This window comes from Mya arenaria, chromosome 4 (assembly GCF_026914265.1).
Source record: "Mya arenaria isolate MELC-2E11 chromosome 4, ASM2691426v1".
Classification (NCBI taxonomy): domain Eukaryota; kingdom Metazoa; phylum Mollusca; class Bivalvia; order Myida; family Myidae; genus Mya; species Mya arenaria.
This window is the reverse complement of record NC_069125.1, coordinates 29,950,840-30,095,018: the sequence shown is the minus strand read 5'-3', so window position 1 is coordinate 30,095,018 and position 144,179 is coordinate 29,950,840. Positions and strand designations below refer to the sequence as shown.

The 144,179-nt window shown below is 33.6% G+C and overlaps 7 protein-coding genes across 8 annotated transcripts in view; 4 read left to right on the top strand and 3 right to left on the bottom strand.

Moving 5' to 3' along the window:
* LOC128229987 (dentin sialophosphoprotein-like) overlaps positions 1 to 1,244 on the bottom strand; it is a 7,989-nt gene extending 6,745 nt beyond the window's left edge. Inside the window, exons 1-2 of the mRNA XM_052941950.1 lie at positions 1,097 to 1,244; positions 489 to 560 (exon numbers count right to left, since the gene is read on the bottom strand). Of these exons, the coding sequence (XP_052797910.1) occupies positions 489 to 560; positions 1,097 to 1,107 (83 nt within the window). The 5' untranslated portion in view covers positions 1,108 to 1,244. The remainder of the gene's footprint in view (positions 1 to 488; positions 561 to 1,096) is intronic.
* A 2,276-nt stretch (positions 1,245 to 3,520) lies between these two features.
* Positions 3,521 to 8,683, bottom strand: LOC128229846 (perlucin-like protein). Its single transcript, XM_052941697.1, has 7 exons — positions 8,537 to 8,683; positions 6,719 to 6,824; positions 6,096 to 6,187; positions 5,179 to 5,269; positions 4,602 to 4,688; positions 4,024 to 4,147; positions 3,521 to 3,831 (listed from the first exon to the last, which is right to left on the bottom strand). The coding sequence occupies exons 1-7, from the start codon at positions 8,579 to 8,581 to the stop codon at positions 3,819 to 3,821; spliced, it is 558 nt and encodes a 185-aa protein (XP_052797657.1). The 5' UTR covers positions 8,582 to 8,683; the 3' UTR covers positions 3,521 to 3,818.
* Positions 8,684 to 9,894: 1,211 nt separating this feature from the next.
* LOC128229845 (perlucin-like protein) lies at positions 9,895 to 15,846 on the bottom strand. Its single transcript, XM_052941696.1, has 7 exons — positions 15,600 to 15,846; positions 13,684 to 13,789; positions 12,865 to 12,956; positions 11,832 to 11,922; positions 11,203 to 11,289; positions 10,570 to 10,693; positions 9,895 to 10,007 (listed from the first exon to the last, which is right to left on the bottom strand). The coding sequence occupies exons 1-7, from the start codon at positions 15,702 to 15,704 to the stop codon at positions 9,995 to 9,997; spliced, it is 618 nt and encodes a 205-aa protein (XP_052797656.1). The 5' UTR covers positions 15,705 to 15,846; the 3' UTR covers positions 9,895 to 9,994.
* A 17,220-nt stretch (positions 15,847 to 33,066) lies between these two features.
* On the top strand, positions 33,067 to 41,017 carry LOC128232914 (uncharacterized). The gene is made up of 6 exons (XM_052946716.1): positions 33,067 to 33,155; positions 35,052 to 35,237; positions 35,627 to 35,705; positions 38,954 to 38,979; positions 39,410 to 39,506; positions 39,804 to 41,017. Exons 2-6 carry the CDS (start codon positions 35,052 to 35,054, stop codon positions 39,950 to 39,952), a joined length of 537 nt encoding a protein of 178 aa, XP_052802676.1. The 5' UTR covers positions 33,067 to 33,155; the 3' UTR covers positions 39,953 to 41,017.
* A 14,214-nt stretch (positions 41,018 to 55,231) lies between these two features.
* Positions 55,232 to 66,459, top strand: LOC128229684 (glutamic acid-rich protein-like). Its single transcript, XM_052941470.1, has 7 exons — positions 55,232 to 55,428; positions 55,602 to 56,002; positions 60,708 to 60,893; positions 61,275 to 61,353; positions 64,812 to 64,837; positions 65,255 to 65,351; positions 65,666 to 66,459. The coding sequence occupies exons 3-7, from the start codon at positions 60,708 to 60,710 to the stop codon at positions 65,812 to 65,814; spliced, it is 537 nt and encodes a 178-aa protein (XP_052797430.1). The 5' UTR covers positions 55,232 to 55,428; positions 55,602 to 56,002; the 3' UTR covers positions 65,815 to 66,459.
* A 19,334-nt stretch (positions 66,460 to 85,793) lies between these two features.
* Positions 85,794 to 94,457, top strand: LOC128229683 (uncharacterized). The gene is made up of 6 exons (XM_052941469.1): positions 85,794 to 86,005; positions 88,885 to 89,070; positions 89,463 to 89,541; positions 92,696 to 92,721; positions 93,136 to 93,232; positions 93,479 to 94,457. The coding sequence occupies exons 2-6, from the start codon at positions 88,885 to 88,887 to the stop codon at positions 93,625 to 93,627; spliced, it is 537 nt and encodes a 178-aa protein (XP_052797429.1). The 5' UTR covers positions 85,794 to 86,005; the 3' UTR covers positions 93,628 to 94,457.
* LOC128229682 (uncharacterized) lies at positions 86,467 to 141,232 on the top strand. Of its 2 annotated transcripts, none has more exons than XM_052941468.1 (6): positions 86,467 to 86,556; positions 135,386 to 135,574; positions 135,958 to 136,036; positions 139,646 to 139,671; positions 140,107 to 140,203; positions 140,519 to 141,232. In XM_052941468.1, exons 2-6 carry the CDS (start codon positions 135,386 to 135,388, stop codon positions 140,665 to 140,667), a joined length of 540 nt encoding a protein of 179 aa, XP_052797428.1. In that variant the 5' UTR covers positions 86,467 to 86,556; the 3' UTR covers positions 140,668 to 141,232. The 2 variants fall into 2 exon arrangements, with proteins under 2 accessions (XP_052797428.1, XP_052797427.1); XM_052941467.1 differs by lacking the exon at positions 86,467 to 86,556 and adding an exon at positions 132,491 to 132,576.
* Positions 141,233 to 144,179: the final 2,947 nt, after the last annotated feature.

The window sequence follows — 144,179 nt, the reverse complement described above, 5'->3', positions numbered from 1 at the left end:
ATGGGCTTTACCCTCAGAATGAGCGATGAAAGTGGGTCTAACTTGAAGAGTGCACAGTATATATCGTATAACTATGAAAATGATCAAACTGTTGATTTAAATTAAAGCAAAACATGGCAATTGCTGATTGTGACATTGACATTGAAGCTGTCACTGTAAACAGCAGAGTACATGTCCATGTTTAGCATTTGGGCCCTGCTTAAACTTAATTGACGATACATGTCACAGACCTAGTAGGTAACCAGGTTTATAGGTCAGTTAATGTTTACATACATGTGTAAACACTGGTTGAGTGGTTAGCAAGCACTTTTATTCAAGATAAGTCACTGTGTTTGCATGACCTTGAGTCCAAATAATAGAATAATTTAATGATATTAAAGTCTTTGTATGTGTGATTAGAAGAATCTTTAATTTAGAGCCTGTTTGTTAAGACAACACAAATTTCTAAATTAAAGCTTAGATACGATGAGTATTAATCATTCTTATACCTGCTATTTCTTTTCACTTCTAGTTCTTGTATGTAGATCTCTTCCAACAACAAAATTTCCTCCGAAAGTTCACTGCAAGGATAAAAAACATGGCATGACGAATTTCATAGAAATAAACAGAACCAAGTCCTACCAGAAATCATTGCAAGCAAATTGAGGCGACTATTTAAATTAAAAAAATCGTACTCTGGGATAATATGTCCGATGATTCAAACCTGCCAACAAGGACTACTGATTACATGCAGCAATTGAGGCTTTGAGTTTGATGAACAACAACCCAATATTTTATAGAATAATTAAAAATTAATAATCATAATCTGGGACCAATAACAAATCCTACAGTACTCCCAGTCATAATTTAAAGATACGACACAATTTTTCCCCCTAAAATTCTTCACAGAATAATTATAAAGAAAAAACTACTATACTTATTAAATATAATACTCGATTTCATATACAGTAACTTAATAAGTAGATAAATTTACTAAACAAATTCGGATAAGATAATATTTCGGATAGAAAAATAATCAAATTTTAAAAATAAAGTTAACTTAAATATTTATAACATAGGTGAAATATTTTATACGATTTGTATTATTATAACGTACGATTCATCCATATTATCACGTGCTTGTCATATTTTTCAGTACTTTTTGTTGACGTTTGTTTTAAAACATATTGAAGACGTGGAAACAGCCTCGTTGGCAGCAGACAACATTTTCCGATGCGGAATCAAAATGCTGATGGCACAGAATGTTACTGGCGCGTCAAAGCTGATCCGCACCCTACTGTCCTCCACCACACCACTGAACATACTGATCAACACTTACGCCAAGTTTGCACATGTTTACAAGAAATGTGCCATCCATCGCTAGAACACTTTTCTGATGTGATTTGCCTCATCAGTGTTTTATTTTTTTCACTAACAAGCCCACGCGCACCGTTCATGTCAGTAACACTCGGAAGAGGAGTTGACATTAAACAGAGATAGATAGGACACTTCAAGGTCGCTTTACAGAAGAGAGACTTGAGCGCATGTCCCCAGTATCAATACACCATAACCGGCCCTACACCGCTAAGATCCATAAGCAGAAACTTATTGTCCACAGGGAAAATAATAAATGCCACAATTACATGGATGATCAGTGTGTGTATACCACGTGATAAATTACGTCATATATGCTACATCAGAAGGCAACATTTTGCTTAAAATGAAGACTTAAATCAAAGATAACTTTTCTTTTACAACACCATTTTAAATGAAACAAAGGGCAGTCTATGCCGCTTAAATAGCAGCGCCTTCGTTTTATTACCGGAGTTTGATAAGGTGATTAGTTTCTTCAAACACTTCGAAAAACCATTTTCCAAAATATTGTTTGACAGCGCTCCGTCAGACGACAGTATTGTGAAAAGGTTTGTCGAAGTGTCTAAAGAAACTTAACTTTCAATCAAACTCTGGTAAAAGACCGAAGGCGGGGCTCCGTAAGCGGCTTAGACTGCGCTATGTTTCATTTAAAATGGTGAAAAAATAGGAAAGATATCTTTGCTTAAAGTCTTTATTCGAAGAAAAATATTGCCTTCCGACGTAGCATTTATGACGCAATTTATCACGTGGTATATACACACTGATGATAAAGCCGCCCTATTTGGAACGCTGTATCTCAGTTCTTAATATGGCCGTATTCTGGACTAGAGTGGGTGGTGCGCGGTAAATAAAACCTCGAAATTTGACATTATTCGGAAGGCAGACTCTCAAAATCCGTCAATATTGTTTGCTTTTAATGCAGAATTCAGAATGCAGGGGATGGGGCTATACCCTCACACACTGACGCTCGTCAGAGAACCAGCTAGTCCTCATGTAAGTTCGATCTTACTCAACTGGATATACATTGTGAATCAGTATATTATAAACTTGAAAAGAATACATTATTTTCTTTCGCATTTTGATTTAATTGCAATCACATCTAAGAACGCAAAAACAGTTGAGTACAACTCAAATGCTTTCAGAGATTATTCAAATCTTGGACAACTTATGTTCCCCCTCTCGGCTATCTAAAACACTGACCGGCATTACTTTATATGCAGAAGCGTTGACAGAAATTGTTAGTGATAAGTAGCCAATCAGCGTGTACGAATATGAAACCGTTAACTGGGTCTTAGCCGATAATTAATCTCTGAATTCGCTTTATTGTACCTACTTAACACTGACAAATATCTTGGCAGGGTGTCTATAGTTTCGTTCTTCCGTTTGACTATCCATAAGACCACTATATAAAAATTCAATTAACCATGCCAAATTAGTTATCTACCTTCAACGTTGAAGCAACTGCAGGTATGCAGGTTTACAGCCAATCAAATGGCAGATAAGCAATCACTAAGTACTAGGCTTTATGCACCAGTCAATTGTAACCACGGCCCACCCAGGCCCGGGGAATAGCGGTGTCTTTGACTTTCGGTAAAGCCAACCCCGGGTAAAATCCCCATCCTGCGGAGACGAACTGATGGTAAAATCCCCGCCAAATGCCCCCGCACCCAAGGTAAGGCCCATTCCCCGCTATATTTTGCGCGAAGACAAAACCACCGCATTCACCCGGCACTGCGGGGCCCAACATGGCCCATTTTCCCCGGTATACCCCGGACCTGGGGGGGGGGGCGTGGTTACAATTGACTGGTGCATTAACGTTAAGATTTCAATTTGCGTGGGTGTTCATGTGTGTTTATAGGTCCGCCCACTGACACTCATCCGATACACACACCCTGCGTCAGATTTTGCGTTGGCACTTATGTGTCAGCCATTGAGGTTGTATTCTTCGCTCACTCCGCCCATTCTAAATCATTAAGATTTTAATTCAGGTCGTCTAGCTATTACTTAAAAGTTACTACACGTGTAATTAAATCTTAGAAGATAATTATCTTAGGAAGTTTAGACCACTAAAATCTTTTGCATCTCTGAAAAAAGAATTTTTCAAACTGTTCTGGACACCTCGTACTTAACCAAATTCTAATCGACACTATGGTCAACAAAATACGTATAGGTTTATATACACAATTTATAATTCAAAGTAATTATACACCACATAAACAATTAGAAATATTTAAAAATTAATACATGTTTCTTAAAGCAATGTTGTAATCAAGTGTATACTTATTTAAAGGAGCGTAATAAAAATGAATACACAAGTTGCGATTTCAACGTTCAAAACAATGTTGCGGTTTCAACGTTGAAAAATCAAATCGTTAAATCGTCGACCGTACTTCGACGTTGTTTCAACGTTGAACTATCGACCATTCAATGGGATAAATATAGCACCCAGTTCTTCCTTTCGTACATCACTTGAATCCGCTGAAAAAGTAAAAGAGAATTAAACCACAGTTTGTGACCAATGGTTACATTAATAACCAAAACAAGTATAAGTATTGTTGTTGTTTTATTAAAATGTGTTGCGTTTGACAGATGTCACGCATAACGACTTATCTAACGTGTATTGTATCATACCGCATAAGTAACGAGAACTGTATTGTAATCGAAACGTACGGAATTTCACAGATAGGTCTATATCGAGATTCACAGAGGACATCTATCCACAACATAGTGGCGCTGTTCTGAAACACAACGCAATCTTCGGTGGCGTGATCACCACCGTCCCCAGGTCTGAAGTCTAGAGAAATCGAAACAAGTTTTTATATAAATTTCTATAACCTAGTACATAGAATCAAGTCCATAGATACAGACAAGGCCTTTCATTTGACGCTTGAACAATGAAAATCAAATATATATAGTTGAGCAACATAGAGGGCATTGGGATTTGGGATTCACGAGTTGTTTTTTCTCGAAAACGTTCAAGGTCACTGTTTATCTCAATTTTAGTGCATTCTGAACGTAAAACGGATTTAAAGTTGGTGTGATGCCTGTGGCTTCGCTGCTATCAGCATACTATTTAGCTCGACACTTGGATCAAAGCTGATAATTTAAAATCTTTTATGCTATGCTCTTCCATTTTGATTTATAAATAATTGATTAAAACTAGTTAATTTACGTTTTCGTTTAAATAATTTGTTTCAAGTTTTAAAACTCGTTTGTGTCTAGACTAAATATTTAAGAAACTTCTTTACCCGTAAACGGAGCCAGTGTGTTGGTGCCGAAGAGCTTCCAAATCCCCTCTACTTCCGTATCTTGAATTCCGATCCACGAATGTTGTTCTAAAATACCAATGCTAGTCTTTAGTTGAATACACCTTCAAAGTTAAGCTGTACTGTATATTTGCAATGTGCTTTCAGAAAAAAAAACCAGTAAGTGACACCTTACCTTACAAGAATACCTTGTTTGCCATGCTATTTCTCTTTATTTTTTTTATCTTTTTGTTTGCACTAATTTTCTTTTAGAAAAAGGACTAAACTCATTAGTCAGATATGATTGTCTCCTAAAATTTATTGTGGATTTGGAACAACTTTCATTTGAACTTAAAGGGATTCACTAAAATATCTTATGTTGGAAACAATCCTTTTAACTCGTTGAATTCAGATAGTTTTCGCATTTTATGAGCAAAAATCTTCCGTTTCGATATATTGAATAACAGGAATATTCAGTGCAAAATATTGATTCAATATATAACTGAGGTTAGTATGAAGATTTGCCACGGACATTATTTTGATATATTCAGTCTGTGAGCATTATTTCTATTTAACTTACTATGGTGTTTAAGCAAAAAGGCTTTCAGGAACGCGTTTTCTACAGCTGAATTCACGTGCACTAATTGTCCTCCATATTGTCGACAGTAAAGCTGAAGGAAAATAGTTCTTGTGTTATTGGAAAATATGTAATCATATATGACCATAACAGACTTAGTCATACCAAAAGGATCATAACATAGATGACAATAGTCAAACTGTGGACGAAATATAAGGGCGTACGTGTTTTACACCCGCAACGCAACATTTAATACCAGCCATCATGAAAGGTAAACTCATTCTGGAAAAGCAATCCTTCGGAAGAGCAAAACGCAAACAAGTACATCCAAATACATGTAACCGGGAATTTGATATATTGCGGCATTTATACCGTCCCGCTATGAAGCGATGCGAAAGAGTTGCGTGTTCGATCCCCACCAGATGCACACCGCATATTTGGGTAGATTTTCGCATTCATATTTCAATACTATGTTTAATCGACGCTTGTGTACGGTCAGTAAAAACAAAAGCAAATAAATGAGCACTGAACGGCCCAATAAATGTTAATGTTAACGCATTGGAATGGTCAGTAAAACAAATAGTGTGAGGTAATCTAGTATTGAAGATCTCAACCTCACATTCGTCCAAACCTTTTATCAAAAGCAAAAACAATAGATGTGTAATTATACAATGGACACTACAGGGGAAAGCCATAAAGTCAAATATGTAACAAAGACCGACTGTATATGGAGGCAGAAAGTTATGGCATTACGTACACTAAACGGGAGACAATTAAATCCCCCAAAACAACAAAGTTATCATACATTAATTATTTATAAAGGTTTGGGTCACTGCCTTGGAAGAGTATGAATTCTCGACTACTGGGCCTGTCCCTGTAGTTTTTATTGCTGAATTGTAAAACCAATTTCATATATTTACCTCTGCTGATACAAAATCAAGGTCGCTGTCTCCAAACACATAACAGGAACCATCGAAAGCCACCCATCCATCCTTGCATGAAGTGTGGATTTCTTTAAAAGACAGATATATGATAAGTTTATCTGTAATGGGACATTCAATATCCCATTTTTGGTTAGGTCAATAATGAGGAAATTGTCACTCAGTTGAGCTTTTCCACTTTTAATGCTTTACGGATACAACCCTTGCTATGGATGTGTGTATTAAATAGCGGTTTTTCAACTCAAGGACCATAAGTAGTTCCACAAACTTAAATTTACGAGTGCACATACACATATTTACAAAGAAAATTATCATTATATTTATTGATGTCCGAATAAGTAGTTAATCGTTATAAAATATTCGGGCAATGATGCTTGTTCTATTTCATACCAACACCTTTGTTACAAAATATATAGAGGATATTTGTTGATTTCAATGTAAGATCGCACACGAAGCTTCGCCACTCGTGAAAATATGTATTTCTATGACGCTCGTGAAATAAAATACGATCTTACACTGAAATCAACAAATATACTTTTTGTAACAAAGGTGTTGGTATGACTTAAAACAAGCATCATGGAAACACATGCGAAATCTCCTACCCGTCTGTATAGCACTCTGTAAGCCTGCAATTGAATTATCACGGCTCCGACTTTCTGTCTCTTGTTGGTCTTGCCTTTGCTCGAGTTTGATAATCCTGTCAAGAACCTTTATGGTATTTGAAGTAAAATAAAATTTCATCAAGAACTATACAATTTAATTAGAAAACTATTTAACCCTCTTTCTCCCCACTTTCTCTCTCTCTCTCTCTCTCTCTCTCTCTCTCTCTCTCTCTCTCTCAAACACACCTACCTACACACACCCACATATTGCCATATGTGTTCTATTAAACTTAAACTCTACTTAAGGTATCCGCTATTCAAATATGTGAATCTTGATACTTGGTGACCCCATATCTAGTTGACATCATAAGAAAGGATTCTGCGGGTAAAGAAACAAAAAAAGTTGAAATTAAACAAAAAACAAATATTACAAAAACGATTTTTAGGCCATCTAAGGTTGCAAAAGGGTAATATCACACACCTTCACTTGGTATGACATGACGCTTCCCGATAATCTTGATCGGCATTTGTGTATAAACATTCAATGCACTGAAGAATATGTTCAGTATGTGCTGGAACTACTTGTGTTGGAACTACTTTTAGTTATTGTAACAATCTTCTCTTTCAAGTGACCGCTGTCGACAATGAACCATTTATATTTACATCTTTCACATCAAAATGATTAGAATAAATTGTATCCTGAATGAGTCAACAGTTTGATTTACATTAATAGTATCAACTGGAACATTATGAACATTATATTCTAAGTCTTCAATAATACTTCGGCATATTTGACTGGTTGATGTTGTCCTTGTAGCTTCTTCACCATCCGTCAAGGCTCGCTTCTGATCGACTATTTCCCCCACGGAAAATGTCCAGAAAGTGGTTACTCACACCCCTCCTACATTTATCTAGTTAAAACCTTACCCTATTTGTTTCAATTTCTGCATTAGTTTGATCTGGGTTGCAAAAATACCAATCCACTTGCTCCCTATAATTTTCCCCATCCTTTGATCAACAATTAACTGATCAGGCAGAACCGCAGGCAAAACCAAATGTTCAAAACTGATAGTTCATGGATTTCTGCAGTTTCTTGAACATGAGTGCACATTGGGCACAGTTTTTGTGTTATTCTTCACTTGCCATTTTCAACGAAAGTAATATGACTAGGGGTCGGAGCAAAACTTATCTTTCACCAAATTGATAACAAAAGTATTGAAGTAATTGCTGACATTTAACACAAAGATTAAATCGATTTTTGGATTAATTTATGCTATTTAATAAAAACAGTGGAATAATTTATATTCCCACTGATCTGATGTGTCTCACCAAATTTTAACCGGTTTGTGAGAAATCTGCAGTGGTTGTTGATATATGTTATATATACGAGATACGAACAAAATGAATGTAAAGTGTCATAACATTTTATAATAACTTTATCGTAAACATTTAAAAATGGAAATGATGCCTTACTAATGCTAATACAAATGGGAAGTAATTGCTCATGCGGTCGATCAAACTAAGTCAGTGCTAGCGCGCCTGGACTGTCAGTGAATAGCTTGTTACTGGCGTGATTTGCCATTTACCGACAACAACAAATGCATGAGATACAATGAAGATATGTACAAGTTTCAACTCGAACCAGTATATATTTCTGGTATATCAATATGACAAGCTTATTTGTACATCGGATACCTTAAGGAAATGAAAAGAAAAGCAACCTTTCAATTTCAAACAAGATCTTGTATATTTACTACGACTTAATTTACTTAAAAGTGTTTAAAACAAGAAAAAACATAATAAGTGTCAAATACGAGCCTTGTATTCAAATTCAGATCGACATCCACACGATGGTTCAGTCATTGACTTAACTCCGATTAATAACACAAAGCTTAAAAACAAAGTAAAGTGCACAGATCACATCTTTATTTATTGAATGTTTACAACAACGAATGTTCTTTATATTTTGTACACCATTGTTTGCTTGTCTTTTAAGAGTTTCTGCATGAAAAACACTTTCTTCACGTACTTAAGTTTGTTTCCATGATCACAATATGCAATATCCGTTTGCTATTAAAATCCACAGTATTTACAAGTGGGATATACTTAGAGGTAAAGTAGATGAAAAAGAAACACGGATTTAACTAATTTAGTTTTTGAAAATATATTTTCCCCAATAGTTTTGGCTATATATTTTAAATTGACCGTAAAACATTGATCGCCCTGCCATGACGGTTATTCAATTGGCCATCAATGGTACTCGAATACATCACATGGTTGATACGTTAGGGTTTTTTTCTCTTAAATTGAAAAACAAATACCTAATTCAACATTTCGAAAGGCTCCACCAACTCCATACTAAGATTAAGTATACACATCCAAAAACGCATTTGTGGAAAAGAGGATGACACGTATGGTCTTAAATATTACCATGGACATTACAAGGACAAACACGGCAACAAAGGTAAAATGTATTGTTGGAAAGCAACAATGATCAAAGCCTAACAAATAGCTTAAACTACATACACAGATTATACATAGATCAAACAGTTCTTTAATGAATGTTGAGGTAATTTCATTAGAATAAAGGGTCAGAGAGTTCATGTGTGTAAATGTGTTTTTGGATAGCTTTATTGATAACCGACAACCATAAAAAATAATTAGAATGTATCGCCTGTCTGGAGTGCCAATATTTCTTTGTTTATATGCCGATAGTTTCTTTTAAAATTCACCATAACCTTGACCTTTAACTTATTTAACCCAAAACCAATAGGAATCATCTTCACCATGACTAATGAACATAATTCAAATTTTAAACCTCTACAACAAGTTGTGCAACATAAATTGATCGGAGGCGTTGTGTTAGGTTATTTATACTCGCACTCGGGCCTTGGCAGGTTCTCCGTTTAGATTGTTAGTCATTTTAGTTTTTTTGGAGCATAGTGCACAGACAGAATGTAACCCTGCTTAGAGCCACCCTGGTTCTTTAACTTGCACCAGTGTATAGCACTGCCACACGGGACCCCCATTTAACGTCTCTCACGGAAGACGTTAAGTATTGTTTTTAGTGATGCGACGGGAAATCAAACTTGCGACCCATTTGACTGATAGTCAAGCGTGTCACTAGACTGGACGACGACGCGGGGCAAAATGATCAGGCGACATAACAATAGAAGTTAGTTAATTTTTCGTTCAATACAAAGTGCTAAATAATGTCAAAATATCTTCCATCCTGGATTAGGATGATGTTTCCGGTTTAAAGCGTCATCTTCCTCTTTAATTGAAACCACTGAAAAGAAAGAAACAAATATGAAATTATTCCACCATATGTGTCTAATGGTACCGTGGAAAAAAAACGGAATATGCATATCCTTAGTTTTTTTATAATGTACGATGTTTTACGTATTATACAGACGTTCCTAACAATTATTGTTAAACTAACAGTTTCACCTACCAGACAAGTCACGTTATGACTCATACGTTTTATAATTTTGTACACGTTTACTTGTCTTAATGAGAAAGCATTAAACACTTTTTACATAATTAAAAAACACACGATGATTTTAATGTTTAAAGCGGGAAATGGTTCAATGTTTTATTAAATGGTTTAATTTATTCATTTGTAAGACTTCATTTGTGCAAGCAGTACTATAACATTTACTTCTAATATCAACAACAAAAATCATACTGACAATAATGGTAATCCTTATAATTTAGATTACAATATATTATCAGGCTAGCGCTAGAGGCGAACATATTGTATAGATCGATCTACATGTAAATTATTTAAGCAGTTACGACATTTTTTCATCAAACTGTCTTCAATATAGTAATTAAAATCTAAAACGTACGGCATTTCACAGATAGGTCTACATTGAAATCTACATCTAACATCCACCCACAACATGTCGTCGCTGTTCTGAAACACAGCGCAATCTTCGGCGTCGTGGTCACCACCGTCCCCAGGCCTAAAATCTTGAAAAATAGAAAACAAATGATACTGTTATTTTACATTTTTTGTATGGTTAACTGAGTATAAAACAGTGCCATATTTGTGAACCAATGACTGATCTATTTTCTTTCAAACATTAAAACTATGCACTGTTATATATGCATAGAATGTAATTCTTAGAAAAAAAACCTAATGACTCGTAGATTTTGATGTTTAGCCTCATTTTGCTATGAAAACATTTAAAATCAGTGCGAAAAGCCAAACGGCTTAAGATGGAACTATGAGTAATCCGATCAAAAATAACTCGTTTTTCACACCATGATTTATTAATTATAGTTTCCATTATTATGGTTATTATAATTGTTATGGTTTTGTCGTTATCACTGTTGTACTGTGCTTGAAGCTATACCATGACGACCAATCTTTTTCGATTTATGTTTGATTATTCTTTAAGTTTATTTCGATGTTCGTTTATATAAATTTGTTTCCAGTTTCGTTTGTGTTTGGACTAATTATTTTCCAACTTCTTTACCCGTAAACGGAGCCAGTGTGTTGGTGCCGAAGAGCTTCCAAATCCCCTCTACTTCCGTATCCTGAATTCCGACCCACGAATGTTGTTCTAAAAATAACAATACATGTCTTCAGTTGAATACACTTTCTGAGTTTAGCTGTTCTATTAGTATCAACCTTGTCATTTGCCATACAGTTAACTTCTTTGTTAAAGCTGTAATGCTTTCCGTGCTTAAAGGGGTTTTGCAATGTGCTTTTCAGAAAAAGAAATTTAGCAAGTAAAAATTTACACCCGGCGTTACAACAGTACTATGTTTTCCGTGCTATTTCTTTTTTCTCTTTTTTCAATATACTTCTTCAGAAAACGGTTATAGTTGGTAAGTTAAATGTGATTGTATCCTAAAAGTTCTTGTGGATTTAAAACACCTTTCGTTTGATCTTAAAGAAGCTAATTCAAAATTCTGTTGTAAGAATCAATTCCTTTAAAACTTTGTTAAAACCAGTCAGTTTACGTATTTTACGAACAAAAATGCAAGGTCTTCGTTTCTCGATGCACTTGAATAACAGGAATATTCAGTCCATTTATTACTATTTGGCACCGGTTCCCTTCCATAGTTTCAGTAGGCGATCGAAATTTACTACTATGCTTACTATGGTGTTTAAGTAAAAATGCTTTCAGGAACGCGTTTTCTACAGCTGAATCCACGCGCACTAATTGTCCTCCATATTGTCGGCAGTAAAGCTGAAAGAAAATCATTTTGTTATTAGGTTACTTCTTCTGGCTCTTAACCCCGCCGAAACCGACTTTACCTGATCGTGATCTATTTACAACTATTGAAAACTATGTAATCATATTTGGCCATAACAGACTTACCAGAAGTCATACCACAAAGGATCATAACATAGATAATAATAGTGTCACTGTGGACGAAATACGGGTCGTGTTTTACATCCGCGATACAAAACTTATACCAGATATAGTGAAAAGTACGTCCAAATACAATATACCCGGGAATATGATATAAAGCGTCATTTTACCGTCTTGCTATGAATTCAAAAGAGTTGCGGGTTCGATCCCCACCAGATGCACAACGCATATTTGTGTAGATTGTGGCATTTATATTTCAATGGAAATAACTTTGAAAATCCCAGCGGTCAAACTTTTATATATATATATATATATATATATATATATATATATATATATATATATATATATATATATATATATATATATATATATATATATATATATATATATATATATATATATATATATATACATATATATATATATATATATATATATATATACTCTGTAAGTTTAAAGGCATAATGATCAAAGCCAAACAGACAATCAACCGACACAAAACGCCACAATTCTTCATACGCACATGACATTACTACGTTTAAACGCCGCTTGCGAATGGTCAGTGAAAACAATAGCAAATAAATAAGCACTGAACGACCCATGCAAGTAGCAGCCCGTCCATTAAAATGTGATAATAAGTACATACATATGACAGAACAGCAATCAATAAGTGTTGATGTCAACGCCTTGGAAGACAGAATACATTATTTTTTTTAAGAAATGTTTGGGAAACTGCCGTGGAAGAGTAAGACATTTTCGCCGACTGAGCTTGTCCCTGTAGTTTTCATTGCTTAATCAACTCCTTACATTTACCTCTGCTGATATAAAATTAAGGTTGCTGTCTCCAAATACATAGCAGGAACCATTGAATGCCACCCATCCATCCTTGCATGAAGTGTGGGTTTCTTAAAAAGAAAGATATATAATAAATTTGTCTGTAAAGGGGCATTCAATATCCCATTTTCAGTTATTTTAAAATAGTTAAGATCCATACGAACGAAAGAAAATTTATTAAATGAATGGCCTCCCATAATACATGTTACAATGCAAATCGAATATAACAAAAAGCATATATGTAACTAAATAAGAGTTGTGTCTCTTTGTTAACAAGTTAAGTGTTTTCTGTAGCTAACATGAGTTTATGAATGTAAAGAGCAAGGGATTTAATATGGGTATATAAAAGATATATAACATATAAATAAATATAATCTTCAAGGACCAGACAATAAATAAATACACTGCTGAACGGTTCAATAGTCGTCACACAGCCTTAAACGCACAGCAAACATAAAACAGTATAAAAGGTATAAAAAAAAACAATCTAATACTGCATTAAACCAAAAGCATAAAAAACAAGAAAAAATGATCAAAACTATAAAAAACAAAGAGGCTTTGACAATTATCGTCGTCAAGGATCAGTATATTGCCACTCAATTGAGCGTTTTCACTTAAAATGCTTTCAGAATACCACCCCTACTATGAATGTAAGTAGTGGCTTTCTCACTGAAGGACCAAAAGTATTTCCACAGACTTAAATTAACATTTGTCCCCGTTCTTATACAAAGAACATTCTTTTTTGTAGCCATAAGTTATGCATAGTGCTATATATGTTATTATCAACGTATTTCTTACCCGTCTGTATGGCATTCTGTAAACCAACAATGGAATTATCACGGCTCCGACCAGCTGTCTCTTGTTGGTCTTGTCTTTGCTCGAGTCTATTAATCCTGTCCAAAACCTTCATTGTTTTCGAAGCAAAACAACGCATTATCAAGAAGTATACACAGTTTTAAAAAGTAAATAAATAAATATATACATATATATATAAATTGAAACTATATATCATCGTGACAAGCCGCGAATCATAAACAAACCACAACGAACAAATTGCAATTTGTGTCGCTATATAACTTACTATTCAAACTCAACTTAAGGCATCTGATGTACAACTTTGTGACTTAATGTTTGGTGATCCCATATTTGGTATCATTTGGAACGATTCTATGGGTAAAATGTTACTATTATACCGAAACAAATATAACAACCTTCTTAGATTGTAAACCGGTCATTCATGTCCAATTTCAGTTCAAAAATACAAAACTCACCATTACTATTACCATTACTATTACAAAATTAAAATACAAAATGCAGTAACTGTATAATTGTTTTTGTCATTTATTTGTAATCAGTAATGAATTGTCTATTAAATGTTACCACATGGCGTCATTTAAATGGGTTAACCAGGCATCCAAATTCAGCGTTAATAAATATCAAATATCAAACTATAATATTGTTACGACAGTAGTAGGCAGTTGTAAGGGTTGTTTCTAGCGCTGTGAGACTGGGTAGTAACTGTGTGGCGTCCACACATCAACTTGGAGTGCCATAGAGCTGCCCGATACTAGTACTCTCGATAGCGAGGCCTCTCGTCCAGAGTTAAATAAATGTTATCAAACCGTGATTATAGTAAAAAGTAACTTTATCGCTAAATGTTTTTTTCCCCAATTTTATCAAGGAGCTGATTTATCAAATTAATCTCGTTTGCAATTGTTTTTCCATTTCATATTTAAATTAAGCAGGAAAATTGGCTTCGCCCAAAGGGTAAATTATTTTGTGAGTATTCGACATCATCACAATTGAAGAGCAAGTTCTTCGTGGATTCATTCTTCAGAACATCAAAGACTTTTGTTTTTGACTTGACTTCATACCAATCAAAACGAAAATGTGCAAAACTGACAGTTAATGTATTTCTGCTGTCTCTTAAAAATGAGTTCAAATTGGTCTTTTTTGTTATTCTTCACTTGATCGACAATTTAATGACATTAATATGACCAGGGGTTTGAGCAATACAGAGCCTTCACCAATAATATATTGTTTAAATAATAAAAGAAATTTAATACCCAGATTTGAAATATTTTAGTTTAATATCTGCTGGCACTGATAATTTTTCTTGGACCGCAAATAAATCAATGTCTGGGAAGGTGAAGAAAACAGTAAAACGATGGATATTCACACTGTCGTGATTCTGTGACTCACCAAATGTCACACGGTTTGTAAGCAGTTTGTATTGAGTGCCAATATATGACATGTATATGAAACACGAACAAAATGAAAGTAAAATGTGAGAACCTTTTTATAATAACTTTTTCACTAACATTTAAACATAGCAATGAGGCCTTATTTATATTTATTAATAAAACTGGGGAAGTGATTGCTCATGCGGTCGAAAGAACTCATGCAGACATGGCTAGCGCGCCTAGACTGTCGGAGTTTAGCTTGTTACTGGCGTGATTTGCCATTTACCGACCACAACGAATGCAAAGAATACAATTAATGTATGCGCAAGTTTTACTAAAAAACAGTATATATGCTGGAGCCGATCAATATGACAAGTTTATTTGTACATCCGATACCTTAAGGAAATGATCTGAACATGAAAAGCAACCTTCAAAATTAAAAGCAAGATCTTGTATATTTACTATACTAAATTCACTTATAAGTCATTAAAACGAGAGAAACATCATAAGTAATTCATATTTAATACGAGCCTTGTATTCAAAGTCTGATCGACATCCACACAATGGTTCCGTCATTGACTTCACTCCAATTAATAACTCCAAGCTTAATAAAATAGTAAAATGCACATATCCCATTTTTACTCATTGAATTCTCAGATCAGAAGACAATGTTTATTTTAACGAAGGCTTTGATGGTTTGTATTTACTATACTGTGGATTTTGTCAACAGTCGTACAAAACAAGTGTAAGTACTTAGTCTACTTGATTTACATCAATTAATTACCATAATAAGCGAAATCCTTTTTCCTGTTAAACCCACTTGGACCGTGTTGAAGAGTGTTAAATGCTTTTGTCCTCATATAAGAACGGTAGTTGTAAAGCAGAGCGCCGACTGCACATATTCGAACGGTAACCATAAGGCAGGGTGCTTACTGCGCATATTAAAAAGATACCCAAACAACAGAGTACTTACTGCACATATTTGAACAGCAACTATAAAGCAAAGCACTAACTGCGCATATTCGAACGGTTACTATACAGCTGAGTACTAACTGCGCATATTCGAACGGTTAGTATACAGCTGAGCACTAACTGCGCATATTCGAACGGTAACTATACAGCTGAGCACTAACTGCGCATATTACAATATACAGTAGAGCGCTTGATAATACTGAGCATATTAGAACGGTAAACCATAAAGAATAGCGCATACTAGAACGGTCAACCATAAAGAAAAGCGCATTCTAGAACGGTAAACAATAAAGTATAGCGCATACTAGAACGGTAAAACATAAAGAATAGCGCATACAAAAACGGTAAACCATAAATAATAGCGCATACTAGCGGTAAACTTACAGTAGAGCGCTTACTGCTCATATTAGAATGGTCACTATACAGCAGAGCGCTAACTCCGAATATCAGAACGTACACCATACAGTAGAGTGCTTATTGCGCCTGTTAGAACGGTCACCATACAGTAGAGCACTTATTGCGCATAATATAACCGTCACGATACAGTAGAGCGCTTACTACGCATATCAGAACAGTAACCATACAGTAGAGCGCTTACTGCGCATATCAGAACGTACACCATACAGTAGAGTGCTTATTGTGCCTGTTAGAACGGTCACCATACAGTAGAGCGCTTATTGCGCATAATAGAACAGTCACGATACGGTAGAGCGCTTACTACGCATATTACCACGGTAACCATACAGTAGAGCGCTTATTGCGCATAAAAGAACGGTCACGATACAGTACAGCGCTTTCTACGCATATCAGAACAGTAACCATACAGTAGAGCGCTTACTGCGCATATAAGAACGATCACCATACAAAAGAGCGCTTACTACGCGTATTAGAACGGTCACCATACAGCAGAGCGCTTACTGCGCATATTAGAACGGTCACCATACAGCAGAGCGCTTACTGCGCATATTAGAACGGTCACCATACAGTAGAGCGCTTACTGCGCATAATAGAACAGTCACCATACAGTAGAGCGCTTACTGCGCATAATAGAACGGTCACCATACAGCAGAGCGCTTACTGCGCATATTAGAACGGTCACCATACAGTAGAGCGCTTACTGCGCATAATAGAACAGACACCATACAGTAGAGCGCTTACTGCGCATGTTAGAATGGTAACCATAGGACAGAGCTCTTATTGCGCATATTTTAACGGTTACCTTAGAAGACCGCTTCAAAAGCAGTTTGCTATTGACAGATATACTATCTTAGGCTTACTGTTTGGGCTCTCGCCTTGGCCCCCTAAACAGGATGATTTTTTTACTTTCTACTACTGGGCTTGTCACTGTGGTTTTCATTGTATTATTGATTTCACGAATGCCTTTTCGGCTTGAAAAAAAAATAAAAAAATATTCATCTGTGACACACAAAACAAACCAACAAAAACGGTGACAAAATAAAAACAAAAGACAAAACTACAACTGTGTATAATAACACACTTGGACTGTTTTGGAGAGTGTTATATATTAGATCGCTGCTCATATTAGATCGGTTTCATAGAGCAGAGCGCTTACTGCGCATATTAGATCGCTGCTCATATTAGATCGGTTTCATAGAGCAGAGCGCTTACTGCGCATATTAGAACGGTTTCATAGAGCAGAGCGCTTACTGCGCATATTAGAACGGTTACCATTGAGCAGAGCGTTTACTGTGCATAAAAGATCGGTTTCATAGAGCAGAGCGCTAACTGCGCTATATGAATGAGTTATAAAGAACTTTGATCAAGCTAGTGTGCGATTCCCCGTCATCGCAACATGATGAATTGGAGCTTGAACTTAAATATACAAGGCTTCTTGTGTTCAAACCATTCAATCAATATTTGAACAGAACAGAACGTAATGGATTATCTGGAAAAACACAAAAAAAAACAAACAACAAAGATATTGTTATTATCTTGCACTGAATAGATAAAAAATATATTTGTTAGGAAGTGTTGTAAATTACTCAAATTTCATATAAAGCAAACAATCAACCCAACTTAAAATTATTTTACATTAGTGCGTTTGCCAGTTTATTTATTGAAACAATTAAACACAATTGTTTTATTAATTTTGCCAGTATTGCACACAACTCCCACATATGACTAAACAAACAAGTCTTGCACTCAGCTAATCGAATCTGCAACAGGCAATAAAATGCGAAGAATATTTCGCATACTGATTAGGGACCCTTTTTTCCCCTGACAATGGAATAATTTAATGAATAACTCGGGAAATACTGAATGTTTTGAATGAAATTTTACAGTGAAAAAATTAATGCACTGAAACGACGGTGCTCTGTACCAATAATTCGCCAACTTCAGAAAATTGTTATTTAAAAAAGAAAAAAAAGTTTCACGACAAACAACAAAATATTTTATTTCTTTCTATTTTCTCTAAAGATGTTGCTCTGAGTATTTTGGGGAGATATGACGCAATCTGGTGCAATTTTACTATTGGAGAAAAAATAGTTTTCCATTTTTGAAGCTTCGTTTAAGCACAAACTGTTATGTGAATAATAAAAAGAAAATAATGGAATTGTAAAACACGGGATTACCAGGGTGGGCGAATAATTGGTACGGGCGAAACAGTGGTCCCTAACCAGTACGTTGAATACAACCTACACTTTCAGCCAATGAAATTGCAGATAGGCAATCATTAAGTCCGAGGCTTCATCATTAATAATTTCGTGTTTGTTAATAGGTTCGTCTTTTGCCACTCATCCGATTTACACCCCCTGCGTCAGATTTTGCGTTGACAATGTATTGGCCAATGAGGTAGAATTCTAACACAGATGACCTGAAGTAATATTTTAATGATTAAAAAGGGCTCGTTCGCAAAGCTCAATCCGCCCTTTCTTCATCATTACATTATGTTATTTAACTACTACATGTCATACAAACTTTCTCGACCAAAGCAACACACGAGTGTCAGATTATTTTCTGCTCTCTTGATAACAATCCGTCAATCTACATTTCTAATAAACATTTCTTAAATTTTCGTAATATTATTCTTTATACATGTACTATAAATGTCAGGTATGTTTTAATGTTTCTGGTTCATTAAAATAGCGAAAAAAAGATCAATTGAGTGCAACGAACAAAGATAGATAAAGCTCGTTCGGAGGGAAATAAATGTCAAATTGATCAATTACTTTACGTATTCAACACATGACATATCGTGTCTTTGTTTTTTAACTTCATTTGAATCAGTTGTTTCACAACTTTAAAGAACGTCGCAAAGGTAAGGCCATGAAGCTTACAGTTTTGTTCATCGTTCTTTATTCAGGATTTGTATTTGCAGGTCCGGGCTTTCTGGAGCCTGGGCCCACAGAAAATGGCTTTTCGTGGATACCTATTACAAATCCTCGCACACGAGCAATTTATGGCTTGAGAACAGCGAGATTTGTCGCGAGCCGAAGATTGTCTCCTTTGGCCAGAATAAGGCAAATTCTTCAGGTTCACCAAGAGGTAATCGTGTCTCTTTTCCGTGCTGACGTTTGATTTGGAAGTATAAGCGGACTGAAAGTTTATTTCACTGTTTGTTAAACAGTAAAACAATACATCACCGGAAAGCAGATAATAAAAAAACATAATTTAATTTGTAATTATTAAAAAAGATATGAAAAACATTCATTTAACATTAAAAACAGTTACATTAAATTATATTTTAAGCGAGAACGGAAAATTAGCACACAGTTAAAAAACATACGTTTGTTGAATCAACCTTACATGATATATTTGACCATGAACGGAATGCATGTTCATTGATGATGTCTAAAATTAATTTCACATATCGTTTTTATTATAGATGATCTTTGGGCTGCAATTCACGACAGTACACTTCATAGCAGATTATATCGGTCAATTCCCGGTAAGTGGAATGCTTGCTGCTACAATCTCTTCTTTGGGCTGCAATTCACGACAGTACACTTCATAGCAAATCATATCGGTCAATTCCCGGTAAGTGGAATGCTTGCTGCTACAATCTCTTCTGTGGGCTGCAATTCACGACAGTACACTTCATAGCAGATTATATCGGTCAATTCCCGGAAAGTGGTATGTTTGCTGCTAAAATCTCTTCTTTGGGCTAAAATACACGACAGTACACTTCATAGCAGATCATATCGGTCAATTCCCGGTAAGTGGTATGCTTGCTGCTAAAATCTCTTCTGTGGGCTGCAATTCACGACAGCACACTTCATAGCAGATCATATCGGTCAATTCCCGGTAAGTGGTATGCTTGCTGCTAAAATCTCTTCTTTGGGCTAAAATACACGACAGTACACTTCATAGCAGATTATATCGGTCAATTCCCGGAAAGTGGTATGCTTTCTGCTACAATCTCCTCTTTGGGCTAAAATACTGGGCAGTACACTTCATAGCAGATTGTATCGGTCAATTCCCGGTAAGTGGTATGCTTGCTGCTACAATCTCTTCTTTGGGCTAAAATACAGGGCAGTACACTTCATAGCAGATTGTATCGGTCAATTCCCGGAAAGTGGTATGCTTTCTGCTACAATCTCTTCTTTGGGCTAAAATACACAACGGTTCACTTCAAAGCAGATTATATCGGTCAATTCCCGGTAAGTGGGACGAGACGGACCCCGGAGCTCATATCAGTGACCCCGTCTGGACAACATGCAACTTTATTTAAAACATATGTTAATTTAATTAATCCCAATATCAAGTATTGTCTGAGTGAGCCACAACATACAGTGCAATTTTAAGCAAAAATGTTCTCTAAATGGTGTGAAGCACTTTAAGCAACATCAAGGAAAATGTGCTCTCTGTTGTTTTTTTCAGTAATAACAAATAGCCGAAACCAATTTAATCGTGGCGTTATAATTCCTAAATTGTAACAAGCTTACAATATGTTTAAACATGCACAAAGAAACCAATTCCGAATGCAGATTATTTACTTAAAGGGACTCGCTTTTGTTTTGGACCAAAATCAGTTTTTCCGGTAAATGCATCTGAACACACTAATGTTGTCATTATTTTACTCATAGGTGATATCGAATCACAGAGACAAATACAATTGAAGTACAAAAAATAGATATTTTGGTTTTAGTGGGGTGCGAAACCGCGCCGATAAAGACAAGCTTTTATTTTATAGAAACCTTTAACTACTAGGCCGCTGAGACTTATACACCAGCGATGGATATTTTACCGTTACACCAATCGTTGATAACATCACGTGATAATGTCGATCAACAAATCACGCAAAAACGAAATCGCTGAAAGCCGTTTGAAACGCTATTGAAAATAGTGGTCTGCAACATTTGCTAAAGAGTTCCAGACGTCGGTATCTTAGTTAAACACTCCTAATGATTTGCAACATTTTACTTCGTTATAAAACAGTGCATTTTAAAAAACAAAAACCATGTGCGAATCCCTATTAGTGACTAGATAAAACCACAATACCAAACAACAAAAATAGTGTTGAGTAGACTGAATTATTTTGATGATACCACTAAAGCATTACAAAGAACGGTATCTTGCTAGCCGTTTGATCTTTATTTATGGTCTGTCTGAGTGTCTTGTTTGTAATCAGTAAGTTGTTCTACCACATCAAAGCCTCGAGTATGCCCGCGCATGGTACCGTCAAGTAAGCATGGTACGAAATGCCTCTTTATTGATGTAATTAGTAACCATTTAAAGTTGCTATCTCACAGATTGAACGTTTTGACAACTTTTTATTTTTTTGTCTTGGAACAAACCAATTTTTGCGAAAATCCATGGAACCAGTTAAATAAGACTGCTGACAAAAAATTAGATCGCAAATTTTTATATTTCAGTTCAAAAATTGATCTTTTATGCATTTTTCTTAAACCGTTAACCATAGAACATTAATTTTCGAATAGCAAATATGCAAATCTGCGATCTGATCTTTTGTCAGCATTCTTTTTCATTGGTTTGTAGATATTTACGCAAAAATTTGCTCTTTCCAAGACGAAAAATAAAAAAAAGTTGTAAAAATGGTTAATCTGTGAGAGTGCAGCTTTAAATGCATTGTATTTATGTTAAATACGTTTCAACAACGCAAATAGGTGTTCATATGATAGATGAACCTAATTATATCGTAAGTTTTAAACCCCATTTACTACTAGTTTTTGTTTTTGATCAACACAATTAAGATAGATTGTTTTCAAGGTTTTTGAAAGTCCAACGACTACTATATGATTGTTTAACTTAAAGGGACTGTGACTGGTTTGAAAATATATTAAAATAATATTTAGGTTGTCCGCTTTGGGTACATACACATCAATACTTAATTTCTTATGGTTAATAGTAATATGTATCGCTATTAAATCGCGTATATTTCGATTTTATGATACATTTCTAAAGCAAGCGAACGTGATTGAATTGAGAATTATATTCATAGATTCACATAACGCCCTGCGCTCAAGGTAGTTTATAAAGTAAGGTAAATATATACTTAAATGTATCATTTTGCAATAATTGCACTATACTCGATTGAATATTGTCTTTATTCCAGTCATTGGTGCTATGTAAGATAGTACTTGGTTGTTTGTATATCTGCACTGCTATGTACCAGTCAACTGCAATCACGCCGCCCCCCCCCCCCCCAGGTCCGGGGAATAGCGGGGACTTTGACTTTCGGTCCAGCCAAGCCCGGGCAAAGTCTACGCCCTGCGGGGACGAACCGCTCGTGAAAACCCCGCCAAATGCCCCCGGACCCAAGGGACTATAGGTAAGGCCCATTCCCGGCTATATTTGGTGGGAAGACAAAACCACCGCATTCACCTGGCACTACGGGGCCACCAGGAAGGTAAAAACACGGCCCATTTCCTCGGCTCACCCCGGTATACCCCCGGACCTGGCAGGGGGGGGGGTGGTGGTGGTTACAATTGACTGGTGCATTACACACAACTTATGTTTTATATGACATTATGCTCCATATACCGCCGATATATAGGTGACTTATAGGCCCGATGGGCCGGGTGTAAATGTAAAACTATTTATTATAAAATGTTATTATGCTATGTACACATGTCACTATAATAAACAATTTACTTACTTACTTACTATAGATTCCGGTCACCTGATTAACTAATATTCGCGCCAACAGTCTACCGCGACACCTCAAAATTATTACATTCGTGATTTTTATATTTTTAGAATATTGCCAGGGACAGGGCCTATTCAAAAGTTCAATACGCACGTAATGATAAATTAATTATAAGTTAATAAGATAGTGAATGCTAGATAAGCTACACTATCATTAGGAAAAAAGAGATATAAAAGTCATTATTAGAATCAATCCAGGGATAACGGACGTTGTCGCGATACTGTTATGTAAGCTTTAAGCTTTCGTCACGATCGAGCTAAAAGAAAACTGTATACTCTTAAATCCTTTCCGTATAAGGTTAGATCTTACTTAATCTGGGGTAGTATTCAATATTGATCTGAATTGGGTCTAAATTGATGTAGCTAATAAGATTGTGTGATATATATAACGGACCTACACACATGATGGAGCCAATGATGTATGACCAAAAGATTGACCTTAGTTGCTCATTGAGAACCAACCCAGATGTATACCCAATAAACCTTCAGATTATGTCCATCTCATCCATTTCAGTGTATTTATAGTTTAGTTTTTCCACCGTCCACGTCCGTAGTAGCACAGACAAGATGAAAGCGCTGAAAACGTTCAAAGGCTATAGGCGTGAAATGCCTGATTTTACTCTTTACAATTCTAAGCGATGCAACAAAAATCGATTGGTCCAAAACTCTAACCAGTAAGTACCTGTTAATACATAAAAAAAAATAGGTAATGTGAATTTATGAATTTTTATTACAATCAGCTAGTTTTATAACAGAAACTGATTAACTTATATGTACTAGGATATATTAATATTGCTTTCATCTCGTAAGTTTATTGCTAGTGTAAAGTTAATTAAATGAAACCCGATAATGGCTGAGGACGGTTTGACTAGTTGTTGTACGTTAAGTTAGGCAGGGTGTTTTAGTCAACACATCTCCATTTTCTATGTAATTATCTATACTAACCTATTCCCCTCGATTCTTCAAAAAGATTTCTTTAAGACTCGACTTTCTTTTCAAATTCACATTAACGTTGCAATCTTATGAATGTATCTAAATAAAGTGGTCTTTCAATTCGCACTATTTTAAACCGCATAATACCAAACGTCCCATTTTGTAACCCCGGTGCATTAATTATTAAAACATGTCATGTAAGAAAGTAGATCTGACGAAACCTGATTCCGATTTGCGGTACTAAAGTGTATAGGCCAGCCTTAAAATCGTCTTATTTTTTTATTTTCAGTAAACAGAACATATATGATAACAAAAATGTACATGTCCCTTTCCTTTTTTTAGCTTTTATTGCTGTAGTCTCTACTTTAAAGGAGCACAGAATAGGTTGATGCAAAAAAAACCTCAATTTCAATGGCCTAGTCAATTGTAGCCACGGCCCCCAGGTCCGGAGAAGAGCGGGGACTTTGACTTTCGGTCCAGCCAATCCCAGGTAAAATCACTGCCCTGCGGGGACAAACTGCTGGGTAAATCCCCGCTAAATGCCCCCCGCAACCCGGTGACATCCTAGATAAGCCCCCCCCCCGCTATTTTAGGCGCGAAAACAAAACCAGCACATTAACTCGGCACTGCGGGGTCACCTGGTTGGTAAAACACGACCCATTTCCCCCGTTATCCCCGGTATACCCCCGGATTTGGGAGGGGGTGGGCGTGTTTACAATTGACTTGTGTATCAAACTTGAAAATTATCAATCTTTTATATCGTTATGTAATAATTAAATGTCAAATATCAGTTCAGTTCTACTTTAAGATTAACTCATTTGACTGTAATGATCGAAACAAACAAAAAAAAACACCATGCGATTTGTGTTCATATAATAAAAAAAAATAGCGATATTCTTGTCGTTTTTTAACCGAGGACTTTGTGGCCGAGAAGCTAATAATTAAAAGAAAATATTGTTTAACTGTACACAAATCATAGGTGATCAAAAGAAAGCATTAAAAAAGAAGAAGAGAGTTTTACATCATCCTATATGTATATCGTGCCTCGTCGTGCTAGATACGAACTCCATTTATAAATATGGATATATAGTCAACATTATTTTACCTTGGCATTTATTATATAAAGACCTGTATACAAACATATAAAACGCCTGTAAAATCCAGTATAATTTAATTTGTTCGCATTCAGTTCTTCACAACAAATGCAGAACGCCAAAGCTTTGAAATGCAGTTTATAATTGTGTTCATTGTCCTCTATTCAGGGTTTGTATGTGCTGGGCCAGGGTTTCTGGAACCGGGCCCTTGTGGAACTGGATATGTTTAGACTCCTATACCAGGTCTGTTTTCTCGATTAATTATTGGCTGGAGAACCGCGAGATTTGTGGTGGAGCGAAAAGTGCCTTCGGCGGAATTACTGGACATTCTGCGCGTCCATGAAGAGCACTGGCACTGTATTTTCAAACTCAATCATTTTTTTTTTAAATCAAAAACAAAATCTTATAATACCGAACTAAAAATTATAATACCGAAAATGTGAAAAATTATTGATTTTTTTTTATAAAAAACATGGATGTTAGTATATTATACAGTACAAAGTGCATATTTATAAAAAAAATATTTTTTTTACATTTTGGTATTATAATTTTTAGTTCGGAATTATAAGATTTTTTTTTATTTTTAAAAAAATTGATTGAGTTTGAAAATCCGGTGCCAGTGATAAAGAGGTCAGCATTCTTATGCATTATCGTTTATTTTTACTTAGTTTGTCCTAACTAATTAAGAGAAATTAAAGAAGAAAGGCAGCTAATGGTTAAGATAAAATTTTATTGAACAAACAGTATACGACTGTGGTATAATTTACAGACATAGCAATAAATTACGAAAACTTAGAAAGCAGAAAAGAGATTGTAATTAAGTAAGATGTCTACTTTATTACTACTCTATTTTCATTTTTAGGCTTACTTAGGACGAATGTTAACAACTGTGCATTTCATAGCCAACATCGGCGGCAGTGTATTTCCGGTGATAATGAGTTTTGAGTTATAGTTCTAAATTTATATATATTCTACGAATCACTGCCCCTGCATGTTTAATTTCATTGAATATTTATGTTTGTAGTAATTATTAATTTAGGATATGAATTTCCTTTTTTTCATTTATATATCAGAGATTATAATTAACTTCTATGGCCGAGAGTGTAAGATAGGCTCATCCCCACCCGAGCGTAGGGTGTTTTGCGGAAACGAGGTTTACCCCAGCGCGAGGGTTGGACTGAACTTACCTAACATGAGCGGTCATGGTAGGTGCTTTTTTCTCCCACCGCAGATAAATAAAATAGAGTGAAAATGTATTTTTTCGCTGGAACTCTTTTGTGCGTAGTGAAAATAATTTGCGTATAGGTATGTGTTAATTCGTGGTTGTCATAGATATGCGCGCAGTGATTCAGATTATGTAAATAGTAAACTCGTTCCTTAAATAGTTCTGAGGAAAGTGCAGCATTATTTCTTGAATTTAGCGTGAAAACCTTTTTTAGGTGCCATTTTAAGTGAGAAATAATTAATTAAGATTTTAAATATTGCCACAAGAAAAGGTTTCCATGATGATACAGACGACGGGTTTCAACAGGGGAGGTAATTGTGTGATGACAATAAAAAGGAGTTCCATACGGGTCTTTGTTTTATCTTTGCCTGTGGGCAAGATAAGGATTTCCAGCATGGCCAAATTCTTTCATCTACTTATCTGAGGTGGGAGAAATCTTCCAAACGTTCCAATTTAAAATATAAAAAAAACTACTTATACGTCATTGTTGGTATACCACGTGACTTTTCCAATAGATATAAATTAGAATGGAATGAAAGAGGAAACCCAATTGAAAAGGCCAAACTTTGATTGGAGCGTATAGCAGCGTCAAGTTAGGTGTTGCTTATATTCCTCGTATAGATACTCATTTCTGGTTCTACAGATTCGACATTGTCGTGGCAGTGTACACTGCAGCCCATCACACTCTCACATTAGCGACCCCGGGTGGACCTCCTGTGACTGGTATAACCCTGATACAACTTCTCCAACAGACTTCGATGGAAACTTCATTATTTCAATTGCAATTTTCAATTTAATATCAATGTTTGATTCAGGGAAAAGTCATTTTTATTTCATTAATAAATCTTTATAAACCACCGGATTGCATGTATAATAAAGTATAAAACTAACACTTCCTTTTTTAATTCCGTGTTTGGCGCCAACATACATGCTACATTTCTTGTTATCTACAATCCTTTCTAACATTAACAATATTTCGCACTTTAATCATCAAAACCATTTTGCAACAATTCGTTTTTGGGGGAAATGGACGAGTTTTATGTTAAGGGAAACGGCATGTAAAATGCAATCCATTTCCAAAGAATCACCAATACTTAATCAACGGAATCAAATTCTAAATGACATAAAAACAGATGCAAATTCGTAACAGCAACAGAAAACAATTCTTAACCGCACCGCCAACAAATTCTAAAATGCAACAAAATCAAAATTTAAACCGCAAAAAAGAACATTCGAAACCGGGACAGAATCAAAATCTAAATGACAACAGAAACAATTTCTAAACCACAATATAATCAAATATTAAACCGAAACAGAAGCAAATATTGAACCTTAATAGAAGCAAATATTTAACCGCATCAGAAGCACATACTAAGCCCCATTAGATGCAAATACTAAACCGCGCTAGATGCAAATAACAAACCGCAGTAAAAGCAAATACTAAAAACACTAGAAGCCAATACAACCATAATAAAAGCAAGTTCCAAACCGCAATAGAAGCAAAAACTTAACCACGACAGAATCAAGTACTAAACCTCTACAGAAGCAATTACGAAACCACAATAGAAGCAAACACTTAACTATAAAAGAAGCAAGTACTAAACCTCAACAGAAGCAACATACTAAACCGCAATATAAGCAAATACTAAACTGCAATAGAAGCAAGTACTAAACTGCAATAGAAGCAAGTACTAAACTGCAATATAAGCAAATACTAAACTGCAATATAAGCAAATACTAAACTGCAATATAAGCAAATACTAAACTGCAATATAAGCAAATACTAAACTGCAATATAAGCAAATACTAAACTGCAATATAAGCAAATACTAAACTGCAATAGAAGCAAGTACTAAACTGCAATAGAAGCAAGTACTATACCTCAACAGAAGCAAATACTGAACCACAATAGAAACATGTACTTATCCACAATAGAAGCAAATACTGCATTTGAAGCAAATACCGAACCACAATAGAAGCCAACACTAATCCGCAATAAAAACAAGTGTTATACCTCAATTGGATACATATAGACCAATCAATAAACATACATTTCTAACTTTGATCAAACCAAGGAATTAACCTGTTTTATACAATAAGCTGCATTGCAATTACCAAACTTTACGCAAGAACGCATATAGCATTTTATTGAATAAAACTGGTTCATTTTCGGATTAGTCAAAATAAGCTTAACATTTATTGATTGGTCAATATTTATCCAATAATTAAACTGTCAACTAATCATGTCATTGAAATGTAAAACATAGCTTGGTATTACCAGTGGGCAGCTTATCAAAGTTACATACAACTGGGTGCAGTGATATTGTATTATCAATAGTTCAACATGTCCACCTCTGTTCGTCATTTTTGCAGTTTTTAAGTTGTGGCCGCAGGCCTACACTATAAAGTACCGCAAATCGAAATCAGGTATCGTCATATCTATTTTTTGAATTGATACGTTAAAAGAAATAATGCTTCAATGTTACAAAATCACGCCGGGTAATCATTGGAGCCATAACATTTTGTTATGTGTTGAAAATGCTCCAACGTCTTCCGTCATAGTGCCAATGAGTGAAACATGGATGTAAACAGTGAGTATGGTTTCTTATTTTTCATTTTAAGAGGTTTATACGAGTAAATTTAAAAAAAAAATGGAGAATGTTGTTCCACATAGGAATGGCCATGAGTTGTTCTAAAGGTAAAAGTTTTGAATAAAATTTAATATCTGATCGTCTAGAACTTGCATAACTTGCTAGACGTTAGTGTTGACAACGTAAAAATCTGAATTTTCGTGAGAATTGTTCACATACATTAGGCGTGAAAATGGGACGTATGTTATAATGCAGTTTTAAAAAGTGCTAATTAAAAGATCACTTTATTTAAATACGTTCATGTGAATTTGAAAGGAAGACAAGAAGTTTTAAATAAATCTTGGTGATGAACAGAGGGGAATAGATCATTGTAGGTTATTGAGCAAAAAAAGGAAATATGTTGACAAAAGGAAGCTGCCTTACTTTATTTACCACATAAAGTCAAAACGTCCTCAGCCAATAATGGATTCCAATTAATTAAGTTTACACTCGCAATACACATGGGATATGAAAGCAAGGTTCATATATTCTAGTACATATAGGTTTATCAGTGACTGGAATGAAAAATCTATTTGTATAAAAAAATCAATTTACATTACTTATGCTTAGGTGGTGACATGCACTTTTCGCTAACAATTTGGGGCAACTCGCAACACATTTTTTAAATCGATTTCTATTTCATTTGAACAAATTTGTAAAGCCTACAGCCTTTCAACACGTTAAGCGCTTTCATTCTTTTGGTTTCTGATGAGAAATCGATTCCAAGTTCCGCCAAACGTATATGGTCATTACGGAGCCCCCGTGGCAAGAAGTCTAATAAAAAAACACTTCAATTCTTTTAGAAATCTGTAACATTATCCCTTAACGGAAAACGGCTTATCCAACGGTGGTCACATTACGACAATAATCAGTTAATCAAGAGACTGTTTCCCATTTTTTTATTCATGTGTTCGTTTTCTTGTACCAATGTGCCTTTAGACAGGATCCTTGATACATGACAGACAACCTGGCCTGTACAGTGTACTTTCCATTGTTTTATTTATCTATAAATAATTGCATTGCATAATAAACTGATAATATTACACTGGCAGATTAATAGCTAATTTGCGAATAGTACGATATTATACAATTGTCGGAACTCATATCGATGTGTACAGAATTTCACATTCGGCATCAGGAAAAAAACACTAGTTTACAGTGCGTGTGGGTTTGCTATGCAGAATATTGTATCATCTATAAATGATGGATGCACTCATTAATTTCCAGACAAAATGACTCTGGTACCAGGCAACGAATGGTACAAACATTGGCAAGTAATTGCGATAATCAAATGTGAAATAAGGCATTATTCCCCATTATGCGGTTTCCATGCTATTATACATATAATAAAGCTAGACGACGCAAATTGATTTTTAAAGAAGGTAAACATTTCTGGGGCCAATTTCAATAAAGACCGTCAGGCAAAATAGCAGGTTTTCATGCGGGTCGACAGCAATTGGGCCCGGCCTTGATACGCCTGAATGGAAGGGGGACAGAGCCTCTGTGTCATCAAACAGGGACCGAACAATTGTTTTCCCAGGTTTGCCCAGTACAAGTGCCTGAAATATTTTCAAAAGGTTTCCATTATACAACCATGTTGCACGTTTTCAACATATTTAAGCTGGACTCTCAAAGATGAACAGTTTTAACTTTCTTTCTTTTTTTTGCCTTAGAATGAGCTGGTTTTTATGTAAATGTCTGAGAACCAGTGATAAAAGATCGCTGCTAAAGAATCTGATCGCACTTTTTCAAATTTATGTTCAACAATTTTAGAGAGTGCAGCTTTAAGTGGTCAGGCCAAAACAAATCTAGTTAATGTGTATAAAGAATAGCTTGGTTCTATCTGAAACTGAGTATGGAATTTAACAACTTAAGAATATATAAAACACAGAAGTGAACTTTTAATAATAATTTTCATAACTTAAAGATGCACTCTTACTCCCAAATAAGATTTTCCAAAATTAATAATATTGTTTTAATATTCCAAAAAGGATGGATAAATGTCGAAAACAATGGTTCTTATGAAGGATATCGAGTTTAATTTGAACGAAATGAGCATAAAACACGTTATTTGTACCTTTTGAGACTATAGTAGACCTTAGTAAATCTTTTAGCATTCACCAATCATTTAATACTTTTTGCGTTTTCAGCTTTTTAATACACGGTTATAATCTTGTCATCAGTAATTAAAACTTTCTATAAATGCATTATTTAGTAAGTAGTTAAAGGTTTATTAGTTTGTTTTACATGTATATGTATTGATTTTGAATAAGAGTGTCATTTTAAGATCGTAACTGTCTGTGTAAAGTCGTTTCAGGCGTAACTGCGTTTCAAAAAAGCCCACTTATTGCATAGATTCTGCATGTAACTTCACGGATGTACATGAACACTCTTAAGCAGCGGAAATTTCACGACAAAGATATATATTGGAACAGGGCCCAGACTTATTTCAATTTTTTTTTAATTGTTTGATTGAAAAAATACGAGGCCAAAATTCTTATTATTTCGCGTATATTAATATCTGAAAAATATTTAATTAAATCTTCCATTGTTCAATTCAAATATATTACTTAATATATTAATATTCAAAGCGTACTTTTTTAGAAACAATTAAGGGATTTGTTCACATGTTATATACATAAAAAATCGTGTAAAATGTTAAAACAAAGCTTTTTACAATGATTAAACAAAATCAAAAGTTCAAATTAGAACCCGATAGTTGAACAATATTTAAAAGCGAGGAGTAGCTCTATTTTACCGGAAAGCGTCAGGTTCGCTTTTAAACATTGAATTATATAAGGCCTAAATTTAGCTGAAATGAGTAACCGCTAGGTGCTGTCTAATGTTTGTCCATCAAATTAAGTAAAAATAACTAATTTTGAATACAGTTTGCAAAAAAAATGTTGCCAACATAAAATATGTAAATGAGTCCATATAACATTGTACAAGAAACGTAATTGCTGCAATTCATTTGCATAAAACAGAAGTTGAATTTTCAACGACACTCACGGGCTGGCTGTCTAAAAATAATAATGTCTTAGTATATTGGTCATGCTTCAAAAGTTAAATCCAGAAAACAAGAAAACAATTTTAATTTCTTTGTATTTCTACTAGGCGAATTAAAGAATAAGTAACAAACGCAACAAGTCTATTGAGGCTTTCATACGTCTACTGACAGGATGTGGTGTTGGGTATCGATTTAATATCGCCATGCTGTTTCACACAACGCATCGCGACCTAGCGCTGTTTATATGGATAAGGAAGCAGAAATATACCGTGCTGGGAATTTTATTGAAATATCTTGCGACAATTGCATGTTTTCCTGTATGCGGCCGTTCTATGGAATAATTGAATTGATTTCGTCTCGCTGTATACTTTGATATTGCACTCTGGACTTTTATCGTTTGCCTTTTGGACTGTATACAGCATAAACAATATTCCGATATTTTATGAGATTAATTTGGACTAAAACGATAAGTTTTGGAATAAGCTTTGATTATAAAAAGATTATTTAAAAGGTTTGTTTTTCTTATCTATTGGACTTAAACGTATTAAAAAAAGTGTTATATCAAAGACAATATTTTATAAACTTTTGCATCGTCCTTAAACACAGTAACTACAAATGTGTTCATTTGCAAATGTGTTTAAATCAATTTTTTCTATTTAGCCTTAAGCCGTCTAATTATCTTCTTAATGAAAATGATAAATTAAATAATTAATAAATTAATCAGGAATAAAGTTAGGATAAAACAATATTAACCGAAAAAAATAATGATATTTATGCTAAATTGCATTTACAAAGGCCAGATCGACAGGAGAGAGAATACAGTATGTTTTCTCAGCAGCATTTACATTTGAAATGGCAAAAGTAAACAAGATCAAGAAACGTCTCTATCAGATGCAGGGAATTCGAAATAATAACAGATAAGAAATGTTTACATAAAAACCTCCCTGGTTATAAGATTTCTGAATCTATAAATCATTCCGCCTTTCAGTGCTAATACAAATGTGAAGGAACATACGTCTTTGTTAATTCAGGAATCGAAAGAAAAGCACCTTATTGTTAATAGGAGGTTGTGTGTGTTAATTTCGGGATCGTGAGGTTTGAATTTCTATATATTGTTGATAGGAATGCATGCATACATTTTATTGCTACTAAGACTATTAATACTAAGATTTAACTGGTCCACGTACTAGTTGAACATCAATTATGTATGGTTCGCACCAACTGTTATGAGTTCGCTCATAGTTGTGTTATTTTATTAATATATTGCTAATTGGATGTAAATCAGTCTGCATTTGTATTTTCAAACAGAAAATGAATATCAGAACTATATGCAAAAGATCACCATCATTTCAACCGTTTTCTAAGATACGTCGTTGTTGTTTTTTTGTTATTCTTTTTGAAAGTAGTTTTGTGTCTGAATTTTAATTTCACTCTTCAGAACACCACCAATTAGCCTGAATCTATGTAAACTTGAAAGCTCCGAAAATAAAAGAATAAATTTAGATGACCAACTACCCATAATGATAAAAAATAACGTAAAGAAAGATTGGCTCATTTTATAACAATTGTGAAAAAAGTAATTAAAGCTAATTCTAAGTCTCTCACGTTTAAACGATTTTGTGCGCGAGATTATTTGGCGGTAAAACACAGAACCCGGAGAAAACCCACTTGTCCCGCTCGATCCAAACAAACCAACAAACGTTCAGGCCCCTAATCCGGGAGTTCGCTTTGGAGAGAAGCGAGGTATTTAACCACTGTGCTATCAAAGAATATTGTCAACAGTGTAACAGTGATTAATACAGGTTTGAGAACTCAAACCCTCCGTTGCTTTAATTCCGGAGTTGCATTCGAAAGGACTCTTAATGTCCATGATTTTGATTGACATTAATTTAGACAAAGTGCCTGCCATGTAATTGACAATGAATACAAATCACGTACGTTGGTCAACGATCCGACCCCGTCTTCTCGGATACAGAGTATTATTCCTTAATGTAAATCTGCATTTATGACTGATGGAAAATGTCATTTGCAAGATAACTGTAAATTATTCCTCGTTAAATCCCATGGAATAGTGTAATGCGATTTCCATGACACCCAATAAAGACCAGTGACCCAATAGAGACCGATATGCTTGTTAACTACATGGTGCTATGGACAGTTTCGATTATCCGATTCTCACTTTTTTTTATTTTCGTATTAGTAATTAAATTCTATAGACATAAAATGTCACATATTTCCAGGCAGTGTCTTTTAAAGAAAGAAGAAGAACGTTGATAACTGTGAAGTATACTACACTGATGTATTAGCAGTATACCCTTATTGATTTTTAATACGTTTACACTGGCTTTCATCCAGTAATAGTCATATTTTTACAAAAATCAGTATTTGCAGGTCGCAAATTTAACTTTCAATTCATTTTTTAAGTTTTTTTTTTTAATTTATAGTTCATAAAAACTACTTGTCTTGGAACTTTTGAGTTTATGTTGTACTATAGAGTTGTGTCTTTTGTTTCGGTGCTTGTTTGGACTTTATTCTTGTACCAAGATATTGGTTGAATTTGAGGCTAGTGGGTTTTAAGGACTGTGTGCTCGTCCCTGTATTTTCCATTGTTTATTATTTCAAATGATAAAAAAACGATAAAGCCCACATAATTTTATTATTAACACATTGCATTTTAGTTAAAGACACACCGATATAAATGAAAATTGTAAGTACATATATTGGAAATAAGTGTTCAAGTTACAGAACATATTATATTATGTCTTAACCTGCGATAACAATGAAGCGTTAAATTATGTGAATCTCAAACAATGTAGACTAAATCTAAGATAACTGTTGCAGGTTTATATATAATATAAAGCATAAATATACCATAAGTCGCTAAAACACATTCTGAAAGATATTTCAAAGAAACGTTATCTCTCATTTTCGCTTCAGTATAATTAGATGAACTAACTAACCCAAACCTTAACCCAACTAGTACCTTTGCAGATGGTAGTGGAGACAGAGAAAGCGCTAAGCGGTCCGAAGACTGGCGTCAGTATCGCAGATAACGTCCAGTGCACGTATTCTCGACGTCAGACGGATAAGAAGGCCACGGTTCAGGACGGAAAGGATGTGGTCCAGGAGAATGGGGAACAGTTTGAGCAGCAAGAAATGGTGGACAAGTTTATTCAGGTACAGCGAGTGTTTCATTAGGCAACTTTTAATGGTAAAGCAAGTAAAATGTTAGTGTGTCGTATGATGGGTCTTTTGTTTTAAGCTAGTTGGGTTTTTTTGTTCTTATATTCTATCTTTTAAAAAAAGGCCAATACGAAGCAAGTGAAAGTCCTATCATTGCAGGGTTGGATAGCATGAACAAGAACAACAATTACATAACAAATTTAAACTAAACTACACCAATATCTCGTGAGAAATCCAATTATCATATTAAGAATCTTCTGTAAACACTTTACTATTGTCTGATGAACCAACAATTATACAAGTATGATATATACTTTGAAGAAGTATAATAGTAAATGTAGATATAATTCATGACGTCTTTTGTTATGTGCACGTATCATCAGGATGTGATCGAAAAGGCGAGGGCCGAATATAAACGTCAACAGAAGGCCGAATCAAAAAAAGGTTCAAAGCGGAGAAAAGGTAACGATTAGATTTCGCATTATATTTTCAATTGTTGGACAAACTCGGAATGGGTACTTTTATGAGCTACTGGTGTTAATAAAGTTATTACTTGAGTGTGTGTCTCTCAGATGCCAGGTCAAAATCGTCACAAAAGCCATACTGACAAAGCTCGCTCATGGTACAGTAATATTCTTCAAAGGACTGTATATAGACACTTTGTGGCCATGTGTGCATTATGTTACAAACAGGTACGTTGCAATTTGCATATGCAATTTGGAATCTTTAACATAACGCATCAGGAATGTGAAAATCTTGAAAGTTACAGCATTAACAAAACCTACTGTGCACAAATTATTTTAACAGTTTATATATCAAGATATGTCATGATACATAAACTGTTCTTGTGTTGGTCATGTCAATCAAGGAAATATCAAATTTCTAACACTTATTTTTTTTTATAAGATTTAACTGATGTTATTGAAATGCCGCAGCATTTGACCTGTTATTTTAAGAGAATATTCACTAAACCTTTGCGTATCACATGTCTGGTCTACCAAAGCTATATTTTCATCCAACCACAGAGGCTAGGTCATCCATACATTAAAACTTCCAGGTGAAAAAATAGTTATGTATTTGGTGAAAACATTGTTAAGCAGCTAATATCACATGCCATTATCTTCTTAAAGTGAATGTAAGTTTATTTTTTTGAATTTGAGTTTCTGTTTCCATGCTAGTTAATATAGGTACAAAAATAGTCACGATTCCATCTCTATCGGGGAAAAATCATGACTTATTACGCAAAGTTTAATCGCACTTTAAAGCCTACGTTTCTTTTAAATTGAATTTGCAGATCCTATATCTATGTACCTTCATTTTGATGGCTAACAATTGATCAAATTACAGCAGGAGAAACGAAATAGCGTTTTCCATTTCCGGCACATTATTCTAGTCCAAGCTCATTGCTGACACCATCAAATGGTTTAAGTCTAGCCTTTTCCTCACGAATACATCAGAGACACAAATGTATTGGCTTTCAGGTAATTATATTGCCAAACACACACTTTCTTCGACCTCTTCTTAACAAAATTTAATGCAAATGTTCTCACAAGCACACTAGAGCTCATCTGCGTAACGTTTCCAAACATTTGTTAAAAGAAAAGACGATGTGAATTTGTGAAGCCATATTCCATCAACAAGTTTTATTTATAATCCTTTAACCGATTAAATCAAAACTGTGATAAATTAGCTGCGCTTAGAACCTGACATGGAGTATTTAGACACATATAATATTGTAAAAAAGGCGTGAGCAATACATGCTTTCCCTTGCTGAGCATGCTCTCATCATGGTCTATAAAATTATATTTAAATATGCTTCTGCTAACTAGCCAACGTAAAATATTTTATATAAAACTGCATTTGCTTGCTTTACAAAAAAATTGTTTCTCTTACCCCATGACCAGAAAGTTAGAAATATACCACTAAGGCATAATTCTTTTGGCTTTAAAAAAGTGAATGTTCTCTTCAGGCTTTTGTATAAAACTCGGATGCTATCTATCAGAAATTTATATTAGGGCGTACCATCAACACCATTAAATTAATTACAATTACGGTTTAAATAGCAATGCGATGCCTGATTGAAAGCTCCATTATGATTTAGTGTTTGGGCCAGTGACAATCGAGGATTTTTTTCAAAATTTCTATTCATAAGTTTAACATACACTACCGAACAATCCGTGCTATGTTCCGAATGAATACATGTGCTGTCATTATGTTTTAAATATTTGATGTTGTTTAAATAAAGAAGTATAATAATGAATTATTTGTAATTTATTAAACAAAAAATCAACAAATATTTGTGTATACGAATGATCACTCAAAGCGAATGTTTCGTATTGGTAACGTGTAACCGAAATTGCAATCTTCACGACTAAGTATTTCACGTCATCTATAATTCGCGAACGCTATTCCGAAATAATTTTTTGGGTCCCTACGATTTGGGATTTACGGTGTTCAATTGTAGATATATTCTGACGAATGCACCAACAACTAGTTTATATAGAATATTTCAGTCAGTTTGATTTTCAACCAAGACTTTTTCAACTTGTAATACTAGGGTCAGAAGTTAGCGGAAGCATATAGTTGGTGTTTTAATTAATGTGAAGACTATCGAGGATTTTTCAATTTTTCAATTCATTAATTTTACGCAGATCGATTCATTGGCTGTGGTAAGCCCGCTCTACTTTCTATAGATTGTCAAAATGGAATTCTAACATTTTACTTAGAGGAAAAGTAAATTCATGTAGAGTATTACTAGTCCTAGCTACTCGAAGCCCTTATCCAAAGGCCCAATACCATTAAAACATGATTTAGTCATAATTTTCTATACGAAAGTGATATTCTATTCATAAATCGACAAAAACGGAAGCTATTTGTCAGAAATAAACATAATGACGTGCCATTACCGCCTCAAAATTAATTGCAATTAAAGAGTTAAAAGCAATTTCAATGTCTGATTGACCGCTGCGTAACGCTTTGGGAAAATTGTTATTAAGATGTTTAATTAGAAGTCCTAGCTACTAGAAGCGCAATCTAAAACGAATTAACAATTTGAACAACAGGGAGAGAGGCCGGAATATTGATTGTAATGAGAGAGGCATTCTTGTTTCTGACTGTCCCTACGGTTTTGCCACATATAATTTCGGAACTCAATATGCAAGTACATGGTCAATTTATACAATTTGATTTTCTGAAGATGGTCATTAATAGTGTAGAATTATTTTTTTCACAGTTCTTGCTATGTGATGCATACCGTACCATTTTGAAATTTTTCTCTCATGATGCAAACAAACTCTTTCACCATTTTAAGACATTGATGTTATCCGGTATTTAAGGCAAATGTTATATAAATTATGCCATTGTTTTTAACACTATGTATTATATTTGCCCAAACGATTAGACTCTTCGGCCATTTGAAAAAGAGTACAAACTTGCTTTTGCTTTTGAAAATTTTACTCACTTTATTGACACATAGAAAAAACTTTTGTGAATAATTAATTGGTCCTATTCATGAAATGTACCATACATTTTGTCCTTTGTGATTTATAGAAACATTTTCAGTTTCCAAAAATGATATTTTATCATTGTAATTATGTATCTTTTTCGAAAAAGTGTCTTTTTTGGATATATAGCAAACCTCTGTCGTAATTACTATATCATCTATCACTAATGGAAAAATCAAATAAAATAAGCACATGTCATTTTTTCAGAAAAAAGTAGGGACCAACCCACGAAGGTAAGATTTATTTTGTATTTCTCCCAACCCATACAAGCAATATAACGAAGCTGAAAATACCCTGAGAGTATAATTAAAGGTTAGCAGATTAAACCGTTTTTATTCAAAAGCAATTAGGTGATGACAACATATTATCCTGTAGTTTCAAAAAATTAGGATATAACCAGTATACCTCGTCTTCGCTCGGTCAGGCGTCAGTATGATACCAATGCATACCCTACTGCGTACATTTAACATTGGTTTAAAGCATTAAAGGATGTAATCATCGCTATCTCCTCATGGGAACAAGCATGTTCATTGTTTTTTTTTAGTTTCATTGTCGCTTTTTCTGGATACTTGATGGATCGAGTACTGCAATCCAATAATTTGTCATTTCCTGATCCGTCCGTAATAGCACCTAACACAGTCGTGTTATATTTATGATTTTCAGAATAAATCGTCGAAGAAAAAATCTGCCATCAGTAAGGGTACCAAGAAGAAACACCACTACAAATATTCGGACCCTGTAGATGAAAATGAGATTTTAGGTAAGAGTACACTAAATAAAAAGATAAAAACAAAAAACAATTTCAATATTCTACTTCATATTAGTTTTAGCCGATAACCACCTGAATAATTCTTATTTGACTTAAATTATTGGTAAATCCTACAAATATAATGTTTGTTCGTCGATATGTATAATACAGATTTTCGTTTAGTGCGGATGCTTTTTATTCCAACCTTAGGTTGCGGACAAAGAAATTGATGGAACAAATATATTCCTTCTGCGTATTGTACTGTGATGAAAATTAACAAACACTTTGTTTTCTTTCTCACACACACAGGGTATGTGGAGAAGGAGGAGGAGACGCAATTGCAATGGAGCCCAAATTTTGAAGATAAACGAAAAGAAGAGCGCCGACAGGAGAATGCCTACAACCGCCTTGCTGCCCCTCTCCGTCGCCTCTTCATGTGTTGCATCGGAAAAACCTGATTGTGGGGTTGGGGAGGAATGGGATGGGAAAGGGGACAGGGTTAGTGGCTGGTAAGAGTTTAATTGGGCTGTGTAGGAACTGGTGAAAAGATAAGTGAGCATAGTCACCTCGTCTTCTAACGTAAGAAAATCCTGCGCATGATGCACGACTGAATTGTTTTAAAATGTATATAACTAGTGGAATTATAGGAACAGCCTTGACACATTGGGGTTAAAATGGCGTTTGAATGAACGCTGTATCTGAGCAAATGTTTGAATGGTGGAACTCTGTTAAGGTCCCACAAATGAAGAGCAACATTTATCATATGCTTTACATGTCATTTCAAACGCTTGAATATGTTTCTCTTGATATATATGGCATTTTAAACACATTGAAGGCTTATTTTTTTGTTGACTCATGTGCATCAGTGTATAACCCATAATGTACTAATTTTTCAAATACGTTTACTATACTTATTCCTGCAATATATTTTACTCTAAGTATTAGTAATTCAATAGTGGAACTGCTTTCTTTGTGTTGGATTTACTTCCAATTTAAGAGATATATAAGAACATGTACAACAGTTTGCGATTTTTGTTTTGATTATCTATTTGAGCATTGAATAAACCCAAATCATTAGTAGTGAAGTGTTGTCATTTTAACTTTGCACAAAAGTACAAGACCTTTTTGTAGCTACATTAAATAATTCGTTATTCGTGAATTTGTCTTTATTATTCACTCAGCTGTCAAGTAATTGTTCGGCTCTTTACACTTTTATTATTTACAGAAAAGAAAAAAAACTGTTGTGTAGATATTTTTAAAACATCACAACACATATTATATAGAATGTCAAATGAGAATCTGCAAAATTGGGAATAAAATAAAATATGAGACCAAATTGGACTTATTTGTCAGTAAATCTATTAATATCACACGACATGGTGATTATTATAACATTGTTTTCTTTCTCTTCATCCATAGAAATAAACGTAATTAATCATGGGTACATCGACTATGCTTAGTATGTTTTTTAGCATTATTTGAATTGTTTACATTTGTCAAATGTGTTATATTTTCTTTTAATATATCCGTCAATTAATAATAATAATTATTCAGACTATGTATATTCTTTTTAATAAAATGCTGAACTATGCTCTAAGTCAGTTAATATGATTTGCCTTCCCTACCGATAATGGCCATACAGTGACGTAGCGGATAAAAATGCTCTATAAGCCAATCGTTGCGTTGTTAAAGATGCATACTAGAAGCTGCATGTACGCATTCTTAATCAATACTCATTTTTGTTGCATACGAATTAACCATTCTGAAAATAAGAAACAGTAACAAAAAGGAACAAAAGGAAAACAATTGTCTTTTGAGACACTCTAAAAGTGTCAACGGACTTGAAGACCGACAAGTGGAGTGGTGTTGTTTATCGATTGTAGATCGCCATGTCATATCACACTGAACCAAGACAAAGCGCAGTAACCATAGTTAGGGAAGCAGAAAATGCAAAATTGTATGTTTCCCAGTATGAGGTCGTTCTATGAAGTAATTGAATTGATTTTGCTTTGCTTTGTACTTTGATTGTACAATCAAGACTTGCAACGGTTGCCATCCAAGGATTATGAAAATTTATCAGAACAATTCCGATTCGGCATGAAAAACAACGTTGAGGGTGTCTTCACCTTTTAAAGTAGAGGCAGAACTTGACCAAAAACTGAATTGCCTATAATAACAAAGTTCCCTACTTGCTTCATAACATTTTCGAAAATGTTTGCTCAAATGATGAAAATCTTGAATAGATTTATTGAAAGGTGGTCTTTATAGCTTTGTGATTTATTTCCAATTTTTTGGTCAGGCTTGGCATTCGTTTTCATAATGCACTAAATTGGCGGTAGGGAGATCATTTCTTGAGTCTCAGGTCCAATAATGTAATACTATAACACCTATTCACTATGTTCCCTGCGCAATTCAGTAAAGCAACTTGTCATCTACGAAACGTGTGTGTTAAATAAGAAAAACAACGGTCGACAAAGTGTTTGCCTTTTATCACGTTTGTTTTTATTCGCTTAATAATACCAGTTATTTGATTTATTGGACCTTTAATAATGTATGCTATAGGACCGTCTCTCAGACGAAATGTTTCAAGCTCCATAAACCGGTCGTGATTTAGCTCGTGCCATCGATAACACGACATACTTGACAGAATGGTTTATGGAAAGACTATAAGTATCTTCCATGGCCGAGAGTGTAAGATACGTTCATTCCGACCCGAGGTAGGGTGTTTTGCGGAAACGAAGTTTACCGAGCGGCTAGGGTAGATGCTTTTTCTCCCACCTCAGTTATACAAAATTAAGTAAAAATGTATTTGTTGCTGCATCTCTTTTGTGCTTAGTGAACATAATTGCGTATGGATATGTGATAATTCGTGGTTGTCATGGATATGCGCGCAGTGATTCAGATTGTTTATAGTCAAATCGGTCTTTAAATAGTTCTATGGAGAGTGAAGCATTATTTCTTGAAAGGTGCTTGAAAACTGTATTATAGTGACATTTGAAGCGAGAAATAATTAATCATCGTTCTAAATATTGCCACAGGACAAGGTTTGCATGATGCTACAGACGACAATCTTCAACAAGGGAGGTAATTACAATATGGTGACCATTAAAAAGGAGTTCCATACGGGCATTTTATCTTCGCCCGTGGGCAAGATAAGAATTTCTAGCATGTTTAAATCATTGGATCTACTTATATGAGGTGGGAGAAATGTTTTTATAACACCCTGAAATATACGCAATACATTTTAAAAAAAATATATGATTTTTATCGACACGTTATACGTTACAATCCGTATGAAATACCGCTGTTCCAACAGAATAGTAACACATTTTGATTATCTTTATTTTTATAACGTCTTAAATAGAATGATCTCAATTTCTGATTAGAAAACGCTTGAGGTGTCAAAAAGTCATGAATTTCAAAACGTATATTAAGCTTTGGTGTCGATTCTGGAATATATTAATCTGTATCAAGAAATATTTCTAAATTTTGAATGATTAAAAATACTTATGTGAAAAACTACAGAAACAAGATCAGTAGCCAAAAGTTTAAACATTAACCCGGTTTAATGGCACTTGGTTAACGCTAAAGACATAGAACACAAAAACAAAAAATCACAAACAATAAACATGGAAGAACAGCACAAAACTCCACAAACAGCACATTGCATATACTAAATAGGTATGTTTATCAAAACTCGTGTTCCGTATTTACACGCAGGTAAATGCATGACCTGGGCTGATTGAATTGTTAAAACAGAACGTCAATAAAATCACATTTATATAAAAAGTTACAAATAACATTACTGTATCTTTTTTCATCGACACATGGACGAAAGATATTTATTGAGTTGAGCTAAGAAATCTTCGTAGTGGAAAAATTGAAATTCATTTCTTCGGCAAAACAGATAATATCAAACCGTTTACTGTTAACTTAGTTATGTCTCAAGAAATGTAGAGCTTTCTTTTAATCTCATTTAGTGTTCAGGCTCAACCCTCTACTCATGGGATCCATACGCAATTAATTATAAAAAAATGCTATAAAAAAAACAAAAAACAAAATAAGTACATTACAAAACCGCCTAAATTCAATCAACTTACGAAAACAGCCGCCTAGTTCCTATTATAAGTTATAATTTACTTTTACGCGAGTCATTTAGAAGCTAATGCATTCCATCTGGCTCATATAAAGACAACCTCGCGGCATGTCGATCTGAACACTCAGAGAGTTAGCTTTTGTTTTTGGAACTATTTGTCGTCGCCTGGCGTTAATTGGCAGATTTTATATGTATAACCATTTCAGCTTCGGGCTTACAAATGGAAAAATTACAGCTTACATACGGAATAGAATTTCCATGTTCGGCAAGTAAGTGTAGCGCAATAGTTCGAAAAACATCAAAGTGTTTTGCAGATTTGTTTCTCTAGAATAGTTCAGACGAATTTTTAAACTTTTAAACGAGATATCGTGCGTTCAATTTGACATCTTGTTAACAAAACATTTTTTCTTGTAACCAAATTGATGAACTGAAGTTATGTTACGTTTTACGCAATGGTTAAAATAAGACAATATTTCATTAAAATAACGTTTCAGTTATTTGTCCTTGAAAACATGATTTGATTTAAAGGTTACATTAAGAACATAAAGGGCATATTTGGCAGCGGTATTTGTTTTTTATGAGTATTCACAGAAAGTGTCGCAACTCTCATGGACACCACTTACGAATGACTATTAAACTTTAACCTTCTTAAAATTAACGACAACTGTTCTTGCATACCTTAACGACATTTTACCTGCTGTTAGAAGTAAGACCGAACCCTTTCGATTGCATTGCTAAAAAGGCGTTCACACAAATAGTACACTATTTCTGTTAATTATCTGACGTGTGATTATTTTGATACAACAGCTTTGCTTATTTTCAAGTATATTTTCCCCTCATATCCAAATGTGCAGAAAATCAGAAAATTACACGAATCAGACACAATTTGCCCGACTAAAGTGGAGTTTGAATTGTCAGAAAACCCAGACATTTTCTGTCAGAAAAAAAACAACAACATAGTGACGTGCCATTACCGTTTTCAAATTACAGAGTTAAAAGCAATTACAATACCTAATTGACAGGTACTTTACGTTTTGGAGGAAGAAACAAATTCAGCCAAACATCACGAGTCCGACTACTTAAATGCAATTTAAAACGAATGAACATGACAATTACTAGTGTAGTATAAAGACTTTCTCGGCTCGTGCTATGAGGAGCATACCGTGACACTTTGGAATTGTTCACTAATGATGCAATCTCCTTTACCATTTTAAGACATTGATATATATCCGGCATTGAAAAAATGTTATATATACCATGGCTGTAAACACTACGTATTTTTTTCCAAGAAATAGTTTGGTACTCGATTACCCCTTTCACATGCAATATCTAACATGGCCTCTTTCGGAAAAAAAACTGCGTACCAAGTCCTTAAGCGCTCTTTCATTTTCTTGCACATTTATTGGTGCGTTCCAAAAACTGTTGCGGATTCAACATGTTACATATTATTTTGCCCCATTCATTAAATTACATATAAATGCAATTAACTGCATATACTTTCCATATTTGTGCTCAACAGAAACGATTAATGTTGTGCCTTCAGATATCCACCATTCATTATTACGTAAAATATCAATTCAGTGACATTTCAGGAAGTGGTTCTCAACATGTCATGATGGTTTTTTTTTTAAATTGAAAAAGATTCGATGTTGGAGCTATGACCATACAATGTAAAGTTAACTTTTCTATTGAAGTGACACAAATGACGTCACAACAAAAATATTTATTGAAGCAGCGCGCGTAATAATTGTATCAATATTCAAATTGGCTTTTATTTTATTTTGTTATTCTAAATGGAATAATCACAAACTATAAATCTAGAAAAGTTTGATAACAAAATTAAAAGTTTTAAATCTACCAGGGAGTTTAAAAGGACAATATCATTTTTTATGCGAATATGTTGTGACAAAGAGCTTGGTTAGTATGGAATTACGGGTTTAGCAATTGATACAAATATTTGAGAAAATCATAAAAATCATAGACAAAAGACAAAAATTTGATTAATTATTAATTTGGATGATTTTTTACAACGATTATTTTGTTTGTAGAATTATTTCTGCCAAAAGTTGCACGCTGTCGTTGACCTTAATCAATGATATGTACTATTTTTGGATTCATTTTAGGATATAAAGCAAATTTACAGTGTTGTGTACTGTTTTGATATAAACGCATTGCCTAACATTTGTTATATAGAAACTATTTCTTCATTTTAGGCCTTTAAGAGATTTAACCTCGAAGCAAAGACCAACACCGTATTTCTGCACAATTATACAAAACGTGGATGAAAATATAAAATTAATATATTAGCACATAATCCGGTCGTTTTAAAAGCCTATAAGATGATGACGATATATTATCCAGTTATTCCGAGAAAAATGGGCATTATCAAACGATGGAATCATCGCTATTCCCACATGGGAACGATTTTGTTCATTATTATATTAGTTGTATTGTTGTTTTTTACCGTTAAACTCGCTGAATCGATAATTAAATGCAATATTATGTCAATTCCGGTCCGTAATAACAATTAACACATTATTGTTATACCTATGTTTCTCGTAATAATTCGTCGATTTTATTAAAACATTTTACAGCAGTAAATTGTAAGAAGATACATTACTAGAAACAGTCGAAGCCTGTAGATGAAAAGGAGATTATAAGGTAAGATGCCGTTAAAACAATGATTTTAAATGCATTAACAGTATTTAAACTAAGCCATAAGTAAATCAAAACCAGAAATAAAATATTCAACTAAAAGTATTTGCAAAACATGCAAAAATAAAGGATATATATGTCAAAACAGCTATTAAGAAAATCAACTTTTAAGCGACTCTTCTTTTTTCACTTCGGGCACCTATTTAAATCTCCCAAAAGAATATTCAAATTTTCTGAAAACGTGTTCGTAACACTGAATGTATCATTTGTAATATTTTAGTTCCTTATAGACTGTTACTTGTTTCACAAGTCTTTATATTTAATATGTAATTGTTTAGAATCATCTTAAAGTGTGAAAGAAGCGGTGCGTGCATCGTTTGAATCCAAACTAATTTGACGAAATAATTGATCAAAGTATCAGTTTTGAATTAATAATTAATCCTCATGCAACAAATATAACTAAGCAGGAACAGTAACAGAATGTCATATCTGTTTGTGGAGACATGCATGAAGGGCCAACTACGGATGTGGTGATAATATTCGAATAATAGTATCTAAATGGGTTTTGCCTCGCTCTAAACTTTGAATGTACAAACAAAACTTACATCGTTTGTCATTTGGTCTATCAACAGCATCAGCAATTTTCCAATGCGTCACGACAGATATTCATCGCATTTGACTTAGAATGACAAGTTTGTTTTAGATTCAACTCCGATTTTCCACAAATATATATTAAAGGGTTGTCCTTTTGATTTAATAGACTTCAACTGTCAGTTATGTTGTACCATGAACAAATCATCATTTAAATCTGCGTTATTTTTAAATGCATTAACATAGGTAAAATGAGTTTGAAAACAAACAAGACTATTCGATATTTTCATAATTTGAGACAAAATTAAACATTTCTATATTCAATCGACAAGTAAACAAGATCAAGAAACTGCTCAATCAGTTGCAGAAGCTTGTAAAATACGATCAAAGGAATGTTTACACAAAATATCCGATTCTCAAATGTTTTTAACATGTCTGTAATTCGCTGCAAAAACAAGCAAACTAAGGCAAAACATATGCCTTTGTGAATAACGAAATCAAAAAGCACTTAAGTTCAAAGAGAAATTTGTGCTTTTGATAATTTTGGAAAAGAAGGATATGTAATCAAGCTTTGATATTGAGATGCATATACACACATTGCTAGGTCAGATGATTCACGCATTAATTAAACATTATATATTTATTGGTAACATGAAATTAATTCTCAGAGTATCACCCTTATAGTACAGATACATTAATTATTCTGCATCATACATTTGCCAATGGCAATATTTGAGCAGCTTCAAAATGATAGCAATGTTTCTATCCATTTCATATCTAAATTTGGCAAGAATTATAAAATCAGCTCCTGTCATCGTCTCGTATAAATATACGTGAATAAACGAGTCGACACCAGTTGAGCTTGAGATTGAGAAATGATTTTCTTGAGTCGACCCCAGCTTCTCGGACAAAAGATGACAAATTTAGGCTTGATTCCTTGACGTAAATCAGCAACTGCGATTGATGGGGAAAAATACATTTGCAAAGGAGCAGTAAAACATTTCTTGTTTAAACCCATAGAATCGCGTGATAGGATATTCATGACATCCAATATAGCCCGATCGAAAGTGGTCTTTGTCTCCTGACGATTGCAACCAACACGATATTGGTAACATATCCGAAAGTCAAAACATATAACGCACCGATAGACACAATCTATTATATGCCAATTGATTGTTGTTATAGGAAACAGTTTTATGAAGTATCAGTTGGTCTGACGGTTTTTCTATTACGAGTTTAGAATGCAGTTGCTGCTCTTTGCAATTTGATACAAGTGTCCTTTGTTGCGAAGTTACAGCTGTAAAAATGGAACCTTGTCACTTTAAACAAAAATTAGTAACTGTAAAGACGCATTAATAAAAGAATAAGCTGTTTTTACAGATAACCACTGTAACTGATAGATTTTCGAAAAACATTTTTTTATTTTTCAATTGGAATATTTTATTATTAGGAAAGCATTATATTAATTTTGTTTCGTTATTTACTTTCCCGAAAACGTTGATAAAAGCACTAAAATGAAACTGCTGTCTAGACTGTTTGTGCTATATGCTATGACTATTTATCTTTGAGAGAGCAAATGGCATGCTATATATTCAATGTGTATGTTTCAACAGGATATCATTGAAAAAGCAAGGGCTGAGTTTCTCCGTCAACAAATGGGCTACATAAAACGTTTTCGAAACGGAGAAACGGAAACAAATATAGTTTGCAGCTTATTGCTAGTATTGGTCCAAATTCGAACTTGTAATTGTATTGCACTAAACTGAAACTGCTGGTCATAATATTGATCTTGCAAACACCTTCATTGTGAGATACCACGTTTTATTAATTATTTATTAGTGAGCGAATTTCCATTGGTTTGTCGTTTTGATTAAGAACTAAAGCAAAAATAGTACGTACTTCCCCTTTATTTCACCTAATTCGTTGAGTTAAGCCATTTATTCGAATTATGGGATATATTCTCTTAACAAGTAGGCTTTAAGTCAGCCAATTGTATAAGCCATATACCCGCCGTGAAAAAGCTCCCTCAGCTGTGACATGAGACAAATAAAACTTGATAGAACGGTTTTTGGAAATCCATTTTATTGCAATTTGAAAGATATGTAACAAATCTTTGCATGATCACACAAAACTTTCATTTATATTACTTGTTTTAAGAAAAACATTGCATGATATACAGTCCATCTATTTTGAAACATAGTTCTGTTATCTTTTATTATATAACACAATAAAAGTTAGCTTCTTCTGATATTAACTAAATGATCTACCTGAATTTAATATTAAACAGGTTTTGTTCTTTTTAAAAAACATTATCAAATAATGAAAAGAACACTATTTTTGAATGTTCATTGAATCCAATCCCGAAATACGAGGCCAGTTTTTTTTTTCTGTTTTTTTTTTTTTTTTAAATCTAAACGCTTTGACGACCTTGCAAAACGCATGATTCAGAAAAAAATCTAGTTTCTATTTTACGCGCAATTGTCGCGTAAGATATGTTGGTATTAAAGTCAAATGTTAAATCATTGCCTGCAGCTATATGATTTTTGAAGTGAATACTATTGAAAAGTTTTGATAGTTAAAATAAATATAAAATTTGACTGTGATGAAGGATCTCCTTTATAATATTGGAAGTGTCCTTGTGGCATTTGTCGCACTTAGAAGTCATGCATATTCTCATACTCATATTTGTGTTGATGCATATAAGCTCAAAGAAACTTTGTGGTGAAGTTGGCAAAAGTCAGCAATACTTTCTTGCTAGACAAAACGTTTACTTTTTAAACGCTTTTTATGAAAAACTGTTATGGTATTAACGTAAGTACTCAAGCCACATGCCCTATCTTTTGAATGGCGTCTCTCAAGCCTAGTATTTATCATTTCAAAAAAGGTTACCCTTCCATCGCTGCCTGGATTATGATTATGTGTGTCTTATTACAGGAATCCAAATATCATCTTAAAGCCGAGAGCGCTGTATGGAGTTAATGTGAGGTTATATTCAATATTTTGCTTTTAAATTGATTAATCTACGGAATAGGACACGAAATAGCAATTCCATTTTGGGCTAATAAGTCTGGTTCATTTTTGTTTTAAAAACAATTCAGCGTCAAATACATTTTTTCTCTAAACTAGTTATTTATAGAAAGCGCGCTTTCTTTGACCTCTTTGAACCACATTCAAAACATTGTCCTCACAAGCAAATTGGCTAATATGCAACTGTTACTGTGTTACGTTTAACACCTTGGTTTAAATCAGAATAAGGTAAACTATAAGAATATATTCCATGAAAAGTGAAAGTCGTATTCTAATAATAATTTGAATTAAATAAGCGTAATGAGTGTCATTCTCTAGCACTCAGGTATAAAGTTTTATGAAACCTTGTCTTAAATGCATCGTAATAATTTTATAACTAAAACATATTTTAGCTCCTCGTTTGGTTCGAAACAAATTTCAGTATTTTATGTTGTCAACAATAAAAAATCCTTTTTCATTTTTTCTTGTAAATGTTTGAGCTTCAATTTTACTTACCTTATTTTAACTTCCTTTCTTACATGCAAGGGAAGAGGCAATACAAATTTAGCAAAACGAAGCTAAAATGCTTGACAAAGTGGATTCTATATTATCAGAAACATCGGAAGGTATATGTCAGTAATAATCATTGAGTCTTGTCATAAAATATTATAAAACAATGTTTTTGATTGATCTCTGTATATCGTTATGGAGTAAACATAAATTAAGAAGTCGATATAATATAACCATCCCTATCTGCTAAAATACCAATTCAAAACATATTAACAACCGGGATAGGAAGAAAGTAGAAGCATGATCCTAAACAAGTATAGAAATTAATTTATTTTAAGGCTGTTTCTGGTATGGTCCGTAAATCATTTCGAAACTGGATTTAACTTCATATAATTTCGTTTACTAGTATTTACTTAATATGTCTATTGGAGATGAAAATCAGTTCTAGATGTTATAAGAATTAATATGTGAAGTCGTTTGACTGTGCTTATAATGTGGGGTATATGATGTAGGCGTTTTCGATACTTGATGCAAACTCTTATATCATTTATACAACATGATAAAAACCAGAGGTTCCCACGAACAAGTGAGTCGGCATTATACAATAATCGACTAGGTAGCCATTGAATATGTGAATATCAGATCATATTATATTGCTCCTTAGTGAACACCTGTTTTATAATATGACAATGCTATTTTCATATCCAAATTTATTTATGAACATGCAAGAAAAACTTAAGCAATGATTATGCATGATAAATCTCAAATAGCGCCCAGATAATAGTCTACGCAATTTCTTTATTAACATCTTGTTCGACGGAAAACAGGAAATAGTTATTTCGGTATTGACGTTACTGATTTTTTTCCAGCATCGTGTCCGCTAATGTATATCTATAACTGATTTAACGGCAATGTATTGGTATGAAATATGAAGTTTTGAGATTGTTTTATAATAGGTCATATAATAAATCGTTTTAATTACTGAACTAATAGCGTATCAATTGGTATGTTCGAGACAATATTCCGCTGTCATGTATTTTTTACTAGAAGGATTTAACAATATACCCTTTCCAAAAAATGTAGTTTTCTCACTGTTTTTTTTACAGATGTAGCGATCTAATTTTTCCCTTCCAAAAAATCGGTCATTTCAAGACAACAATTTCAGTGGCCCTCTCAGAAAATGTAACGTTCCCACCGATAGGTGCTTAACAGAACATGCAGCGTTCTTACCTAAACTTTCGAGATTGTGTAGCGTTCTCATAAGTACTTTCCAGAAAAAAAAAGCATTCTAATAGGTCCTTTCTAGAAAAAGGAATCGTTCATATCGTCCTTTCCAGAAAGTGTATCATGTTCAATGTCCTTTTCTAGATAAAGATCTCATCAGCCCTTTCCAGAAAATGTAACGTCCTTCCTGCAGATATAGAGTCCCAATTGTCCTATTCAGAAATGTTACTTTCCTATCGGATATTTCCAGAATATGTAGTTTTCCAATTATCCTTTCTATAAAATACAGCGTTCTATTCGCCTTCTTATTGGTCTTTTCAAAACAATTTAGCGATCTTAATGCTCTTTTTCTGGATAGGTTGCGTTCTCATCGTCCCTTTCCAGATAATGTAGCTTTCTAATAGCCCCCTTTCCGAAAATGTCGCATTACCATCGATCCTATTTTGAAAATGTAGCGTTTTTACCGGTCCTTTTGAGGAAATGAAGCGTAATTATCAGCCATTTCCAGAAATGTGACACATGTATCCTTTCAAATAATATAGCGTTATCATAAGCTGTTTTTAGCCATTGAACCAATTTTAACGGCCCTTTCCTGAACTTATAGCACTATCATAAGTACTATCAAGAAATCACTTATTGGACATTTCCAGCAAATGTAGCTTCAATTGTCAAGTTCTATAGGTCCATTAAAAAGTTTCCAGTTCATATATATGCCCTTTAAAAATGTTTTTCCACAAAATTTATCATTCTCATCTGCCGATTCTGGAATCTTAAGTGTTATTATTCGCATTCTCCAGAAAATAAAGTGTTATCATTAGCCATTTTGATAAAATGTAACGTTTTCATAGGATCTTTCCAGAACATGCCTCCTACTATTCAGTCCTTTTAAGTAAATGCAGCTTTTTAATCGACTCTTGCTATAACATGAGTACGGAAGATATTATACATTATCCGTCCTTCATATTAGAACTGACATAATTATACATATTTCTCTTAGAAGAGACGAATGGCTAAACTTCGAAGGTAAAACTTACTGTGATTTGTTTTATCCATCTACAATTCACGACTTCCATAACTATGATAAAATGACAAGATAACGATCTAGAAGTTAGCTACAATGAGTTGAGAGTGAGGTTGAGATTTGATTTTATTATTGTTGTGAAATTGGGTCCTTGTAGTTCGAATCAATACGAACGTAAGCATTGTGATCGTGTGAAGTATGCTTGAAAAGTACATGTTTACAAATTTTTGTAATGATCACTCTAAACATTTCAACTATGTGTTGAAATATATTCGGATAACTGCTAAGCATGTGCATTGAATATACTTTTTCCTTTTGCTTAAAAAGAGTGCAAACTGTGTATAAGACTAATTAAAACATCTTTAGTACATATTATGGATTATGCTTAATCTAGTCAGCCGATTTAAGCTTTTTGATCTTAATTATTTATGTTTAAGATTGAAAAAGAAGCATGAAATGCACTCACAACAATATTATTGTCATTCAAACAAAACCAGTAATTGTATTAATAACCTTTAACAATTGAGAGTCTCGTTCCACTTCCTTTAAGCTGTTTAGCCTAAATAAATTTAATGAATTTAATTATACACACAAGGTTTCAAAACTGCATTAATTCTTGCAAAATCATAATTTGTAAGGACCTTTGAAATTAACGCCATTGCAAATGTCAACTTTGATTCAAACAGTCATATTGTTAAATATTAGAATTTCTTATACGGAACAATACAAAGGAACAAATGTAAAGTAAATGATAGTTCAAGGAATATAGAATATGCTCTTAGTATTACACGTAAAATGTATGAATCTGATATATTATACTCTAGAAACCAAGGGTAATAAAAGTTGCAATAACATATGATAGCACGCTGGGACGATATTCGCATTACCAAGCATTATAATTTACCAATAACTTGTCTCATTATGAGTATATTGGACCGCACTGAATGAGATGAGATGCCACGTAAATTTCGAAAGCAGCTTTAAACCCTAAGCGACCTCGCTGAACGTACAAACATGAAACATGAAACTTATTTGCAGTACGAATGTGTCATTTCCATTTCAAGCTATCATAACGCAAGTGTTCAATGTTTATAGTTTCCCTTCAAATACATTCAGATGACGTTAAAGCACTCTCTATGCAATCATAAGTGATGATATTTACGCCGACGATCCCATGGGGGAGACATGAGCTTAAAATAAAACTTATAGTACGCCAATGATATTGATATCGGAGCTTGTCAACTTGAAATCGTTTTCAATTTGCCCACGCCTTATGAAATGTTAATATAATGTCTGGCACTAATCGTTTTAAGTTGTATTCGAATACCTTTTATTTCAAGTTATTCGATATACGAGAAAGAGAGTACATAAATAAGCTTAGAATAAGAGGATTCTACCGACGTGATGCTTCAATATGTTATGATCTTTGGTCGATTTCAAAAGGTTTTGATATATATTTCTATATAGCTAAATATACTTTATGTTCATTTCACACTTGTTTGTTACTCATAAAAGCTTTATCTTTCCTGATAAGAGAGCCGAAAATAATGTTTAATTGTTGCCTGAATTTACGTTACGAGTTAAATAATCTAAAATAGTTTCGATATATAGTATTTAATTCTGCTGAACTTCTTCCTTAAATAAGAAATCCCAAAGTTAGGGCAAAGCACGAACAAAGCTTTCTTTTTTATGTAGAACTTTAAGAACATACATTATCATGTTAAGTGGATGCTATTAATTGTGGACGAATGAGAATCATGTTTTAAACATTCAAAAACGACTTACGTAATCCTAGAGGAAGTAGCGGACTACTAGCAACTATTGCTATGCAGAATATCGTATGATTTTAATTATGGATGAACTCATTAATTTCCAGACAAAATTACTTAGGAACCAGGCAATGACTGTAACAAAAGTTGGCAAGTTATTGCGTTAAACAAATGTGAAATATGGCATCATTCATCATCATAGTGTGTCCTTGTTATGTTTAAACATATAATTAGAAAACTAGCCGACGCAAATAGATTTTTAAACAAGACAACGTTTCTAACTGTTATATGCGGACTTCATTTTAAAATTGATAAGATTGAAGAAATTAAACGCGTCCACTACTTTATTCTTTAACGTACATTATTATTGTTAACAATTTTTCACTTAAGCTTCACTAGGGTTATTCATAGATTGTACCTAGTAACCGGTTATTTTGAATAAATGCCAAATAGGCTTGTTGCAATAATAAAACATCATCAACAGTTTAAATTTGAGTGTTGTTTCGTGATATTACATAAGATTAAGGAGAAATAATTCAATCTGAACACAGTATGAAAAAGAAAATATTGCCAACATAAAACGAACGATGGTGTCTTGGCTATTCTTAAAGAATTAAATACGCAAAATAAGAATGCAGTTTTACTCCCTTTTTATTTTCATTCGACAAACTAAGGAATTAGGAACGCACACGTCTATGGAGGCTGCCATACGTCTGCTGACAGGATGTGGTGTTGGGTATCGATTAAAGATTGCCATGCTGTTTCGCGTAACGCATCGCGACACAGCGCAGTTAATATGCATAAGGACGCAGAAAATGCAAGGTGCTGGGATTTTTATTGAAATATCTAGTGACAATTGCAAATGTTCCAGTACGCGTAGTTCTATGGAATAAATTATTTGATTAAGTCTCGCTGTATACTTTGATATTACAGTCGGTGTGAGCATCGTTTGCCATTTGGAGTGTATACAGTTAACGCATGTTCCAATAATTCATGAATTAAGTTTGGACTAAAACGATCAGTTTTGGATTTAGCTTTGATTTTCAAAATATTCATTAAAAGGTTTGTTATTTTCATTAATTGGACTTTAAGGAATTAAAATCTTTTACCTATTATTTCATCGTCCTTAAAGACAATTTAATACTTTGAGTCAATTTCCAAATGTGTTAAAAATAAAATTTCCTGAATTAGCTTTATCTTTTTAATGCGGCAAAAATGAGAATTATATGTTTCAGGAATACAATTTGGATCAAAAAATATAGACCGAAAGAAACGTCTGTTCTTTAATATACAAGAAGTGAAAAGTTCACAGAGTGTTTCCTAAATTTCTAGTAAAAAGGCCAAATCGACAGGAGATCACAAAAGTTTTCTCCATAACATTTACATTCGAAATGGCAAAAGTATAGATCAAGAAACATCTCTATCAGATGCAGGGAATTCGAAAAATAAACAGATAAGACATGTTTACATAAAAATCTCTCTGGTTCTAGGATTTTTCAGTCTTAAAATTAAACAGTCCGTCTTTCAGCGCTTATAAAACTGTGAAGGAACATACACCTTTTGTTAATTCAGGGATGGAAGGAAAAGCACCTGATTGTTAAAAGGAGATTGTGTGTGTTAATTTCGAGATCGTGAGGTACGAATTTTGATATATTGTTGATAAGATTTAACCGCATGAAACTTAATTAATTTGCTAATAATTATGGTATGTTGTGAATATATTTCTAATTATGTGGTAATCATTCTGCATTTATTTTGTATCTTCAAATAGTGAAAATATGTGAGAACTGTATGCAGAAGACGATCAACATTTCATCTCATTCCTCAGTCCAAATTAAAAAAAACAACATTTCACTGTGTAGACGGGTCGGGATTTCTTTTTGAAATATTTTTGGTGTAAGACTGTTATCGTTTTACTTCATAGCAGCACCATTTGTTCTGGAATTAACGTTTACTAGAGCACTCTATTATAAGTACAGATTTAGCTGTCTTTCCGAATCTAGATACTACCGTAAAAATAAAAATGAAAGGGTTTCATGACACTCACAAGAGACCTGATTGATTCGAAAAAGAGCGATCCTTTATCACTATAGATGATAAGCTTAAACTTTATTTAATATAACGATTGTGAAGAACGTAATTTAAGCTTATGCTGGGTCTCTAACGTTGGCAAGATTTTAACCCGGAGTTTGGGCTTTAGTCGTAGGGGAAAATGGAGAACCCTGAGAAAACCCAATTGTCCGGCTCGCTGTCCACAAGCATAATTCTCATCTTCCAAGGCCATAAATCGAATCCGACAGGTTCATCTTAGGCCAAAAAAAATAATACCTGTGTTTCCAGTAACATGGCGAAAAAAATAGGGTCGGTCGGTCGGGATTTTTTTTTTTTACTGTTTCCATATCATGCAAAATTCTGTTGAATCAGATCAATTATGTTAAATCTAAGCGTTACATAATTTACAAAAAGTCAGAGAAAAACGTCATTGTTTAATGTCTGAAATCATTTCCTTTCCTTCGACTACCGCATTTTCCCCCCAATTTTGCCCATGAAATCTGGTGTTTTTTGTATACAATACTAGTTTATAAGTCGCGATCGGTTTTTAGAACAATTCCAGCACTTCAATTTCTACAAATATGTGATCATGTTCTACCCAAACAGTCAATTATCAACTAAATTTGTTAAATCGCCGATTTTCTTGTCAACTGTGAGCTCCTTAAACTAGGCCTTCAAGTGGAGGTAGGTTAAAAATACAACAATTAACGCGGATATGGTTTTTTGTCACTTATCTTATTTTCGTACAATCAAAGTTTCATCCATATTTATATTGAATTCAAACTTTTCGGTCATTGTTATAAGATTCCCAGACGACGATTCTTGATTATTATGTTTTCGATCGTAATGGGATCATACAGTATCCGACTGACCGAATTAAATACAAACCATAGCCACGCGCCTTTGATATTATCACCGCTCGTGCTCTGACGTCACAAATTGTACCGATTGATCTGCAGCCGACACATTCCAACAAATGTGTCGTTAACTTTTAAAGGTTTTTGTTTGGATTTCAGTTGATAGGACTTATTAAAATAAGGCGAAATAAATAACCATTGATAATTGCGGATAAATTAATGTAACGATTAATGAAAAGTGTATTGGAACCTGGCAGTTAGCCTGCATGAATTCGCAAAGCCTATTCGTAAGAAGCCTGCATACTATACCCAAATCCTAATCGTAAAAAAGTAAGTTTTATTTTGGACATGAATAAATAACACCGCGTGTTTTAATCATCAATATTTTCCTATTCGTAAGAAGACTGCATACTATACCCAAAGCCTAATCGTAAAAAAGTAAGTTTTATTTTGGACATGAATAAATAACACCGCGTGTTTTAATCATAAATATTTTCCTATTCGTAAGAAGACTGCATACTATACCCAAAGCCTAATCGTAAAAAAGTAAGTTTTAATTTGGACATGAATAAAATAACACCGCGAGCTTTAATCCTAAATATTTTCATTTTAAAGACAGCAAAATACGTCTCTTGTGATTAACCACGTGTTTGGACCGTTAACATGCGTTCGCCAATTTGAAGATATCGGACAGGGTTCGCCGCCCTCCGCCATTTTGTTTTCCTGTTGACATAGCGTCTCGGTAATACATAATAAGAAATGAAAGTTATTTTCCGGGGACATAGAAAGACAAACAACGAAATTAATGACGATATAATAAAAAAAAAATATTGTTTTTTTTTTACGATAGAATTATTATTTTTTTTACTTTTATGTCTAAAAAAGGATTAGGGTCGGCGAGAAAAAAATAGGGTCGGTTTGGTTACCGGAAACACAGGTATTGTTTTTTGGCCTTAGTGAAAAGCGAGTGAGTTAACCAATGTGATATCTACTGTGCTTAGAACAGGTCCGATACCTCAAAATGCTTCAGTGCTTTAAGTGTAGAGTCGCATTCGAAAAGGGTTTTTCATGACCATGATTGTGATTGAGCTTACTGCAGACAAGGATGTTCCTGCCATGCAATTTACAATGTATAAAAATCAAGTACGTGGGCCAATCATTCGACCCCTTCTTCTCGGAAATAGCGAAATATTCCTTGATGTAAATCTGCATCTGTGATCGATGGAAAATGTCATTTGCAATACAACTGTAAATCATTCCTTGTTTTAACCAATGGAAGAGCGTAATGTCATTTTCATGACACTTAATAGAGACAAGTGACCAAAGCGGACAGCTTGTTATGCTACTACATGGTGCTATTGTGAGTCGGATACTGCATTACCCACCAATTATTATTTATTGTCGTATAAGAATCAACATCTATGTTCATTAAGTTACACCTGTTTCCAAGGACAAGATACATGTCATATATAAGTAAAAGAAAACTGAGAAAGTTTTGCGATTCTTAATTTAACTTTACATTTTCACACACACGTTTGCGTTCCATGTGACCATCAAATGGAAATAAATGGCTTGGGCAAGTGAATCACAGTAACTCTAGAAAACAATGTCGATAACTGTGAAATGTACCACATAGCCATATTATCATTATTCTCTTTGTTTTTTTATATATATTAACACTGTCTCTCAGCTCATATTTGCCATTTCGATCAAACACAAGCGGTATTTACCGATCGCATGTGTAACTTCTGATACATGTTTGGAGAATACTTATTTTTTATCAATAGTTCATAAAAACTACTTGTCTTTGAGTGCATTATAGTAATTTCACTAGAGAATTCAATCTTTTAAGTTTATGTTGTAGAATTATGCCTACAGTTTTTGGGTTTTATTGATCTTGATTAAAGTTCATTTAAACTTTATCTTCGTTAATATTTAGGCTACTGGGCTAATCCCTGTATTGTACAAAACAATATAAATGACAATGCCCAGTTATATTTATGATAAACACTTTAAGTTTTACTTATATACACAGCGAATATAAAGAAAACTGAATAGTACATTTTGGAAAGAAGCGATCAAATTGCAAAGTACATTGGATTCACATATCGCCATTATTTGCCAATAATGTTATAACTGTAGAAGTCACTGATTTGTTTGTGTTATTTATAACATAGTGGAATAAATCAGATACCATTGCTACCTGCAAATGGTATCTGATTTATGGATGCAAACGAATGGCAAAACTTATATTCGAATATTCGGTAATTCTTTCGATCGAATATTCGAATATTCGATTACCAATATACATATTTTAGAAGTTATAACGATGGAAAAACCAAACAAACTTGGGAACTAGAAAAATAATAAAACGAAAACATATGTGGATTTTGACTTTTCTATTGTACATCAATAGAGGAAAGTTATACTAAAATGCTCTTTTATACCTTTCGAAACATTGAAAACAGTTTAAAGCATATATACATTTAACTGCATTATTGTAGCACATGTCATTCCTTAAGTCCTTATTTGGCAAAGGCATTTAAATGACTTTTTTAATACCACTTGTCTAATAGTCAGTTATTGTAAAATAACGGGGACTTTTTATGGTACCCGACGATATGTCTCTAAATGTCATATGGCGCGTGTATAGTGTATTGTCATCACATTCACACCTCTGGCATTAAGGGCTAATCGTTGTAAAAACAAGACAAACGAACTTTATACGCAACAACAGAGTTGCAGGCAACAGGAATTTTATTCTTTTTATTCAACAGTTGTTGCTTTTTTCCGAGTATTCGAATACCAATTTTGACATTCGAATACCAGACGTTTGATCGAATATTCGAATATTCGTTTGCATCCCTTATGTATATATATATATATACATACAAAATATTTGTCTCTGAGTGCATTCTAGTAATTTCAGTTAAGAATTCGATCTTTTAAGTTTATGTTGTCTTGAAGAATTGTGCCTACTGTTTTGGTGTTTGCTTAGCCTTGATTATAGTTTAAACTGAGCCTTGGTTGATATTTAGGCTGCTGGGATTATCCATGTATTGTACATTGTTTTATTATGTCAAAACAGTAAGAACGATAATGCCTAGTTATATTTATGATTAACACTGTATGTTTGGTTACAGACACAGCGAGTTTAAATAAAAATGTATAGTACACATTAGAAAGATCAAATTGCAAAGTACATTGGATTCCCATGTCGCCATTAATTGCCCAAATGTTAAAGCTGTAGAAGTCACTTTTATCTTGTGTTATATTTAACATTGTTAAATAAATCAGATACCTGTTGCAGGTAGCTGTATAAATATACATACTATTAGTTGCTACAACATGCCCTCAAATATATAGCGAATATTGGATGTAACAACTACCTTAGTCCTTACCATAACCGTAACACTAGTGATACCTTTACAGATGGTAGTGGAGACAGAGAAAGTGTTGAGTCGTCAGAAGACTGGCGTCAGTGTTTCAGATAACGTCCAGTGTACGTACTCGCGACATCAGACGGATAAAATGGCCACGTTTCAGGACAGAATGGAGGTGGTTCAGGAAAATGGGGAACAGTCTGAGCAACAAGAAATGGTTGACAAGTTTATAAAGGTACAGCGATTGTTTCATTAGACGGAAATGAATGCTAGAGCAAGTACAATGTTAGTGTGCCATATTGGTGTTATGTTTGAAGTAAGTTGTGTTTTGTTTGCTCTTATATGCTATTTTCTCAAGTAGAACCAATAAGATGGTGAAAATACTATTATTTCTGGGATAAATGACATAAACAAGAGCAACATTTATATACAAAATTCAAACTAAATTAGTATCTCGTGTCAAAGTTAAGTAGCATAACAAGCTTCTGTTAACACTGTTTACTATTGTTTTATAAATCAACAATTAAGCAAGCATGACATATACTCTGAAGAATAAAATAGAAAAAGCATAGATAATGTATGACGTTTTTCTCTCTTTATTTACTCTAATCAACAGGATGTGATCGAAAAAGCGAGGGCCGAATATAAACGTCAACAGAAGGACGAATCAAAAAATGGTTCGAAACGGAGAAAAGGTAACGATTATATTTGGTAGTTTATCTTTAATTGTCGGACAAACTTGACATTAGTACTTTTATGACCTTCTGGTGTCAATGAAGTTATTACTTGAGTGTGTGTCTATCAGATGCCAGGTCGCAAACGTCACAAAGCCATACTGAAAAAGCTCGCTCATGGTACAGTTATATTCTTCAAAGGACTAAATATAGAAAACCGTTCTTAGTATCATGTTAAACCTAATTACGTTGCAATTTGCATAAGCGGTTTGGAATCGTTTACATACCGCATCTGGAATTTGATCGTCTTGAACTTACAGCATCATGTGTTGATTTTGTAACTAAAGGAAACACAAAATTTCTTACACTTAAATTGCTTGCATATGGAATTGATGGTACTGATATACCCCAGCATATGTACTGTTATTTTAGGAAAATATGAAGTTACATTATTCGTATCACATGTATTAATGTTGTTTTCTGTCAATGGCATATCGCACTAGAAATTAGCAACGCCCTTACAGTGCAGGCGCGCTAGCCCTGTCTGTGATTTGCCACCGCCGAGTTTGAATATTAACTGATAAAATTTATCAAAAAATATGTAAAGCTATTTACAGTAATTTTATTCAGATTTCATATATCATTTATTTATATGATTATTGATTGTTCACAATCCTGTTAAACTTCGATAAACACACAATATCGACTCCGATGTGAATATCCTTATGTGACCGATGTTTCTATTTTTTTCCCATTTACTTCCTAATTCCAGTCTTTGTTCCGTGTGTGATTTTGTCCATCGGAGTTCGATCTCCGCGGCTCAGTGATTATACTTTCGTTTAGATAACTGATTGCATGAACATTTCAAGACGCAGAACGTTTTATTGAAAAGTCATTGCAGTACGCATAATTATGCGTGTTGATCTAAAAATGTGCAGGTGTTCACGAGTTTCATGCAAACTCGGATGTTTATTTACTTTTTCCAAAACTTTCGATCTATAACGACGCCACTTTAGATTGGCTCTGTGGTGCCAACAAATTTGAGTAAATTCACCAAAACGGGGTTTAACTGCAAAAGTATGGTCGGACCAATTTTGGTTTGGTCATTTTGAGGTCATTTGGGTATATCAGGAGTTTTCCAAATGCTAAAGAATACATAATTAGGCCATATATTGAGACACATGGCATACGGTATCCCTTAGGGCATTTCATCCAGTTCCCGGTTTTGCCATTTATTTGGAAATAGAAGATGATAACAAATGAAAACTATTTAAATGATTTGTCTCCTCGATAAAATCCAGAAATATATTTTTTGAAATAGCAGAATGTTTGTGTTTTAAGATTTACGTTTGCGGTAATCTAGTTTTTAGCACGCAACGATTAGCCTACATGAGATTTAAGTGCAATTGACACGTTTCGCTTTCTTGGTCACCCAAATAGAGACAGTAATCGAGCAAAACAGCTCAGTGGTTGTTGCGACAATCTTACCTATTATAAAATAACCGTGCTAATCATTGACCAGGTTATGCAGCTTAAAGGGTCACTTTGTGTCGTCAAACTACCCAATTTATAGCGTCCTCCAACCACAGGGGCTAAGTCGTAACCGTATAATATAATAAAATATTGTAGTGAAAAAAATGATATATTTTGTCAAAACATTGTTACGCAGCTAAAATCATAAGCAATAATGTTCTTAACGACTGTAAGCTTACATTTGAATTTAAGTTTATGAAACCAGTCTGGTAACTCTAAGTACAAAAATAGTTACGATTCATCGCTTTCTGGAAAAAAGTATGAGTTATAACGCAAAGTCAAATCCCACTTTAGACCCTACATTTCTTCTTCACTTAAATTGCAGATACTATATATATATGTAACATATGTATGTAAAGGGCTTACATATTAATCAAATTACAGAAGGAGATAACAAATAGCGTTTTTCATTTCCGGCACATTAGTCTAGTTCAAGCCCATAGCTGAAACCATCAAAGGGTTTAGTCAAGCCGTTTCCTCACGAATACATCAGTGACACAACTTAATGGCTTTCAGTGTATTATATTGCCAAATGCACTTTCTTTGACCTCTTGTTAACCAATGTCAAAGCAAATTATCTCACAAGCACAATAGGTGTTACTTTCTCAAGCATTTAAGACAATGTCAATTTGTGAAGCTATATTCTATCAACAAATTTTACTTATTATCCTTAAACCAGTTAAATTGAAACAATATCTAAGGACAGAAAAAACATAAGGGCGTACCCTCACTGCCTTCAAATTAAATGCAATTACCCTTTAAATTTTCAATTGAATGTCTAATTGAAAGCTCCATTATAAGTTAGTGTTTGCATTTCTATGTGGGTCAATAAGAATTGATGATTTTTCAAATTTTCTGTTCATTAGTTTTACGTTAATCGATTCTGCGACCAAATTTTAACATATCACCCAGAGCACAAATAAATTCACATGAAAGATCACTATTCCTAGCTAATCGAATAGCTTTTTTCTTCTTATCACAAGGCCGGAAGCCATAGAAAACATCGCTAAGTCACAATTGTGGATGTTCTATTCAGACTATTGACAGTATTTGGAAGCTACATGTCAGAAATAAACATAATGACATGTCATCATGGCTCCAAATTAATTCCAATAAGGGAGCTCAAAGCAATTGCAGTGATTGACCGCCATGTTACAATTTCGAGAAAAAAGTATAATTCATATGCAATATTACTACTTCTGACTACTAGATGCGCAATCTTATACGAATTCGCAATTTTAATAAAATGTTAAGAGACCGAATTATTGATTGCAATGAGAGTTGCATTCTAGTTACAGACTGTCCCTACGGTTTGGACATATACATTTTTTGAACTTGATATAATTTAATTTTCTCAAGATGGTCATCACTAGTATAGAATTAAGTTATTTTACTGCTCTTGTTATGTGATGCACACCGTTCAATTTGGAAACGTTCGCTCAAGAGGCAAACATTTGAACCATATTTATGCATTGATGTGTATCCGGTATTTAGGAAATGTTATATATGCCATTGCTTATAACACTGCATAGTCTTTATGTTCTATTTTTTGTAATATTTGACCCTTTGGAAAAGAGTCCAAACTTGCCTTTGCCCTTGAAAATTGTACGCATTTTATTGGCCATTTCCAGAAACGGTTGCAAGTTAATTGGCCCTTTTCATGAAAATGTACCAGACTGTCTGGCCCTTTTCAAACAGTTACATTACAATGCAATTTTCTGCATCGAGGGGATATCTTGTTGATGATTTCACATATTGCATGTTTTTTTCATTTGTGATTTATGGAAATATTTTCAGTTTTACAAAATCGGTATATTATCATGATTGTCTTTTTCGAAGGTTTTTCTTCTATTTCGAAAAGGGTCATTCTTGAATATAAAACAATTGCAATTACTATTTTCTATCAATAATGAAAAATTGAAAACAAACACATGTCTTTTTTTCAGAAAAAAATAAGGATCAAACCACGAAGGTAAGATTAGTTTTGAATTTCCCCCAACCAGTACATGCAATACAGAACATCTGAAGAGACCCTGAGAGTATCATTAAAAGGTTTGCAGACAAAGTCGTATTCAAAAGCAATTAGATGATGACAACATATTATCCTTTAGTTTCAAAATATGCGGATGTTATCATTATGCATAGTCTTTGCTTGGTCAGCAGTCTGTGTAATACCGATACATGCCTTACTGTGTACTGCTAACAATGATTTAAGGTATTAAAAGATGTAATAGTCGCTTTATCATCATGGAAACAATCGTGTTCATTATTTATTAGTTTCATTGTCGCTTTTACGAACTGAATCGATTGCTGCAATGCTATAGTTTGTCAACTTAAGATCAGTCTGAAATAGCACCTAACACAGTCGCGTTATCCTTATGATTTTCAGGATATATCGTCGAAGAAAAAATCTGCCAGCAAAAAGGGTACCAAGAAGAAACACCACTACAAATATTCGGACCCTGTAGATGAAAAGGAGATTTTAGGTAAGAGTTCACTAAATATAGAGGTATAAACGCAAATAATTTAACATAAATTATTATTCTCTTTCGTATCAGTAATGTTCGATCAGAACCAGAAATACTTATTCGACTAATTATTTTAGTATATCCTGCAAATATAAAGGATGTATGCCGATATGTTTAAAACAGAACATCGTTCAGTAATGATGGTTTTTATTCGAACGAAAGGATGCGGACAAAAATATTTTCTTTCTGCATAGAGATTTGCCTATTCGTTATAAAGCATTTTAGGACTGCGATGAAGATTTACAAACTGTTCTCCCACCTTTTTCATACAGAGTATGAACAGGAGGAGATGCAGTTGCAATGGAACCCGAATTTTGGAGAAGAACGGAAAGAGAAAGAAGAGCCCCGACAGGAGAGCGTCTACAACCGTCTTGCCTCCTCTCTCCGCAGACTCTTCGTGTGTTGCCTCGGGAAAACCTGATTGCGAGGTTAGGAGGTTTTGGAGGGGATAAGAGGCAGTGTAATCGGTTGGTAAGAGTTTAATGGGGTTGTGTATGAACTGATGTGAAGATAAGAGAGTGTCTACTATTGCCCTCGTTGCTCAGTCACTTTGTCTACTAATGTTAGAAAACCCTGCGCATGATACACGAGAATAGCAAGTGAATTTTTGATAATCTTTTCGCGCATTTAATAGTACATAAATCCGAATGAATAATTGAAGTGTAATCGTAATGATTTTGCCCAAAAAATTATTTTGGAGATTCTTTAAAACATTCGTTTTTCGTGAAAATAAACTACAAATATTTGTTTGTAATATCCAATCAGCTTCTAAGTAATCGTTCGGCTCTGTACACTTTTCATCGTTGGAAAACAATAAAAATAATATATTTGTAGTTGTGTAGATATCTTTAAAATACCATAACACAAGTTATTTATCATGTCAAATGAGAAGCTGTGATGAGGGGAATCAAATAAATAAAATGTGAGACAATATTGGACTTATTTTGTTAGTAGATCTATTACAATCACACGCCATGATATATATGAAAACAATGTCTTATTTCTCGTCATCCGTAGAAATCAACATATTTCAGCATGTGTGTGTATATCGACTACTCCTAGTATGTTAAATGGGTTTTAAACATTACTTGAAATGTTTACATTTGTCAAATGTGTTATATGTTCTTTTAATATGTTTGTTAAATATTTTTTCTATGTTTATCTTTTATAATAAAATGCTGAAATATTGTCTAAGTCTATTGTTGCAAAGTGAATGACGTGGCTGCGTCTGTACAATTGGAACACCGTCACTTTTAACAAGTTGGTAACTGTGAGGTTCACCCCTCTGCATTATTTGGACTCCGATTGGTTCTTGTATACATTTTAGAGTTAACGTCAACCCATAAGTGTCCTTTCAATAAAAATGAAAGTGTATTTACATATCGCCAATAAAACTTCTAAAATATTTCTGAAGAGCACGTATTCTCTTAATTTTAAAGGTACATAAAAAAGTATTTGGCAGTATTATCATAGCATTTCAACGTTTGTTAATCTTCCGAACAAATATTTGTGATTAAAGCATGTTTAATGCTATATTTCGAACACATGGGAAAGAAACGTTCAATTAAAGAATGTGTTTGCATGCTTTCGAGTTGAACCTTTACGTTAAAAGGAGGCAGACAAAAAAAGAGTTATAAATGGAGAATAAGTTTCGAAAGTTGCTTGTGGTTTATTTCCAATTATTGTTCAAGCTTGGCATTCGTTCTCATAATGCACTGAATTTGATGTACTAAGATTATTTCTGGAGTCCCAGTCTCAATAATGTAATACAATAACATATATTTACCTTGTTCCCAGAGTAATAGAGTAAATCAAATTACCCTCTACGAAAATTGCGTATCACATTAGGCAAGAATACGGTCGACAGAGTGTTTTCGCTTTCGCAGTCGTGTTAATTATCTTAATTATGTCAATTATTCGAATTATGGGACAATTAATAATTTATGTCAATACTTACATCTTTTAGACGGAATGTTACAAACTACTTATACCGGCCGTGACGTAGCTTCCTAATTCGATAAGTTGACATTGAAAGACATGTTTTAGGACACTCTGAAACATACAGTATATTTTTAAATGCTCGTATGATTTTAATCAAAATGTTTATGTATGATATACAGCTGCTCCGACAAAATAGTAACAATTTTTATATTTATTTGTATAACGTATTAAGTAGAATGATATCATTTTTTTGGTAGACAACTTCTGGGTAAACGATATTGTTAAACGTCAGAATCTTTATGATATACAGCTGCTCCAACAAAATAGTAACATATTTTGATTGGCCAATTGTTCAGAACTTTGTTAAAATTAACACATTAATTTCAAAACGCACATTAACCAAGGTGTCGATTCTAGAATATCCTTATAGGTATCCCAATATGTTTCAAAGTTTTGAAATGCATAAAAATCAACAGTCGGAATAAGTTTTTAAAACTCGTTTTACGTATTTATAGTGTGGTATTTGTGTTTCGAAATGCTTGACCTAGAACAGAACGCCACCGATATAACATTTGTATTGAAAGTTACACATATACTAACATTACTGGATCATTTTTACATCGACACATGTACCAGAGACACCTATCGAGTTGATCAAAGAACATGAAGGGCGTTAGGAAGCGGCGTTTGCTTTTATGATAATATGCAGAGAGTGGTGTAACTCTCATGGACAGAACAATCGAATGACAACCAAATATTGGCCATAATACATGTTTAATGACTGTGTACCTCAACATGATGTTTTGTTCACACATTGCTGCTCTTATCATTATGTCCAAACACTTTTGATTGTATTGCAAAAATACATTTATACAGAAATTATACTTGTTGATCATCCAACGTGTGATTATGTATATAAAAGTGTTGTTGCTTGTTTTACAATAGGGGTTTTCCTCGTATTCCGAAGGACAGAAGACACAAAAATAAGCCGACTAAAACATTGTGCCTGCCTAAAAAGATACACTTTTATAGGAAAAAGCTGAATGTAATTGTCAGAAATACACATAGTGATGTGCCATGTAAATACATTTACGGTACTAAAAGCAATTTGAATGTCAAATTCAACGTTCAATTATGTTTCAGAGGAAAAAATAAATTACGATGAAATATAACTAGTCCTAGCTACTAGATGAGATTGTTTCCTCTTTAAAAGAAGAGAAGTAAACTTAAATAACACCATTAAGTCACAATTAGCCTAACGAAAGTGGATATTATATTCAGACTTAAGTCAGAACACTCGAAAGCTATCTGTCAGGAGTAAACACAGTGCTGTGCCATCACCGCCTTCAAATTATTGGCAATTACATCGTTTAAAGCAATTCCAATGTCTGAAAGACCGCTACGTCACGTTTGTAGGAACAACTTAATTCAGATGAAAGATTACTAGTCCTTTCTACTGGAAGAGCAATATAAAAAGGAATTACCAAATTGAATAACAAAAGGAAAAGAGATTTAAATAGTGTTTGAAATGAGGGACGCAAATTCATTACTGACTTTTCCTACGGTTTGTGTCATATTTAGGCTCGGAGTTTGATAAACATAGTCGAACGCGTTTCATTCAATTTAGCTACCTAGTACATACAGTGCTATTTTTAAGTTGTTCACTTATGAAGCAAATTCCTTCACCTTCTGAAAAATGTTGCTTACCCTGCATTTAAAAAATGTTATTCATTTTTCAGAAAACACTGCGTATTTCCATGACCAAGACCATTTTGGCACTCTTTTAGCCTATGTAAACAATCCAAAATCTGGAATTACCCTTTCAGTGCTCAGTCTTTAAAGGTTTGGGCACTCGTGGGCCTGTTCCAGAAAATTTTGCGAATTCAAATTGTAACATTTTTTTTGGTCCCATTCAGACAATTATGTCACAAACCAATTTACTGCATGTAAAGTCGTTAACAGAAACATACTTATTTGTGCTTTACAAAAAGGATTTTAACCGCTACACACGATTTTGTGCCATCAGCCATTCAAGTGCATTTGTTATTATATGCAATACAGCAACATGGCATAAAGTACGATGAAACTGTAATCATGATTTAATTTAAATTGATAAAGTACTACTTTAAGAACCATGACTATGCTTTGTAAAAAAATACTGCTTTAGTGACGTGACACCAATGACGTCCGTCATGATCGAATCTATTTTTTGAAACAGTGCGTATAATAATGGTACCAATTTTCGAGCTGACTTAAAATGAGCTTCTTATTTTTAAATAGATTTATCATGGATGATTTATATATTATTGTTTGATGAATACATTTATTAGTTTAAATCAATCAGTCAATGTGAAAAAGTCGGTATTGCTTGGTAAAATAAGTCGTGGCAATGACTCGGTTACTTTTAAAACATCGGTTATAAAATTCGAAGTCTGTCAAAAAACATGCATTATTATCTTTCCATTCAAAGACGAAAGATTCAAAGAAATTTTAAGACACTAATTGTTCATTATTTGTTTTGTTTGCTTTTACCAACGATTATTGCATTTGTAATGATTATGTCCGAAGGTTGTCGTCGACCTTTCTTCACGATATATTTTATTTCGGATTTTCGAACATCATTTTAGGATATATAGCAAGTGTGTACTTTTCTGATATAAACGCCTTTTCTAACGTAAGTAACATATTAAAATTAAACGTAGTTCTGGTAAACATACTGGTCAAACCTCGATCGTATTTCTAAACGAACATAGAACGTATTGTATTAGCTTCAGCTGTGAAAGTTTAAACATATTAGCATATAAACCGGTCTTTTTCAGAGCCTATATATGATGACAATATATTACCCGGTAATTCCGAGAAATATGGACATTATCAAACGATGCCATCATCGCTATCCGCGCATGGGAACAATCTTGCTAATTATTATATTAATTCATTGTTGCTTTTAGCTGGAACATTGCTGAATCGATACTCTTAATGAAATATTCTTTCAATTCCGGATCAGTCCGTAGTAACACCTCGAAAAGAATCCTCGGATAAAACAAGTGACAGCAGTAACAGTAAGATGAAACACCGTTACAAATATTCGGACTCTGTACTTGAAATAAGGTAAAAGGCCATTAAATCAATGGTTTAAAATGCATTTAAAACATTAAAATAACTTTGAATACTTTTAGTATTATACCTCATCTTAACCTAGAGTAAATAAAAAACAGAAATTAAATATCAAATTAAAAGTATTAGCAAAACTGGGAAATATAAAGGTGTATATTAATAAATTTAATTAGGACAGCAAACCTTTTAGCGGAGTTTGGGATGGACGAGGAGAGGGCGGGGTAATAGGTGAGTAAGCTTTGAGGCTGATTAAAAAAGAGGATTGAAGGTAAAGGTCTGCATTTGCCCTCCGTCTAAAGCAACCTCGTCTGATGATATAGGTAAGCCCGTTAATGAAGCAAGAGAGTTGATTCCGAAAATGAGTAAATAGCAAGATGTTAGGAGTAGCTTTGACATATAGCGTTACAACCGCCTTGGTTACTCCGTTTATTTGCTTGACCGCTGCCTCCGAGCAAATGTTTGAATGGTGGAACGCTGTTAAGCTCCAATCAATAAAGAAAACCCGATTTCTATCATGCGCTTTACATTTCTTTCTGAACGGCAGAATATGTATCTCGACAACGATTGTTTGACATTTTAAACACAATGCTGGCTTATTCAGTGTAGCCCCTATATTGTACGGATATTCCCAATCGTTTATTTTAAGTTATTTCTAACCAATTTTCATCGTGGAACTACTTTCTTTGTTTTCGATTTATTGTCATAAATGATTACTTAATATATATAGAACAACTGTTTGCTGTCTTGATTATCTACATGAATTTGATTTTACCTAAATCCGAATAAATTAATAAAGTGTTATAATAATGATCTGGCCTAATATGTAAAAATATTTTGTTATATTATTCAATCATTCGCTTTATTATTCAGATTGCGCCAAGCGATTATTATAGACACACGGTAAGGGTCCAAAATACACTGAACGAGAGAGACAAAACGTACAGACATTGAAAACAGACCCCACATGCATCAAACTAGCTTTATCAATAAATGATCGAATTACTGCCTAGGAAAGTTTAGTGAAACATGAGTTTATTGGGGATAATTTAAGCATAACCTTATACTTGTCTCGCCATTTATCTCAATTAAAGCGTCTTAAAGCTGAGCGCCAAGCAAGGGAGCAACTAGTGCCAACTATTATTACGTATTTTAGTATAAATTGGTTGATATAAGAACCCGGACACCTTCAGTACCCGAAGCGAGCACTCAACCACTAGGAGGCCTTGTTCGTTTTGATTGTCATTCTGGACAGAAACTATGTTATAACTCTAGATCTATGAAGGCTCTTAAACAAGGATTGAAGCAGTAGTTTTATTTGATTTTTACATGTCAATATAGTTAATGATTAACTAAGGTTCCGCTTAAGCCGCTTTTAAGCAAATCGTATATTAAGCGATTCTTCTTATTCTCCCTATGTTTACCTCTTTTAAACTATTTTAACTGTTAATACAAATTATACTTTCATACCTTCTGAATGTCTTATGGTTACCTCAACCAATTCACATATAATTATGAATTATGATTAAGACCGTACTACTTTTACAAATCTTGTTATGTCATGGTATGAAATCGAAACCTTAAATGTTTAAAACAAAGTCAATTCTTGCGTGCTAGCTGCACTCTTACAAATTGACAGACTTGATATGTTTAGTTTTTGTCTAAGAATTAACTTGGTATACATGACTTCAATTCAGAAATATGATGATTAAGACAATAGAACAGATCTAAATAGCTTAGAAATCTGTCGATTATTTCGTTTTGCTTAAAGCGTTTGTAACGCATTTAGCTATAATAATACATACAATTTCGAACGTTAATATGATAACTGCGATATGATATTTGGTCAGCAGTCTTGTATTACTAGTTTCGAGACATTTATGCAAAAAATATCTAATTCCAATTAAAAAATATATATTTGTCAAATCAATTTTCTGTTAGAGCGCAGCTTTAATAAAAAAAATATTAATAAAAATAGATTCTATTTTTGAGATATTGATTAACCACCATGCAACAAATACAACAAAGTAGAAACAGTAACATAAGGACACATATGTCTGTGGAGGCATGCTATGAGGGACAACTAAAGTGCACATCTGTCTGTGGAGACATGCTATGAGTGCCAACTAAAGTGCACATCTGTCTGTGGAGACATGCTATAAATGACAACTAGCGATGTGGTGCTGTTTATCGATTGAAGATCGCCATATCATATTGCACATCGCATCGAAAACGCAGCGTAGTTCCTATTGATGAGGAAACAGGAAGTATAAGGAGCAGGGATTTGTATTGTAAATGAGATATATCATCTACAATTGCATGCTTCATAGATTGCGGTCGTTTTTTTTTTTATAAAATATCTTAATTGAAATCGTCTCGCTCTATACTTTGATTGTACATCATTTGTCATTCGGACTATCATCAGTATCAGCAATATTCCAATGCGTCATGATAAAGAATCATCTTCAGTGCTTTGGAATAAAACGAACAGTTTTGAATTCTGCTCTGATTACCCATTCTCGGATATCTTTAAGAGTATTAACATAGAACAAATCAGAAATAAAGAAGCAGGTAGTTGTTCAAACAGGATGTTGTGGTTTTCTTAATTTTGAAACCTAGGTATGAAATCATGCTTTGGTAATTAAGACTCATATGCGAATCTGAACATTGCTATGTTAGTTTGCTCACATATTAATTGAACACCATTTATTGCAATCAAATGAATTTTAAAATGAATTTATTTGTCAAATTTACAATACAGATACATGATTTATCCTATGCATATTTTTCTGCATCATATTCTTGCAAATGGCAATATTTGAGCAAAATAAACTTATATAAAACGTTCATATTAATTTCATTTCTAAATTTGCCAAATATTTAAAAAAAAAAGTTCCTATCAAACTCTCCTAAAATGTATCAGACTCCACGACTCCACAGCATTTGAGCTTGATAGTGATAAATAACTTAAGTATGTTCGCGAGTCGACCCGCAGCTTCTCGAACAAAAGGACAGACATTTTGGCCTGATTTCTTGATGTTAATCCTTAACTGTGATTGATGAGTGAAATGTCATTCGGAAAAGAACCGTAAAATATTTCTTGTTGAAATGCATGGAATCGCGTGATAGAATATTTCATGAAATCCAATATATACCAGAGGCCTAAGCAAAAGGGATAGTTGTCTCCGGATGATTGCAAACAACATGATATTGCTTAATGCTTACAGGTATGATAGTCAAAATATATAACGCTCCGATATTCACAGTCCATTGACGCATTAGAAACGGCATTACATACGCACTGACAGTTGTAAAAGCTGCACACTCACTGACTTGTAAATGAGTGGAAACACTTATTATAAGACTGCTGACAAAAGATAAAGTTTTCGGCAGTTTTCCAAACAATTGAGATCAGTTCTATTGTGAGGTATCTTACTGAATCAAAGGCATAAATGCCATATTAAGTTGATTCTAAGATTCGTTTGAAGTGTCCTTAAGAATGTTATTTTAGTACAAAAATGATAAAAATACAATTATTTTTGTAAGGCGAAAACAATCGGTGGTAGTTGATGCCTAACCGGAATAAAGGATAAGACATCCCGTGTCAGGAACCAAAAGGTAAACATGGTCAACGGACTGGGAGTCAAAACATTGCGAACAGTATTTAAAACGAAAGGAAGATGATAATCATTAGATATACTTCTTTGTTACGATATGATCGAACTATCAAAAATCAAACTTTCTTTTTACCTTTTAACTTCTTCTTAAAGTTGGTTTCTATTAACCGGGCCTTTCCAGTAACTGAGACATTCTAATCGGATACCGTAGCCCTAAGTATTGAGCTGAAAAATATTGCAATTCGTAAATGGTTCTTTATGTAGTTATTTCTTACAGTTAATTCGAAGTTTTGATAAGAATTTAACTTCTTCAAAAAGAAGTTCTATATTTAAGGCATGAATTGATAATTTTATTGGGGTATTGGGGTATGAACGCAGTTGGGCTCGTCAATTAAGTAAAGTCTGAAGGATTCCGCGCGTACTTGATCAAGCTCAGCTGCGTTCATATCCCCGAAAATGACACCAATCAGCCTTACAATAAATAGATCTCACTCATGCTTTGACAAGAATGACCAGACCGGTTTTAACATATATTGCTACGGTCGATAACAGTCCCTAAAGGAAACCACGTACAATTAAAACGCAAATGACAACAACACATTTAACAAATCATAAAGTAAACATGTTGATTAAAAATGTTCGTGGCCTGCTGACACAATACAACAAAAGTACGCCTTTTCCATTAATACACAATGGTTCGCGACCCGAACATATCCGAAGATGTTGCGTTCCTTGGGAAATATTTGCAATGGCGGAAAGGCCAATAGGCCGATAATGGAAGGGATGAAAGTTTATGTGTAAATATTGATAAATATATCGGTTATATCAAGATGGCCTTTCAAAAACTGCTTCAATCCGGATGCCAGGTTGAGTAAAATAACTTGTATCCGGAATAATCTCCCAGTTGCAGAATAAATTGTGATATAAACAGTCCACAGAAAGAACAAAAATGTTCCAATTACAATCTCTAGCGGCTGGGTGTGTAATAAATGGATTTGGGGACCAACATAAATGTACATTAATATACAACGGCGATCAGCAATATACACACTCCTTTTTTCGATTTACCTCGACTTCATGATTTAACAGAGACGGAAATGGGAAAAAGAGGCAAATAAATATATATACAATACTGTTTGTTCTAAACACATTCTCTGACCTATATTTTGAAGTACAAACACTGTCTTGTTTCTATTCTACTAGATATAATTTACAGATGACATGGGAGACGAACAAACAACTAAGCGGTTTGAAGAATAACTTCAATTCATATCCTTATATAACGTTCAGTGTACGTACTCGCTACGTAAATTAGAAAAGGCTTCGTTTCAGTACGGAAAGGAGATGGTTCAGGAAAGCCGAGAGTGTTTTTATCAGCAAGAATTAGTGAACAACGTTGTTCAGGTGGGCCAATTAATTAAGGGCCGTTCACAGGCCAAAACTGGGTAAGGAAGCCAAAAAATTAAAAGTTTGAAAATTTCATGTTTTATTTAGTTTTGTGGTACACTCTTTTCAAGAGTAAAAAAAGCATTCTTTATAACATTATTTGGTGTAATAAAAATCTCAGCGGAATTTACGACGTAATGTATGACATTTTCTCACGTGGTATGTTCACAGCCATTCACACGACCATTAATGCTCAAATTTGTATAAATTAGCTTTTTCACTTATTAATCATTATGCTTGACCATTTATCTGAAAGCGGCTATATTGCGATGTTTGTTTGAAGGTGGCTATCATGCCATGTATTCTATTTGTATGTTTTAACAGTATATCATTGAAAATGCAAGCGCTGGGTATCTACGTCAACAGAAGGCCGACGCTGAAAAGGAACGGAGAAAGGGTAACGAATATATTTTGTGGTTTATTTTCAGTATTTGTCAAACTTTGCGTTTGTAATTGTTTTGTACTAAAACTTGTCGTAATAAGATTGTTTGGAGACTCATCCTCAATGTAAGAGATCACGTTCTGTTCATTATGTATTATTGAACAAATTGCATTCTACGAAAATGGTGAAATGATCTTAACAAGAAAGCTTCAAGTTAATCAATAGTGTATGCAATTAGTACCGACCCTCTTAGAAACCGTCATAAAAGCCATATACAAAGAAAACATATATTTTATATTACTTGTTATAAAATACATAATATGGCTGTTCTATTAAATTCGAGACATGTTTCTATTCTATTTCATTATAAAACGTCATAAAAGTTGTATTTTTCGAATTTCAATTAGGAAATAATATACCTATTTGATTTTCATCGTATTTTGTTACATTTATGAAACATTTTTAAATCCTTTCCAGAAACTTATCATTCCCAATAATTTTGTCCAGATAGTGTTAGGTTCTCATCAGCCCTTTCAAGAAAATGTAACATTCTCATCGGTCCTTTCCTGGTGATCGAGAGTTTCCAGCGTCATATTCAAAATGGAACGTTCGTATTGAACCTTTCAAGAAAAAATAGTGTTCCCACCGTCATGTCATGAAAATATAGCGTTCTTACCGTATTGGTCCTTTCAAAGCAATTTAGCGTCTATTTAAAAACTGTTCTTTTTTCATCGTCCCTTTCCAGGCTGCGTTAGAACCGGTCCTTTTAAGAAAACGAAGCGTTTTCATGACGTTTTCCAAATGTGTAATGCTCTCATTGGCACCTTCCAGAAAGTGTAGCGTTCTCATTGGCCCTCCTATAAAAAATAGTGTAGTGTTATTAGAAAAATGTTTCACTAGCCATTTGAGAAACGCTTGCTCATCAATACCATTGCATGCTTTTCTAGGCATTGATAACATCAGTACAACACATTACAGGATTCAGTGATCGTTAACGTCGCATGGGAGTACCACTGACTACTCAACATTTTAAATTGCGTTCTCAAATCGACGAAAGTAAGTGTAATACTTTGATATTCCGAACCAGTCTATAAAAGCTCCTAGCAAAACAATAATGTTATCCGTATATTTTCAGAATAAATCGTCGAAGATAAGAGCTAACAAGAGTAAAGATAAGAAGATACACCGCTACCAGTATTCGGATCCTGTGAATGAAACTGAGCTTTAAGGTTAACACTTTATTAAAGCAAACAAAGTTTAAGTACAGCACCTTTAAAACTTATTTTTCGAATCAATCAGAGAGTTAACATATTTTAGTCGAGCAGCGAACATTGTTGTTTTAATTATTGTAAACAAATTGTTGTATTTTTGCTTTTTAATTTTGCATAGTTATTATTTATTCCGGTGATATGTACAAATCATTTTTTCCAAGAAACGATTTTAATTTGAAATGTCTTTCATTCCACAGTCTCATATCATCGTAAATTTCAAAAGTTCCGTTTTACAAGACAAGAGGCACAAGTAAATCAATATTTTGATTTTTATAGTTCTACCGGTACGTAGAACAAAACGTTTTGCATTCTGTCTTCAAAGCTGCACTCTCACAGATTGACCTTTTTTCCAACTTTTTTTATTTTTTTGTCTTGGAATTAGCAAATTTTTGCGTAAATATCTGCTAACCAGTGATGAAAAACTGCTGACAAAATATCAGTTCACAGCGTTTCATATTTCCATTCCAAATTAAGTGTTTTATGGCTTAAACCGTTACTAGCGGTTTAAGAAAAACGCATAAAACATCAATTTTGGGGCGGAAATATGAAAAGCTGCGATTTGATCTTTTGTCAGCAGTCTTTTATCACTGGTTAACAGATATTTACGCAAAAATTTGCTCGTTCCAAGACAAAAAAAAAAAATTGTTCAAACGTTCAATCTGTGAGAGTACAGCTTTAATATGACAATGATTGAAAAAATAAAAAAAATAATTTAACTGCTATCTTATAGACGACAAATTTTCGTTTACATATGGAGACAACAAGACCATGACAAGCATCTTTTCTTCTAAATTAATCAAACCTAAGCCTGATATTGAGGCACGTGGTACTGGAAAGGGAGATTCGCCATATGAATTATAGTTGAAGCAGACTAAGCGCATGGAACGTCAGAGGGTGTGTTTTCTGTGCGCATTAATTCGTATCCCCAAGCTCATGGTGCTGACTAAGGAGATAAGCCTTTTTATTTGACTGAAAATAGATTGAAAAATAGAAACAGTTCCGGGAAAATGCCATTTACAATAGTTCATTGTGTCTCCGTTCATGGTAGGCAAGGGAAAAATTGAGATAAATGTTTACCGAATTGTCCACGTTATTTGGCCTAAATATAAGAAAAAAGATATAAAGATAAATTATTATAAATAGCTGTTTGTTAGGTGTCAACCAAAACACCATTCCTTTTTCAAACGCCTTTGTTCGCCTATATGTTCTTAACGAATGCCTCGATGCCCGGAATTCACATACATATGCTGTTGTTAGATCAAAGATGCCTTGCCAAATTAATTCCATTGAATATTATAAATTATTTTGTTGGAATGCAATGGTTTCTTCACAATTCTTACATGTTACATACATTATTGTTATTCAATATATGTTCATAACTGTTCTTAACCGAGTGCTTTTATAAGTTTGTTTTAAAGTACATGTTTACGAATTTATGTAATGGTTACTATAAACACTTTCAACTAAGTTCAGAACTATATTCGGATAACTGCTTAGTATGTGCATTGTATTTATTACTTCCGTTTGCTTAAAAGAATGCAAAATGCGTGTAAGTCGTAGTAATACATCTTTATTACATACTATGGATTATGTTAAATCTAGTTAGCGGATTGAAACTTTGTTGTTTTTCAATTATTTATGTTTCAGATTAAAGTAGAAGCATGAAATGCACTCACAAAAATATTGTTGTCATTCAAACAAAACTAGTTAATATATTAATGACCTTCAATAATTCACTATCAAGTTGTCTAACCAATATAAATATTATGATTTAATTAATTGAAATTTACGCAATTGATTATGACACTTTGATTCGAAAAGTCTAAAGTTTCTAAAATTCGAAAGTTTAAATATTGGAATTACTCATACAAAGGAACAAATGTATAGTAAATGATAGTTCAAGGAATATAGCATACGCTCTATGTATTACACGTAAAATGTATTAATCTGAAATACAAAACCCTAGAAACCAAGGGTAATAAAAGTCGCAATACCATATGATCGATGGGACGATATCGCATTACCAAGGATTATAACTTACCAATAACTTGTCTCATTACGAGCATATAGGACTCTTTACCGCACTGAATGAGATAAGATGCCATGTAAATTTTCGAATATCAGCTTTAAACCCTCAGCGACCTCGTTGAACGTACAAAAAAACATTATGTTTCTCAATGGCAAAATTGTAGTAAGTATGTGTTATTTTCATTTCAAGTAATCATAAAGGATTCAAATTTAAGGTAATTGGCTCATTTAAATGTGTTCAATGTTTATATTTACACTTAAAAGACAATCCGATGATGTTGAAGCACTATCAAAGCAATCATAAGTGGTGATTTTTGCGCCGACAATCCCTGATGTAGGAGACATGCGTTTTAAATAAAACATTGTACGCTAACGATATTGATATCGGAGCGTATCAACTTGAAATCGTTTGCCATTTGCCCACGCCTTGTGCAATATTGCTATAAAGTCAGAAACTAATCGTTTTAAGTTGTATTTGAATACCTTCTATTTCAAGTTACACGATATTCGAAAAAAACATACACAAATATGCTTAGAATAAGAGGAATCTACCGACGTGATGCCTCAAATATGTTATGATCCTTGATTGTTTTCTAAAGGTATTCTTAGATTTTACTTTACTTTGGCTAAAGATACTGAATGTTCATTTCATATTTGTTTGTATACATTCAAGATTTATCTTATCTGAAAAGGGAGCTCAATATACATGTAGTGTTTATTCGTTGACTGAATTCACCTTACGGACTACTAGTCACATTGGAAAATTCGTCGAAGGTTCAAATATTACCATTTCTACGTACTTTAATTTTAATAATAATAATAATAATAATAATAATAATAATAATAATAATAATAATAATAATAATAATAATAATAATTGACCAATCAATTTGTCTAACTTTGACTAAACCAAATATAAAGGACTAACCAGTTGTATACAATTCGCTGTAGTGTTATATAGTCACGTGACAAAGATGGACGTGTTAAATTTTCGGTGACAAATTTTATCAAGTTTTCTGGATATTTAGAGTGTGTTTCGATAGAATTTATGGATATTTATGTGGAATTATGTGCATTGGTGAACGTTCGTGCGAGTGATGGGAAAATCTAGTAGAAGCAGGGCCAATAAACGTAAAAAGGGCAGTAGTACGGACGAGGAGATAGTAAACATTAGTAAATCATACAGAATTGGAGGCCCGGCCGATGAAACAGAGGGTCAACCATTAGTAAGTGAAATTTTAAATCAGACAAACTCTGTTCTTTTTGACGATTCTTCAGTATTTAATGAGTCTGATTGTGATAATTTTGATACTTCTGAGCCTATACACTTACCTGGAGCTATGGCGAGTAAAGTTACACCTGATGTAGCTAATGCTGATATTGCAACTGTGCTGAATGTATTAGAGAAACTCCAAGTCCAAATGAATAACGTAGAAGCCAGATTAGAAACATTAACTGTACTAGAAGAGAAAGCAAATAGTTTTGATAAGGATCTCAAGAAATTATGGACCTTAGTGCACGATGCAAATAATCGATTTGACGAAAAGCTCGCAAAAACTGATGAAAAGGTTGAACAGATTGACTTTCGTCAGGCTGAAATAGCATCAAATGTTGAACAATTAGAGCAACAAAATATGAAAATGCATGAAGAATTGGTATACCTTAAGTCACAAAGTATGAGAAATAATCTCATATTCGGTGGAATAGAAGAGTCACCAAGAGAAACACCCGCTGATTCAGAGGTTGAAGTCCGTAAGTTCATGACTGAAAAGTTAAAAATAGCTAAGGAGATAGCTAACAATATGAAAATTGAAAGGGCACATCGCACTGGTACACGTACTGAGGGCGATAACCGCCATCGTAACATCATCTGCAAGTTTGCTGACTTCAAAGATCGCGAAATGGTTCGAAAACAGGGGCATCACCTCAAGAAAACGAAACTATTTGTCAGCGAACAATTTCCACCGGAAATCACCGCGAAACGAAGAGCGCTAGTCCCTAAAATGAAGGCTGCAAAGGAAGCTGGGAAACGGGCCTGGCTGGTATATGACACCTTATATATCGACGGAAAGCCGTGTAAAAGTAACTAGGAATGGTCGGAGAATGAACTGAAAATAGTTGTGTGGAACTGCAATGGACTCACTGAAAACAAATTATCAAACGAAGACTTTTTAAATATCATTGATGGAAACGGTATAGTTATTCTTTCTGAAACATGGACTAATTCTTCTTCAAATATAAACATTGATGGATATAAGTGTTTTAATTATTTTCGAAAATACAAACATAAAAATGCCAAAAGAAACTCTGGTGGTATTGTAGTTTATGTTAAAAATGAAATTTGTGGCGGTATAACAGTTGTTCGCAACCATTATGATAGTATCATTTGGTTGAAAATTGATAAGAATTTCTTTAAGCTTAAAAATGATATATATTTATGTGGATTATATTTTTGGTCTGATGACTCACCAATTAATAATATTATTGATACAAATTTATTCGATGTATTAAGTGATGACATATTTTATTTTGAATCCTTAGGTAAAATATTAATAGCCGGGGACTTTAATTGTAGAGCAGGGGATAGACCAGATTACATTTTACATGATAATATTATACGGGATTTAGACCCTGATGATTATTTAAATGATGAAGGTAGTGGACGGGCCTCACAAGATAAAATATGCAATGGGCGTGGCATTCGTCTGCTTGACTTTTGTAAGGCTACCAATATGCGCATAATGAATGGGAGATTAGGCATTGATAATAGCAATTTGGCGTATACATATTTCTGCCGTAATACATGCAGTACTATTGATTACCTTTTAGCAAGGGATATTGATTATAAATTACTCAGGAATTTCAGTGTGGGTCACTTTAATCAGTTTAGTGACCATGCACCGCTTTTATTCGATATTTTGATTCACAATAAAATTAATCCGTCGCGAAGTCATTCTAGCGGTTCAAGTTATGTACAATATAAATGGCGTGATGAAAATAAAAACTATTTTCGCAGGGATTTAATCGCGAATTTGAATAACATAAATTCTATTTTCAATATATCACGTAATCCGCTGCCCTATGAAATAGATAGATTAATTGATGAATTTTCGTCACTCGTTTTAAACACAGCGAAACCGTATTTTGGTAAACAATGCTCGGGAAATCGCAATGGTGAGAAAAAATTCGACAACGAATGGTTTAATCACGACTGCTATCTTGCTAAAATGGCATATGTTGATGCCCTTACAAATTTTAATGTGAATAAATCGGATGTTAATAGAAATATATTATGCGATAAAAAGCGGATATATAAAACGCTTATTTGCAAAACTAAGCGAGCTTACACTACGCGTAAGGCGCAAGAATTATATGATTTACGCAATAAACAACCTAAGGAGTTTTGGAGTAAATTTAGGGCAAAGACGAGTAATCCCGCTTGCGACATAGATATTGAGAATTTTAAAGACTATTTCGCTGGTTTATTTAACGATATAAAGTCGGCACAAATAGATGAGATTGATGATTTTGCGAACAATTCGGATTTTAATATCAACGATCCTACGTACGAATCTCTCAATGCTGTTATAACTCACGACGAGGTTCGGAGTGCTGTCAAATGTCTAAAAAGAAATAAGGCTGCGTGTCCTAGCGATAATATGATAAATGAATTTTTCATTGAAACTTTAGACATATTAGTTGGACATTTAACCGATTTATTTAACACTGTTCTAGATGGAGATTATTTCCCTGCATCATGGGCATCAGGATTCATCGTTCCGATACATAAAAAGGGGGACATTAATGATACTAATAATTATAGGGGCATAACTCTGGTTAGTAATTTAGGGAAAATATTTACAAGCGTACTCACTAAACGAGTTGAAACTTGGTTTGATACGAATAATATTTTGTCCGACGCCCAATTTGGATTTAGAAAGGGAAGTAGTACAGAGGATGCCATTTTTGTCTTACATAATCTTATTGAATTAGCATTGTTTAAAAAATTGCGCTTACCGTGTGCCTTTATCGATCTGAAAAAGGCCTTTGATTCCGTGTATAGGAATGCGCTATGGGTTAAACTTTTCCGTATGGGATTGGACGGGAAAATACTAAAAATTTTCAAGGCAATGTATTCAGTAGTTAAGTCGTGTGTAAAACACTGTAATTCATTTTCCGATTTCTTTGATATATCTATTGGTCTACGACAAGGCCAAAATAATTCTCCAATACTTTTTTCTCTATTTTTGGAAGATTTAGAGCTATTTTTGCAACAGGGTAGTGACTGTGGTATTGATATATATGAAATATGCATCATGCTACTTCTGTTTGCGGATGATATGGTCATTTTAGGAAATTCCGTGGAAGATTTACAAAGTAGTTTGAATCGTCTGTGCGAATATTGCAAAATATGGGGATTGGAGGTAAATACCGATAAAACTAAGGTAGTTGTATTCCGTAATAGAGGTTCCGTGCGACACAACGAACGTTGGTATTATAATAATGAACCCCTTGAAATAGTCGACAATTTTAATTATCTCGGCGTGGTTTTAAACTATACGGGATCGTTCGTCCTAAATAACCAATTTGTAGTCGGAAAGGCACTAAAAGCCATGCATATATTATTAAAGAATATAAATAAGTACGATGTTCCCCCGAAAATCTCATTACAACTGTTTGATTCTTTTGTTGGCTCCATCCTTTCATATGGTTGCCCAGTATGGGGTTTATCTAAGTCCAAAGAGGTGGAACGCATCCATCTCAAATTTTGTAAGTCTATTTTGGGGGTTAAACAAAGTAGTTGTACAGCAGCAGTATATGGGGAGTTAGGACGATACCCGTTATATATTAATAGATATGTTCAAATTATAAAATATTGGTTTAAGGCCAAAGATTCAAAAAATATTATACTTAATTCTCTTTATCGGGAATCAGTTCAACTGTGTCTTAATGGGTATAATTCCTGGGCTAACAAAATCAAGAACGTACTTGAGGAAAATGGGTTTTTAGATGTGTGGCTCCATCCCGAAAAATACGAACCAAACACCTTTATATGTCTTTTTAAGCAACGTCTTATTGACGTGTTTTTACATAAGTGGAGGGGAGATATCAACACAAGCTCTAAACTAATTCCTGTGTTCAGCCACCTGCACAATGAATTTGGAATGGCCGATTATTTAAATATGTTGTTTAACAAAACTAATAGGAAATGCTTAACTAGATTACGGATGTCATCTCATAATCTGTTTATTGAAACTAAAAGATATGGTCCTAATAGAACTCATAGAAATGAACGTTTTTGTACATTGTGTGACTTACATGAACTAGAGGATGAATTCCACTTTGTCATTAAGTGTAGTTGTTATAATGATATACGCAACCAATTTTTGAAAAGGTACTATTATTGTCGTCCAAATATGTTCAAGTTTATTGAACTAATTAACAACCAAAATAAGACAATTATTGTGAATTTGTGCAAATATTTATTGCAGGCTAATAACAGAAGGACTCTTTTAATTAATGACCGTGTATAATTAAAATATTTTTGCAGTGACTTAAAGTTTATGTTGTTTATATTGTTTAATATAGTAATTATGTTTTCTAAATGTTTTTTTCAAATGAACATTCTCCATATTGCTTTGACATCGTTCCAGATTTTGATTGTTGACCACTGTATTGTTAAATTGTATGTAATAATTATTTGTATACTTTGTGTATGACGAGATGCATGAGCATAAGTCTAAATAAAATTCTGTTCTGTTCTGTTCTGTTCTGTTATAACCAAACTTAACGCATATTCCTCAACATCCAGTTGTATAAAACAGGTTAATATTTTGGTATGGCCAAATGTTAATTAATTGGTCAATATTTATCCAATAATATTACCAACTAATTATATCATCGAAATGTGAAAAATGACCTTAAGATAATCAGTGAGTAGCTTATCAAAGTTCTATACATCTTGGTGCAGCGAAATAATTCTATAAATAGTTCAACATGTCCACCCCTTTTCGACATTTTTGTAGACTCATTTGTTGTTTGATATTCCAATTGTATATGTTTATTACGGAGCCAAAGTGGCAGAATATTTCGATCTGAAAATATCATGAATCATAGAAGGGGAATCAAACACGACCCCAATTATTTTTGAAAACTGTCACACTATCACTTAAATTCCATTCCTTTGCAAACGGAAACAGGCTATTAGAACGGTAGTAACATTGCAATAATAATAGGCAACCAGGTTACTGATACACAATTATGTTAGGTGCTGTTTCGTGATGTTACATAAAATTAAGTAGTAATAATTCAATTTGAAAACAGTATGAAAAAGAAAATATTGCCAACATAGAACGAATGATATTATCTAGGCTATGCTTAAAAAGTTAAATACGGAAAATAAGAATGCAGTTTTACTTTCTTTTTATTTGTATTCGACAAAAAAAGGAATAAGTGTAAACGTACAAGTCTATAGAGGCTGTCATACTTCTGCTGACAGGATGGGGTGTTGGATATCGATTAAAGATCGCCATGCTGTTTCGCATAATGCATCGCGACACTGCTCAGCTAGTATGGATAAGGAAACAGAAAAAAACAAGGTGCTGGGATTTTATTGAAATATCTAGTGTTCCAGTACGCGGGAGTTCTATGGAATAAATGAGTTGATTTTGTCTCGCTGTATACTTTGATAACAGTCGGTGTGAGCATCGTTTGCCTTTTGGAGTGTATATAGTTGAGGCAACATTCCAAGTGTTGGACTAAAACAAACAGTTTTGGATTAAGCTTTGATTTTTTTATAAGATTTATTAAAAGGTTTGTTCTTTTTATTTATTGGACTTAAAGCAATTGAAATGTTTTACAATAGCTTTGCGTTGTCTTTTAAGACAATTTAATTCAAGTGTGTTAAAACAATTTGTTCATAAACTAGCTTTATCTTTTCAATGCGGCAAAAATGAGAAATATTTGTTTCAGGAATATTATAAAAATTATAGACCGAAAGAAACGTCTGATCATTACAAAACAAGAAGTGAAAAGTTTACAGTACATCCTAAATTTCTAGTAGAAAGGCCAAATCGACAGGAGGGAGATCACAAAGGTTCTCCACAACATTTACATTCGGAATAGCAAAAGTAAACAAGATCAAGAAACATCTCTATCAGATGCAGGGAACTCGAAAAAATACCAGATAAGAAATGTTTACATAAAACTCCTCTGGTTCTAGGATTTCTGAATCTATAAAACAGTACGCCTTTCAGCGCTAATAAAACTGTGAAGGAACATACGCCCTTTGTTAATTCAGGAATCGAAAGAAAAGCACCGTATTGTTAATAGGAGAGTGCGTGTGGTAATTTCGGGATCGTGAGGTATAAATTAATAGGAATGCATTCATACATTGCTAATAAGATATAACTGGACCACGTACCTGTGAAACATGTATTGTGTATGGTTAGCATCAGTTACTATGAATTATCTTATTTGATGAATATATTTCTAATTATGTGTAAATCAGTCTGCAATTTGTACTTTCTAACAGAAAATAATCATGTGAGAACTATATGCACAGGTCACCCAATATTTCAACTCATTCCTTAGGCCATATTTAAAAAGAGAAATCCGATTTCACTCTGTACACTGGTCGGGATTTTCTTTTCTGAAAATAAGTATGTGTCTGTCTTTTATTGTCTCACTTGATAACAGCACCATTTGGTCTGGAATAAACACTTACTAGAGCGCTCTATAATAAGTGCAATTAAAGCTGCCTTTCCGAATCTAGATACTACCTTAAGACTTTACCAATTAAATAACGATAAGAAAAAATGATGCATAAAAAGAAAAGTAATTATGTGGGGTGGGAAAATAGGGAAGGTCAGGAATCCGAAAAAAACAACGTTTTTGTTTGTTATGGGTCATTGCAAATTTATCCATTGTAAGAATAATGCCTAATATAGCAAGTTTACGTCGCCTGAAATATTTAATTATTTGCATATAAGATTAATAACTGTAATAATTTTAGCTTTGAAAGAATTTGTCGGACAGTCTCGAGTCGACCCAAATTTCCTCAACGGACATAATACAATTGATACTAGTAATACAAAAGGAAACGATCCCTTATCATTTTAAAAGTTAAACTCAAATGGGATAACAATTGTGAATAACGTAACTTAAGCTTATGCTAGTCTATCACGTTGGCGAGATTTTGATCGAGAGTGTGGTGGGAGAGACTTGAGAACACGGAGAAAATCCAATTGTTCGACTCGCTGACCTTAGTGAAAAGATAGTGGTTTAACCACTATGCAATCCGGAACACCGGAATATTGTCAACACTACAGTGATTGGAAGAGGTCAAATAACTCATAACGCTTCGATGCTTTAAGTCTAGAGTCGCATTCGAAAGGACTTTTCATGCCCATGATTGTGATGGATCTTACTGTAGACAAGTTTCTTGCCATGCAATTTACAATGCATAAAATTCAAGTACGTAGGCCAACCATTCGAACCATTCTTCTCGAAAATAGCTAAATATTTCTTGATGTTAATCTGCATCTGTGATTGATGGGAAATTTCATTTGCAAAAGAACTGTAACAATTCCTTGTAATAACCAATGGAAGAGCGTAATGTGATTTTCATGAAACCTTATGGAGACCAGAGACCCAAAGGAAAGCAGTCACCTTGTTAACGGCATTGTGCTATGGACAAGTCGGAAAATTCATTACCATCCGATCCTCACATTATTTATTGTCGTTTAAGAGACAACATTCCATGGCCATTAAGTAAAACCTGTCTCCAAGAAAAAGATACATGTCATGGAATAGTTAAAGGAAAATCTGAGAAAGATTTACGATTTATAATTCAACTTCAGCTTTCACAGATACGTTTGCATTTCATGTGACTTTCAAATAAAAATACAGGACTCGCGCAAGTAAATCACGGTCACTTTAAAAACAATGTTGATAGCTGTGAAGTATACCACATAGCCATATAAGCAGTATTCTCATTGTTTGTTGATATTAACACTGTCTTACAACCCATATTAGTCATTTCGATTAAAAACAAGCGGTATTTACAGATCTCAAATGTAACTTCTGATACATTTTTGAAGAATACTTTTTTTATCAAAAGTTCATAAAAACTACTTGTCTTGGATTCTAGTAATTTCACTTAAGAATTCAATCTCTTAATTTATGTTGTCTCGTAGAATTGTGTCTAATTGTTTTGGTGTTTGCTTGGCCTTGATTATTGTGTATTTATAAATAGAATAGACAGAACCTTGAATAGTTTAGGCTATTGTGCTTATCCCTTAAGTGTACATTGTTTTATTATGTAAAACAGTAAAAACGATCATGCCCAGTTATATTTATGACTAACACTTTATGTTTTAGTTACAGACACAGTGATGATTAATAAAAATGTATAGTACACATTGGAAAGAAGCGTTTAAGTAAATTTGGTTAACATATCGCCATTAGTTACCCATGAAGTGTAGAACTGTAGAAGTCACTGACTAATTTTGCGTTATTCTAAACAAAGTAGAATAAATCAGATACCTGTTGCACCGTCAATACCGTTAGTTGTTACAACATACCCATATATTGCAAAGATACGTTATGTCTCATTTTCGTTACTGTTTACTTGGATGGAACAACTAACCCTAGTCCTTACCATAACCCTAACACTAGTGATACCTTTACAGATGGTAGTGGAGACAGAGAAAGTGCTGAGCGGTCCGGAGACTGGCGTCAGTGTCGCAGATAACGTCAAGTGTACATACTCACGACGTCAGACGGATAAAAGGGCCACGTACCAGGATGGAAAGGAGGTGGTACATGATAATGGGAAACCGTTTGAGCAGCAAGAAATGGTGGACAAGTTTATTCAGGTACAGCGATCGTTAAATTAGACGATTATGAACGCTTGAGCAAGTAGAAGGTTGGTGTGTCATATGGGTGTATTGTTTGAAGTTAGTTGGGGGATTCTTTGCTCTTATATTCTATTTTGTCCAGAAAAAAATCAATAGATGCAAGTAAAAAATACTATAATTGCTGCGTTAAATGACATTAAAAGAAAACTATTATAATCAAATTTTAAACTTAACGAATATTCCGTGACAAAGCTAATTATCATAAGACGATTCTGTAAACACTATTGTTTGATGAACGGACAATTAAACATGCATGGCAGAATCTTTGAAGAAATTAAATAGTAAATGCAGAGATAATGTATGACATTTTTTTGTTTTGATTTTTTTCTTTTATTTGTACTTATCAACAGGATGTGATCGAAAAAGCGAGAGCCGAATATAAACGTCAACTGAAGGGCGATTCAAAAAATGGTTCCAAACGGAGAAAAGGTAACGATAAGATTTGGTAGTGTTTTTTTTCAATTCAATCACAAACTTGGCAAAAGTAGATTTTATGATCTTCTGGTGTTAATGAAGTTATTACTTGAGGGTGTGTCTCTCAGATGCCAGGTCAAAAGCGTCATAAAGCCATACTGACAAAGCTCGCTCAAGGTGCAGTAATATTCTTCAAAGGACATAATATTCATAGCCGTTGTTGTCCATTTTGTTAAAATTATGTACGTTGCAATTTGCATAAGCAGTTTGGAATCTTTTACATATCGCGTCTGAAATGTGATCATCTTGAAGTAACAGCATCAACACAAATGTGCAAACACTCTTTAAACAGTTTATATACCACGATATGTCATGATGAATTAACTTTCCATGTTTTAGTTTTGTAAGAAACTGAAATATAAAACTTCTTAAACTTAATTTGGTTTCATATTGAATCGATGGCATATCGCACTTGAAACCAGCAGCACCCCTACAGTGCAGACGCGCTAGCCGTGTTTGAGATTTGACACGGCCGAGTTAGCAATCATTCAACATTTTAATTCAGCAATCTATTCTTGTTTAAATGTAATCTGATACAATAAATTACATATCTAAAGCTATCTACAGAAAAGAAAATCAGATTTCATTTATCATTAATTTTTTTATTATGAATTGTACATAATACTGTGAAACTTGGGTAAAATAGCAGTATAGCCGAATCTCCGATGTGAATTTCGTTATGTGACCGATGTTTCTACTTTGTTCCCATTTACTTTCGAATCCCAGTCTTTATTCCGTGTGAGCTTTTGTCTATCGGAGTTCGATCTCTGTGGCTCAGTGATTGTACTTTGGTTTAGATATATTATTGCATAAACATTTCAAGACGCAGAACACTTGATTTAAAAGTCATTGCAGTACGCATTACTATCCGTGTTTATCTAATAATTTGCAGGTGTTCACGAGTTTCATGCAAACTAAAATGTTAATTTACTTTGTCCATAACTCACGATCTATGACGACGCCATTCAAATTGGCTCTGTGGTGCGAGCGAATTTGAGTAATTTCACCAAATCTGGGTCAAACTGCAAAAGTACAGTTGGATAAATTTCGGCTAGGTAATTCTGGGGTCATTTGGATACATAAGGAGTTTTCAAGTTGCGAAAGGAAACGTAATTAGGCCATAACCTGAGACACATCACTTACAATATCTCTTAGGGAATTTCATCCATTTTCCAGTTTTGTTATTCATCTGGAAATAGAAGATGATAACATATGAAACTATGTCAATGGTTTGTCTCCTTGATTAAATCCAGAAATATGTTTTTTTTTAAATTAAAGGAAAATTTGTGTTTTAAGGACTGAATTCCCGGTTTTTTGCACGCAACGGTCATCCTTCATGAAATTGAATTGCCATTGAGAGGTTTTCCCAAATAGAGACAGGTACAGCTCAGTGGTTGTTAAGACAATCTAACCTAATTTAAAATGATCGTGTTACTTATTGACCAAGTTATCCAGCATAAAGGATCACTTTGTGCCGTCGCAGAAAAAATAATGATATATTTTGTCAAAACATTGTTACGCAGCTAATATCATAACCGATAATCTTCTTAAAGACTATAGATACAAAAATAATGACGATTCAATCTCTTTCTGGAAAAAGCATGAGTTATAACGCAAAGTCAAATCGCACTTCAAAGCCTTCGTTTCTTCTTAACTTAATTTGCAAATACTTTATATATGTAGCTTCATGTTAAGGGGTTACATTTTGATCAAATTACAGAAGTGAAAACGAAATAGAGTTTTTCATTTCCGGCACATTAGTCCAGTTCAAGCTCATCGCTAAAACCATCAAAGGGCTTAGTCAAGCCGTTTCCTCACGAATACATCAGAGACACAATTTAATGGACTTCAGGTTATTTTATTGCCAAAAGCACTTTCTCTGACCTCTTGTTAACAAATGCAAAGCAAATGATCTCACAAGCACAAGTGTACCCTCACCGCCTTCAAATTAATTGCAATTACCATTCGAATATTCAATTGAATGTCTGATTAAAAGCTCCATTATAATTTGGTGTTTGCATTTTATATGTGGGTCAACGAGAATTGAGGATGTTACAAATTTTCTGTTCATAATGATTTACGTGAAAGATTACTAGTCCTAGCTAATCGAATTAGCTTTTTTCCTCTTGTCACAATGCCCGAAGCCATAGAAAGCATCACTAAGTCACAATTTGCCTTACGAAAGTGGATGTTCTATTCAGAATATTGACAGTATTCGGAATCAATCAGTCTGAAATAATTTTAATGACATGCCATCACCGCCTTCAAATTATTTCCAATATGGGAGTAAAAAGCAATTCAAGTGATTGACCACTATTTTACGTTTTGGAGGAAAAAGTTTAATTCAGATGCAATATAACTAGTTTTTACTAGAAGCGCAATCTAAAACGAAGTAGCAATTTTAATAAAAGGTTAAGAGACCAAAATATTGATTGCATTGAGAGGTATTCTTGTTACTGACTGTCCCTACGGTTTGGACACAGACAATTTGGGAACTTGATATACAAATGAAATTCATTCAATTTGATTTACTCAAGATGGTCATTACTAGTATATAATTTAGTTATTTCACTGCTCTTGCTTTGTGATTCATTCCGTTCAATTTGGATTCGTGCGCTCACGATGCAAACTATTGAACCTTATTTACACATGGATGTATATCCGGTATTTATGAAAATTTATAAATGCCATTGCTTTTAACACTACATATTATTTATGTCCTAATTGTTGTTATCTTTAACCCTTTGAAAAAAAAGTCAAAAATTAATTGTATTTTATTGGCCCATTCCAGAAACTGTTGCGAATTAATTGGCCTTTTTCTAGAATATGTACCATAGTGTTTGGCCCTATCCATTCAGTTACATTACAATGCTTTTTTTCTGCATCGCGTTGACATCTTGTTATTGTTTCGCATATTGCATGTTTTTGTCCTTTGTGATTTATGGAAACATTTTCAGTTTACAAAATCGGTATATTATCATTGCCTTTATAACAGATTTTTCTAATTTTTCGAAAAGGGTCATTCTTGGCTATAGAGCAGACCTCTATTGCAATTATTATCTTCTATCACTAATGAAAAATTGAAAATAAACACTTGTCTTTCTTTCAGAAAAAAATAAGGACCAACCCACAAAGGTAAGATTAATTTTGTATTTCTCCCGACCAGTACAGACAATACAGAACATCTGAAAAGACCCTGAGAGTATCATTTAAGGTTAGCAGACAAAACCAGTAGTATCCAAAAGCAATAAGATGATGACATTGTTTCAAAATATGCGGATGTTATCATTTTGCATAGTCTTTGCTTTGTCAGCAGTCTGTATAATACAAATACATGCCTTACTGCGTACTGGTACCATTAATTTAAGGTATTAAAAGATGTAATTATCGCTTTACCCTCATGGAAACAATCGTGTTCATTATTCTATTAGTTCCATCGTCGCTTTAACTGGAAACTTGCTGAATCGATTGCTGCAATGTGATAGTTCGTGAACTCCAGATCAGCCCGTAATAACACCTAACACAGATGTGTTATCCTTATAATTTTAGGATAAATCGTCGAAGAATAAATCTGCCAGCAGTAAGGGTACCAAGAAGAAACACCACTACAAATATTCGGACCCTGTAGATGAGAAGGAGATTTTAGGTAAAAGTACACTAAATTTAGAGATAAAACACAAATAATTTAAATATAATAAACCTATCGACATACATCCTTTATAGTTTATATTAATATTTAAGACAGATGTTCGTTCAGTGATGATGTTTCTAATTCCAACCAATGGTAGCGGACAAACAATCATGGAATATTTTTTTTTTCTGCATAGAGATTTGCCGATATATTAAGCATGTGTGACTGCTTGACATTTACAAACTGTTCTGTTATCTACAGAGTATGAACAGGAAGAGACGCAGTTGCAATGGAACCCGAATTTTGGAGAGGAACGAAAAGAGAAAGAAGAGCCCAGACAGGAGAGTGTCTACAACCGCCTTGCCGACTCTCTCCGCAGCCTCTTCGTGTGTTGCCTTGGGAAAACTTGATTGCGAAGTTTTGGGCGGGGGGTGGGGGTATGGAGGGGATAAATGGCAGGGTAAGAGGTTGGTAAGAGTTTAATTGGGCTGTGTTGAAAGTGGTGTAAAGATAAGAAAGCGTCTATAATTGCCCTCCGTGCTCAGTCACTTCGTATTCTTATGTTAGAAAACCCTGCGCATAATATACGATTGAATTGTTTCTGAATGATAAACGAGTAGAACAAGTGTTTGTGAATTTCGTTTAGATATTATATTCGAGCATTTGATAGTACAAAAAACCCGAGTAAGTAATTGAAGTGTTATCATAATGATTTTGCAAAATAGAACGACTTATTGTGGAGATACCATAAATCATTCGTTTTTTGTTGAAAATAAACTACAAATACTTTGTCTGTAGTATTCAGCTGCCAAGTAATCGTTCGGCCTTTCACACTTTAATTCGTTGGAAAAACAACAACAACAACAAAAACACTATTGGTAATGGTGAAGATATGTTTTAAATACCACAACATAAGTTATTTACTTAGTATCATGTCAAATGTGAAGCTGTGATAAAGGGATCAACTGAACAAATGTGAGACCAAATTGGACTATTTTGTCAGTAGATCTATTACAATCACACGACATGATGGATATGAAAACAATTTCTACTTTCTCGTCATCCATAGAAATAAACATCATTAAGCCTCTCTGTGTGTGTGTGTGTGTGTGTGTGCGTGCGTGCGTGCGTGCGTGCGTGCGTGCGTGTGTGTGTGTGTATCTACTACGCCTAGTATGTTAAATGGGGTTTTCCAACATTACTTGATTTGTTTACATTTGATAAATGTGTTTGCAAAATATATTTTCAGACTATGTATATTTTGTAATAAAATGCTGAAACAACATTAAGTCAGTTCATCTGTTGTAGCCAAGTGAATGACATTGCTGCGCCTGTTCCAATTGGAACACCGTCACTTTTAAAACGTTGGTATCTCTGAGATTAACTCCTCTGCCATATTAGGGATCTGATTATTTCTGGAATAATTTTTAGAGTTTAGAGTCAAAACATAAGTGTCCTTTCGATAAAAATGAAAGGGTATTTACATATCGCCAATGAAACCTCTAAAATATTTCTGAAGAGCAAATATTCTCTTTATTTGAAAGGTCCATTAAAGAGTGTTTGGGAGCATTGCGTGGATTGTTAATCTTCCGAACGAAAATGTGTGAATGAAGCATGTTGAAAGTTGTATTAAAAACACATGGGAAAGAAACGTTCAAGTAAAGAATGTCATTGTATGCTTTCGCATGAACTTATGCGTCAAAATGAGACAGAAGAAAAAGGGGTTCCAAATGGAGAAAATGTTACGATTATAGTTTGTGGTTTATCCCAATAATTGCTCAAGCTTGGCATTCGTTCTCATAATGCACTAAATTGGCGGTAATAAGATTCCCAATCCCAATCATGCAATACAAAAACAGATATGCACATGTTCCCTGAGTAATAGAGTAAAGCAAATTACCCTCTACGAGAATTGCATATCCATATTAATCAAGAATTCGGCCGACAGTGGGTCTTTTTCGTTTTTACATTCGTATTAATTATCTTAGTAATGCCATTAATTCGCATTTTGGGACAATTAATAATGTATGCCAATAGTTCCATCTCTTAGACGGAATGTTACCAACTCCATATACCGGCCGTGGCGTGGCCTGCTAATTTAATGATTTGACATGAAAAGACATGTTCTATGACACTCTAAACTATGTGCAATACATTTTTGAATGCTCGTATGATTTGTCATCGATACTTTTAACGTCAAAATCTGTATAATATACAGCTGCTCCAACAAAATCGTAACACATTTTAATTGTCTTTATTTATGTATCGTCTTGGATAGGATGATATCGACTTCTGGTTAGAAAACTCTTGAGGTGTTATTAAAGTCAAGATATTCGAACATTAATTTCAAAACGCACATATACCAATGGTATCGATACTGGAATATCCTTATCTGTATCCCGAAATATTTCCAAATTCTGAAATGCATAAATATGCAACAGTCGCATTAAGTTCTTAAAACTCGTTTTCCATATTTATTCAGACGTGTAGCGCTGGCATTTGTGTTTCGGAATGCTTGACTTCAGCTGATTGAATGGTTAAAACAGAACGCCAACGCAATTACATTTAAATTGAAAGTTACAAATACCATTACTGTTTTTATAGACACATATAGATCGAGATGATCTAAGAAATCGTCGTAAAGGAAAAGGTGTCTCAAGAGGTGTAGAGATTTCTTTTATCTCAGTAAATATTTAGGCTCATGACTTCTCCCAATGCCAATGGATCGGTTGACAGATTCACAAACAATGATTAAGAAGAGCTCTCATAACTAAACAAATAATTAAGCAGATAAAAAACGGCCAATTTTCCATATAGTTACGAAAACAACCGCCAAAAATCCATTTTAGCATTAACTGGTTTTCTTACGAGAGTTTTTTAGATGCTTACGCATGCCATCTTGCTCACAAAAAGGCATTCGCATGGCATTTCGCACTGAACACTTACAAAGTAAACTAGTGTTGTGCCGATGATCGGTTGTAACGACAATTGAAAGGCCTACGTCTGCGACAATCGATAGTGAAATCGATTATAGAAACAAGGGACGTAACCGCTACCGACTCATTTTCTTTTTCTTGTTAATGCTAGTTCATGTTGAAATGTTAAGAAGTTACTATGTTAAGTTATTTAGTCATATTCTTATCAAGTCAGTATGTCACTATAGTACCTTATTACCAAATTTCTTTGTTATTTAACTGCTGAGGGATTGGTTCTCAACTTCTCATATTTGTGGTTTAAAAGTGTTTTTTAAAACATGTTCCCGTTTACTTTTTACAATGTAAGAATTCAGTTTTCTCAGCTTTCTAAAAGGATATGTTTTTGTAAAATATATAGAACAATCAACTGCTTGTTGTACTTGTTACTGACTGATTATTAAAAACAAATTGACATATTTCTTCGTTATTATTTTACACATGTATACAATACTAAATGTAAGACAAAAATTTGAACCTGTCATCTCATGTTCTGGAATAGTAACTTGTAAACACTAAAGGACAGTTGCACTCTAAATATTAATAATAATTTATACAAAGAAATGTACAAACACTATTGTAAGGGGACATTGGTGCTTAAAACTGGTGCATGTTCTGTATCTGCTTGCCTTATATGACCAATGATAATTAAATAATAATTAAATTGATTAACAATCGATCATTGATCGGTTTCATAAACCGATTATCGATAGTATTTTTCTGTCCGATTCCCAACACTAAAGTAAACACTTATTATATATATATACGGTAAATGTCATCTTTAGTTTCGGAGCTTGATATATTCATAGTCATTTCATTCAATTAAGATAGCTAGTGCGTAGTGTTACTTTGAAATTGCTCACTTATGAAGCAAACTCTTTCACCATTCTTAGAGAATGATGTAACCCTGCATTTAAAATATGTTTTATATACTATGACATTTATTTTTGAAAATATTGCATATTTCCTTGACCTAGACAAGTTGGGTCACTCTTTAATCCTATGTAAACGATTCAAATATGTACTTATCCTTTCAGTGCTCTGTCTTAAAATGACTGGTCCGTTCCAGAAACTTTTGCAAATTTAAAATGTAACGTTTTGTTTGGTCCCATTCAGTAAAATTTGTTACAATGCAATTTAGTGCATGTAGAGTCGTTAACAGAAGCGTCTTCATTTGTACATTACAGAAAGGATTTTAACCACTACACACGAGTTTGTTTCTTCAGCCACACAACTGCATTTGTTATTTTATGTCAAATTTGAATTTAGGAACATTTCATGAAGTAAGATGAAACTATCATGATCATATCATTTAAATTGACAAAGTTGTGCTCAAAAACCATGACCATGTTTGTTTAAAATTAGTGGCATCAATTAAACCACTGACGTCATGATCAAATATATTAATTGAAAAAATGCATATAATAATGGTATCAATATTCAAACAGACGTTTTAATGATTTTGTTATTTTTAAAATAGATTTATCATGAATGATACATCTATTGATGTTTGTTGAATCCATTTATCATTTTTTACCAATAGGGCAGTTTGAAAATGTCAGTATTGTTTTGTTCAAACAAGTCGTGGTAATGAACTCGGTTGCTTTTGAAACATGGATAATGAATCTGGTATAAGTCTGTGGAAAAATATGCGATAATTTTTTCCATTAAGAGACGAACGTTGCGAAAGTAATTTCAAGACACTAAATTGTTCATTATTTGTTGATTTTTTTTACCAACGATTATTGCATTTGTAATGACTATGTCCAAAGGTTCTCGTCGACCTATCTTCACGATGTATATTTGTTTCGGATTTTCGAACATCATTTTAGGATATATAGCAGGTGTGTACTGTTCTGATATAAACGCATTATCTAACATAAGCAACGTATTAAAATTAAACGTAGTTCTGGTAAACATACTGGTCAAACCTCGATCGTATTTCTTCAAACAAACATAGAACGTATTGTATTTGCTTCAGCTGTGAGAGTTTAAACATATCAGCATATAAGACGGTCTTTTATAGAGCTTATTTGATGATGACAATATATTACCCGGTAATTCCGAAAAATATGGACATTATCAAACGACGCAATCATCGCTATCCGCGCATGGGAACAATCATGTTCATTATTCTATTAGTTTCATCGTTGCTTTTAGCTTGAACATTGCTGAATCGATAAACTTAATGAAATATTCTTTCAATTCCGGATCAGTCCGTAATAACACCTCGAAAAGAATCCTCGGATAAAACAAGTGACAGCAGTAACAGTAAGATGAAACACCGTTACAAATATTCGGACTCTGTACTTGAAATAAGGTAAGAGGCCATTAAAACAATGGTTTAAAATGCATTTACAACATTATCTTGAATACTTTTAGTATAGTACCTCATCTTAACATAGAGTCGATAAAAACCAGAAATTAGATATCAAATGAAAACTATTTGCAAAACTGGGAAATATAAAGGTGTATATTAATAAATTTAATTGGGAAAACATTTTAGCGGAGTTGGGGCAGGACGAAGAGGGGCGGGGTAAGAGGTGAGTAAGCTTTGAGGCTGAGTAAAAAAGAGGAGTCAAGGTAAATTTTCGTCTGCATTTGTCCTTCGTCTAAAGCAACCTCGTCTGATGATGCAGGTAAACCCATTAATGAAGCAAGAGAGTTGATTCCGAAAATGAGTAACTAGCAAGATGTTAGAAGTAGCTTTAACATAAAACGCTACAACCGCCTTGGTTGCTCCGTTGTTTTTGCTTGGCCACTGCCTGTGGGCAAATGTTTGAATGGTGGAACGCTGTTAAGCTTCAATCAATAAAGAAAACATACCCTCTTTCATGTGCTTTATATTTCTTTTCGAGCGGCTAAATATTTATTTCGACGACGATAATTTGACATTTTAAACACATTACTGGCTAAATCAGTGTAACCCCTATAGTACTGATATTCCCAATCGTTTGATTTTAGTTATTTCTCACCAATTGTCATCGTGGAACTACTTTCTTTGTTTTCGATGTATTGTCATAAATGATAACTTATCATATATAAGAAACTGTTTGCTGTTTTGACGTTCCACATGAATTTCATCTGACCTAAATCCGAACAAATTAGTAAAGTGTTATACTAATGCTCTTGCATAAAATGTACATTTTTTTGTTATAGTATTCAATCATTTGTTATATTATTCAGATTGCGCCAAGTGGTTATTACAGGCACACGGTAAGGGCCCAAAATACACTGAACGAGAGAGGTAAAACGTACAAACATTGAAAACAGACCCCACATGCATCAAAGCAGCTTTATCAATAAATGATGGAAATACTGCTTAGGAAAGTTTAGTGAAACATGAGTTTATTGGGGATAATTTGAGCATAATCTTATACTTGTCTCGCCATTTATCTCAATTATACCGTCTTAATGCTGAGGCAAGGGAGCAACTAGTGCCAACTATTATTACGTATGTAAGTATAAATTGGTCGAGATAAGAACCTGAAACCTTCAGTACCCGAAGCGAGCACTCAACCGCTAGGAGGCCTTGTTTGTTTTAATTGTCATTCTGGACAGAAACTATGTTATAACTCTAGATCTATGAAGGCTCTTAAACAAGGATTGAAGCAGTAGTTTCATTTGATTTTATATGTCTATATAGTTCATAATTAACTACGGTTTCGCTTAAGCCGCTATTAAGCAAATCGTATATTAAGCGTTTCTTCTTATTTCTCCTATGATTACCTCTTTAAAACTATTTGAACTGTTTATACAAAATATACTTTCATACCTTCTGAATATGTTATGGTTACCTTAAAAGTTTCATATATAATCATGAATTATTATTAAGACAGTACTTCTTTTACAAATCCTGTTATGTCATAGTATGAAATCGTAACCTTAAATGTTTAAAAAAAGTCAATTCTTGCGTGCTTCGTTATAGATGCACTCTTACAGACTGACAGTCTTGATTTGTTCAGTTTTTGTCTAAGAATCAACTTGTTTTGGTAAACATGACTTCAATTCAGAAATATGTTGATTAGTACAATAGAACAGATCGTAAAAGCTTAAAAAAATGCCGATTATTTCGTTTTGCTTAAAGCGTTAATAGCGCATTTAGCTATAATACATACATTTTCGAACGTAAATATGAAAACTGCGATATGATATTTGGTCAGCAGTCTTGTATCACTAGTTTTTATACATTTATTCAAAAATTAGCTAATTCCAATTCAAAAAATATATAAAGTTGCCAAAACGATTATCTGTCAGAGCAGAGCTTTAAATCCAAATTATGATGACTATTATTTATTTAGATATATTATATTTTTGAGATATTGATTAACCATAATGCAAAAAAATACAACAGAGTAAAAACAGTAACATAAGGACACATATGTCTGTGGAGACAGGCTATAAGTGCCAACTAAAGTGCACATCTGTCTGTGGTGACATGCTAAAAATGACAACTAGCGATGTGGTGCTGTTTATCGATTGAAGATCGCCATATCATATTGAACATCGCATAGTGACGCAATGTAGTTCCTATTGATGAGGAAGCGTGAAGTATAAGGAGCTGGGATTTGTATTGTAAATAAAATATATCTGCTACAATTGAATGTTTCATAGAATGCGGTCGTTTTTTATAAAATATCTTAATTGAAATCGTCTCGCTCAATACTTTGATTGTACAATCAGAACTTCCATCATTTAACATTTGGACTATCAACAGTATCAGCAATATTCCGCTGCGTCATGATAAAGAATCATCTTCAGTGCTTTGGAATAAAACGAACAGCTTTGAATTCAGCTCTGAATTTCCACTCTCATATATCTTTAAGAGTAATAACATAGAACAAATCAATACTTTATGATCTGTTCAATAAGACAACATTTCTATTTTCAATTGCAAAAGTAAACACTGACAACAAGCATCTCAAACGGTTTCATGAACTTGTAAAATAACAAAACAGGAATGTGTACACAAAAAGCCTTCTGTTTCTTTTGCTTTATTTCTGCAGTTCGGTTCGAACACAAATACACTTAGGCAAAACATACGCCTTTGTAGAACTAAGAAAAAAATATCTGTTAGTTGTTCAAACAGGGTTTTGTGGATTTGTTAATTTTAAAAACTGAGGTATGAAATCATGTTTTGGTAATTAAGACCCAAATGCGCATTTGCACATTGCTAGGTTAGTTTGTTCACACATAATTTGAACATCATTTATAATACAAACATGATTTATCGTATGCATTTTCCTTTGCAGCATATACTTGCAAATGGCAATATTTGAGCAAAATAAAAATAAATAAAACGTTCTGATTAATTTTATTTTTGAATTCGCCAAATATTTAAAACCAGTTCCTATCAAACACTTGTCAAATGTATGCGACTCCATGAGCTCATACTATTTGAGGTTGATAGTGATAATAAGTATTTCGCGAGTCAACCCGCAGTTTCTAGAACAAAAGGACACACATTTTGGCCTCATTCCTTGACATAAATCCGTAACTGTGATTGATGAGAGAAATGCGATTCGGAAAAGAACCGTTAACATTCCTTGTTAAAATGCATGGAATTGCGTGACAGAATATTTCATGAAATCCATATATACCAGAAATCCTAAGCGAAAGCGATCTTGGTCGCCTGATGATTGCAACCAGCAAGAAACTGCTAACAGGTCCGAAAGGCAAATTATATAACGCTCCGATACTCACAGACCATTGTTGCATTAGAAACTACATTTCATGCTATTTGACAGTGTGTAAAGCTGTGCTCTTAGATATTGACGATTTTTTTTCTTGGAAAGCCATTTTTGGGGTAAATATGTGGAAACCAGTGAAATAAGACTGCTGACAAAAGATCAGATCGCAGTTTTTCATATTTACGTTCAAATTTGATGTTTTAGGGCGAAAAGCGTTACTAACGCTTTAAGGAAAAATGAAATATTCGGAAGGTTTCAAACAATTGAGATCTGTTCTGTTGTGAGATATCTTACATGACTGAATTGATGGCATTGATGTCAAAATCAGCTTTAACACAATAATTTTTTTTAAATGTCAAAACTGTCAATCCATGTGAGTTCAGCTTTAAAGCCATTTTTGATAAATAAAAATTGAATTTATTAACAAGAGTTTTAAGGAAAAGTAAGTACATGCATAAGTTGGGTTGATAATAGTTCTGAGTTCAGACTGTAATTGCAGCGGTTAACCTTCGTTTAAAGTGTTGTTAGTAGCGAAGTGAATAACATCGCTGCACCTTTTCAAATGGAACACAGTCACTTTAAATTTGAATTGGTAATTTAAAAGATCGAATTTGAATGATTGAAATGGCTAATTGTAAATATTTAGCTGCCAAACACAACCGGCATTTACAGACAATCACAGCCTCTAATATATTAACGGAGATGCCTTTTTTTGGAATATGTTAAAAAAAGAAATTTGAATAGTATTCAATTAATTTTGTTTAGGTATTTTATATCCGGTAAATGTTAATTTAAACTTTTAAAGCCATACAGCTAATTAGACACCGCATAATACATGAAATGTCTACGCAGGAGGAAAAATATTCTATAAAGTGCACATATGCAGGAGTGTAACCTGTCTACACGCTTATACCACCGTACGTAAAAATCGAAAAAATGGTTGAAAAATGTTTCTAAGCGAAATATCTGTGAAAGATCATGCCTTTCCAGAGTAAGGGATAAGATATCCACTGCCAAGGACCAATGGGTAAACACGGCCAAAGAACTGAATGTCCTTATCTTGGGCAAAGTGTTTAGGAAGGAAGGAATGTGGTTTTACTAGATATAGATCTGTGTTATTACCTAACTATTAAATATAACACTATTTCTAACCTTTTAACTGCTTCTTTAAGAAGATTTCTATTCACCGGGCCATCCTGGGAACTGGGCCATTTTAATCGGATACAGCAGTATATATGCAAAAAGCTACAGAAACATGCTCAGTAGCAAAAAGTTTAAACATTAACCCGGTTTAGTGGCAATGGGCAACGCCAAAGACATAGAACACAAATTCACAAACAAGAAACATAGAACAGCACACAACTCTACAAACAGCACTGTGCATAAATACTATATATATATATATATATATATATATATATATATATATATAAATAATTGGTATGTTTATCAAGAATTGTTAGGTACCGCCTTGGAACGGTCAGTAAAATGTAAATTTACTGGGGGTTTAAACCAGTTTATGTGCACAAACCTCACTCTTATCACAACAATTTTTAATAAAGATAAAACTCAAAAGAGGCTATGAACGCAGTTCGACTTGTTAAAGAGTGTGTTGTCTAAAGGATCCAATGCGTATTTAAATAAGCCCAACTGCGTTCATATCCCCGACAATGACATCAATCACGCCATTCGTTACTTAAATTTACACCTTTAATTTATAATTTCTTTCTCCAGAATTGTTATTTAAATATTTAATTTTATTTAAGAGAACCGTATACTTATTATTTCTTACCCATGCTTTTAATAGAGCGTCCTGACCGGTTCATACATTTAATTGCTACGGACAAAAACAGTCCCAAAAGAAAATCACTTTTCTAGTAAATTAAAGGAATGAAAGTGTAAATATTGATAATTATATAGCGGTTATACCATAATGGCCTTTCAGAAAACTGCTTCAATACAGAATGCCAGGTTGAGTAAAAAACTAGAATCCGGAATAACTTCCTAGTTGTAGAATATATCGTGATATAAACAGTCAACCGAAAGAACAAACAAATCCGATTACTACCTGTAGAGGCTGGGTGTGTAATAAATGACAATTGGGCACCAACAGAAATGTACACTAATATACGACGGGGATTAGTAATATACACACTTCTTTCTTCCCTTGACCTCGAGTTAATGCTTAAACAGAGTCAGAGATGGGAGGAGGAGGAAGATAAATAGCTAAACAAAATCATTCGTTCTTAAAGCTGCACTGTCACAGATTGGTTTTGACAACTATTTTTTTTTGTCTTGCAATAAGCCATGTTTTGTGTAAATGTCTTGAAACAAGTTAATGTTTTAAAACATAATTAAATTCTGGAAAAAAACTTATTCATTGAATCCCATAATATGCACACCTTTTGTTTATATATCAAATCACATATTAAGTCCTATAGTCCAGAAAATCTTGGGGGGTATTTTCTAAAATCTGAATGCTTTAATAACCTTGAAATAGCATAATTTAGAAATAGTTCTTTTTTTATTTTATCCGCAATGGTTGCGTTCCACATTTGAGCATTACATTAAAATGTTAGAAAGTTGCCAGAGGCAATATCATTTTTTAACATATTTAAACATAAATAAACATTTCTTGATAGTGACAAATTATAGTATGTGACTGTAATGAAATATTTGCTTTAGGATATAGGACGTGTCCATGTGAGCTTTGTGGCAATAAGTCTTATTCTGAATTCAATAACATAGGATTTGCTTTTTAAGATAGTTCGGAAACGTTATTGGCGAATTTCCTTCCGTTTGCGCGTAATGGATAAAGTGCAATTCTCATTCACTAAGCTATCAAGTACTTTGAAACCTTGTCTAAAGTACATCGTGATAACCTCTAAATACATATTTTAGCGTGTCGTTTTGTTCGAAACACTCAGTTCGACAATATGGTCAGATTTGATTATTGTTGTGTTGTCAACAATAAAAAAATCATTTTTCAAAGTTTCTTTTAAATGTTTGAGCTTCAGTTGATTTGAACTGTCTTGTTTTAAATGGTTCCTTTCTGAAATACAATTTAAACAAAACGAAGATTAGATGCTTCGAAAACAGATTTTACAGTGTCAGAAACATCGGAAGGTATATTTCAGTAACAAACATAGAGGCTTGTCATATAATATTATAAAACCAATTCAATTGTTTACGATTGATAGCTGTTTAACGCTATGGAGGCAAAGTGAATCAAGACGTCGATATAATGTTACCATCCGTATCTGCTAAAATACCAATTTAAAACATATTAACAACCAGGATGGGAAGAAAGTAGAAGCATGATCCTTAACCAGTATTGATTGCGATTAGAGAGATTAATTTGTTTCTGGCTATTTCTGCTATGAATCGTAAATCATTTCGAAACTGGATTTAACTTCATAGAATTTCGTTTAATTACCTATATCTATTGTTGATGTATATTATTACTGGATGTAATTAGAATTAATGGTGAAGTCTTTTGACAGTCCTAAAAATGTGGGGCAAAAGTGGGGTTTCAAAAAAATGTTATTTTCTGGTGAGGTAACGATATATTTTTTCCCGTTCAAAAAATCAGCCATTTCAAGACAATAACAATTTCAATGACCTGTTCTCATCGATACGTGTTTAAAGAAGATGCAGCGTTTTTATCGGACCTTTCAAGATTGTGTAGCGTTCTTATATGTACTTTCAAGAACACATAGCGTTTTAATTGGTCCTTTCTAGAAAAAGGAATCGTTCATATCGTCCTTTCCAGAAAGTGTATCATTTTCAATGGCCTTTTCAAGATAAATATCTCATCTGCCCTTTCCAGAAAATGTTACGTCCTTCCTGCAGATATAGAGTTGTCCTATTGAGAAATGTTACTTTCCTGTCGGATATTTCCAATATATCTAGCGTTCAAAGTTCTATCCTTGAAATATAGCGTTCTTTAAAAAAAAAGCGATCTCAATGCTTCGTTTCAGGATATGTTGTGTTCTAATAGCATCTTTTCCAAAATGTCGCATTACCATCGATCCTATTCTGAAAATGTAGCGTTTAAGCGGTCCTTTTTTTGAGGAAATGAAGCGTTATCGATAGCAAATTCCAGAAAATGTAACACATGTAGTGTTATCATATGTCCTTTCAAAAACATATTGCGTTATCATAAGTTATTTTTGGCCATTGTACCGATTTCAACGGCCCTTGCCTGAACATGTTGCACTATCGTAAGTACTATCGAGAAATCACTTATTAGACATTTCCATCAAATGTGCCGTTTTTAGAAATTGTCACGTTTCATAGGTCCATTAAAAATGTTCTTATATGCCATTTTAACAAAATGCTTTTTTCCGCAAAATATATCATTCTCATCTGCCAATTCTATGAACTGAAGTGTTATTATTTGCCTTTTCCAGAAAATGAAGTGTTATCATTGGCCATTTTACTAAAATGTAACGTTTCCATAGGATTTTTCAAGCACGTGCATTCTACTATTCAGTCATTTTAAGTAAATGTAGCTTTTTGATCGACCCTTGCTACAAAATGAGTACGGATGACATTTTATTATTATTATTATTATTATTATTATTATTATTATTATTATCATTATTATTATTATTATTATTATTATTATTATTATTATTATTATCATTATTATTATTATTATTATTATTATTATTATTATTATTATTATTATTATTATTATTATTATCATTATTATTATTATTATTATTATTATTATTATTATTATTCGTCCTACAAATTAGAACTGGAGTAATTATACATATTTCTCATAGAAAAAAACAAATGGAAAAACTTCGAAGGTAAGACTTCTTTTTGTGAAATATTGCCTAGTAGTTCGAATAAATACGGACGTAAGCATTATGCATCATGTCAACTGTGTTTGAAAAGTACATGTGTAGGAATTTATGTACTGGTTACTATAAACGCTTTTAATTAATTTTGATGAAATTAATTCGGATAACTGCTTAGTATGTGCATTGTATTTAATATTTCCATTTGCTTAAAAAAACAAATGTGTGTACGTCGTAGTAATACATTTTTTATTACATACCATCGATAATGGTAATCTAGTCAAACGATTGAAGCTGTTTTCAATAATTTATGTTTGAAAATTAAAAAGAAGCATGAAATGCAATCACAAAAACAGTGTTGTCATTCAAACAAAACCAGTTAATATATTGATAACCTTTAACAATTGAGAGTCTCGTTCTACTTCCGTAAAAAAAAGTTCAAGGAATATAGCATCTGCTCTATATATCATACGTGAAATGTATGAATCTGATATACCCTAGAAACCAAGTTTAATAAAATTTGCAATAACATATGATTGCAGTAATCGATGGGACGATATTCGTATTACTAAGGATAATAAATACCAATAACGTGTCTCATTACGAGCATGGACTCTTTACCGCGCTGAATGAGATGAGATACTGTGTAAATTTTCGAAAAGCAGCTTTTCCCATGGAGGAGACATGAGCTTAAAATAAAACTTATAGTACGATATTGATATCGGAGAATGTCAACTTGAAGTCGTTTGAAATTTTCTCATGCCTTGCGAAATGTTAATATAAAGTCAGGCACTTAAGTTGTAATTTAATACCTTTTATTTCAAGTTACTCGATATACGAGAAAGCCATTACATAAATAAGCTTAGAATAATAGGAATCTACCGACGTGATGCTTCAAATTTGTTATGATCCTTGGTCGATTTCAAAAGGTTTTCTTAGATAATTCTATATTTTAGCTAAATATATTCATTTCACACTTGTTTATTACCTATAAAACCTTTATCTTTGCTGATAAGAGAGCCAAAATGATGTTTAATTGTTGCCTGAATTTACGTTACGATTTAAAATTTCTAAAATACTTCGATCAATACTATTTAATTCTATTTAAAAACTTCTCCTTTAGATAAGCACAGCTTTCTTTTTTCTGTAGATATTTAAAAACATACATTATCATGTTTAGTGGATACTATTAATTGTGGACGATTGAGAATCATGTTTTAAATATTCAATAAGATTGAAGAAATTAAACGCGGCCACTACTTTTATTCTTTAACGTACATTATTATTGTAACCGATTTTCACTAAAGCTTCACTAGTGTTATTATATAGTGTACCTAGTAACCGGTTATTTTGAATAAATGCCAAATAGGCTTGTTACAATGATAAAACATCATCAACAGTTCAAATTAGAGCTAGGTAGTTGAAAAGTATTTTGTGGAGCGACAGCAAATGCTCTTTTTTACAGAACACGTTAGTTACACCATTAACAATTGTTTTATTATTAGCCTAGATTTACTGAATTAAGATAGGTGTTGTTTCGTGATATTACATAAGATTAAGGAGAAATAATTCAATCTGAACACAGTATGAAAAAGAAAATATTGCCAACATAAATCTAACGATGGTGTTGTGGCTATGCTTAAAAAAATAAATACGGAAAATAAGAATGCAGTTTTACTCTCTTTTCATTTTCATTCGACAAAAAAAGGAATTAGTATAAACGTACAAGCCTATGGAGGCTGCCATACGTCTGCTGACAGGATGTTGTGTTAGGTATCGATTAAAGATTGCCATGCTGTTTCGCATAACGCATCGCGACACAGCGCAGTTAATATGGATAAGAAAACGGAAAATACAAGGTGCTGGGATGTTTATTGAAATATCTAGTGACAATTGCAAGTGTTCCAGTACGCGTAGTTCTTTGGAATAAATTAGTTGATTTAGTCTCGCTGGATATTTTGATTGGAGTGTATACAATTAAAGCACCATTCCAATTATTCATCAAATAATTTTGGACTAAAACGATAGGTTTTGGATTTAGCTTTGATTTTCAAAATAATTATTAAAAGGTTTGTAATTTTTATTTCTTGGACTTTAAGGAGCTTAAATGTTTAACTTTAATTTTGCATCGTTGTTTAGGACTATTTAGTACGAGTGAGTCAATTTTCAAATGTGTTAAAACTAAAATGTCCTGAATTAGCTTTATCTTTTCAATGCTGCAAAAATGAGAAATATATGTTTCATAAAAACAATTTAGATAAAATATAAAGACCGAAAGAAAAGTATGTCCTGTGATAAACAAGAAGTGAAAGGTTCACAGTGTGTATCCTAAATTTTTAGTAAAATCACTAATTATGAATGTTCTTATTAATATGTTATTTGATATATATTTATATTTCTTATTGTGTGTAAATCAGTTTGCATTATGTATCTTCTAACAAATAAAGATTGAGAGAAGTATATGCAGAAGACGTTCAACATTTCAACTCATTCCTCAGGCCATATCTAAAAAAAATATGTGTCTGACTTTAAATGTTTTACTTCAAAACAGCACCATTTAGTCTGGAATTAACACTTACTAGAGCGCTATATAATTGGTACAAAAAAAACTGTCTTTCCGAATCTGGATACTACCTTAAGGCTATAACAAAACAATAACGATAAGAAAAATGTGCCGCACGAATATAAAAGTAGTGGAAAAGGGGTGGAAAAGTAACCGAAAAAAAGACTGCTGACAAAAAATCAGATCGCAGAATTTCATATTACCATTCGAAAAATTATGTTTTATGGCTTAAACCGTTATATACGGTTGAAGAAAAATGCATAAAACATCGAATTTTGATTTTAAATATGAAATTCTCGGATCAGATTTTTTGTCAGCAGTCTTATATTATTAGTTTCCTTGGATTATCGCAAAAATTGGCTCGTTCCAAGACAAAAAATAAGAAAAGTTGTCAAAACGTTCAATCTGTGAGAGTGCAGCTTTAAAAACAATATTTTTATTTGTTACGGTTCATTGCTAATTTCTCCTCTGTCTCATATCACTATTTTACGTCGCCTGAAATTTAAATTATTCGCGTATATGAATAATTACTGTAATAAAATAGCCTTGAACGATTGTCGAACAGTCTCAAAAACTTATGTGAGACAACAAAACGACCCCCCCCCCCCCATTTCCTCAACGGACATAATACAATTGAGAACAGTAATATGAAACAAAGTGATCACTTATCATTTTAGAACATAAGTTTAAAATTTATTTATATCGATAGTGAAGAACGTAACTTAAGCTTATACTGTGTCTCTCACGTTGGATATATTTTGATCGAGCTTGTGGTCTTTTATTGTGGGGGAGACTTGAGAACCCGGAGAAAACCCAATTGTCTGGCTCGCTGACCACAGTTATCTGCCCCCCGTTGACCAAAATCCGGATGTGAATACAGAAAAAAGAGTGCTTGTGTTCAAGTATCAATATTTTATTAAAGTTGAATGAAAGAGAAGAAACAGGTGGCCTTAGAGCTTTTGCATAGAGCTTAACATAATTGGACACTGTATTGCAAAAACTGATAGTTTTCAGTGTAAGAAATGGAAAAATCATTGCCTGTGGAACTATGTAAATTGGTTCTTTGTAGCCTTATTCCGTCTTGACCTCAGGGTCATGTATTACTACTCAATTTTGTGAGAAAACGCAATGGTCAACCCTATGTTTCTTGTGATTAAATTTTGTGTCTTGGATTGTTCTTCAGCAGCCAGTTACTTGTTTTTCAATTGGGACTGTTTTATAGTGAAACGCCAGGTTAGTGTCTATATGAAACATATAGCAAAAATAACTGTTGTCTCACTCTAACTAACCCTAGTCCTTACCATAACCCTAACTCAAGTAATACCTTTTAGATGGTAGTGGAGACAGAGAAAGTGCTGAGTGGTCCGAAGACTGGCGTCAGTGTCGCAGATAACCTCCAGTGTACGTACTCGCGACGTCAGACGGATAAAAGGGCCACATTTCAGGACGGAAAGGAGGTGGTGCAGGAGAATGGGGAACAGTTTGAGCAGCAAGAAATGGTGGACAAGTTTATTCAGGTACAGCGATTGTATTATTAGACGAATATGAAACCTTGAGCAAGTAGAAGTTTGGTGTGTCATATGGGTGTATTGTTTCAAGTTAGTTGGGGGAATCTTTGATCTATTTTGTCCAGAAAAATCAATAAGATGCAAGTGAAAATAATATAATCGCGGCGTTAAATGACATAAAAAGAAAAACTATTATAATCAAATTTTAAACTTAACGAATATCTCGTTACAAAGCTTATTATCATAAGAAGCTTCTGTAAACACTATCGTTTAATGAATTGACAATTAAATAAGCATGGCAGATACTTTGAATAAATAAAAAACTAAATGCAGAGATAAGGTATGGCGCTTTTTTCGTTTTTCTTTTCTTCTTTTATTTACTCTAATCAACAGGATGTGATCGAAAAAGCGAGGGCCGAATATAAACGTCAACAGAAGGGCGAATCAAAACATGGTTCGACACGAAGGAAAGGTAACTAATAGGTTGGTAGTATTTTCAATTGTTGTACAAACATGGATTAAGTGCTTTTATAATCTACTGTTGTTAATGAAGTTATTACTTGGGTGTGTGTCTCTCAAATGCCAGGTCAAAAACGTCATAAAGCCATACTGACAAAGCTCGCTCATGGTACAGTAATATTCTTCAAAGGCCCGGACATAGAAAGCAGTGTTTGTGCATTTTGTTAAAATAAGATACGTTGCAATTAGCATATTAAGAAGTTCATGATCTTTAATATACCGCATCCGGAATGTGAACATTTTGAAGTTACAGTATCAACACAAAATGTGCAAACACTCTTTAAACAGTTTATATATCATGGTATGTCAAGATACAAAATTTTTAACACTTTATTTGCTTGCATATTGAATTGATGGTACTGATATCACCTAGCATATGTGTTGTTATTTTAGGAAAATAAGAACTCACATTATTCGTACCACATGCATTGTTGTTGTTTTTGGTCATTGGCGTTTCGCACTAGAAACTAGCAACGCCCAGGCAATGCAGGCGCGCCAGCCCTGTTTGAAATTTGCCACCGCAGAGTTAGCAATCATTCCACATTTTAATTGAACAATATATTCATGTTTGAATATTAACTGATAAAATTTATTACATAGGTTAAGCTATTTAAAGAAAATTTATTTAGATTTCAATTATATTTATTTATATAGTTATAGATTGTTAAACTTCTGTAAACACACAGTATAATCTACTCCGATGTGAACATCGTTATGAGTCCGATGTTTTTGCTATATTCCCATTTACTTCCAAATTCCAGTCTTTGATCCTTGTAAGATTTTGTCTTTCGAAGTTTGATCTCTGCGGATCTTTGATTGTACTTTCATTTATATATATGATTGCTAAACATTTCAAGAAGCAGAACACTTGAAAAGTCATTGTAGTGCGCACAAGTATGCGTGTTTAACTGAAATGTTGCAGATGTTCACGAGTTTCATGCAAACTAGGACGTTAATTTACAATTTCCGTAACTCTTGATCTCGATCTATGACGACGCCGTTTTAGAATTACTCTGTGCTGCCAGCAGATTTGAGTATATTCACCAAATCTGGGTAAAAAAGTATGGTCGGACCAATTATGGTTGGCTCATTTTGAGGTCATTTGGGTATATAAGGAGTTTTCAAGTTGAAAAAGGAGAGGTAATTTGGCTATACATTGAGACACATTGCATACGGTATCCCTTAGGGGCAGTTTATCAAGTTCCCGGTTTAGCCATTTATCTGGAAATAAAAGATGATAACAAGTGAATCTGCTTTCATGATTTGTCTCCTTGATACAATCCAGGAAGATTGTAAGCTAGTTTTGAGCACGCAACGGTCAGCGTACATGAAATTTAACTGCCATTGAGAGGTTTCGCTTTCTTGGTCATCTTAATAGAGACAGTTATCGCATGAAACAGCTGAGTGGTTGCTGCGACAACCTAACCTAATATAAAATGAGAGTGTTACTCATTGACCAAGTTGTCCAGCTTAAACGGTCACTTTGTGTCATCGAACTCCCCAATTTAAGCATCCTCCAGCCACAGGGGCTAAAACAAAACAAAATGTTGTGAAACAAATACTTATATACTTTGTCAAAACATTGTTACGCAGCTAATATCATATGCCATGATCGTCTTTAAAAGTTTACATTTGAATTTAAGTTTTTGTTTAAAAATAGATACGAGTCCATTCCTTTCGGGAAAAAAATATGAGTTATAACGCAAAGTCGAATCGCACTTCTTAACTTTATTTGCAGATACTTTATATATGTAGCTTCATGTTAAGGGCTTACATATTGATCAAATTACAGAAGGAGAAACGAATAGGCGTTTTTTTCATATCCGGTACATTAGTCTAGTTCAAGCATATGGCTGAAACCATCAAAGGGTTTAGTCAAGCCATTTCGTCACGAATACATCAGAGACACAGTTTAATGGCTTATGGTTTATTAAATTGCCAATTGCACTCCCTTTGATCTTTTGTGAACAAAATGCAAAGCAAATGATCTCACATACCAGGGTTCCATTGTATTACATTTTCAAGCATTTAAGACAATGTCAATTTTTGAAGCTCTATTCTCTCAACAAGTTTTAATTATCATCCTAAAATAAGTTGAATCGAAACAATATGTAATAGGAAATAAATAAACATAATGTCGTACCCTCGCCGCCTTCAAATGAATTGCAATTACCATCTTAATATCAATTGTATGTCTGATTGAAAGCGACCATGGTTCGCCCGCTCTACTTCCTGTAGGTCGCCAAAATAAAATTCTAACATATCATCCAGAGGACAAATAAATTCACATGCAAGATTACCATTCCTAGCTAATCAAATAGCTTTTTTCCTCTTATCATAAGGACCGAAGCCATAGAAAACATCACTAAGTCACAATTTGCCTTACGAAAGTAGATGTTCTATTCAGACTATTGACAGTATTCGGAAGCAACATGTCAGAAATGAAGATAATGCCATGCCATCACGGCTTCAAATTAATTCCAATAAGGGAGTTAAAAGCAACTCATTATTACTGCAGTGATTGACCGCCATGTTACGTTTTAGAGAAAAAGGTATAATTCAGATGCAATATTACTACTTCTGGCGCAATCATTTACGAAATACCAATTTGAATTGGTTAAGACACAAAAATATTGATTGCAATGAGAGTTGCACTCTTGTTACAGACTGTTCCATTCTTGTTACAGACTGTTCCTACGGTTTGGACACAGACAATTTGGAAAAGTGATATACATAAGTCAATTGATACTTAATTTGATTTTCTCAAGATGGTCAATACTAGCCTAAGAATATAATTTAGGTATTTTACTGCTCTTGTTATGTTATGGATACCGTTCGATTTGGAATCGTTCGCTCACGATGCAAACACTTGAACCATATTTAGACATTGATGTATATCCGGTTTTTAGGATATGTTATATTTGCCACTGCTTATAACGCTACATATTCCTAATTGTTGTAATCTTTGAAAAAGAGTCCAAATTTGCATTTGCCCTTGCAAATTGTACGCATTTTATTGGCCCTTTCCAGAAACAGTTGCGAATTAATTGGCCCTTTTCATGAAAATGTACCATACTGTTTGACGCTTCTATAACCTTTACATACAATGCAATTTTCTGCATCGAGGGGACATCTTGTGGTTGTTGATTTCGCATATTGCATGTTTTTGTTCTTTGTGATTTTTATGGAAGCATTTTCAGTTTACAAAATCGATATATTATCATTGTCTTTATCGAAGGTATTTCTTGTTTTTTGAAAAGGGTCATTCTTGACTATAGATCAAACCTCTATTGCAATTACTATCTTATATCACTAATGAAAAATTTGAAAACAAACACATGTTGTTGTTTTTTTCAGAAAAAAATAAGGACCAAACAACAAAGGTAAGATTAGTTTCATGTTTCTCCCAACCTGTACATACAATACAGAACATCTGAAAAGACCCTGAGAGTATCATTAAAGTTTTGCTGACAAAATTAGTCGTATTCAAAAGTAAATAGAAGAGGACAACGTATTATCCTGTAGTTTAAACTCGTCTTTGCTTGGTTAGGTTTCTGTATAATACCAATGCATGCCCTACTGGGTTCTGCTAACTTTGATTTAAGGTATAAAATATGTAATCATCACTCTATCCTCATTGAAACAATCGTGTTCAGTATTCTATTAGTTTCATTGTCACTTTTACAGGAATCTTGCTGAATCGATTGCTGCAATGCGATAGTTTGTCAACTCCAGATCAGTCCGTAATAGCACTTAACACAGTTGCGTTATCCGTATGTTTTTCAGGATATGAAGAAATCTGCCAGCAGTAAGGGTACCAAGAAGAAACACCACTACAAATATTCGGATCCTGTAGATGAAAAGGAGATTTTAGGTAATAGTCCACTAAATACAAACAAAAACGAATACTTTAATATTTTTTTTTATTTTTATCCTTCATAAATTATAGTCGATCAGAACCAGAAAAAACTTATTCGACTAATCCTGCATATATAAAGGATATTTGTCGATAGGTTTAAAATAGATCTTCGTTCTGTGGTGATGGTTCTACTTCTAACCACAAGTTGCGGACAAAACATCTTGGAGGAATATTTTCTTTCTGCATAGAGATTCGCCTATTCATTATAAACCATTTGAGAATGTGATTAAGATTAACAAACTGTTATCATGCCCACAGAGTATGAACAGGAGGAGACGCAGTTGCAATGGAACTCGAATTTTGGAGAAGAACGAACAGAGAAAGAAGAGCCCCGACAGGAGAGCGTCTACAACCGCCTTGCCGCCTCTCTCCGCAGCCTCTTCGTTTGTTGCCTCGGGAAAACCTGATTACGAGGTTGTGAGTTTTTGGATTGGGATAATGGGCAGGATAATCAGCTGGGAAGAGTTTGATTTGGATGTGTAGGAACTGGTGATGTAAAGATAAGTGCTTAGCACCTCGTCTACTGGTGTAAGAAAACTCTCCGCACGATACACAATTGAATGAATGATATACGAGTAGAACAAGTGCTTTTGATAATCTATTCGCGTATTTGATAACATTTGAGTACATAAACCCGGATAAATAATTGAAGTATTATCATAATAATTATGCATAAAATAACGAGTTATTTAGGAGGTTTTATTAATCATTCCTTATTCGTGAAAATAAACTACAAATATTTGTTTGTTATGTTCAGTTAACTGCCAGGGCTTTTTACACATTTAATTTGTTGGAAATAAGAAACAAATGTAGTTTGTAGATATTCTTAAAATATCAAAACACATGTAATTTATTATGTCAATGGAGCAGCTGTGATAAGGGGCAAAAAACAATAAAATGTAAGACCAAATTGGACTTATTTTTGTAAGAAGATAAATTACAATCACACGACATGATGTATATGAAAACAATGTCTTCTTTCTCGTCATCGGTAGAAATAAACATAATTATTTATGTGTGTGTGTATCAATTATGACTATTATGTTGACTTGTGTTTTTTAACATTACTTGAATTGTTAACAATTGTCGAGTTTGTTATATATGCTTTAAATATATTGTAAAATATTTTTCAAACTATGTATATTTTTTAAATAAAATACTGAAATATTTTCTAAGTCAGTTAATCTGTTGTATCCATGCGCCTAAACAATTGGAACTTCGTCACTTTTAACAAGTTGGTAACTGTGAGGGTCAACCCTCTGCCATATTAGGAATCAGATTAAATTTTGTATTCTTTTTAGAAGTTTTGTCAACCAATGAGTGTCGTTTCAATAAAAATTAAAGGGAATTTACAAATCGCCAATGAAACTTTTGAAATATTTCTGAAGAGCAAGTATTTCTTCATTTGTAAAGTTCATTAAAGAGTGTTTTGGAGCATTAGCATAGCATCTCATCGATTGTAAATCTCCGAAAACGAAAATGTGTAAATAAAGCATGTTAAATGTTATATTAAGAACATATGGGAAAGAAACGTTCAAGTAAAGATTGTCTTTGTATGTTTTTGAGTTGAACTTATAGGTCAAAAGGAGACAAATGAAAAAGGGGTTCCAGATGGAAAATAAATTCCAAATTATAGTTTGTGGTTTGTCCCTAATTATTGGTCAGACTTGGCATTTGTTCTCATAATGCACTAATTTTGAGGTAATGGATTATTTCTAGAGTCTCAGTCACAACAATGTAATACAAAAACAGGTATGCACTATATTCCCTGAATGATAGAGTAAATCAAATTACTCTCTACGAAAATTGCGTGTCACATTAGTCAAGAATACGATCGACAGAGTTGTTTTCGTTTTAGCAGTCGTGTTAATTATCTTAATAATGCCAATTATTTGAATTATGGGACATTTAATCAAGTATATCTATAGTTACATCTTTTAGACTGAATGTTACAAACTCCATATACCAACCGTGACGTAGCTTGCTAATTCGATAATTTGACATGGAACGACATGTTTTTATAACACTCTGAAACATATGTAATAGCTTTTAGAAAGCTCGTATGATTTGTTATCGAAACTTTTATACGTCAGAATCTGTATGATATACAACTGCTGAAACAAAATCGGAACAAATTTTAATTTTCTTTATTATCGTTTTGAATAGAATGATATTGACTTCTGGTTAGAAAACTCTTGTGGTGTTATTAAAATAAAGATATTCGAACATTAATTTCAAAACGCACATTAACCAATGTGTCGATACTGGAATATCCTTTTCTAAGTAGATCCATTAATATAACCATGCTAGAAATTCTTATCATGCCCACGGGCGAAGATAAAATGCCCGTATGGAACTTCTTTTAATGGTCACCACATTGTAATTACCTCCCTTGTTGAAGACTGTCGTCTGTAGCGCATCATGGAAACCTTGTCTGGTGGCAATATTTAGAAAGCGAGTTAATTATTTCTCGCTTCAGAAAACAGTTTTCACGCACCTTTCAAGAAATAATGCTTCACTCTTCTTAGAACTATTTAAAGACCGATCAGACCATTTACATACTCTAAATCACTGCGCGAATATCCATGACAACCACGAATTATTGCATATCCGTACGCAATTATTTTCACTAAGCACAAAAGAGATCCGGCAAAAAAATCCATTTTTACTTATTGCATATCCGTACGCAGGGTGTTTATTTCACTCGGTACACCTCGTTTCCGCAAAACACCCTACGCTCAGGTCGAAATGAACCTATATTACACTCTCGGCCATGGAAGATACTTATAATTTTTATCCCGAATATTTTGAAATGCATCAAATTGCAACAGTCGGAATAAGTTATTTAAACCTGTTTTTCGCATTTATACACACGTGTTTAGCTGGCATTTGTGTTTCGAAGTACACGTTTAAGCTGATTGAATAGTTAAAATAGAATGCCAACAAAATGACAATTTAAAGTAACAAACACCATTACTGTATCATTTTCATAGACAAATGAACGCGAGACACTTATCGAGTTGATCTAAGAAATCTTGTGGAAAAATAAAATGCTTTATTTCGGCAAATCATAGGTTATATCATATCGTTTACAGTTTATCTTAGTTATGTCTCAATGCATGTAGAGCTTTCTTTAATCTCATTAAGTGTTCAGGATTATGACTCCGACAATGGGATAGGCTCACACTCAATGAATTAGAAGAGCTCTGACACCCCAAAACAATCATTTAGAAGATAAAACAACGGACATATTCTCATGGATTACGAAAACAACCACTCAAAGTCCAGTCAGTCATTAATTGGTTTTACTGCGTGAGCTATTTAGATGCTCACACACGCCAACTAGCTCACAAAAAGGCATTCGCAGGGCATTTCGCAATGCACACTTAATGTCGTCTTCTTAACGATTGGTCGGTGCCGAGAGTTAATTGACAGATTCCATCTGTATTTATAAACAATGCCTTACAAATTGTTCAATGATACGGAAAATAAATTTCATGTTCAGAAAATTATCAAACGTGTGATTTGCTTGTTTCACAATAGGCTTTTCAATTGTATTCCAAAGGTAAGAAGACCCAAAAGTAAGCCGACTAAATTCATTTCGCCTGCCTAATGGGATGCCCTTTTGTCAGAAAAAGCTGAAGATATTTGTCAGAAAAAAGACAGTTACGTGGCATGTAAATCGAGTTACGGTACTAAAACAATATTATTGTCAAATTTAACGCTCCATTTTGTTTCAGAGGAAAATAAATAAATTACTATGACATATAATTAGTCCTAGCTACTAGATGAGATTATTTCTCTTTTACAAGGACAGAAGTAAAATAAAATAAGACCATTAAGTCCCAATTAGCCTAACGAAAGTCGATATTATATTCAGACTAAAGTCAGAAAACTCGAAAGCCATCTGTCAGAAGGAAAGAAAGTGAAGTGCCATCACCGTCTTCAAATTATTGGCAATTACAGAGTTTAAAGCAATTCCAATGTCTGAATGACCACTACGTTACGTTTGGGAGAACAAATCAATTCAGATGAAAGATTACTAATCCAAATTACTAGAAGAGCAATTTAAAACGAATTACCGAATTTAATAAAAAATAATAAAGAGATTGAAATAGTGTTTGCAATGAGGGACGCAAATTCAATACTGACTTTTCCTACGTTTTGTGTCATCTTTAGTCTCGGAGCTTCATATACATAGTCGTTTCATTCAATTTAGCTGCCTAATGCATACAGTGCTACTTTAAAATTAATCACTTATGAAGCAAACTTCTTCACCATTTTTAAAAATGTTGCATTCCCTGCATTTAAAAAATGTTATATATTCTTAAGCATTTTACAATTATGACATTTTGGGGCACTCTTTTAGCCTATGTAAACGATCCAAATCTGTATTACCTTTTCAGTGCTCTGTCTTATTAATAAAAGGTTTGCGCTCGCTGGTCTGTTCAAGAAAGACACTTTTACGAATTCAAAATGTAACATTTTTTTGGTCCAATTCAGTAAATTATGTTACAATGCAATTTACTGCATGTAGAGTCGTTAGCAGAAGCGTACTTATTTGTTACTGAAAGGATTTTAACCGCTACACTCGATTTTGCGACTACAGCCATAAAACTGCATTTGCTATTTTATGTGATATTTCAATACAGCAATATGGCATGATGTTGGATGAAACTGGCATGATGATATCATTTAAATTGACAAAGTACTGCTTTAAGAATCATGACCATGCTTTTTAAAAATGTACTGCTTTAGTGACGTCACACCAATGACGTCCGTCATGATCGAATCTAGTCATTGAAACAGTGCATATAATAATGGTACCAATTTTCTAACTGACTTTAAATGAGCTTTTTATTTTTAAATATATTTATCATAAATGATTCATATATTAATGTTTGATGAATAAATTTATTAGTTTTAATCAATCGGGCAGTTTGAAAAGGTCAGCATTGCTTTGTTAAATAAACTCGGATACTTTATAAACATAGGTAATAAAATTCGAAGTTTGAGGAAAAACATGCATTTTTATCTTTCCATTCATAGACGAATGATTCGAAGTAATTTAAAACACTTAAATTGTTCATTATTTGTTGTGTATTTTTACCAACGATTATTGCATTTGTAATGATTGTGTCCGAAGGTCGTCGTCGAGCGCAGTCCAGTGACGTCAATGACGTTGCGCTCATAAAGCGTTTTTTTTTTTAGTTTACCAACCAACATTGACACATGGTGCGTAATCAACTGCATATACATAAATAAATAGAAAAAAATAAAAAATAATAATTAATTATTTAAAAAAAAACATATTCAAAGTAATCCGGTTTATTAATTGTTCACCTTCCTATGCAAATTTTTGCAGAAATGTTTTTAAATAACGCATACGTTTTTTCTCTCTCGTTCTTTCATAGCAATTGATGCACCCATCTCGCACAAACTTTTTGCACGCCTAAATCTTCTCTTAAAACCCTTTGGACTTCTGTACCCTGTCCCGACTATGCTTGCTACAACGTGCTGTCAAACGGCGATCCCCTCTGATGACGTTCTTCACCGACGTCGTGAACATTGTGCCTCTTGTCTTTTTCTGTCCCTTTTCCTTATCGTTTTCTATGGAATATTATTGTTCTCTTAAACGTTAATGCCAGTTAAATAATAATGAACGGCACATGTTGCTTCAGTTCCACCTCGGCCATCATTATCATAATCTGTGTCCGTGTTTTCCGCAATTCAACGCAAAACTTTCGCACATCATTTTATGATAGCAAGTGTGTATTGTTCTGATATAAACGCCTTTTCTAACATAAGTAACATATTAAAATTAAACGTAGTTCTGGTTAACATACTGGTCAAACCTTGATCGTATTTCTTAAAACGAACATAGAACGTATTGTATTAGCTTCAGCTGTAAAAGTTTTAACATATTAGCACAAAAACCGGTCTTTTTCAGAGCCTACATGATAATGACACTATATTATCCGGTAATTCCGAGAAATATGGACATTATCAAACGATGCAATTATCGCTATCCGCGCATGGGAACAATCTTCTTCATTATTCTATTAGCTTCATTGTTGCTTTTAGCTGGAACATTGCTGAATCGATAATCTTAATGATATACTCTTTCAATTCCGGATCAGTCCGCAATAACACCTCGGAAAGAATCATAGGATAAAAAACAAGTGACAGCAGTAACAGCAAGATGAAATATCGCTACTAATATTCGGACCATGTACATGAAAAAAAGGTAAGAGGCCATTAAATCAATTGTTAAAAAAATGCATTTACAACATTAAAATGACTTGAATACTTTTAGTATAATACCTCATCTTAACATAGAGTCGATAAAAACCAAAAATGAAATATCATATTAAAAAAAATGGTAAATATAAAGGTGTATATTAATAAGTTTAATTGGGAAAACTTTTTGCGGGGTTGTGGCAGGACGGGGAGTGGCGTGGTAAGAGGTGAGTAAGCTTTGAGGCTGAGTCAAAAAGAGGAGTTAAAGAGTCAAGGTCTGCATTTGCCCTCCGTATCAAGCAACCTCGTTTGATGATATACGTAAACCCGTTAATGAAGCAAGAGAAATGATTAAGAAAATAAGTAACCAGCAAGATGTTAGTAGTAGCTTTGTCATATAGCGTTACAACCGCATTTGTTGCTCCGCTCATTTGCTTGACCGCTGCCTTCGGGCAAATGCTTGAATGGTGGAACGCTGTTTAGCTCCAATCAATAAAGACGCGACTTCTTTCAGGCGTTTTACATTTCTTTCTGAACGGCTGAACATGTTTCTCGACAACGATTATTTGACATTTTAAACACAATGCTGGCTTATTCAGTGTAGCCCTTATATTGTACGGATATTCCCAATCGTTTGATTTAAGTTATTTCTAACCAATTTTCATCGTGGAACTACTTTCTTTTTTTTCGATTTATTGTCATAAATGATAACGTATTATATAAAGAACAACTGTTTGCTGTTTTGATTATCTAAATGAATTTGATCTTACCTAAACCTGAATAACTTAATTAAGTGTAATAATAATTATCTGGCTTAAAATGTACCATTGTTAGTTATATTATTTAATCATTTGCTTTATTATTCAGATTGCGCTAAGCAATTATTGCAGACACACGGTAAGGGCCCTAAATACACTGAATGAGAGAGGCAAAACGTACAAACATTGAAAACAGACCCCACATGCATCAAACTAACTTTAACAATAAATGATGGAATTACTGCCTAGGAAAGGTTATTGAAAAGTGAGTTTATTGGGGATAATTTGAGCATAATCTTATACTTGTCTCGCCATTTATCTCAATTATACCGTCTTAATGCTGAGCGCCAGGCAAGGGAGCAACTAGTGCCAACTATTATTACGTATTTTAGTATAAATTCGTCGAGATAAGAACCCGGAACCTTCAGTACCCGAAGCGAGCATTCAACCACTAGGAGGCCTTGTTTGTTTTGATTGTCATTCTGGACAGAAACTATGTTATAACTCTGGATCTATGAAGGCTCTTAAACAAGGATTGAAGCAGTAGTTTCATTTTAGTTTACATGTCAATATAGTTAATAATTAATTAAGGTTCCGCTTAAGCCGCTATTAAGCAAATCGTATAATATTAAATGATTGTTATTATTTTTCCTATATTTACCTCTTTAAAACTATTTTAACTGTTAATACCTAATATTCTTTCATACCTTCTGAATATGTCATGGTTTCCTGAAAAGTTTCATATAAAATTATGAATTATAATTAAGAGAGTACTTCTTTAACAAATCCTATTATGTCATGGTATGAAATCGAAACGTTTAAATGTTTAAAAAAAAGTCAATTCTTGCGTGCTTCGTTGACAATTTTGATATGTTCAGTTTTTGTCTAAGAATCAACTAGTTTTGGTATACATGACTTCAATTCAGAAATATGATGATAAATACAATAGAACAGATCTTAATAGCTTAAAAACTGCCGATTATTTCGTTTTGCTCAAAGCGTTAGTAACGCATTTAGCTATTATGCATATATTTTCGAACGTAAATATGAAAACTGCGATCTGATAGTTGGTCAGCAGTATTGTATCACTAATTTCCAGACATTAAAGCTTATTCCAAAGCGTTGTCAAATTTGTCAAACGGTCAATCTGTGAGACTGCAGCTTTTATTTCCAAAGTATGATGATAACGCAGTTAATAAAATACATTATATTTTTGAGATGTTGATTAATCATCATGCAACAAATATAACGAAGTAATAATAGTTATATTAGGGCACATCTGTCTGTGGAGGCATGCTATGAGGGTCAACTAAAGTGCACATTTGTCTGTGGAGACAACTGTAAATGACAACTAGCGATGTGATGCTGTTTATCAATTGAAGATCTCCATATCATATGGCGCAAATCTTCATGTGGCAGAGTAGTTCCTATGGATGAGGAAACATGAAATATAAGGGCTGATAACTGTTTAGATAAATCAGTTACAATTGCATGTTTCATAAAATGCGGTCGTTTTTTTAAATATCTTAATTGAAATCGTCTCGCTCTATACTTTGATTGTACAATCAGAACTTCCAACATTTGTCATTTGGACTATCAACAGTATCAGCAATATTATACGATGCGTCATGATAAAGATTCATCTCCAGTGCTTTGGAATAAATCCGGAGGTTTTGAATTCAGCTCTGATTTTCCTCAAAATGTTTCGACTGAATGCTGTACTATAAACTAATCCCTAGTAAACTCTCAGATATCTTTAAGTGTATTACCTTAGAACAAACCAAGACTATGAGATCTGTTTTATATGACAGCAAATCAATTTTAAATCGCAAAGTTAAACACCATCAAGAAGCATCTCAATCGGTTGCATGAACTTGAAAAACAACAAAACAGAAATGTGTACACTAAAAGCCTTGTGTTTCTTTTTTTCTTCTTTTTTCAGTATTTATAAACATACTGCAGTTCGGTTCAAACACAAACACACTTAGGCGAAACATACGCTTATGAAAAATAAGAAATAAATAAGCAGGGAGTTTTGGATTTGTTAATTTTGAAAACTTAGGTATGATATAATGCTTTGATAATTAAGATTCATATTCGAACATGCACATTGTTAGGTTAGTATGTCCACACATAAATTGAACATCATTTGTTTGCTTATAATACCAAATGAATTCAGAAAGTGTCACCTTTATAATACAGATACATGACTAGTCGTATGCGTGTTCTTTTGCAGCATATACTTGCAAATGGCAATATTTGAGCAAAATAAAATTATATAAAACGTTCTGATTAATTTTATTTCAAAATTCGCCAAACATTCAAAAGCAGTTCATTTCAAACCCTCCTAAACTGTATGAACTCCGTGAGTTCATACTATTTGCGGCTGAGCGTGATAAACAACTAAAGTATTTACTTCTCGAACAAAAGAAAACACATATTGGCCTGATTCCTTGACGTTAATCCGTAACTGTGATTGGTGAGAGAAATGTCATTCGGAAGAGAACCGGTAAACATTCCATGTCAAAAAGCACTGAATGGCGTGACAGAATATTTCATGAACTCCATATATACCAGAGGCCTAAGCGAAAGCAATATTTGTCGCCTGATGATTGCAACCAGCACGATATTGCTAACAGGTCCGATAGTCAAAACATGTAACGCTCAGATACTCCCAGACCATTGTCGCATTAGAAGCTACATTTCTAAATAAATGGGGTAAATATGTGGAAACCAGTGTAATTAGACTGCTCATAAAAGATCAGATCGCAGTTTTTCATATTTACGCTCAGTTTGATGTTTTAGGGCTTAAAAGCGTTACGAACGCTTTAAGGAAAAAGAATTCTTAGGCAGTTTTCAAATAATTGAGATCTGTTCTATTGTGAGTTATCTTACATAGCTGAATAGATGGCATTTATGCCAAAATAAGCTGATTCTAACACAATTATGTTTTTAAAATGTCAAAACTGTCAATCTTTGAGAGTTCAGCTTTAAAAGCATTTTCGATAAATAAAAATTGAATTTATAAACAAGAGTCTTGAGTACATGAATCAGTTGGGTCGACAGTAGTTCTGAGTTCAGAATGCAACGGTTAACCTTCATTTGAAGTGTCCTTTGTAGCGAAGTGAATAACATCGCTGCAACTGTTCAAATTGAACACCGTCACTTGAAACGAATTGGTAACTTAAAAGACCAAATAAGAATGATTCAAATTGCTAATTGTTAATATTTAGCTGCCAAACACAACCAGCATTCACAGCCAAAATATATTTACGGAGATGCCTTTTTTGGAACATGTTTTGAAAAAGAAATTTGAATAGTAGTCCATTTATTTTGTTTAGGTATTTTATATCCGGAAAATGTTGATTTAAACTTTAAAAGCCATACAGCTGTTTAGACTCTGCGTGATACATAAATTATCTACGCACAGGGAAAATATGCAGGAATGTTACCTGTCCAGAAGCTTATAACACCGTGCATACAAATCGAAAAAAAATGGTTGAAAAATGTTTCTAATGCGAAAAGTATCTGATAGTTCATGCCTCAAGAGTAAGGGATAATATATCCACTGCCAACGACCAAGGGGTAAACATGGCCAAAGAACTGAAAGTCCTTATATTGGGAAAGGAAGGAATGTGGTTTTATTAGATATAGTTAAGTGTTATGATATGACCAAACTATTAAATATTACACTATTTCTTTTAAACTTTTAACTTTTCTAAAAAAAGATTTCTATTAATCGGGCCTTCCTGGTAACTGGGCCATTTTAATCGGATACAGCAGCCTTTGTATTGGGATGAAAAATATTTCACATTCGTAAATTAATCTTCGTGCAGTTAATTCTTGCAAATAGGGATAATTCTAAGTTTTGGTAAAATACTTTAATTCGTTAAACAATTAAACGTCTTGAAAAAGAATTGCTGTATTTAAGAAATGCATTGATGATGTAAATATTAGGATATGAACGCAGTTGGGCTTGGCAGATGTTTCTTTCAATGGAAAATAATCGCAATTGCCAAAAGGACGTTCATTGAAGGAATGAAAGTGTAAATATTGATAATTATATAGCGGTTATATCATGATGGCGTTTCAGAAAACTGCTTCAATACAGGATGCAAGGTTGAGTAAAAAACTAGAATCTGAAATAACTTCCTAGTTGCAGCATATATCGTGATATAAACAGTCAACAGAAAGAACAAAAATGTTCCGATTACTACCTTTAGAGGCTGGGTGTGTAATAAATGACATTTGGGCACCAACAGAAATATACACTAATATACGACGGGGATTAGCAATATATTTGTCTTGAAATAAGCCATGTTTTGTGTAAATGTAAATGAAACAAGTGATACAAGACTGCTTACAAAAAATCAGGTCGCAAGTTTTCATTTTTCGTTCGAAGTTGATGTTTTATAGCTAAAAGCGTTAATAGCATTCTCAGGGAAACGACTTTTTCGGCAGTTTTCTTAACAATTGAAGGCGAGAGCGGAGTATTTACGTCAACCGAAGGGTTCGAACCGAAAAAGGGTAAGTAAACTATATTGCATTTTATTCTATGTATTGGTCAACTTTCGTTTTTGTATCCGAAACACTTCATTTATTGAACTTGTTTTAAGACAAACACTAACATGGTACACTGTTGCTGCACTCCATCTAATTCATATATCTGTCATATTTCATTATATAACGCCAAGAAAAGTTGCCTTTTTCGAAATCCACATACTAAATAATCTACCTGTGTTTGATATTCAACGTGTTTTGCTTTACTTTTAAAACATTGTATATTAAATTCTGGAGGAAAAACTTAGTCATTGAATCCCATAATATGCACACCTTTTGTTTATATATTAAATCACATATTAAGTCCTTTTTCACTTAAGGAAATCTGGATTTTTTTTCTAAAATCTGAATGCTTTAATAACCTTGAAAATCGCATCATTTAGAAAGAAGTTCCTTTTTTATTTTATGTGCAATGGTTGCATTCCACATTTGGGCATAACATAAAAATGTAAAAACGGTGCCTGAAGCATTATAATTTTTAACAGAATTGAACATAAAACAACATATTTTGATAGTTACACATTATAGTATATGACTGTGATTAAATATTTGCTTGAGAATATATGAAGCGCCCTTGTGAGCTGTGAAGCAATAGGTCTTGCATAATTTTATACTCTTCCTTTACTCTGCATTTTCATATTTCACTTAAAAATAAGTTGCTATTCCATCGCTTATTACGGGAATCCAAATATAGTCTAAATGCCAAGAGCGTTGTATGGAGTTAGGTTCTATGTGTATGTTGCTTTCAATCTGTTTGCTTTTAAATATATTAAACTATGGAATAGGACACGAAATTCTATCTTGGGCTTATAAGTATAGTTCATTTTTTCAAGATTGATTTAGCGGCATTTAATGTGGCTCACGATTATTCACTAAACATGTTTTGAAAAACATGCACGTTTTTCTTTACTTTCTTTTAACACTTTTAAAAATTGTTATTTTAAGATAGTGCGGAAACGTAATGGGCGAATTTTATTCCGTTTGCGAGTAATGGATAAAGTGCCATTATCTTTCACTAAGCTATAAAATATTTTAACACCTTGTCTAAAATACATCTTAATAATGTCATAACTAATACATATTTAAGCATGTCTTTTTGTTCGAAACAATCAGTTCGACAATATGGTCAGATTTGATTATTGTTGTGTTGTCAACAGTAAAACAATCCCTTTTCAAAGTTTCTTTAAAATGTTTGAGCTTCAGTTGTTTTGAACTGTCTTGTTTTAAATGGCTTCCTTTCTTAAATGCAAATTTAGCAAAACGAAGTTAAGATGCTTCGAAAATAGATTTTATATTGTCAGAAACTTCGGAAGGTTTATGTCAGGAACAAACATAGAGATTTGTCATATAATATTATAAAAGCAATTCCATTGTTTACGATTGATAGCTGTTTTACGCTTTGAAGGCAGAGTGAATCAAGACGTCGATATAATGTTACCATCCTTATCTGCTAAAATACCAATTTAAAACATATTAAAACTGGGATAGGAAGAAAGATGAAGCATGAGCCTTAACCAGTATTGATTTCGATTAGAGAGATTAATTTGTTTTTGGCTGTTTCTGCTATGAATCGTACATCATTTCGAAACTGGATTTAACTTCATAGAAATTCGTTTATTTACCTATATCTATTGATGATGTATAATATTACAAGATGTAATTAGAATAAATGTGTGAAGACTTTTGACTGTCCTAATAATGTGGGGTAAAAGTGGGCTTTTTAATATATGGTGTTTTCTCACTGTTTTTTTTCTGGTGATGTAGCGATATATTTTTCTCCCATTCAAAATATCGGCCATTTCAAGACAACAACAATTTCAATGACCCGTTATCACTTGCTTAAAGTAGATACAGCGTTTTTATCGGACCTTTCAAGATTGTGTAGCGTACTTTCCAGAACAAATAGCGTTCTTTTCAATGGCCTTTTCAAGATAAATATCTCATCTGCTCTTTCCAGAAAATGTTACGTCCTTCCTGCAGATATAGAGTTTCAATTGTCCTATTGAGAAATGTTACTTTCCTGTCGGATATAAAAAATAGCGATCTCAATGCTTCGTTTCAGGATATGTTGTGTTCTAATAGCCCCTTTCCCAAAAATGTCGCATAATCATTGATCCTATTTTGAAAATGTAGCGTTTTTAGCGGTCCTTTAGATGAATGAAGCGTTATTATTAGCAAATTCCAGAAAATGTAACGCATGTAGTGTTATAATCTATCCTTTCAAATATATATATAGCATTATCATAAGCTATTTTAAGCCATTGTACCAACTTTAATGGCCCTTTCCTGAACATGTTGCACTATCGTAAGTACTATCGACAAATCACTTATAAGACATTTCCATCAAATGTGCCGTTTTTAGAAATTGTCACGTTTCATAGGTCTATTAAAAATGTTCTTATATGCCATTTTAGCAAAATGTTTTTTTCCGCAGAATATATCATTCTCATCTGCCAATTCTGGAAACTGAAGTGTTATTATTTGCCTTTTCCAGAAAATAAAGCGTTATCATTAGCCATTTTACTAAAATGTAACGTTTCCATAGGATCTTTCAAGCACTTGCAATCCACTGTTCAGTCATTTTAAGTAAATGTAGCTTTTTGATCGACCCTTGCTACATAATGAGTACGGATGACATTTTATTATTATTATTATTATTATTATTATTATTATTATTATTATTATTATTATTCGTTCTACATATAAGAACTGACGTTATTATACACCTTTCTCATAGAATAAACAAATGGAAAACTTCGAAGGTAAGACTTCTTTTTTAGTGAAATTTTGCCTAGTAGTTCGAATAAATACGGACGAAAGCACTATGGATCATGTTAAATATAATTGAAAAGTACATGTTTACGAATTTATGTAATGGTTAATATAAACGCTTTTGACTATGTGCTGAAATATATTCGGATAACTGCTTAGTATGTGCCTTGTATTTAATATTTCCTTTTGCTTAAAAAAACAAAATGTGTGTACTTCGTAGTAATACATCTTTTATTACATACTATGGATTATGGTAAATCTAGTCAACCGATTATAACTTTTCTGTTTTTAATAATTTATGTTTGAAAATTAAAAAGAAGCATGACATTTAATAACAAAAACAGTGTTGTCGTTCAAACAAAACCAGTTAATATATTGATAACCTTTAACAATTGAGAGTCTCGGTCTACTTCCTTAAAGTTGTTTTACCTATATAAATCTTATGATTGTAATAATACACACAAGGTTTCATATTTGCTTTACTTTTTGCAAAGTCAAGATTTGTTAGGAACTTTAAAATTAAAGACATTGCTTATGAAACTTTGATTCGTACAGTACAAAGGAACAAATATTAAGTAGAATAAGTTCAAGGAATATAGCATCTGCTCTATATATAATACGTGAAATGTATGAATCTGATATATTATACCCTAGAAACCAAGTGTAATAAAATGTGCAATAACATATTATTACAGTTATCGATGGGACGATATTCGTATTACCAAGGATTATGACTTACCAATAACCTCTCTCATAACGAGCATGTAGGACTCTTTACCGCGCTGAATGAGATGAGGTGCTGTGTAAATTTTCGAAAAGCAACTTTTCCCATTGAGGAGACATGAGCTTAAAATAAAACTTATAGTACGCCTACGATATTGTTATCGAAGAATGTCAACTTGAACTCGTTTGAAATTTGCTCACGCCTTGTGAAATGTTGATATAATGTCAGGGCACTTAAGTTGTATGTGAATACCTTTTATTTCAAGTAATTCGATATATGAAAAAGACAATACATAAATATGCTTAGAATTCGAGAAATCTGCCGACGTGATGCTTCAAATATGTTATGATCCTTGGTCGATTTCAAATGGTTTATCTTTGGTAATTCTATATTTTAGCTAAATATATTCATTTCACACCTGTTTATTACCTATAAAAGCTTTATCTTTGCTGATAAGAGAGCCAAAATGATGTTTAATTGTTGCCTGAATTTACGTTACGATTTAAACAAAAACTACTTAATTTTGCTTAACTATTCCTTTAAATAAGCACAGAACGAACAAAGCTTCCTTTTTTATGTAGAACTTTAAGAACATACATTATCATGTTTAGTGGATGCTATTAATTGTGGACGAATGAGAATCATGTTTTAAACATTCAAAAACGACTTACGTAATCCTCGAGGAAGTAGCGGACTACTAGCAACAATTGCTATGCAGAATATCGTATGATTTTAAATAATGGATGAACTCATTAATTTCCAGACAAAATTACCAGGCAATGACTATAACAAAAGTTGGCAAGTTATTGCCTTAAACAAATGTGAAATATGGCATCATTCATCATCATAATGTTTCCTTGTTCTGTTTAAATATATATTAGGAAAATAGACGTCGCAAATAGATTTTTAAACAAGACAACGTTCCTAACTGTTATCGGCGGACTTCATTTTAAAATTGTTAAGATTAAAGAAATTAAACTCTGCCACTACTTTTATTCTTTAACGTACATTATTATTGTCAAATGGACTTGTTACAATGATACAACATCATCAACAGTTTACATTGGAGCTAAGAAAATATTTCTGTAGAGGGACAGAAAATGCTCTATTTTACAGAACACGCTAGTTAAATCATTTAAAATTTAATCATTATAGGCCTAGATTAACAAGAATATGTAAGGCGGTGTTTCGTGATTTTACATAAAAATAAGTAGAAATAATTCAATTTGAACACAGTATGAAAATGAAATTATTTCCAATATAAAACAAACTAGTCCATGTTGCCTTGGCTATGCTCAAAAAGTTAATACGGAAAAATGCAGCTTTACTGTTTTTTATTTGTATTCGGCAAGATAAGGAATAAATATTAAAGTACAATTCTATGGAGGCTGTCATACGTCTGCTAACAGGATGTGGTGTTGGCAATCGATTATGAGATCGCCATGCTGTTTCGCATAACGAATCGCGACACAGCGCAGTTAATATGGATAAGGAAGCAGAAAACACAAGGTGCTGGGATTTTTATTGAAATATCTAGTGACAATTGCAAATGTTCCAGTACGCGTAGTTCTATGGAATAAATCAGATGATTTAGTCTCGCTGTAAACTTCGAATTTACAGTCAGTGTGAGCATCGTTTGCCATTTGGAGTGTATACAGTAAACGCAATTTTCCAATAATTCATGAAATAAGTAAAAGTGTCAATTTTGGATTTAGCTTTGATTTTTAAAATATTTATTAAAAGGTTTGTTATTTTTATTTATTGGACTTTAAGGAATTGAAATGTTTTACTATAATTTTACATCGTCCTTTTAGACAATTTAGTACGAGTGAGTGAATTTCAAAATGCGTTGAAACTAAAATTTCCTGAATGAGCTTTATCTTTTTATACGGCAAAAATGAGAAATATCTGTTTCAGAAATACAATTGGGATAAAAGAAATAAAGACCGAAAGAAAAGACTGTTCTTGAATATACAAGAAGTGAAAAGTTCACAGTGTGTATCCGTAATTTCTAGTAAAAAAGCCAAATCGACAGGAGAGAGATCACAAAAGTTTTCTCCACAACATTAACATTCGAAATAGCAAAAGTCAAGATCAAGAACCATCTCTACCAGATGCTGGGAATTCGAAATAATAACAGATAAGAAATGTTTACATAAAAATCTCTCTGGTTCTAGGATTTCTCAGTCTTAAAATTAAACAGTCCGCCTTTCAGCGCTAATAAAACTGTGAAGGAACATACACCCTTTGTTAATTCAGGGATGGAAGGAAAAGCACCTGATTGTTAAAAGGAGATTGTGTGTGTTAATTTCGAGATCGTGAGGTACGAATTTTGATATATTGTTGATAAGATTTAACCTGTCCATGTACCAGTTAAACATAAATTGTATATGGATCGCATGAAACTAAATTAATTTGCTAATAATTATGGTATGTTGTGAATATATTTCTAATTATGTGGTTATCAGTCTGCATTTATTTTGTACCTTCAAATAGTGAAAAAATGTGAGAACTGCATGCAGAAGACGATCAACATTTCATCTCATTCCTCAGTCCAAATTTAAAAAAAAAAAAACGAAAACATTTCACTGTGTAGACAGGTCGGGATTTTCTTTTTGAAAACATTTTTGGTGTAAGACTGTTATCGTTTCACTTCATAGCAGCACCATTTGGTCTGGAATTAACGTTTACTAGAGCACTCTATTATAAGTACAGATTTAGCTGTCTTTCCGAATCTAGATACTACCGTAAAAATGTACCCCGCAAAACACCAACATAGAACGAGAAAACAAATGTCGCACGAGAATAACAGTAATAGTTTCGGGTGGAAAATAGTGCAGGTAAAAAAACGACAAAATCCACAATATTTTTTGTTTGTTTGTAAAGCCTCATTGCGAATTTCTACATTGGAGAATTATGCATGTAACAACTATTTAACGTCGCCGAAAATTATTCGCATATAAGAATAATAACTGTCATAATATGAGCCTTCGATTCTGTCGAACAGTCTCGAAAACTTACTCGAAAACTTACTTGAGTCAACGAGTTTATCCCCATCTTTTTTATCGGGAAGAAAACAATTGTTTCATGAAAGAGTTTCATGACACTCACAAGAGACCTGATTGATACGAAAGAAAGCGATCCTTTATCACTATAGATGATAAGCTTAAACTTTATTTAATATAATGATTGTGAAGAACTAATTTAAGCTTATGCTGAGTATCTAACGTTGGTATGATTTTGACCCGGAGTTTGGGCTTTCGTAGTAGGGGAAAATGGAGAACACTGGGAAAACCCACTTGTCCGGCTCGCTGTCCACAAACATAACTCTCATCTTCCAAGGCCAGAAATCGAACCCGACAGGTTCACCTGAGTGAAAAGCGAGTGATTTAACCACTGTGATATCTACTGTGCTTAGAAGAGGTCCGATAACTCAAAATGCTACATTGCTTTAAGTATAGAGTAGCATTCGAAAAGGGCTTTTCATGACCATGATTGTGATTGATCTTAATGTAGACAAGGTTCCTTTCATGCAATATGCAATGTATAAAAATCAAGTACGTGGGCGAACCATTTGACCCCTTCTTCTCGGAAATATCGAAATAATCCTTGATGTAAATCTGCATCTGTGATCGATGGGAAATGTCATTTGCAATACAACTGTAAATCATTCCTTGTTATAACCAATGGAAGAGCGTAATGTCATTTTCATGACGATAACTGTGAAATGTACCACATAGCCATATTAGCATTATTCTCATTGTTTTTTATATATATTAACACTGCCTTTCAAATCATGTTTGTCATTTCGATCAAACACAAGCGGTATTTACCGATCGCAAATGTAACTTCAGATACATGTTTGAAGAATACTTATTTTTTATCAATAGTTCATAAAAATTACTTGTCTTTGAGTGCATTCTAGTAATTTCACAAGATAATTCAATCTTTTAAGTTTATGTTGTCTTGTAGAATTATGCCTACTGTTCTGGTGTTTGATTGGCCTTGATTAAAGTTTATTTAAACTTTATCTTCGTTAATATTTAGGCTACTGGGCTCATCCCTGTATTGTACATTGTTTTATTATGTCAAAACAATATAAATGACAATGCCCAGTTATATTTATGATAAACACTTTTAGTTTTACTTATTTACACTTTAAGTTTTTCTTATAGACACAGCGAATATAAAGAAAAATGAATAGTTCACATTGGAAAGAAGCGATCAAATTGCAATTCATTGGATTCACATATCGCCATTATATGCCAATAATGTTATAACTGTAGAAGTCACCGATTTGTTTGTGTTATTTTTAACATAGGGGAATAAATCAGATACCTGTTGCAGGTAGTAATATATATATTTTTAACAATATCTCGGGAATTAGCTATACGCTCACTTTATCCCAGGAGCCAATCAACTCCCCCTTTCCGTGTCACGTGACGCTACAGGCCAATCAGAAGGCGTCAGCCATTCTTCTTTGTTTTTGCTGGTATATGCAAAGCGCTCGCCAGTCTCTGGAATTTATTTTACCACCACCTCCACACCTCCTCCACTTTTCGTTATTAGCGCTTTTGTAACTCCAAAGGTCCACCCTATTTCTTTTCTCCGTTTCTTTCACTTACGGGCTCCGTGCCTTAAGAAATACCATATTGTTTTTGATTTTTTACGTGCAGCGTTTTGTATTTTTCTTTTCCTTTATAACTGTTATACCGAATGTGTACTCCGAATTTTGTTAATTTAGGGATTTAATGCTGGATTCGTTATTTTATGATTTTCTTTCTGACCTCTTTGTTAATATATGCATCCATTGAGTGGGCGGTTTTGTCAATCCAGATTTGTTTTTTCGGAAAGCTTTTCTAAAATACCTTCTTCAACATTTATGGCATTTTAATAAATGCCCGTTTTTCATTTAACCGGTGTTTGTTTTCCTTTAATCCATACTAGTTCGACTATTCTGTACGTATGTAACTCTGCCCTTGGACAATACATACATATACATACCATTATTTGATACGACATACCCTCAAATATATAGCGACATTGTGTTTCATTTTGTGCTTTTGTATAATTGGATGGAAAAACTAACCCTAGGCCTTACCATAACCCTAACACATGTTACACCTTTGAAGATGGTAGTGGAGACAGAGAAAGTGTTGAGCGGTCCGAAGACTGGCGTCAGTATCGCAGATAACGTTCAGTGTACGTACTCGCGACATCAGACGGACAAAAGGGCCACTTTTCAGGACGGAAAGGAGGTGGTACAGGAAAATAGGGAACAGCAGTTTGAGCAGCAAGAAATGGTGGACAAGTTTATTCAGGTACAGCGATGATTGTTTTATTAAACGATTATGAACGCTTGAGCAAGTAGAAGGTTGGTGTGTCATATGGGTGTATTGTTTGAAGTTAGTTGGGGGATTCTTTGCTCTTATATTCTATTTTGTCCAGAAAAAAATCAATAGATGCAAGTAAAAAATACTATAATTGCTGCGTTAAATGACATTAAAAGAAAACTATTATAATCAAATTTTAAACTTAACGAATATCTCGTGACAAAGCTTAATATCATAAGAAGCTTCCGTTGATGAATGAACAATTAAACAAGCATGGCAGATACCTTGAAAAAATAAAATAGAAAATGCATAGATAAGGTATGGCGCTTTTTTCGTTTTTCTTTTCTTCTTTTATTTACTCTAATCAACAGGATGTGATCGAAAAAGCGAGGGCCGAATATAAACGTCAACAGAAGGGCGAATCAAAACATGGTTCGACACGAAGGAAAGGTAACGATTAGGTTTCGTAGTATTTTCAATTGTTGCAAAAACTTGGCTTTAGTTCTTTTATGACCTACTGGTGTTAATGAAGTTATTACTTGAGTGTGTGTCTCTCAGACGCCAGGTCAAAAACGTCACAAAAGACATACTGACAAAGCTCGCTCATGGTGCAGACATATTCTTCAAAGGACTGGATATAGAAAGCCGTTTTTGTGCATTTTGTTAAAATTAGGTACGTTGCAATTTGCATAAGCAGTTTGGAATCTTTAACGTATCGCATCTGGAATGTGATCATCTTGAAGTAACAGCATCAAGAAAAAGTGCAAACACTCTTTAAACAGTTTATATATCAAGATATGTCATGATACATTAACTTTTCATGTGTTGGTTTTGTAAATAATGGAAATACAAAATTTCTGACACTTAATTTACTTGCATATTGAATTGATGGTACTGATATCACCTAGCATATGTGTTGTTATTTTAGGAAAATAAGAACTCACATTATTCGTACCACATGCATTGTTGTTGTTTTCGGTCAATTGCATTTCGCACTAGAAACTAAAAACGCCCCTACAGTGCAGGCGCGCCAGCCCTGTTTGAGATTTGCCACTGCCGAGTTTGAATATTAACTGATAAAATTGATTACATATGTAAAGCTATTTACAGTAATTTTATTCAGATCTCATTTATCTTATATTTATATGATTATTGATTGTTCACAAACCTGTTAAACTTCTGTAAACACACAGTATAATCTACTCCGATGTGAACATCGTTATGAGTCCGATGTTTTTGCTATATTCCCATTTACTTCCAAATTCCAGTCTTTGATCCTTGTAAGATTTTGTCTTTCGAAGTTTGATCTCTGCGGATCTTTGATTGTACTTTCATTTATATATATGATTGCTAAACATTTCAAGACGTAGAGCACTTGAAAAGTCATTATGAACGCATAATAATGCGTGTTTTTCTAAAAAGACGTTCACGAGTTTCATGCAAACTAGGACGTTAATTTACAATTTCCATAAATCTCAATCTCGATCTATGACGACGCCGTTTTAGATTGGCTCTGTGCTGCCAGCAGATTTGAGTAAATTCAACAAATCTAGGTTAAAAAGTATGGTCGGATAAATTATGGTTGGCTCATTTTGAGGTCATTTGGGTATATAAGGAGTTTTCAAGTTGAAAAAGGAGAGGTAATTTGGCTATACATTGAGACACATTGCATACGGTATCCCTTAGGGGCAGTTTATCAAGTTCCCGGTTTAGCCATTTATCTGGAAATAAAAGATGATAACAAATGAAATTGCTTTAACGATTTGTCTCCTTGATACAATCCAGAAATACCTTTTAAAGAAACCTGAATGTTTGTGTTTTAAGGACTAAGTATCCGGTAAGCTAGTTTTAAGATCGCAACGGTCATGAATTTTAACTGCCGTTGAGAGGTTTCGCTTACTTGGTCACCCAAATAGAGACAGTTATCGCGTTAAACAGCTCAGTGGTTGTTGCGACAACCTAACCTAATATAAAATGAGAGTGTTACTCATTGACCAAGTTGTCCAGCTTAAACGGTCACTTTGTGTCATCGAACTCCCCAATTTAAGCATCCTCCAGCCACAGGGGCTAAAACAAAACAAAATGTTGTGAAAAAATGACGGTTGTCCGGTTAGCGCAGTGGTTAGCGCACTCGCTTCTCACCAAGGCGACCCGGGTTTGATGTGTTCGGGCGCATGTGAGTTTGGTTAGTGGTCACCAAGCCGGACAAGTGGGTTTCCTCCGGGTACTCCTGTTTCCCCCACAACACAAGACCACAGTTTCGCGCAACATCGTGCCAACGAGAGTGACTTAGTATAAACTATCATAGCTTCCTTCACAATCGTTGTAAAATATATAATGGTTCAAACAAAACATTGTTACGCAGCTAATATCATATGCCATGATCGTCTTTAAAAGTTTACATTTGAATTTAAGTTTCTGTACAAAAAAGATTCCACTCCTTTCGGGAAAAAGCATGAGATATAATACAAAGTCGAATCGCACTTCTTAACTTCATCTGCAGATACTATATACATATGTAGATTCATGTTAAGGGCTTACATATTGATCAAATTACAGAAGGAGATACGAAATGACGTTTTTCATATCCGGTACATTAGTCTAGTTCAAGCATATGGCTGAAACCATCAAAGGGTTTAGTCAAGCCATTTCGTCACGAATACATCAGAGACACAGTTTAATGGCTTTAGGTTTATTAAATTGCCAAATTCACTCCCTTTGATCTTTTGTGAACAAAATGCAAAGCAAATGATCTCACATACCAGGGTTCCATTGTATTACATTTTCAAGCATTTAAGACAATGTCAATTTGTGAAGCTATATTCTATCAACAAATTTTACTTATTATCCTTAAACCAGTTAAATTGAAACAACATGTAATAAACAAAAGGGCGTACCGTCACCGTCTTCAAATTAATTGCAATTACCATTTTAATATCAAGTGTATGTCTGATTGAAAGCGACCAAGGTTTGCCCGCTCTACTTCCTGTAGGTCAAATAAATTCACATGAAAGATTACCATTCCTAGCTAATCGAATAGCTTTTTTCCTCTTATCATAAGGCCCAAAGCCATAGTAAACATCACCAAGTCACAATTTGCCTTACGAAAGTGAATGTTCTATTCAGACCTTTGACAGTATTCGGAAGCAATATGTCAGAAATTAACATAATGACATGCCATCACGGCTTCAAATTAATTACAATAAGGAAGCTAAAAGCAATTGCAGTGATTGACCGCCATGTAACGTTTTAGATGAAAATGTATTATTCAGATGCAATATTACTACTTCTGGCTACCAGAAGCGCAATCTTTTACGAAATAGCAATTTTATTGAAAGATTCAGAGACCGAAATATTGATTGCAATGAGAGTTGCATTCTTGTTACAGACTGTTCCTACGGTTTGGACACAGACAATTTGGAAAAGTGATATACATAAGTCAATTGATACAATTTGATTTTCTCAAGATGGTCATTTCTAGTATAGAATTTAGTTATTTTACTGCTCTTGTTATGTTATGGATACCGTTCGATTTGGAATCGTTCGCTCACGATGCAAACACTTGAACCATATTTAGACATTGATGTATATCCGGTTTTTAGGAAATGTTATAGATGCCATTACTTATAACACTACATATTCTTTATGTCCTAACTTTTGCAATCTTTGACCCTTTGAAAAAGAGTTCAAACTTGCCTTAGGCCTTGGAAATTGTACGTATTTTATTGACCCTTCCAGAAACGGTTGCAAGTTAATTGGCCCTTTTCATGAAAATGTACCAGACTGTCTGGCCCTTTTCAAACAGTTACATTACAATGCTTTTTTTCTGCATCGCGTTGACATCTTGTTATTGTTTCGCATATTGCATGTTTTTGTCCTTTGTGATTTATGGAAACATTTTCAGTTTACAAAATCGGTATATTATCATTGCCTTTATCGAAGGTTACTTTCTTGTTTTTTCGAAAATGGTCATTCTTGACAATAGATCAAAACTCTATTGCAACTATTATCTTCTATCACTAATGAAAAATTGAAAACAGACACATGTCTTTTTTTCAGAAAGAAATAAGGACCAAACCACGAAGGTAAGATTAGTTTTGTATTCCTTCCAACCAGTACATACAATACAGAACATCTGAAAAGACCCATATAGTATCATTAAAGGTTTGCAGACAAAATTAGTCGTATTCAAAAGCAATAAGATGATAACAACATAATTATTATTATCCTGTAGTTTCAAAATACGCCGATGTTATCATGATACCTCGACTTTGCTTGGTCATGCGTCTGTATAATACCAATGCATGCCATAATGCGTACTGCTTACATTGATTTAAGGTATCAGAAGATGTACTCATCACTTTATCATCATGGAAACAATCGTGTTCATTATTCTCTTAGTTTCATTGTCGCTTTTACAGGAAACTTGCTGAATCGATTACTGCAATGCGATAGTTTGTCAACTCCACATCAGTCCGTAATAGCACCTAACACAGTCGCGTTATCCTTATGATTTTCAGGATAAATCATCGATGAAAAAATCTGCCAGCAGTAAGGGTACCAAGAAGAAACACCACTACAAATATTCGGATCCTGTAGATGAAAAGGAGATTTTAGGTAAGAATACACTAAATACAAACAAAAACAAATAATTTAAATATTTAATTATTCTCCTGCATATGAATTATAGTCGATCAGAACCAGAAATTCTTATTCGACTAATTATTTTGGTTTATACTGCATATATAAAAAATGTATGTCGATAGGTTTAAGACAGATCTTCGTTCAGTGATGATGCTTCTAATTCCAATCTAATGGTTGCGGACAAAAAAATCATGTAATATTATTTTTTTTCTGCATAGGGATTTGCCTATTCGTTATAAACCATTTGAGACTGCGATTAAGATTAACAAACTGTTCTCACGCCCACAGAGTATGAACATGAGGAGACGCAGTTGCAATGGAACCCGAATTTTGGAGAAGAACGAAAAGAGAAAGAAGAGCCTCGACAGGAGAGTGTCTACAACCGCCTTGCTGCCTCTCTTCGCCGCCTCTTCGTGTGTTGCCTCGGGAAAACCTGATCGCGAGGATGAGGAGGGGATACGGGGCAGGATAATCAGGAATAGTTTGATTTGGATGTGTAGGAACTGGTGTAAAGATAAGTGCTCAGAACCTCGTCTACTGATGTTAGAAAACACTGTGCACGATACACAATTGAATGAATGATATACAAATAGAACAAGTGCTTTTGATAATCTATTCGCGTATTTGATAACATTTGAGTACATAAACGCGATTAAATAATTGAAGTATTATCATAAAAATTATGCATAAATGTACGACTTATTTTGGAGATACTATAAATCATTCCTTATTCGTGAAAATAAACTACAAATATTTGTTTGTAATATTGTGTCAGCTGCCAAGTACTGGTTCGGCTTTTTACACATTTAATTTGTTGGTAAAAAAGAAAAAAAATGTAGTTGTGTAGATATTTTTAAAAAATCATAATAAAATGTGAGACCAAATTGGGCTTATTTTTGTTAAAAAGATCTATTACAATCACACGACATGATGGATATGAAAACAATGTCTTTTTTTCTCGTCATCTGTAGAAATAAACATAATTAAGCGTGTGTGTGTATATCGACTACGCCTAGTATGTTAAATGTTTTTTTTAACATTTCTTGAATTGTTAAGATTTGTCAAATGTGTTATATATTCTTTTAATATGTTTGTTAAATATTTTTTCAGACTATGTATATCTTTTTTAATAAAATGCTGGAATATTTTCTAAGTCAATTAATCTATTGTATTTAAGTGAATGACATCGCTGCCACTGTACACTTGGAACACCGTCACTTTCATCTAGTTGGTAACTGTGAGGTTCACCCCTCTGCATTATTAGGAATCCAATGGGTTCTGGTATACATTTTAGAGTTCACGTCAACCCGTTTTCTTTGATAAAAAAGGGTTTTTATATATCGCGAAACTGTTCAAATATTTCTGAAGAGCACGTATTCTCTTTCCCTTTTCAAGGTACATAAAAGAGTATTTGGCAGCATAATCATAGCATTTCATCGTTTGTAAATCTCCCGAACGAAAATTTGTGATTAAAGCATGTTTAATGCTATAATGAACACATGGAAAGAAACATTCAATTAAAGAATGTGTTTGTATGCTTTCGAGTTGAACCTTTACGTCAATAGAAGACAGACAAAAAAGGGTTTTAAATAGAGAATAAGTTTCGAATATTGCTTGTGATTTATTTCCAATTATTGTTCAATCTTGGCCAATCCCCATATAATCTAATTATCCTAATAATGCCAATGTCGAATTATGGGACAATTAATAATGTTTGTCAATAGTTTCATCTCTTAGACGGAATGTTACAAGCTCCATACACCGGGTGTGACGTACCTTGCGTATTCGATAATTAGACATGGAAAGACATGTTTTTATGACACATATGTTTTATAAACATATGCAGTTCATTTTTGAATGCTCGTATGATTTGTTACCGATACTGTTATACGTCTGAATACGTTTGATATACAGCTGTTCCAAGAAAATAGAAGCACATTTTGATTGTCGTTAGGCCGATTGTTCAGAACTTTGTTAAAGATTAACGAGACCGTTGTTTACATTTAAACAAGAATATGTTGATGATGTAGTTATATATTTAAATAAAACAGGTATACTGAAATAGAGGTCTCAAATCTTGTTAGAAATACTTCAGATCAAAAGTGCATCCATGCAACGTCCACAACAGTAACTATTTTTAAGTAAATCACAATGACATTAACCCAGTTGTTAACTTTAACAAAGTTCTGAAGAATCGGCCCCTTATCCATATTACGTCTTGAATAGAATAATATCGACTTCCGGTTAGAAAACTCTTGATGTGTTATTAAAATCAAGATGTTCGGACATTCATTTCAAAACGCATATCAACCAAGGTGTCGATTCTAGTATATACTTATCTGTATCCCGCTTGGTTTCCAAGTTTTGAAAAGCATAAAAAAGCAACAGTCGGAATAAGTTCTTAAAACTCGTGTTTTTTTTTCATTTATACGCACGTGTAGCGATGGCAATTGTGTTTCGTAGTGTTTGACTTAAGCTGATTGAATGGTTAAAATAGAACGCCTACAAAATGACATTTAAATTGAAAGTAACAAATACCATAAATGTATCTGTTTTCATGGACACAAGGATGCGAGAAACCTATCGAGTTGATCTAAGAAAATTTCTAAGTGGAAAAAAGAAATGCTTTACATCGGCAAATCAAAGATCAGATCATACCGTTAACAGTTTATCTTCGTTATGTCTCAAGGAATGTAGGGCTTCCTTTAATATCATATAGTGGTTAGGCTCATAACTCCCACAATGGGATCGGCGATCAGCTTCACACTCAATGAATAAAAAGAGCTCTCTGACTAAAATAAAAACAGAATTAAACAGAATAAATAACGGCAAATTTTTCATAAAGTTACGAAAACAGCCGCCAAAAATCTATTCAGTCATTAATTGGTTTTACTGCGTGAGTTATTTACTCACACTCACCAACTTGCTCACAAAAAGGCATTCGCCGGGTATTTCGCAATAGCCACATAATGTTGGTCTTCTAAATGATTGGTCGGCGCCGAGGGTTGACAGATTCTATTTGTATATGTATACACTGCCTTACAAATGGATCAATGATACGGAAAATAAATTTCGTGTTCAGAAAATTGGTTATCTAACATGTGATGATGTATAAAAAAAACTGGTGTTGCTTGTTTCACAATAGGGGTTTTCCTCGTATTCCAAACGACAGAAGACACAATAATAGGCCGACTCAAACATTTTGCCTGCCTAAGGGGATATCAGAAAAGCTGAAGCTATTTGTCAGAAATAAACATAGTGAGGTACTATCTAAATACATGTACGGTACTAAAGCAATTTCAATGTCAAATTTAACGCTCCATTATGTCTCAGAGGAAAAAAATAATTACGATGAATTATTACAAGTCCTTGCTACTAGACGAGATATTTTCCTCTTTTAAAAGGACAGAAGTGAAATGAAATAACACCATTAAGTCACAATTAGCCTAACGAAAGTGGGTATTATATTCAGAAAACTCAAAAGCCATCTGTAAGGAGTAAACACAGTGCTGTGCAATCACCGCCTTCAAGACTTGCAATTACGGAGTATTTCCACTGTCTGAACGACCGTTTAGAAGAACGAAATAATTGAGATGATAGATTACTGATCCTAACTACTAGAATATTTCATTTCTGACCTTTCCTACGGTTGGTGTCATCTTTAGTGTCAGAGCTTGATATACATAGTCATTTTATTCAATTAAGCTACCTAGTTCGTACAGTGTTACTTTGAAATTGTTCACTTATGAAGCAAACTCTTTTACCTTTCTTAGAAAATGATGCTTACCATGCACTTAAAAACATTATATATACTTAAGTATTTTTCAGAAAACACTGCGTATTTCCTTAACATAGACAATTCGGGGCACTCTTTTAGCCTATGTAAACGTATAAAATCTGTACTTACCTTTTCAGTGCTCTGTCTTTAAAGGTTTGCGCACTCGTTGGG

Excerpts from the sequence above, each read along its gene's own strand:
- LOC128229846 (XM_052941697.1), bottom strand. The coding sequence starts at position 8,581 with ATGACTGAACCATCGTGTGGATGTCGATCTGAATTTGAATACAAG. Across the intron at positions 6,825-8,536 it reads GATCTGAATTTGAATACAAG|GTTCTTGACAGGATTATCAA; the intron begins GCTCGTATTTGA and ends AATACCATAAAG. Across the intron at positions 4,148-4,601 it reads CACACTGGCTCCGTTTACGG|ACTTCAGACCTGGGGACGGT; the intron begins GTAAAGAAGTTT and ends CGATTTCTCTAG.
- LOC128229845 (XM_052941696.1), bottom strand. The coding sequence starts at position 15,704 with ATGGGATATGTGCATTTTACTATTTTATTAAGCTTGGAGTTATTAATT. Across the intron at positions 11,290-11,831 it reads ATTTTTACTTAAACACCATA|AACAACATTCGTGGGTCGGA; the intron begins GTAAGCATAGTA and ends TGTTATTTTTAG. Across the intron at positions 10,694-11,202 it reads CACACTGGCTCCGTTTACGG|ATTTTAGGCCTGGGGACGGT; the intron begins GTAAAGAAGTTG and ends CTATTTTTCAAG.
- LOC128232914 (XM_052946716.1), top strand. The coding sequence starts at position 35,052 with ATGGTAGTGGAGACAGAGAAAGCGCTAAGCGGTCCGAAGACTGGCGTC. Across the intron at positions 35,238-35,626 it reads TGGTGGACAAGTTTATTCAG|GATGTGATCGAAAAGGCGAG; the intron begins GTACAGCGAGTG and ends ACGTATCATCAG. Across the intron at positions 35,706-38,953 it reads AGGTTCAAAGCGGAGAAAAG|AAAAAAGTAGGGACCAACCC; the intron begins GTAACGATTAGA and ends TCATTTTTTCAG.
- LOC128229684 (XM_052941470.1), top strand. The coding sequence starts at position 60,708 with ATGGTAGTGGAGACAGAGAAAGTGTTGAGTCGTCAGAAGACTGGCGTC. Across the intron at positions 61,354-64,811 it reads TGGTTCGAAACGGAGAAAAG|AAAAAAATAAGGATCAAACC; the intron begins GTAACGATTATA and ends TCTTTTTTTCAG. Across the intron at positions 64,838-65,254 it reads ATAAGGATCAAACCACGAAG|GATATATCGTCGAAGAAAAA; the intron begins GTAAGATTAGTT and ends TATGATTTTCAG.
- LOC128229683 (XM_052941469.1), top strand. The coding sequence starts at position 88,885 with ATGGTAGTGGAGACAGAGAAAGTGCTGAGCGGTCCGGAGACTGGCGTC. Across the intron at positions 89,542-92,695 it reads TGGTTCCAAACGGAGAAAAG|AAAAAAATAAGGACCAACCC; the intron begins GTAACGATAAGA and ends TCTTTCTTTCAG. Across the intron at positions 93,233-93,478 it reads AGATGAGAAGGAGATTTTAG|AGTATGAACAGGAAGAGACG; the intron begins GTAAAAGTACAC and ends TGTTATCTACAG.
- LOC128229682 (XM_052941468.1), top strand. The coding sequence starts at position 135,386 with ATGGTAGTGGAGACAGAGAAAGTGTTGAGCGGTCCGAAGACTGGCGTC. Across the intron at positions 135,575-135,957 it reads TGGTGGACAAGTTTATTCAG|GATGTGATCGAAAAAGCGAG; the intron begins GTACAGCGATGA and ends TCTAATCAACAG. Across the intron at positions 139,672-140,106 it reads ATAAGGACCAAACCACGAAG|GATAAATCATCGATGAAAAA; the intron begins GTAAGATTAGTT and ends TATGATTTTCAG.